At 42.2% G+C, this 144,179-nt stretch overlaps 1 protein-coding gene across 1 annotated transcript; it reads right to left on the reverse strand.

Annotated features, from left to right (window-relative positions):
* Positions 1-27,985: 27,985 nt before the first annotated feature.
* On the reverse strand, positions 27,986-85,773 carry LOC145391473 (uncharacterized). Its single transcript, XM_080266085.1, has 13 exons — positions 85,639-85,773; positions 82,637-82,762; positions 81,981-82,201; positions 81,751-81,873; positions 80,538-80,684; positions 78,669-78,801; positions 76,634-76,934; positions 76,294-76,511; positions 75,470-75,647; positions 75,109-75,208; positions 70,652-70,781; positions 29,155-29,288; positions 27,986-28,037 (listed from the first exon to the last, which is right to left on the reverse strand). Exons 1-13 carry the CDS (start codon positions 85,771-85,773, stop codon positions 27,986-27,988), a joined length of 1,998 nt encoding a protein of 665 aa, XP_080122211.1.
* Between the last annotated feature and the right edge of the window lie 58,406 nt (positions 85,774-144,179).

Below are 144,179 nucleotides of genomic sequence, written 5' to 3' on the forward strand. Positions count from 1 at the left end.
CTCCTAATCTATCAACTGTGGTGTTCCTCAGGGCTCTGTCCTATCACAAACTTTGTTCCTTTTATTCATCAATGACCTTCTAAGCTGTACATCTAACCCTATCTACTCGTACACTGATGACTCCACCCTTCACCTCTCCATTCGGTTCCCGCAACGTCCATTTCAGCAGTTACTTCAACAAACAAGGGATGAGGCTATGGCACACCTAATGTCTCACATGGCTCGTATCCCTGACTGGGGTAAAAATGTATATATATATATTTTTTTAATGCATCAAAGACTCAGTTTTTACACCTATCAACCCGACAAAATCTTCCATAGGTATACCTCACTAATATACAGCTTAATCCTGCATCATCCTTGAACATGCTTGGGGTTTCATTTACTCAGGACTTATCTTGGAAATATCATATTACATCTCTTCAAAAATCGCTTCCAAGAGATTAGGTGTGCTAAGCCGACTCCATTCCTTCTTAACCCCTGCACAATTGTTGACTCTATACAGGGGTTTTATCCACCCCTGTTTAGAGTACAACTCTCATGTGTGGAGAGGCTCCCCACATACAGCTCTTCTCAATAGGGTGGAGTCAAAGGCTTTTCATCTCATTAAATCTCCTCCTCTTACTGACTCCCTTCATCCTCTGTCTCTTTCATCGCACTCTTGCATCTTTATCTCTTTTCTATCGCAACTTCAATGGTCACTGCTCCTCTGAACTGTCTGCATGCATTCCTCCACCTCTACGACGTGCACGTAGCACCCGTCTTGCAGCAAACTCTCATCCCTTTTCTGTCCAGCTCTCTAATGCAAGAGTTAACCATTACTCCCAGTCCTTCACTTATGCAACAGATCAACTCTGGTACTGTCTCCCTGTGTCTGTATTTCCTGCCTACTTTGATCTCCAGTCTTTCAAATGCAGTGTGTCCAGGCATATCGAAATGATTGGATCTTGAATTTGGCTGTCTCTTGTATTTTGTTTTTCTCTTGGAAAGAACAATAATTGTGGGCTCGCTGCCTTTGGTTCCTACTTCCTCGCATTAAAAGAAAAATTAACACTGAAATATGTAACCACGGAGTATATTTTCTCAACAAGTGGTGGAAGGTTGAGTTCAAGTTGCATGTTGACAATTCTGGTTGAGCCAGGGCAGCCCAGGATGAGTCTCATTACTGCGTTTTGGAACTTCTCAAGAGGTTGTAAGGCTGTTCTGGAAAGTTGACAAAGAGCAGGGGAGAGATAATCAACATCTGATCGAATGAACGCTATGTATATGGTTCGTGCTACAGGAACAGACACCCCGGCAGCATAATTAGTGAGCCACTTGAGAGGTTTTAGGTGCCACTGTAGCCAGGTCAGCAGATCCTGAACAATCGGATGCATGCATTGTCTTGCAGGAATGGAGGGAGAAATCCATATAGGCGCTCCCAGATAAAGGTACTATGTGCACGGAGGGATAACACAATCATCGACAGAGAATACCGGCGATGTTCTTGCTGAATGGGAAGTGAAGATTCTACTCTTTTCTGGAGAGATAATGAGTCCGCAATTGGAAGGCGACTGATGAAACAAGTGAAGGAAACGTTGCAGGTCTGCAGGGGAATTTGAATGAATGCAGATGTCATCAGTGTAGCAAGTAATCGTGGTTCCAGGGATGTCAGGAAGGAGGGTGAGTAGATGATGTATGAGGATATTAAACAAAAAAGGACTAAGGACACCACCTTGTGGAGTACCAAGCTCGAAATCCTTAGCAGTGCCGTATGCGCCCTTAAAAGAACACGAGAGGACCTATTAGATAGGTAACACGTATCCATCGCAGCAAGTTTCCCTTAACTCCAAAAACCACTAGCTGGTCGATAATGATGTCTCTGTTGGCGAAATCAAATGCACTCTTTAAATCAATGAAGGCCACTACACTGGTGGGGGATAGGAGGGTGTATAGCTCCATGAGGCAGTGATGTGTCCCTCGCTGTGGTAAAAAGCCGTACAGTCAGGGCGAGAGCTTGTCCTGCAGCCTAAACAAGAGTCTTGTAAGAAGGATGTGTTCCAGTACTTTACTGAAGCAGGAGGTGAGGGAAACAGGTCGGAATTTATCAGTGCCAGGTTTAGGAATAGGCACGATTGTACTGCGGGTCCAGGCTTGTGGCACATATCCCAGACGGATGCAAAGGTTGAACAGCTGGAGAAGGGGATTACCAGGAACTTTCAGGAGGACACAGAGGACAGAAAAAGTGATGCCATCATCACCTGGAGCCGTTACCCTACCCCTGGCGAGGGCCCGTCGCAATTCATCGTCAGTTAAAGCCACACCATCCTCATTGTCTGTCCTCAGTAAAGCAGCAGTGCACGAAAGTTTTTCTGGGTGGAGAGCACTTCCTGTATGTGTGCAGGAAGGGCGCAAGCCCGTGACTGTGCAGACCAGGCATCTACAAGATCCTGTGCGTACTGTGCTGGATTGTGGTGGAGGACACTAGGGGGCTTCTTGACAACCTTGTTGATAAGGCACCACATGGAACCAACAGTCTTGATGGCTGATGCTATTGGTAAGTTTATACCATGAATCGGTATAAACTCTGTGCTGGAGAGCAACTAGATCATCCCTCGACAATTGATACTGATGGAGACTTTTGGGGGAAGGTCGTCTTTTAAAGGCAATACCGTCTTCCACCCCCTTCCTCTCTGCCTGAGCGATGCGATTATCCAGTGTCCAGGTGTGGGCATCATGATGGCGTGTAATGTGTGGCCCGCTGACATATTGGGTGTACAAGTCATGTGTGGAGCTGAGAAGTGATGAATATAACTTTTCGGGACAATGAATGTCAAACTTGGGAAGATGGCTGGTCATACAGTAGATGTATGTAGGGCAGTACTTGGCTGGGATTACAATGCGAGTGTGTCCGTGTACAGTACAGGAGAAGGTGTACCAGGGAGGGAATAATGAAGGCTGAGAGCAATGTGATCAGAGAAGAGTGCAGGGATAGATGAACACCTGACCTGGGAAGCCACGAGCCCGGATGTAAGGACGTGATCTAGTGTGCCTCCTCGAGAGTGTGTGGTCCCACTGGTGTCCCAGCGGGTGAGCTGATTACGACGAATATACTCAAGAAGTTTAGTCCCGTTACGGTTAACCTTTTCATACTTTGGGGCCCGGTGAAGAATCCAACCGCTCACACCCTTTCGACTTAGGATTCGTCCAAGTGAAATCCAACCGCTCAGACTCCTTTGATTCAGGATTCGTCCAAGTGAAATCAACCGCTCACACTCTTTCGACGTAGGTTGAGTCCAACCATACAGTATAATTTGCTGTATTTTATTCAGAACAATTTGTTGTTTGATCTCCCAAATAAACGAAAAAAATCTAAAAAAAAAAAAAAAAAAGAATGACTATATTGTATTATTCACTTATTATTTTTCAATGCTTATTTACTCAGAGAGATATAAACATTACGGCAATGGTTATAGAATATTGTAGAGCATTTATCTGCGATCCATTTCGTAAAAAAATTACACTTCTAGTTATACTAGAAAATTTTTTATGGCATACGGAATAACAATGGTCGTTCATCACGCCTGGCCGCTCTGAGTGAACTGTTTCCTATCATTTCATTCTCGCCCGCCCAGACCTCACGCTCCCCACATTCCTCACTCAGTGATGTGTGCTGCATCGAAGAATGATTACAGTCATTTCATTCCTCTGCCCTAATTTTTAACTGTATTGTTATGAAACTGATACATATTGCAAATGAATAAATGATCTTCCTAATGAATGAAAAAATAAATAAATAAAGGATTTAAAACACCATACTTTATCATTCAGTTCATTTACTCACTGACTTACATACAGTACTCACACACTGTATTTTTCTCACAACAATTTGTTGTTATGAAAAAAATACAGTGTGTGAGTACTATATATATGTCAGTAAGTGAATGAATATATTACTGAACGATAAAGTATGGTGTTTTATATCATTTACTTATTATTGTTTTTCATTCATTAGGAAGATCATTTATTCATTTGTAACACGTATCAGTTTTATAACAATATAGTTAAAAATAAGGGCAGGGGAATGAAATGACTGTAATCAATCTTCGATGCAGCACACATCACTGAGTGAGGAATGTGGGAAGCGTGAGGTCTGGGCGGGAGAGAATGAAATGATAGGAAACAGTTCACTCAGAGCGGCCAGGCGTGATGAACGACTATTGTTATTCCGTATGCCATAAGAAATTTTCTAGTATAACTAGAAGTGTCATATTTTTACGAAATGGATCGCAGATAAATGCTCTACAATATTCAATACTCAGTGCCGAAATGTTTATATGTCTGTGAGTAAATGAGCATTGATAAATAAGTGAATGACAAAATATGGTAATTCCTTTTTTTTTCTTTCATTAGGAAGATCATTCATTAATTTATGACATAAATCAGTTTCAAAACAACATAGTTATAATAAGAGCGGGGGAATGAAATGATTGAAAGCAGTTTCTGATACCGCACGAATCGCTGAGTGAGGAGTGTAGGGAGCGTCAGATCTGGGCTGACGAGAGACGGTCACTCAGTACTTTGAAGTGGTTGAACTCAGGTTGCGTCTAAAGAGTGCGAGAAGGTTAACGGTGGCAGAAAGGTCCCCCAAAGCAGGGTGTCGGGCATTATAATCCCCCATGTATATCATGCCACGGATGATGGGAACTGGGAGAGCAGTTGTATTCAACCTGCCTGGTGCAGAGTACACGTTGCACAACCGAATTGTGCCGCTTCCATTGGTGACCTGAAGAAGGTGGTTGTCTCGTCGTCTACAGAGCTTTGGAGGAAATGGTGCTGGATGGAGGAGTGGACATACGTGACATGTCCATTCCTAACTCGATGGACGTAAGAAACATAACCACTGAGCCCTCTACCCCGAGTAGTGCACGATCAACAAAGGATTCCTGAATGAAAATAATATCTGGTTGACGAATGTATATTTGAGAGCAGTAAGTTTAGACTGGTTGGTAACACCACTGGCATTCCAAGAGATGACATGCAGTTGTGCCATGTTACCGAACTTTGCCTTGACATTTGCGAGGGCCAGATGAGGAAGTGGTGGTGGCATGAGAAGTGCTACGTGGCGTGCCACGAGGGGAAGACTCCCTGGGGGGAGCATTCAGTCGTCCAATGGGAGTGACAGTGGAGTCCAGCTTTTCCGTAAGGGTGGTGACAGTTGTAATGATGACTTGTTGTGATTCAACCAGTTAATTTAATATTGTCTCAAGTGTGGCTTGCTTGCTAACCAAGCCATCAATGCAGGCTTCTAGTGCATCAAATCGTGCTGTAAGTGAGCTAATCCGAATCCTGAGAGTGGCAACAGCATTGCGAAGTTCAGTGACTGCAGCCGAGTCCAAACCGACAATGGAGGCAGAGGGAGCTGCAGCGTGGAGTTGTGGTGGTGGTGATGCTAGTGGAACCCCACCCTTCGCAATGGGGCAGGGTTAGGCTGGTGTTTAGTGCAGCCATGCCAAACGTTAACCCCTTCTTGATGACATCGGGGACATTTCCAGTGCAAGGTATCTGGGGGTGGCAGGTTGGGTTGCATCGAGGCTGTATCAGAAGCAGGTGGAGGGGGTCGGTGAGGACACGTCCGAGATTCGTGTTGGCCAGAGCACCATGTGCACCGTTCTGGTGCAGAGCAATACCGGGAGATGTGACCAATGCCCCAGCCTCGAAAGCACCAAGGTTGCTTGTCCTTCATCTTCCAAAACTCACAAGATGGAAGGCAGAGAAGGAAGGTGAAGGTGACAATTGGTGGTGGCGGGTGAGGAAGACTCCAGGTGACTACCAGCCGGTTGATAGGGTGCCATTCTGGTGGAAACATCGGGCTGAGTAGATACCTGGCAGCTCCTTGGCCAAGTTGGGATCAATGCAGAAAGGATAACATATAAGGAGGTAAGTAGGAAATTTGCGGGGCCTCTCAGGTGAGTCTTGAATTTCCAAACAATGGGATAGGAACTTTCCTTTAGTTACGCTATCTACAATGTCCCTGCGACGTCTGGAGATGTAGACAAAACTGGAAGTGACTGCAGACATCTTGACCTCCGCTTGGGTGCAGTCAAGGTGAAAAGCACGGTTGACCTCAGACAACCATCGAAGTTTGATGTCCACAGTTGGGTTGTCTTTGAATAAACGATTGATGTAGTCAGCCCTGGGCTCGAACGCCGGAGGCATAGAGGCAGGAAGCAATGGCGAAACGGGGGGATTGAACAAGCTGCGGGAGGTGAGGAGTGTTGGATCCAAGGGTGGTTGCCCTCTGCATAAGATAAGAAGTCTCTTGCCGCTTGGAGGATTTGGTAGCAGGGGATGAAGGCTCACCGTAGCTGTCTGAGGTGTTATGCACAGGGCGCTTGGCAGAGGAAGATGCCTGGCCGGTAAGGTGAGGTGCGGCAGGTACAGATAGTGCTGGTTCCGTAGCTACTTCCCCTGCTAGAGACATTGCAACTACTTTGTGGTAGCTGTGGCCAGTCACTCTGAGTCATTTCATCCTCGTCACTCAGCGCCAGGTCAGCTTCAAGGTCCTCAAGGGTGGCAGGGCCCGAGTACTCCATGCTGCACACCTAGGCAGGTAGCAGGGTGAGCGAGACATCAGCTTCACCAGCATGACAGAACAGACCAATGGTAGCAGGGGAAATGGAGTGACTCGTCCATGACGTCACACAGGTCGTACTGCGCATGTGCAGAAACGAGAAAACCCGACCGGGGAGTCCTGTCTGCCGTACTGAATTTTCCCCCCAAACTACAGGCTAAGTCCAAACACCAGAAAAACACAACCAAAGGTGAAGTAAGCACTAGACCTTTATGTTGCTCCCTGCAACGACAGAAATGTGTTGGAAGGCAAGGACCAGTGGAAAAACCAGGAGTATGAGCAACACACAGCAATTTTTTGTTTATGTCCGGCCCTCTGGTGGCGATATCCCTACTGCACAGGTAGACTATAAAGTTTGCCATCAACCCACTCTTAAAATATTTATGGTGGTTGTCATTGTAATACAACGTGTAAGAAAATCCTAAGGTAGTAACCTCAGATACGATGGGTGCCAGTCAGAAAAGCTGCACTTTGATTTCAGTATTCTCTGGTGGATAATGATTTGCTGTTTTGAGACCTTTCTTCGAGCATTATGTCCATTGCTGTGAATTATTCGTTATACACAACATGAAGCTACTGGAGCTAGGCCATATCTGGGGAATATCTTGAGAAGAGAGAGAGAGAGAGAGAGATGAAGAGAGGGGGCGGGGGAGCAAAGAAACTGTGGGAGGGAGGATCAGGTGTACCAACCCTTACTGCATATTCACGGCTTCTGTGCCAGTGATAGTTACGAAGGGTACTGAAGCAAGAGGTGCCGAGGGGTGTACATGACACATAAATACTTGTACTCCCTTACATACACCAGACAACCGGTTTGTTTACATATACCGTATATATATATATATATATATATATATATATATATATATATATATATATATCATAATCATCATCATCCGGACCTCCTTTCCCACCCAAGGGCAGGATGAGGAGTAGCAATGTCCAGACAGCCCAAAATTGCCCAATCCAATGGGCCACGCTTCCATTCACTCATCATTCAAGCCCCCGGAATCCTGGCTCTATCGGATACGTCAAAAACATTCACCACGTTCTGTAGCTTCACATATCGTATCCGACAGAGTCAATCCAGGCGCTGCCATGTTAAAAAGGAGTGCCAAAAATCCCTGATCATGCACATCTCCTCACAAAATTCATCCAGCCAGCTCGATTTCCTGTTAGTTCCCTATCCTCACCAACTTCCAAACCTCTCTTCCTCACACATTCATCCACCATATCTCTCCACCTTCTCCTTGGCCTACCTCGCCTCCTCCCTCCTTCGAATTCGCTCAGATATACCTTCTTCACCACTCTATTGTTATCCATTCTCTCCACATGACCATACCATCTCAGTACACTCTCTTCAATTCTGGTGTCCACTGACTTCTTCACTCCGCATCTTTCACGAATCATATGATTTCGTATCCTATCCACCCTCTGTACTCGTACTCCACATACATTCCTCAGCAATCCCATCTCCACTGCTCTTACTCTTGACTTTTCATTTTCATGCCACACCATAGTCTCACATCCATATGTTAAAGTTGTCACAAACACTCCTTCATGTAAACCTCGTGCAGCTGCAACACTCAAGCCTCTGTTTCTTATCAAGGCCTTCATTGCACCAGCTACTTTTCTTCCTTGTGTCATTCTACTTTCAACTTCTTTTGCACATTTTCTTCTCTTTTCTATCACTGTACGCAGGTATTTGAACTCTCTCACCAATTCCAGTCTCTCTCCATTCACTGTTACATTGCACTGGGAGTCACCTTCTCTCTCAATAATCATCACTTTACTCTTTTCTACATTTACTCTCAAGGAACGACGCTTACAGACATCAGCAAAACTCTGCACTAGCCTACCAATTTCTTGTCCGGTACTTGCAAGCAGTACTGCATCATCAGCATACAACAAATTTGAGATATTCCATCCATCACCATTCATTACCAATGCCATCCCTCTCTCCATTACTCGTGTTTTCACTTCTCTAATCACCCCATCCATGTATACATTGAACAACCATGGGGACATCACACAATCTTGTCACACGCCCACACTGATTGTGAACCATTCACTTAGATGCCCATTAACCCTGACACATGCTTCACTACCATCATAAAAACTCTTGACGGCACCTAACAGCTTACCCTTTACACCGTACATGTGCAAAACTTTCCACAGTCCTTCTCTGTCCACTTTGTCATATGCTTTTTCCAGATCCATGAATGCCATAAACACCTTATGGTCCTTCTCACAAGCCTTCTCTACTATCTGTCTCACTGCAAATATTTGGTCCACACATCCTCTGCCACTCCTAAAGCCACGCTGTTCATCACTCACTAGGACTTCTGATATCTCTCTTACTTTCTCTATAATAATTCTCCCATACACTTTCCCTACACAGTAAGCTTGTGCCACGATAATTCTTGCACTCACTTCGTTCACCTTTATTTTTGTACAGGGGTACAATCACAGCCTTGTTCCACTCTGCAGGCATTGTTTCACTCATCCATGCCTTCTTACATATCTCCAATAATCACTTCATTCCATTCTGTCCACTACATTTAAGCATGTCTGCATACACCTCATCAACCCCAGCTGCTTTCCCATTTTTCAGCCGCTTCACAACACTCTTCACCTGTGCGAGTGTCACGTCTCCTGGCACTGCATTCCTTCTCTGCACACCCCCGTAACCAATCATGTTTACAGCTGCTCTGCTCTCTCTATCCCAATTCATCAGGCTTTCAAAATATTCTTTCCATCTTGTCCTTACTTCATCTCCATGGCTTAATAATCTACCACCTGCATCCTTCACACCATCCCATTTTTTACCGCTTTCACTTCTACATTTCCGCACCTCTTTCCAGACTAACTTTCTATTTTCAGAGTAGTTCGCATTCATTTTTCTTCCTAGATCCTCATTTACCTCCTTTTTCCTCTTCACTAGTCTCTTTATGTGCTTCTTGCTCTCAACATATTCAGTTCTTATTTCAACTGAACCCCTAACCTGTAACCACTTTAGCCACTTCTTCCTCTTTTCCTCCACTGCTCTCTTTACCTCCTCTTCCCACCATGCCGTACCTTTCTTCTTTGTTGTTACTCTTACCACACCACATACCGCTTTAGCATTCCTAACTAAGCATTCCCTATATGCATTCCACAGTCTGTCCAGATCCATTTCATTCCAATTCAGTAATTCTAACTCGTCTTCTACTTTGGTCCTGTATTCATCTGCCATTTATTCGATCCTCAGCTTCCCAACTTTCAGTCTTTCTCCCTGATTGCTTCTTTCTGTCCTGATCCACCTCACTCCTTTCAGCTTGATCTTGGATACCACAATCATATGATCTGACAGACCTCCACATCGTCCTCTCACAGCCCTCGTATCAGCAACCGTTCCCATCATTGACCTTTCTACGAGAACGTAATCAATCAGGCTTCTTTCAACACAATCCCCGTTCCCTCTATACCACGTATATTTATGTGCATCTCTGTGTTTTAAATACGAGTTACAAATGCACAACCTTCTCTCCTGACACATATCCTTTAGTCTCTTCCCATTATCATTTTCTCCTGGTACTCCATAGCAACCCATTGTCATCCTCAGGACCTGTGCCTACTCTTCCATTCATATCCCCCATCACAATCACTTCATAGCTCCTGGGCATTTCTCCCACTACTTCATCCAGCTCATCCCAAAACCTGTCTTTCTCTCTCTCACTCCTGTCCTCACATGGTGCATATGCTACAATCACTATCATTTTCACCTTCTCAAACTTGAACTTGACATACATACATCTCGAGCTAACACATTTGTAGTCTCTCATTCCACTCTGCCACACCTCATTCATCAACAAAGCAACTCCTTCCTTGCATCTTCCTCGTCCATTCATTCCCGATCTTACACACACACACACACACACGGCATCGTCGGAGTTAGACGTCCGTACCGGCGCTCCATACCAGCTCAACACGGCCAGAGGCATTACCTAAATAAGTATCTTTGAATGAGTCAAGCTCTGTACCAGGTTAGACTAAATGATTTTTCAATATTAAAAGGAAAAGAAATAATAAGTTTAAATAAGACTGGTTCAAACAACAAAGAACCACGATGCGTTGAGTCAGCTGGGTTTGTTTATACTACAGCAACACGGGGAAAGCGTGCATACTTTGTAAGTAAATACTCTGTTCATTTAGTATTACAGAATGGATCCATACTTCAGTAAAACAAATTTGGAAAAGAAAAGGGATAAAAGTAAAAAGCAAAATGATGATTTCTACCAAGAACTGGTTGAAGTGGAGACTCACAATAGACTGGTTGAACGTGTACACAAACTAGAAATGGCTTTCAAAAATGAAATTGATGAAATAAAGAAGCAAATGCACTTGCAAAAGGAAGAGATAGAAAAACTGGGAAGGGAGGCCAATAAGAAAGACACAACCATCAGTGAACTAACAGTGGAATTGAATACGCTTAGGAAGAAAGTGAGTGAAATGGGAAGTACAGTAGTTAATCACGAGAGTGTTATGGAAGAGTTAAAAAATGACACAGAGACAATTAGACAAGCAAGCAGTCTTATGGACCAGAGCAGTGATATTGAGGAGAAGATAACACAGGTGAATGAAGCTGTGCAAAGCTACAAAAATGATGTAGAAACCACGTATGCTGAAATGGTGAAAGTAAAGAAAGACTTAGAAACAAGGGTGGAGGAAAAAAACATTAAAAAGGAAGTGAAAAGAATAATCCAAAACAATCCAAAGTTAGTCAGAGATTCAGTAGAAATAAATAAATCAATAGTAATCACTGGTATAGAAGAGGAAGAAATTAAAAACAAGATCACTAGAGACAAAAAGGAGATGGCAAATGTAATGAGCTTACTGAAAGAAGTATCAGAGGAAATCTGTAGTAAAGACATAGAGGAACACAAAAGGTTAGGGAAATACGAGAAAAGCAAGACAAGACCTCTAAAGGTGACTTTCCAGAGTGTAAACACTGTGGAAGAGATACTAAAAAATGCAAAGAATCTTATGGAAAAAGAGGAGTTCAAAAATGTATGGATAAAAAGATGCCTAACACAAGAGGAACTGGAATTACTGAAGGAGAAAAGGGAGGAAGCAAAAACAAAAAATGAGGGAAGATCAGAAGAGGACAAGAAGAAATTTTTTTTACAAAGTAATAGGATTGCAGGTACGAAAGTGGTACACAAACAGGATGGAAGAAAAGGAGGAAGTTAGTAGAACCATGTCATGACAAGTATATAAACAAGATGATAAAGTTGATGTACTCAAATGTGGATGGAATGGTATCTAAATTACTAGAGATGAATGATTGTGTCAGAGAAAATGAACCACAAATAATATGCCTAACTGAGACAAAATTAACACCAAGGATATCCAATGACATACTAAACTTAGAGGAATACAATATATGGAGAAGAGACAGAAAATTAAAGAAAGGAGGAGGAATTATAATATTAACTAAGAAAAATCTAAAAGTCAAGGAAGTAAACCTAGATATACCATCACAAGTAGAACTGATTGCAGTAGAGATCGACACATCTGAAGGTAAAGTAATTGTAGCCAATTTATATATGCCACCCAGATCAAACACATGGGAAAGAGACGAATATGAGGACCTGGCAGAGAGTACAATTCAGAGTATAAGATCCTTGCTACATAAAATGGAAGAGAAATCGGAAAGAATTATACTAACTGGGGACTTCAATACAAATATAAATTGGAATACCCTAGATATAAATAGCCAAGAAAGCTGTTGGGACCAAAAGCTCCTGGATCTCGTACAAGAGTTTTTCTTAACGCAACATGTGAGGGAAACCACTAGAAAAAGAGGACTTGATGTACCTTCAGTGCTAGATCTAATATTTACTAGGCAAGAAAATGACATTGACAGTTTAATATATCAACCTCCACTCGGCAAAAGCGATCATGCAGTACTAAATTGTAACTTCAGGATAGCATATGACATAGTAAACAGCAATGACAGTTACAAAAAGAGACTAAACTATAAAAAGGGAAATTATCAAGACCTAAAGAAGTATTTCTTAGAAGTTGATTGGGAAAATGAGCTTAGAGGACAAGATTTAAATGCTGTATATAAAAATTTTTGTGAATTTTATGAAATAGGAGTCCAGAAGTACATCCCACAGACACAAAGAAGCAGATAAGAAAATACAGAAATGGTTCAATACAGAATGTAAAAAATCAAAAGAAAGAAGAGATTTGTTGTGGAATAGATACAGAAGACACAATAGTGAAAGGGCGTATAATAATTACAAACAGGCAAGAAACGAGTATACAAGAATAAGGAGGGAAGCCCAAAAACAGTTTGAGGAGGATATAATAAATAAAAGTAGTGATCAACCAAAGCTGTTTTACAGCTATATCAGAAGCAAAACCAAAGTAAAAGATATAATACAATTCATCACGGACGAGGGAATCACTTATACACAAGAGAAAGATATTTGTGAAGCACTAAATAAGAATTTCCAATTAGTTTTTACAGAAGAAGAAGATTTTGAGAGGGAATATGTGGAACACCCATGTCCACAGATACTACCAGATATACAAATAGCAGAAAAAGTAATACAGGAGGAGTTAAGTAGATTAGACAGAGGAAAAGCAAGTGGTCCTGATGAAATTTCATGTTGGGTATTACGAGAATGTGCAAAGGAGTTAAGTAAACCATTATTTTTAATTTTCAAGAAATCCTTGAGTCAAGGGAAACTACCTGATATTTGGAAAAAAAGCAAATATAGTCCCCTTATTCAAGAAAGGAAATAGACAAAATCCTCTCAACTACCGACCAGTATCACTGACCAGTGTTGTAAGCAAGGTATTAGAAAAACTTATAAGAAAAGCTTGGGTAAATCATCTAGAAGAACACAGTATGATAACAGAAAGACAGTTTGGTTTCAGAAAAGGAAAATCATGTGTTACTAATCTGTTGAGCTACTATGACAGAGTAACAAACACAATACAGGAAAGGGAAGGATGGGTGGACAGTATCTATTTAGATTTCAAGAAAGCTTTTGACACAGTACCACACCAAAGACTTTTATGGAAGCTGTACCATCAAGGAGGAATTCGAGGCAAACTGTTTTGTTGGATGCAAGACTTTCTCATAAAAAGAGAAAAGAGGACAGTACTAAGAGGAAACTACTCATCATGGAAAGAAGTGACTAGTGGAGTACCACAGGGTTCGGTGCTGGCACCAATCATGTTTCTAGTGTACATAAATGATATAAACAGTAACACTGGAAATGAGAGCTATCTGAATATGTTTGCAGATGATGCAAAAATACAAAGGAGAATTACTAGCACAGACTCTTGTAGGGAGCTACAAGAAGAATTAAATAAACTTCATGAATGGAGTAGTACATGGCAAATGGAATTCAATGTGGACAAGTGTCATGTAATCAAGTTTGGTAAAAGTGGAAAAAGACCTGATTGGGATTATAAGTTAGGAAATAAAACCCTATACACATCAGAAAGAGAGAAAGACCTAGGTGTGATTATCAATAACAGACTATCTCCGGCTGACCACATCAGCGAGAAGGTACGGAACATGTATACATCCATTCATTCATTGCCAGACGCCATGTATCCCAAACGGGGTGGCCAACGGCTTAGAGTTAATTGTTTTACAGGGAGGGGCACTCACACTGTTTGCACATTTGACAAAAACTCTTTGGCTTCATCAAGTGTAGAAATAGTAGACATCATGAATAAATCACAGTCACAAAATATCAAACAATATCCTTATGATAATATCCTGAATATCCTGATAAGAGGTCGCCAAATTTATGTTACGGAACAGAGAAAGATAATGTACACTTTAAGTGAGAATACTAAAAATCACTACGCCGTAAAGTTCCAGGTTCAAAACAAAAGAGTTAGGTAAAATTACAAGTTAAAGTTTAATGCTCAAACTAACAACAAAACATTCAGGACTCATAAGGATAATGTAATGGCAAAAAACAGGTTAAATATATGGTTAACTGCAATAGCCTCTATTAACACGAAATTAGCAAGAGTAAATTTATCTAAGTCAGCCCTGATAAAATGAAAATACACTCGGTAATGCTCAGTTAATTCAAGATAAATTATTACAAATACAAAATATTATCAAAAATGACTGACAAAAAGAACCTTTACATAAATCACAAAAAAACCTCACTAGGCTTAAGAATTAACCCTATGCTACACAGCACAAGAAAAAATGCAACAACAGTTATACTCAAATTACACAGCTGCTAGATGGTTGGAGACTTCCTGAACACTCACAAGATAATAACTGTACAGGGGAGGACAGATAGCATTCACATACATAAATGAAGACATGCTAAGAAGGATAATAACATCATTCATTAGACCAACCCTGGAATATGCATCAATAGTCTGGAGTCCTCATCTCAAAAAGCACATAGACAAGATTGAAAAAGTTCAAAGGGCCGCTACAAGATGGATACCAAGCTTAAGGGACCTAAGCTACGAAGAAAGACTAAATAAACTGAATCTACCACTCCCACTCCTCCACTTCGCACCCTTGCATCTTTTCACACAATGCCATCACAGCATAGCTCACACTCTTGAACACATTCACCACTTCCACCCACTTGCCCTCCTCATTCACACCTCTCACATTCCACATGGCCACGCGAGTCTGCCCATTTGGTTGGGGTCCTGGGCAGGTATTGGGCCCTCTGAGGCTCTCTGAAACAACTGCCATGATTCAGTGATTTTGGATAGGGGAATCTGGGGGACATTTAACCCTGCCAGAATCCAGGGAGACATGGGTACACTGCCAGAAACTACAGTTTATAGCAATCATGTGTAGAGATCATATGGCACCTCTACATTGAGTGAGTGGATGATGAGCACCCTACCTACCACAAATATATATATATATATATATATATATATATATATATATATATATATATATATATATATATATATATATATATATATATATTATATATGTATATTGTTACATAGCCTATGATTTCATCATCCTTTGTGTAATTTTAAAGCACAGTATGCTGCATGTTTGATCACGAGCGTGTTCTGCCTCAGTCCTCCCCTTCTACCGTTATAGTATAGTACGTCGTCCTTTCTGTTGTTCAGAGCGGGATTGTCAGCTCTTTGTCCCCATGGCTTCATTTGCGCGTCCTTCTTACAAGTTGTATCAAGCTCTGCGTACCCCTATATAATGAACTCAGTCTCTGCATCATGGCCACTTAGATCTACTCCTCATTTCGTTCACATCTCTGTCCTCCCCTGTTCAGTTATTATCTTGTGAGTGTTCAGGAAGTCTCCAACCATCTAGCAGCTGTGTAATTTGAGTATAACTGTTGTTGCATTTTTTCTTGTGCTGTGTAGCATAGGGTTAATTCTTAGGCCTAGTGAGGTTTTTTTGTGATTTATGTAAAGGTTCTTTTTGTCAGTCATTTTTGATAATATTTTGTATCTGTAATAATTTATCTTGCATTAACTGAGCATTACCGAGTGTATTTTCATTTTATCAGGGCTGACTTAGATAAATTTACTCTTGCTAATTTCGTGTTAATAGAGGCTATTGCAGTTAACCATATATTTAACCTGTTTTTTGCCATTACATAATCCTTATGAGTCCTGAATGTTTTGTTGTTAGTTTGAGCATTAAACTTTAACTTGTAATTTTACCTAACTCTTTTGTTTTGAACCTGGAACTTTACGGGACAGTAGTGATTTTTAGTATTCTCACTTAAAGTGTACATTATCTTTCTCTGTTCCGTAACATAAATTTGGCGACCTCTTATCAGGATATTCAGGATATTATCATAAGGATATTGTTTGATATTTTGTGACCGTGATTTATTCATGATGTCTACTATTTCTACACTTGATGAAGCCAAAGAGTTTTTGTCAAATGTGCAAACAGTGTGTGATGTAGAAAACAGAACAAAGAATTAACTTAAGCTTGTTGCTCAACAATTGGGAATTGCTGTTCGCTCTCATCATTCTAAAGATCAAATTCTTGGCATGATTAATGAGAGCTTGTTTAATGTAACTCCTCCAAATGAGCAAACGCAGATTGAATTAGCTAATTTACAGCTAGCCCTGCAGGAGGCTCGTGCTAAGGAGGCGGAGTCTCGTGTGAAGGAAGCTGAATTTCAAGCACGTGCTAAGGAGGCTGAGTCTCAGGCTAAGGAGGCTTGTGTTAAGGAGGCTGAATTTCAGGCAAATGCTCGTATTCAAGAGGCACAGGTACAGGCTCAGGCACAACTTGAACTTGCTAGGATTCAGGCAGACCATGAGTATCGCATGAAACAAGGTGGAACTGGATCATCTACCTCTGATGATTTTGATGTGGCTAAAAATGTTAAACTTGTCCCTCCTTTTAATGAATCTGATTTAACAAAGTATTTTCAGTTGTTTGAGAGGGTAGCTACAGGTTTTAATTGGCCCAAGGAGTATTGGCCAGTACTCTTTCAAACTGTTCTCACCTGTAAAGCTCAAGTAACTTATGCATCTTTGTCTCAGGATCAATCTGATAATTATGATGTAGTTAAGAGCTTGATTCTTAAGGCCTATGAGCTTGTTCCTGAAGCCTATAGAGTAAAATTTAGGACAACTTATAAGCAAGATAAGCAATCCCATGTTGAGTATGCAAAAATCAAAGAAGATCTGTTAGAGCAGTGGTTAAATTCTAAGAATGTGGATTCTGATTTTGGTAAATTTAAGCAGATGATTTTGCTGGAGGACTTCAAGAGGTGTATTTATAAAGATGTAAGCCTATATCTTGATGAGAAGAGAATAGATAATTTATTTGATGCTGCAGTTTTAGCTAATGAATATGTTCTCACTCACAAGAGATATTCTAAAGAAAAAGGGAAAGCTGAGAGTAAGTACGTTGCCTCTACTCAGAGTACAGGTAACAGGAAAGAGAATAAAGATGATGTTTCTCAGGAAGTAAATACCAGCTTCACCTCTAGATTTCAGAAAAGTAAATGTACTTATTGTAGTAAGCTTGGTCATACTACGGAGAAATGTTTCAGGAGACAGCGTGATGTGAACAAAAAGGAGTCTTTAAATATTCAGTCAATTGGTCTAGTGTCCACTCTTGAGAGTTCCCAGAATTCTTTAACTGAGTTAACTGAACCTGCTTTGAGGGGTAACTTAAATTCTCATGATCGAGCTCCTCTTTTGAGCAGTAACGTGGGTGACGCTCTCAAGAGTTCATGTGCTAATTTCCTGTCTGATGGTTTTGTCAGTCCTCTGGACAGTAGTGACAGGAAATCAGTTAAAATATATCGTGATACAGGTGCTTGCCAATCCCTTATGCTGACCAGTGTTCTAGGCTCTAATGTTAATTCCTCTGATGAAACTGTAATCTTACAAGGTGTAGGGAATAATTACTTCTCTGTCCCTCTGTGCAGAGTGAATTTAGAGTCTGGTTTTGTTAATGGTTCCGTTATTGTTGGGTTGGTTGAGACACTCCCAATGTCAGGTGTAACTTTCTTACTTGGAAATGATATTGGTGGAAGTCAAGTGTGTCCAGCTCCTCAGTTGTCTAGTGAGCCAGTGGCTGCGTCCCAGGATTGTGATGTCCCTGATGTGTTCCCTGCATGTGCTGTCACTAGGGCTAAGTCTAAAGTTACTGGTGATTTAGAGGATAATGATGATGATGATGTTATCCTAGCTGACACTTTTCTTGCTCATTTGGACCACTCACCAGATGAGGCAGTACCCCGTAGTGTTGATAATTTGTCTCATCAAGAGTTGGTTGAGTTGCAGGTTGCTGACCCTGAGTTGAAAGGTCTAGCTAACTCTGCTTACAGTGAAGAAGAGTCAGCCGGTGCTTCTACTTGTTATTATGTAAAGTCAGGAGTACTTATGAGGAAGTGGAGACCCCCAACAGCATCAGCCGACTGTGAATGGGAGGTTGTACATCAAGTTGTCATCCCTTGTGTTTGTAGGCAGGATATCATTAGAGTGGCTCATGATTCCAGTTTGGCAGGACACCTTGGAGTGAGGAAGACTGTGGCACGCATTTTGAAACGCTTCTACTGGCCAGGTATCTTCAGGGATGTTTCCTGGTATTGTAAGTCTTGTCACACCTGCCAAGTTGTGGAGAAGTGTAATCAGACCGAAAAGGTTGCACCTCTAGTTCCCATTCCTCCTTTTGAGGTGCCGTTCACCCGTGTGTTGGTGGATATTGTGGGCCCTCTTCCTAAGACTTTTTCAGGATTTTCTTATGTGTTGACCCTGATTGATATGGCTACTCGTTATCCTGAAGCCATTCCACTTAGAAATATCTCAGCAAAGAACGTGGTTAAGGAAATGCTAGGGTTCTTCACAAAGTTTGGTCTGCCCAAGGAGGTACAGTCAGACCGGGGCAGTAATTTCATGTCAAATGTTTTCAAGCAGTCTCTGAAAGAGTTGGGCATCACCCAGATCACGTCTTCAGCTTAACATCCCCAGACCCAAGGAGCGTTGGAGAGATATCATCAAACACTCAAATCGATGCTCAAGAAATACTGTTTGCAACATCAGAAAGACTGGGATAAAGGTCTTCCATTCGTTGTGTTTGCCGCAAGAGAATCTCCAAATGAATCACTGGGCTTCTCACCTTTTGAACTACTGTTTGGCCATGAAGTAAGAGGACCCCTTAAGTTACTCAAGGAATGCTGGCTGTCGGAGGAAGATGACGTCAACCTGCTGGAGTATGTGATGAAGTTCAAAGAACGGCTGTCCACTGCTTTACAGCTGGCACGAGAGAATTTAGGAGCTGCTCAGAAGATGAAGACTTGGTATGATAAGAAGTCCAGGTTACGCCACTTTCAGCCAGGAGATCAGGTTTTGATTCTGCTACCAGTACATGGGCAACCTCTTCAAGCCAAGTTTAGTGGTCCTTATTTCGTGGAGAAGAAACTCAGTCATGTCAACTATATCATCGCCACACCAGATCGTAGAAAGAACAAGCAACTTTGTCACATCAACATGCTAAAGTTATATCACAGGCGGGACGAAAATAATCCAGTCTGCACTGTAGCTGTTCCACCCGAGTCTGCAAGTGAAGCTCTCCCATGCAGTATGAGCCTGAGTGATAGTTTGGGGAAGAATCCTGATATCATGAATGATCTCCAGACTAAGCTTTCTCATCTACCTCCCGAGGAAAGGCAGGAGTTTTCGGCATTACTGCAGGAGTACCCGCAAGTGTTCCATGCCACTCCAGGAAGAACCACTGTGTTGATGCATGATGTCGATGTTGGAGACGCAAAGCCAATTAAATTGCCTCCTTACCGTGTGAACCCGGTGAAAGTTCCTCTCATCCAGAAGGAGCTTGGCTACCTGTTGGACCACAAGATGATTGAGCCCTGTCAGAGAGAGTGGAGTTCTCCTGTCACTCTAGTCCCTAAGCCAGGTGGGTCACAGCGGCTTTGCATTGACTACAGACGTGTTAATCAGATAACCAAAACAGACACTTACCCTCTCCCTCGTGTGGAAGATTGCATAGACAAGATCGGAAAGGCTAGGTACATAAGTAAGTTTGATTTGTTAAGGGGATACTGGCAAGTACCTATGACTGAACGTGCTAGGGAGATCTCATGTTTTGTAACACTAGGAAAGGCTTTTGCATGTTCTGTAATGCCGTATGGTATGAAGAATGCACCAGCCACATTTCAGAAGCTCATGAATGTTGTAACAGAGGGTTTGGCAGGGTGTGTTGTTTATATTGATGATGTATTAATCTTCAGTGACAACTGGAAAGATCACCTATGCCATGTCAGTAAATTTCTTGACCGTTTAGTTCAGGCTAATCTTGTAGCTAATTTATCAAAGTGTGAGTTTGGTCAAGCTAAAGTTCAGTACCTCGGGTACGTAATTGGTGATGGACATGTTGCACCACCAGCAGCTAAGGTTCAGGTTATAAGTGATCTTCCCAGACCTAAAATAGGAAAGAGCTACAAAGATTTTTGGGAATGGTAGGTTATTACCGGAGATTTGTTCTTAACTTTTCAATTCTTGTGTCACCACTTACAGACCTACTGAAAAAGGGAGTTAAATTTGTCTGGACCGATAGCTGTGAATCCTCTTTCAGCAAACTTAAAGCTATCCTATTAAGTCAGCCAGTGCTCGCTACTCCAAATTTTGCTAAGCCTTTTAAGATGGCTGTTGATGCAAGTGATACAGGAGCTGGGGCTGTTTTGCTGCAAGAGGATGATCAGGGTATTGAACACCCTGTATCTTATTACAGTAAGAAGTTCACTCCACCTCAAAAGAACTACTCAACTATTGAGAAAGAGCTTTTGGCCTTGATTTTGGGTTTACAGCATTTTTCTTTTTATTTGTGTTCTGGTTTTGACCCCATAGTCATTTATACCGATCATAACCCACTGAAAATCCTTAGTAAGTTTAAAGATAAAAATCAGAGATTGACAAGATGGAGTCTACTTCTTCAGGAGTATTCATTAGACATACAACATGTCAAGGGGAAAGAAAATGTTATTGCAGATTGCTTATCTAGACTTTAGACAGATTATTTTAGAGTAATAAGAAATTTCCTTTGTAAATTTCTTTTTCTTTGTGGGGAGGTGTTACATAGCCTATGATTTCATCATCCTTTGTCCAATTTTAACGCACAGTATGCTGCATGTTTGATCACGAGCGTGTTCTGCCTCAGTCCCCCCCTTCTACCGTTATAGTAGAGTACGTCGTCCTTTCTGTTGTTCAGAGCGGGATTGTCAGCTCTTTGTCCCCATGGCTTCATTTGCGCGTCCTTCTTACAAGTTGTATCAAGCTCTGCGTGCCCCTATATAATGAGCTCAGTCTCTGCATCATGGCCACTTAGATCTACTCCTCATTTCGTTCACATCTCTGTCCTCCCCTGTACAGTTATTATTCTTGTGAGTGTTCAGGAAGTCCCCAACCATCTAGCAGCTGTGTAATTTGAGTATAACTGTTGTTGCATTTTTTCTTGTGCTGTGTAGCATAGGGTTAATTCTTAGGCCTAGTGAGGTTTTTTTGTGAGTTATGTAAAGGTTCTTTTTGTCAGTCATTTTTGATAATATTTTGTATCTGTAATAATTCATCTTGCATTAACTGAGCATTACCCAGTGTATTTTCATTTTATCAGGGCTGACTTAGATAAATTTACTCTTGCTAATTTCGTGTTAATCGAGGCTATTGCAGTTAACCATATATTTAACCTGTTTTTTGCCATTACATTATCCTTATGAGTCCTGAATGTTTTGTTGTTAGTTTGAGCATTAAACTTTAACTTGTAATTTTACCTGACTCTTTTGTTTTGAACCTGGAACTTTACGGGACAGTAGTGATTTTTAGTATTCTCACTTAAAGTGTACATTATCTTTCTCTGTTCCGTAACAATATATATATATATATATATATATATATATATATATATATATATATATAAATATATATATATATATATATATATATATATATATTCTATCTATCTATTGCCAGACGCCTCAATCCCGTTTGGGGTGGCCACAAACAAATCGCCTCCAAGTCGCCCTGTCCCCCGCTGTTTCACTCCCCTGCGCCCAACTCACACCCCCTCTCTCATATACCTCTCCACCCCATCCCTCCATCTCATCCTCGGCCTCCCCCTCCCTCTTTCCCCCTCCACCTCACTCACATACACTCTCTTCGTCAGTCTTTCACCCTCCATCCTCTCCACATGGCCAAACCACCTCAGTGTGTTCCTCATAACGCTTCCTATCACATCCACATCAACACCACAACGCTCCTTTATATCCTCATTCGTCAGCCTGTCTCTCCATGTGACTCCACAGGCTCCTCTTAAATAACTCATTTCCACGGCTCTCACTCTTGACTTGTGTCCTTCCAACAACGTCCAAGCTTCACTTCCGTACGTTAGAGTTGGTATCACAATACTGTCATGTAGTAACTTTTTCACTTCCATGCTCACTTCCCTGTTTCTTATCACTGCTTTCAAAGAACCAGCAACCTTTCTTCCCTGCTGTACCCTTTCAAGCACTTCACCCTCCAAACCTCCATCCTTACTCATCACACTACCCAAGCACTTAAACGTACTCACATTTTCCAATTCCTCACCATCCAACCTCGCTGTACATTCACTGACTTCACTTCTCTCAAAGACCATCACTTTACTCTTCCCTGCATTCACCTTTAGATTCCGTTTCTTACACACTCTCTCAAACTCATCCACCAAGCCTTGCAGCTCCCCTTCGTCTTCACTCAACAACACGGTATCATCTGCAAACAACAGTACAGGGAGTTTCCAAACACTATCCTCTCTCACCAGGGCCACTCCAACATCCACTACCCTACCTTGTACCTCTTTTATTACCCCATCCATGTACAGATTGAACAACCATGGAGACATGACACATCCCTGTTTCAACCCAACTTTCAAAGAGAAAAATTCACTTAGTTCACCATCCACACGCACTACAGCCTTCGCACCATCGTACATACTCTTCACAGCATTCAACAACTTCCCATCTATTCCATATATTCTTAACACTTTCCACAATCCTAGTCTATCCACCCTGTCATATGCTTTCTCCAAATCCATGAAAGCCGCATACAACTTCTTTCCCTTCTCTAGAAACTTTTCCACTAAAAATCTGAGAATGAATATCTGATCTACACAACCTCTTCCCTTCCTAAAGCCTCCCTGTTCTTCTCCAACTAATTTCTCTGTTCTTTCTCTAACTCTGTCAATAAGTATCCTACCATATACTTTCCCTATTATACTAAGAAGACAAATGCCCCTATGATTACCACACACTTCTTTTTCCCCTTTTCCTTTGTACAAGGGAATAATTATATATATATATATATATATATATATATATATATATATATATATATATATATATATATATATATATATATATATATATATATTGATAAGGTTAGTATTAGGTTAGGCTAGGTTTGGTTATATTTGATAAAATTACGGTAGATAAGTTTTAGGAGGAGTAAGGTAAGGTAGGTTTGGTTATACCTGATAAGATCAGAGTATGTAAGTTTAGGTTTGGTTAGTTTAGGATAGGTCTCTAGGAGGTATTATATACATAATGCAGTTCCACCCCATACGGGATTATGGCATCTGGCAATAGATAGATAGATAGATAGTTGTAAACACTCACTGCGTAAGGCCACGGACCTATTCCAAAAAAAACAACACACGTCATCTTTTACCCTCAATGTTAGTGACGTCTTCTGGTATTATTCTTTCTGATTCTGGCTAACACCATACGATTTAGCTAGGACGTTTTTGAACCACAGGCTCTAAAACAGCAAACTCCTCGTAAAGAACACTGTAACACAAAATGATATCATCGGGTTTACATTTTAAGAACTGATTGAAGCGAAGGTGCGACATTCCCGAATCGTTTCTTGATTAACTCGCTCCGACGTTGCCAATGTGACTGGTTGACAACGTGTACCCCAAGTAAAAAAAACATACAAGCGCCCCTGTCTTCTGTCACCCACATAACATATTCGTTGTGTGAGCTTGAATTTGTGAGTGACAATGATATCGTAGAGCCAGGATTCAGAGCGTGACTTCATGACCTTAGTTTCAAACAGTAAATTAAGCTAATGATTAAGTTAAACTGGTCAATTCTGTCCATATTACTGTCTACAAAGAATTACATTATTATGGGCTCAATCATGGTGTAAGGAGTCAAATCCACATGAATATGGATATTCGTATTTTCTATTTTTATAACGTTTCTTCCCTCCAGGTTGTGTCACTTTCAAGTCAGAGATTGACTACTGATATCTTTCTGAGTAACAAATTACGGTCCCTTTAACCGTCCAGAAATTATAAAATGTTATCCAAGTAGTCATCACTGGTGAACAAAGATTTCATTATCACCGAAGACAGAAACTGTGCCATCAGAGCACACCCAAAATGTCATGAAAAACAAAATCAGGAACAACTACCTCTAACCTACTACAGAATCTGAAGGTACGTCTGCTCAGCTACTGGTGTAACGTTTCTTAAGCAAGGGACTGATGTTCGTTCAATTGGGGACTTGAACTTTTTTCCCGCATGTATAGGCTATACTGTATGTTGGTGATATATCATTTCCTCAACCCAGTGGCGTATGTATGTTCATGCAAATGGGGGGGGGGAGGACACATCGCATAACAAGGGGGCGACATCTCATTGAGAGCAGGGTGGCCAAGTCTAACGAGTCTAAAGATAAGGCTATGTAAAAGGACTGTGCCCACGTTTTTTGACAGTAAATGATGAGAAAATATGTGTGTTTGGGGGGGGGGGACACTATCAGCGTGATAACCAAGCCTTTGTCCATGGAAATTAGTTCCATCATAATAACATCTGATACACGGGGGGGAAATTAATTCAGTTTTTGAGGTGATTTACAGGTACGATTTTTAATGCCTGTTTGATAATTACTAGTTTAATGACATCCATGCTAATAGGCGATTTAGGTGTAGATATACAGTCTATTAGGTATAAATTGTTGATAGCTAGAACGTGAAGCATTAGTAGCACATTTGTAGAAATTAGGCCTACTTCGGTTCCATGTCATGAAAAGAAACAAAGAAATTAAGCTTACCTTTATGGAAAAACTTTTCACTGGTACAGTATATGATACATTTTATCCTTTGGATTGTGACATATGAAAAACACATTCTGGAAGTAAACCTGCAGTCAGTAATATTATAGCTATGGTTTTCTTTCACTTTATCTTCAGTATAATCATGCGTCAGTGCTGCTACGAAGGTCCAAGGCTCATCCCTCTACAAGTATGACCCAATCCACAATACCATCTGCCTGGAAGGAGACCGAACACTTCAAACCTTCACACCCACGCTAGATGCTTGTTGCTACAAAACTGTCACCTTTATTGCTGAAACCCTAAAACCGCTGTCACTTGTAGATGCAGGGGAATTTAAGAATTTAATACGTACACTTGAGCTTCGGTATGTTACCTCTATTCGTAGCTATTTGTCAGTTTTGCTCAAAAACAAATGTAACGAATTGCAACATTTGACTGAAGCCTTATGAATAGCGTTCCATCTTCTGTTTATCTGCTGCCCTAGAGGCCAGGTTCAAACTTAACTTGTGTTTTAATAATTCAGGTACATACGGCTAAATACGCAGACTGTGAACGCAAGAAATTAAAAAACGGCAGCAAAGTACTACATCTGACACACACACACACACAAAATCCATTTTTCCCTAGTTCCCTCCCCCCAAGAAAAATAAAACAAGGAAACTGTTTAGCTTTATGGCCACATCTAATCGACAAATTCTGCCCACTTCATCACCTATGGAAACAGAACTGAAAAACTACTTTGAGAGCCTCTCCACCTCGGACAACAGCAACCTACTACAGTTTTGGAAGCTCATAAGGCTGATAATTATACATACCTATAAGAACTCGCCAAGTGCTATCCAAGTGTTCCAGCCTCCTCTGCTCCAGTGAAGGGCACATTTAATATTAGAAATAAGATACGCAGGAGTGAAAGTTGTAGGCTCAGTGATAAGACATTTGAGATGTTAATGTTCATTAGGAATAATAGATTTCTGGGAGGCACAATAGTATCAGTATGCTTAGGGGGTGGAGAAGTAATTGCTTTTTTTTTTTTTTTAATATTATACATACAAAAACAATACTTTTTCTCAAGACACCATTTTTCAGTTAATTTACCAGTAACTTGTAATTTTTATGCACTACGTAAATTTATCCAAAAATGTCTTTTCCAAATATTACCTTTCATCAGTTCTTCTTGGCCACGTTACCATGAAATTTGAAACAGCTGTACAATATCACCATTTTGCTTCACATCAAAGCGACAGTAGTAAAAAGCATCATTAAAATTCTGAAGAATAAAAGTGAGACACAAGATGAGACGGCTAGAAACTTGGCTTAACGTGAGATATTATGCTGTGTTTTTATTGCAACTAGCCTACTAGGAAGACACAAACCAGTATGTCTACTGTTATTCTTAGGACATGTTTGATGTCTCGATACTGAATATTGACACCAGTCATGAAGTTATTTACCACTGCATAACTTTAGTACGGTACTAGGCTGACATATAGCTGGAAGTTATATTTTAGAGATGAGTATTCATAAATGCATTCATGGATACTTTCTTAAAGAATTCGTATTCGCATTCGAATTCACAACTTTTCTTTGCATTCATTTTCGTATCCTTAGAAATCTGAGGCATTCGTGAGCATACTCGAATGCTCACCTCTTGTATTCACTCCATCCCTGTTTTCTACCCGACTCCCTATAGATCTGCCTCCCTGCCTACCGCTATACCTACCTCCTTGGTTACTTCCTTCCATACAGGTACTTCTTTGTCGGTCTTCATACCCCCATCCTGCATACCTACCCACCTGCCTACCCAAAGACTTCTTACCGGCCTACTTACATCTCTAACTCCCTAACAACATTCCTATCCACTTCCCTGCCAAGTTTCCTAATTTTCTCCCTGTTAACCCCCCCCCCCTTCTCTGTCACTGTCTCTGTCTGCCTGTCTGTCTGCCTCTCTCTCTCTCTCTCTCTATCTCTCTCTCTCTCTCCTTACCCACTTACCTTTCCACTACCTATCCCCCTCCCCGCCTGCCTACTTTCCTAACCACCTCGCTATTTACCTACCTGCCAACCTTCCATTCTGCCCAGTTACCTTCCTCCCTACCAACCTCACTGCCTGCCTCCACCACCTCATGAGACAGCGACTCCCAGCGTATTTGATTTTTTTTTGTTTTTTTATTGTCAGTTTCTGGTGAGGTATATGAATATTATGATGATGGCCTAAATTACCTCATTTTGAACGATTTGTCCATTATTGCCAACGTTGTTCCTATACTCTTTGACCATGCGATTGTTCTGAGAGTGTTGACAAATCCGAAGAGGGCACAGCGTCAGGTGGAGAAGATTTCTTTAACACCTCAGTCGTTAGAATTGATCCATAACTGCACCTGCCAGAGCACAAACACACGGACGGCAAACTGTCCTCCAGGCTGAAGCAAGGTAGGGCCCTCGATTTCTTCTTCGTGAACAAAATCAAAGTAGTGGTGAAGATAAAATGTTCCACCCTATATCTCAGGCAGTTTTGATCTGATTTGGATCAAGGACTCATACTCGTAAAAGCTTAACCGCTGATAAAGGTATTCGATGTTTAAATCATAGTTAAAGGCTTAGGTCACCAAGCACTGCAGCTCAACAAATTTTAATCCGACTTAGACCGAAGTTGGTGGAAGTGTCGAGGGTCATACAAGGATGAAGTAATATGATTTTATAAACAATCATTGTAAAGTTAACGTCACACAGCTAAGTCAAAAATATTCGGCCCTTAGACAAAATGTTGGGCACGGATGTTACACTCTGGTGTGGTTACATTACACCTAGAAAAAGGAAAAATTGTGGGTTTAATTGATGAAAAAAGTAAATGCGATTCAAACACCTTTAAAAACAAACTGTCAGAGTTATTAATTAGTGACTGTATACATTTTACATTATCATTCACAAAGGCATTTCACTTACCATTGAGTTTCGTTCTTTTATAAAAATAATGAAGGCATCTTCCACCTTCCGAAGTACAGCGTTTATAGCCCCTGTGGCCTCTGATGCCTCTTCACTTTGATCAGCATTATATGAAGCTATTACACGGTCTGAAAAAAAAACAAAAAAAAAACGAGTAATTTAATTAAAGGATATATTTTTAGTTTAATCTCGCCACCTCCAATGATAAACCTGTTGTACTAAAGACGTTAATGAAAGCTCTGTTAAACCAGGTGAGTCTGAATGTAAAAATCTACCCATCTACCTTACGCCAACTGAAAATGCTTAGTGGTAGGGAAAATACAACCATGAGACATTATCGTGATATAAGTGAATAAAACTAGCGTTACTTATGCCTGATAGAATCAGAGAGTTTCTTAACAGTAAATCATATCAAAACAACATAGGCACACCAGAGCCGCGTTTTCGCCACCTTAAAAGTCAAGATATTATAACTGATCTTGATATCCCTTATTGACTATCGTGCTGATTCCCATTTTCGCGAGCACCAAAAGTCAAGACAATTTTGAATTTTGAGCATGACCAGTCAAGATTAGTGAATGTTCCTCCCGAGGTAATTTGACTGATATTGACTTTCCATTTTGTAAACAACCCCAGCGCTACCGAAGTCGAGCCAAACTCGTGGGAGAAGAAAGAGCTTGTGGCCTACTGAGACGTAAATGTGGTCCCATATAAATATATTTGAAATGAAGAATCCAAATTTGCTTTCAGCTGATACCTGTGGTGGCGCCATCTAGCAGCAGCTTTAGTAAAAAGTTTTTCATTTAAGCCCATCGAGGCATATAAGTGGTCCCATATAAGGTTACTTGACATGGCTACTTACATTTACAGCAATCTGTTTGAAACAAGAGCATCGCCGCAGGTCCCAGAGCAATTTTACTCTTGTTTTTCCCTGATGCTACCACAACATGAGGGCCTTGAGGATTTTGACAATTTTACCTTGTGTCCAACAACAATGGTAAAGCTGCTCTTTCATCTGACTCCAAAATTTCAGGCAAAAGCCCCGTCTGGTCGGTCACATGAATAACATCATTTAATTCCTCTACTTGCAGAAAATCTCCCAGGGCAGCCATCTGACGCACGAACGAATGGTTATAGATGGCTCTGATGTAGAGGCAATACAATCTTGCCAACTCGTTTTCGCGACACTTACTTGAAACTCAGTATCAGTCAAAATGGATGTCAAGATAATCTTGACTTGAAAATGTCGCGAAAACGCGGCTCAGGAGTAGACTGTAGCACCAGCCGATGAGGGAAGTACTCCCGAGGTGGATGGTAAGCTGGTGATAGGGAGAGCTGGAGCTCCCGTTTAACCAGCCCTTAGGACTTGATCCTGACCATCTCCCTTTGCTGAACATTTTCGGTGCATTCATTTCAGTAGAGCATAGGCCAACATACTTTCATAATACCTCTGCCTTCAACTGTCTACACCACACTACACACACATAACATATCACACCTTCTATTCACTCTCCTTAACAATGGCCGCTGCAGTGTTACTATCATATGAGGTGGTGCCTCGGATTACCACCACTGGCAGGGTAGGGCTGGTGGCACAGGGTCCTCCCGGTCGCCATCAAGCAACTGCGCTGGCAGCGACTATTGCAATTTCAAGCGATGCTGGTCAGCGGAGAAGTGAAAGTGCGGCCTTATTCTTCACCAACATCCGCGACCTCAGTACAAGTTTAAACTCAGTTCATTTTTTCCTTCAGTCCATATCCCCTTTGGCCCTTTTCCTCAAAGAACCACAAATCTCACCCTCTACTGATATATCCCCATTTTGTTTTTTACCAGTTACCATCTCCTCACAACTTCCGTAACAAGGGCGGCACCTGTTGTTACGTCAAATCCCAATATGCAGTTGATACAATTATAAACATCACTTCATCCAGTTTTGATTACTCATTGTATAAACTAAATTGTCAAAATATTACCAAATATATCTGTGTAGTCTATTGCTCCCCCAGTGCGTCTTTGGAACCCAGTGTATTTGATTCCATATCCACACAGTTGAGTAACCTTAACCTTGTCCTTAGCACCGAAATTACTATATTGGAAGATTTTAACATACATAATGTTGAATGGTTATTGCACTTTGCCAGGACTGATGACGCTGGTCTAGAATGTGAGCTGTTTGCAGAATCGTTTAATCTCACCCAGCTGGTAAAAAGCAACCAACCAGAATACCTGATAATCCTGACCACAATGCCCATCTCTTGGATTTATTGACAAATAATCCAGATCAATACAGGATAGAGGTACTGTCACCACTTGGATCCTCTGACCTCAATCTCATCAAAGCCTCATTAGTTAACCCCCGCACACCTCCCCGTTCTGAACCAGTCAGGATGACCCGATGGCACTTTGATAGGGCAGACTGCGATGGATTTAGAAATTATCTTGCTGACATTCCATGGCAGTCTTTCTTCTCTAGTGATCCCAATTCTACCCAGTCCCACATTTGCGACTTAATACTAGCTGGTATGGATTTATTCATACCAAGTCAACAGTTCACTAAAAGATCGAACTCTCAGAAATGGTTTGATGGCAACTGTGCCAGAGCAACAGCCAAAAAGTCATTAGCATATAACTCTTACTTAAAATCAAAAACATCTGAATCACTCTCTCAATTTAAAATTGCTAGAAATCTTACAAAAGCTATGATAAATCTGGCTAAATCTAACTTTCTTCAAAAGCAAGCATCAAAACTACTTAACAACCCTAATGACAATATAATATTTTGGTCAGCTCTTAATTCTTTCAATAATAACTGTAACAAGTCATCATCCATTCCCCCACTAAAATCTTCAGATGGCAACATTACAAACGACCCACGTGCGAAAGCAGATATTTTTGCCAGTACATTTGCTAAAAATTCTACCATAGATGATGCCAGCCAGAACGTTCCAGTACTAGAACTTGACTCTCCCGAAATTGTTCCACTTAAAAAACGGACAATTTACCTACAAAGCTCCAGGCCCAGATGGAATTCCGCCAATTGTTTTGAAAAAGTGTTCCCCTGAACTTGCCTCTGTTCTAGCTAACTTATTCAGACTATGCATACGTACTTCTTCATTCCCTAATTCATGGAAAGAAGCCAATATCCACCCAATTCCGAAGAAAGGAAGTTCCTCTGACCCCTCTGATTACAGACCAATAGAAGTCACACCTTCTCTTGGTAAGGTATTTGAAACTTTAATTAATAAGCACATTGTTAAACATCTTGAATCCAACAACTTAAATAGTGATAGACAATATGGTTTTTGCCACGAAAGATCCACCATTAACATACTCAATCTCCTAACTCATACCATCCATCAATCAATTGACCTACATGGAGAAACTCATGCAGTAGCCCTTGATATTTCTTAAGCTTTCGATAGAGTATGGCACCGTTCCCTGCTGTCCAAACTCCCTTGCTATGGACTAACATCTTTTTTTCCTTTGATTTCCTCATATCTCAGTGACAGGAATATAAGAGTAAAAGTAGATGATGTATATTCCAATTTCCACTCAATTAATGCCGGTGTGCCGCAGGGATCAGTTCTGGCGCCAACCCTGTTCCTGGTTCATATTAATGATCTCTTATCTGTCACCCACAATCCCATCCACTCATATGCAGATGACTCAACACTGCATAGTTCATTCACACACAGACACCCATTTACAAAGTCTAATATCTCTACCTCTTAACTCAGTACAGCCATCTCCATAAATCAAGACCTATCTACTATCAGTGAATGGGGACAAAACAACATTGTCTCATTTATTGCTAGTAAAACTAAATATATACAATTTACTAATAGACAGATATTGCCAGATTCGTATATTACCTTCATTGCTACTAATATTCCCATCTCCAAAACTATTGAAATTCTCGGCGTCTCGCTCAACAATGCCCTCAGCTGGACCTCTCATGTTAGATCACTTGCTAAAACCACCTCAAAGAAACTTGGACTAATGTACAGAGTCCGTAACTTCTTCACTGAAGAGCAGTTAGCTGTAATTTATAAATGCCATGTGCACTCTTAGCTTGAATATTACTCATCCTTGCGGAATGGATGTGGAGAGGTTGCATTAAAACAATTAGACAAATTTCAGAACAAGGCTGTTAGAATTATGAACAACCCTACCATTACAAATAAACTACCTCCCCTGCAAATAAGAAGGAATGTTGCCTCCCTTGCATTATTTTACAGATATTTTTATGGCAAATGCTCAGGCGAAGTTGCGTCCATGGTGCCGCTTTTCCATGTCTTCCCTCGTGCTACACGGGCATTGGTAGCGCTCATGACTGGAATGTCACTCAGCCATATTGCAGAACTTCTGCCTATCAGAATTCTTTCATTTCCCGAACTGCATCTCTCTGGAACTCGCTTCCCCAGAGTTGTTTCCCTCCAAACTTCAACCCAAAACTGTTCAAGTCTAACTGTTACAGATATTTTATGAACAGAGGACACCAGTAATCTGGTGTATGGATTATTTTTTTTTTCATTCATTTGTTTTTCCTTCCTCAGTTGTTATTAAAAATAAAAAAGATAGCACATACCAGTGATTCTTGAATTTAATTTTGACCTGTAGCTCGGGTTTGTACCCCCCTGTTTCTTTTATATATACCTGTATCATCATATTATCTATATATTCACCTTCTTTTGCAGTGCAATAACATCAATTATCCGTGAATGAAAGTACTTACTAAATTTTAATATCCACTGGAATGTGAAGAAGCTCTGGTGAGATATGGCAACTTGGGTGTAAGCGGTGCTATTTACCACTATTTCATCTCTCCTCAAATTAATGACAAATGTTATTTAGTACTTCAGAGTTTTGCCGTATAGTGTATTTTTTCAAAGATAACTAGAAAAAACAAATGTTTTTAAATAGCTACGAGGAATGGAAAAAAAAAAAAAAAAAGTCCTGAAACATGAAAATCACAAACGAGCTAGCATTTGAGATGGGACTGGGAGGATAGCGTTTTCTACCTATTATTACATTTTTCCAATGGCAAATGTTTTATGAGTACAGTTTCGGTACCTTTTCCCTCCCTACATCCAAACTTTTTTTTTTCTAGACTATGATCAGTTTATGAGGGCCACCTTCCTGGTACACATTAGATACGCTGCCAAACGACTTCAACACGATACCATTGGCTACCGTGATTAGCCTACTCACAAAGTAAACGTCAAATGTTTAAGTAGGATGAGGCAACACGAACCTGTGGACTTTTACATATTCTGAGAGGAGGTATCAGTGCTACAGAAGGAGTTAGGCTGTAAATCGCGCACTGTAGCTCGACTACTGCTCTAAGAATGACAGGAATCATCCCCGGATGTCAAGAAGCGTTTTGATGCATAACACGCTCGTCTCCGCCTCTTTTCGTTTCCGAGTTATGACTAATTAAAAAAAAAAAAAAAAAAATCGATATTTTTTATATCAGATTTCGAGACTACGAAGCTAAGCCGGTTGTGCGAGTAGCTTTGCACTTAAGCAACTAGTATCTTCTACTCGTGCCCCCAGAGCTGGGGTTCTCGATCGTTTTGGCGCTCGCCCCTATACCTTATATACGAGTCACCATTTTAAACCTGCGCCATCCCTACATAGGAATCACTACTGTGCTTACTGATGATTTGGCACAAATCAATTTTACAACATAACCAGCAAGATGTCTGTTCATCGTTTGTATTCTCTCCCCCCAATTATCAGATTTTCTCTCTCTCTCTCTCTCTCTCTCTCTCTCTCTCTAGTGTGTATATATATATATATATATATATATATATATATATATATATATATATATATATATATATATATATATATATATATATATATATATATCCCATTGAAGCCCCGTGTCCGGAATACTGGACAGAACTGGGATTTTACAAGTCTTTATAAAGTAGGGAACCCCCGGGTAGGGACCTATGAGCTTCGCGACTATGAGCCGATAGACGGAGGGCGGTACGCTTAGTACCCACCCAGTGCCATGCCTCGCCCAGCACCCCTGGGATCCAATGGGATATATATATATATATATATATATATATATATATATATATATATATATATATATATATATATATATATATATATATATATATATATATACTTGCCGGAGATACGTAGAGCCTCAGAGGAGGAAAGGGTGAAGAGCGCAATCGCCAGTGCTCCAGCCGACATCACTGCAAAAATGGAGGAAAAACTCTTTGAGGGATGAATTAACTGTATCCTGTTTAACCACCAGTGTAACTGAAAGGAACACATCAGTTCTTCATGTAATGTTTACCAAATTATTAACTTCATTCAATACAGACAAATAGAAGAGGACTAGATACGGTAGCTTCTCGGCCCTTCATTTAATACCCTTACTAATAGTCTTAGTGTGGTGGGGTTTGTTGTGGCTGAAGTCTACGGGAGTGATACACCTCCATTACGAAAATCCTTAGTGAGAGATAAACGAACAAGGCTACTCCTAAAGATGCTCCCCCGCCTTATTAAAAATGTATACTGAAAACTTACAGCTCAGTGTACTATTTTACAGTTGCCTAAAGCGGTATCACACACACACACACACACACACACACACACACACACACACACACACACACACACACACACATTCTTTGCGTTGTTCAAAGAAGTTTGTTGATGCCAGACGTACAACATGGCAAGAAAGAACTGTGCCTTGACTGGATGTAAAAGAGTCAGTTTGAATCTATTTATGTTATGGACTTCACATGGATCCCTCAGGAAGATAATGACAGTGGCTGTGAGATATTTGGAGAAAATGTTACATGACCTCCACCTCCCTTGGTACTGTACATACCTGTTAGCCACATAAATGCATCAATCATGGCTACCATCACTCAACCTATTCCAACCCTACATTCTAGAGAAACTGTGAAGAGGTTGCAGTAATGAAGCAGCCACTACAAGCCCAGATGACAAGCATTTCTGTCTGGTCAGCGGGGTCAGAGTAGGTTCCCTACTTGCACCAACCAGGGCACATTTAAACACATGTAACATGATATAAATAATGCAATACAAGATGACAGATTAAGACCGGCTACCTAACGTCACTGTCTCGACGTTTACATGATGGAAAGAATTAGCAAAATGTACATGATATTAACATTGAAGATGAGTTTGTAAACAAATTCAGCCAACCACAGTTGGAAGACAGCCGTAGTGGAGAGTCATTAAGGAGAGGAGTTCCAGAAGACCAGCAGTGAATTCATCACGAAACTCTTTACCAGCCTTCGTTCTCCACACCCTGACCCTGGATAACAGCAATCAATAACTGCAGTTTCGTCACGCCTCGATACAGCTTGAGAAAGCACACCCAGACCCAAGATCAAAGCCGAGAAGAAATTGAAGCGATCGATTAAGGATCTTAACTAAGTATCGTTTTCAAGAATAATTAGATCTACTTTTGCCTTTATGAAATTTTAATGTACAATAATGTTAAAATAGCTCAGGGTATGTATTCTTTTTATTACCCCAAACTCTTGAACTTGATTAATCATTTAACCGAATTACATTAGCAAAAATATATTGGAGTCTACTTAATTCATCAAGCTAGAATATTAAATATTTTGAGGTAAACTGTAATGAATACTAAAAATCGATAACTGTTAGATTTGCTTAATTTTTTAGCCAAGTCTGCCTGAAAGACAGTCTTCTGCCTAAATGTACGAATACAAAATTTACATTAACTGTTAAGCCTAGGCTTCTCCCAACATTCTCCATGATTTTGATTTTACAGTGTAGTCAGTCTTGGCTATATCACCCGTTATCTTATCTCCCTTGTTCCAATCTGGCCTATTTTCCTTGCTGTATTTGCATCTTTGGGACCAGTTCATTGGTCATTTGCGTCATCTGTCATCTTCTGTTCTACTTCCATATCTATTTTTTTCTGCACTTTTATCAGATGTAACAGCCTTTACTTAAGTCTGTTTCTTACCACTCTCATCGTGTTTGTGAGAGTTATTACTAATCATTAATTTTCCTTTGGTCTTTACTCCCTCGTTAGTTCCATACATTTTGCTTTCTGTAGTCATAGCTGGTAGCGTTCGTTTGTTATGAACTTGGCATCTCAGACACATTAACTCTGACATTTTCACTACAACCTCATGTTTATCATAGCTTGCCCGCTCACTTATGATAAGCCTTTTGTGATGTGAATTGTCCTGACGAATTTACCTGAAGCATCAGGTACGTACCTCAACTTTCTGCTTCATTCATCGCCCACGCTCACCTGAGGCTTCAGTTACTCGGATTGGGATGGCAGTTCGGACCCTGTGGCACTTGGGGGTTTCCTTTCTTCCTTTCATGCTACTGTCAGCGCTGGAACGTGACGATTGGTTGCAGAAATTCTCGCTTGTGATTGGACGAGGCACCGTCTACCAGGGTCACGTCTAGTCCTACCGGTGGTGGCTTCAGACAAGCCGGCTGATTGATCGGCAGAACGGAACTTTTACGCATGGTCATGGAGAGTTAGGTTGTGTGTTTTCTGAGCTCTCCTCTAGCTTCCTAGGGCTGCCACACCGGCAATTAGCTTTTTCTTCACCCTTTTGGTGCACGTTAGGCTAGCTGGTATCTCATTTTCCATCCCTCACTATTAGCTAGGAACAGCAGGTGTCTGTTCCTGTACACTGAGATTACCTTTGCTTGCTGCCCACGGAGGGTACACCCCAGTGATCGCTCTGGGGCGTGAATTAACAAGGTTGGGCCTCCCTGGAGTGGTTTGAGAGGGCAATTTCAGCCTTAGGTGTTTGGTCCCGGTGTGTTTTGTCCCTTGCTCGTTTTGTTTCTACTTCCCACTTCCCCCGTTAGGGGGAAGTGGTCACTATGGCAGACGCCCCTACCGCCTCTTCCCCCCTCAAGGGGGGAGGTGGTCCTGACAAACCACAGACTGCCACACGGACTGACCATCCCCAGACTGAACGGACCCAAACACACACCCCAATGAACATCCCTCTAAATAATGCCAAATTTGTCACCCTAAATGCTCTCGGATCCACTTCCCTGAGCAGTCTCAATCCTTTTCTTATCAAGAGGGTGATTGATAACTGGGCAGGGGAAGTGGAACAAGTATAAAAACTTCCCAGTGGTGACCTCTTGATAAAACTGTCAAATCCTCACAGGTTCATGACTTGATGAAACTGCGCAAGTTTCACTTATGATGTTGAGCCGAGGATCCCGCATGCCATGAATTCCAGCTAGGGTGTCATCACTTCCAGGGACCTCATGGTCATGGAAGAGGACGAGATCTTACGTGAACTTGCTCAGCAAGATGTGATTGATGCCCGATTTATCACTCGTTTTTTGCGGAATGAGGAAGGATGAAGATTGCAATGACCATCTTGACATTTGGCAGAGTGAATCTCCCAGCCCATGTAAAAGTCGGGTATGAAATTATCAACGTCAGGCCATATATCCCTAATCCTCTCTTCGGTGTTTACGATGTCATTTATATGGACATAATTATGAGACCTGTCGGGCTTCACAGTCAGTGTGAGGCAAATGTGCAACACAGAGTCACGATACTGAACACTGCACATCAGAGACTGTCTGTTGCTTTTATTGCAAGGAAGCTCACTCCACTTCCTCTAGGGATTGTCCCAAGTGGAAGGAGGAGAAAGAAGCCTGCATGGTGAAGGCGACAGAGGGCATCTACTACGAAGCAAGGAAGAAGGCGAAGGAGTTGCATGCAACTCCCACACCGAATAGGTCCTATGCTTCGGCAGTGATGTCCTGTCCCGTGATGTGCACTGCTGAAGCACAGACTGACCCTGAAACAGTTCCTCTTGACACGCACTCCACCTCTCCATCTCAGCCTCCTGTCCAATCCAACTCTCAATCTGCCATCCCCACTACAACTTCTTACTCTCAGGCTGCTGCTGCCTTTCAGTCAGTCAGGCCTAATCAGAAGTCTGACAACTCTTGTAAGAATAATATGACCACTCTTACGAAACAGCCACGTCCTCATGTCCTTCCTGCTCCTGGTCCAGTGAGGGAGAGAAGGGTAAGCTTTTCCTCAGGGGACTCTGAGAGCCTCATTATTGAAGAAAATATGGAGGTTTCCGTCAGCAAGCACCGGGATAGGTCCTCCGGTAGTCGCTTGCCCGTTGATGGGCGGCATAAAAAAACTAAGAGCACTGGCCACCCTTGTAAATCTCAAACTGCGGCATTCACGGTGTTACAGTGGAACTGTAGGACTCTTGAGAATAAATTACACAGTATTGCAATTTTGTTTTCTATACACAGGCTAGGCATTATTTGTTTATAGGAGAGGTGCCTGGTGGATCACCCTGATCCTCCACAGTACAAACACTAACACTCGTGTAGAAGATATGATGGTCACTGAGTTGCCATATTCGCATACAAATCACACGCACAAATGGAAGTGATTTTAATCTGTACTCTGGAAGCTGTCGCATGCATAGTAAAATTTAATAACACATAACTGTCTATTTGCTCTCTGTACTGTCCTCCACATGGCCCCACTGATAGTGATGCTTTGAATTCACTATTTGAACATCTTCTGGGGAACAAGTTAGTGTTGAGTAATTTTAATGCCCATCACTATCAACGACGTAGCTGGAGGATAGATGGTCGTGGGGAGCAAGTAGCCGACCTAATACTACAGTCCAACCTCTGTCTTCTGAACGATGGTAGAGCGACTCGCGTAGATGATCGTACTGGTAACTTTTCGGCCGTTGACTTGTCTCTTGCCTCCTTAGGTATTCATCAAGATTTCTCTTGGGATCCTTATGATGACTTCTTGGGAAGTGATCATTTACCCATCTGACTTTCTTATACATGCGACATTGTTTCAGACCCCCCACCTCCAAGGTTTAATTATAAGAAAGCAGACTGGGGATCCTTCTCAAGGACCGCCAATTTAGATATATCTGGGAGACCATAGATGTTAAGGTAAAAAAATCTAGCCAATTCCATAATACACGCGCTAAGGCTGCTATTCCCAAGACTTCAACAGTTCATGGGAAGGATAGAGCACATTGGTGGATGCCGGATTGCCGAGAAGCATTAAGGAAAAGCAATTGGAGAGAGGATTTTTTATAGTCAGCCTACTGAGGAAAATTTCATAGCATATAAGCAGGCACGGGCTGAGGCAATGAGAATAATAAGAAGGGCCAAACGTGACTCCTGGCGGAATTTAGTGTCCACGATGAGTCGATCTACACCATTAAGTAAAGTCTAGTCCACCATTAGAATATTAAATAATATAGGCCCATATATCCCTGTTACCACCTTGCAAGTGAACAACATCTTATATGACGATCCCGTGGACGTTGTTAACATCCTCACCAGGAGTTTTTCCCATTTAAGTAGCTCAGCAAATTACGATCAGCGTTTCAACATCATAAACGCACGGCTGAGCCACGAATATTAGACTTTGCCACAGAAGACATAGAGTCTCTGTACAGCCAAGAGTTTACACTAGATGAACTGCTCCTTGCCCTTAAATCCTGTAAAGACACGAGCCCTGGACCAGACACTATCATGTACGGTATGATCCTGCATCTTAATCACAACAACCTGATTAAGATGTTAGCATTGTACAACGAGATCTGGGCATCTTGAACGTTCCCAAACTTATGGCACTTTGCACACGTCATACCGATACCCAAAGAGGTTGGTCGTCTTATGAATCCAACTTCATTTCGCCCTATTGTGTTTCTTGTCTATGTAAAGTCATAGAACGATCGGCTAATAATCAATTTCTTTTTGTTTTAGAGTCGAAGAATTTGTTAAATGATCGACAATGTGGCTTCCGTAAATACAAATGTTCACTAGATCATTTAATGAATTTGGAGCATTGTATTGCACAGGCATTTGCCAATAAAGAATTCATGATAGGGGTGTTGTTGAACATCCATAAAGCCTATGACATAACATGGTGACACGGTATACTAATGAAGCTCTATGCTTATGGTTTAAGAGGTAATATGCCTATTTTTGTTTCCATTTTCTTATGGGACAGGACTTTCTCTGTCACAATGCCCCGTAACATAACACTGGATATATTTATCCGGGAAGACTGGGTGCCACAGGGAAGTGTGCTTAGTCTCACCTTATTTAATATTATGATCAATGATATTCTGTCATCAGCTCCCATCTCGAGGAATCTTAAATACTTGCTCTGTGCTCACGATTGTGCAATATGGCACTCTTCCCTTAATGCACAAGTTTCGGCTGGGCGGATTCAAGCAGCTCTTGACTCCGTCCACCAATGGGCCTTGCAGTGGGGATTTAAGTTTTTCATCCCTAAGTGTGCCACTGTAGTTTTTATGACTCGTAACGTACCTACAATAATTTGTGCTTAAATTTGGATAATCAAGCGGTACCTTTTCAAAATTCTGTAAAGTTTTTGGGAATACATTTTGATTGCAGATTGAATTTTAAAGTTCACGTTAAAAATTTGTTTGCTCGTTGTGATAAACTGCTAAATGTCCTCAAGTACTTAGCGGGTACTACATGGGGCGCCGAGAGAAAATCTTTATTAATAGTGTATAAGTCTCGTATTAGATCCAAGCTAGACTATGGCACACAAGTGTATGGCTCAGCATCCGATGCCACACTGAGGAGGTTGGATGTGTTACAGAATAAATGTTTGCGAATGTGTCTTGGAGCCGTCAGGTGTACCCGTGAAGCTCGAATGGAAGTGGAGGTGAATGTGCCTCCCCTCCATACTTGCCACGACCTCCTGGCTTTATCCTGTTGTGTACGAACATTCAGGAAAAGTAATATTGGCAACATGGCCTGTACCCCCCTGCGTCAGTACCACCATCTTATGCGGTGGGTTCGTCAGCCATTTGCCGTTCGCCTCCACTTACTAACTGAGGAGCTTGGTGTGGACCTCAGTGACTGCGATAAGATGGTGTCTAAAAATATAGCGTCTTGGGATCCACCCGATTATACTGTTGATGTATCATGGCTCCCAGCACCTAAGACCAAGGCACTGGAGCCGGAGGTCCACCACTTGTTTCGTAATATCATCGTTCATCACTTGGGGTTCCACCAATTGTACACCAATGGCTCCAAGTCGAGTGAATGCGTGGGTGCGAGTGTGTTGTCGAATGAATGTGCCCTCAGGTATCAGCTGCCAACTCATGCATCTGTGTTTACCTCTGAACTTTTTGCTGTTGACAAAGCCATAGACTATGCTCTAAATTCTAGGCATGACTCATCTGTCATATTTTCAGATTCAAAATCAGCCCTTCAGGCAATTGCATCCTACATTACAGACTCGCACGAGATCCAGGGCTCCATCGATAATAAGTTACATTCATGCAACAAGTCCTTCAAGCTGATCTGGGTGCCTGGTCATTGTCGTATTTACGGCAATGAGCAGGCTGACTTACTTGGAAAGTCGACTGTAGAGCTCGAGGAGACTTGGGAGGGTCCTCGTGACCTACGGTAGAGTCTCTCTCTCGGAAAGAAATCAATAAATCTTCTGTAGCAAGGTCAGTGGACCAGACTAAATATTCCAGCATGTAAGACGTACGTGGGTGACTGGGATACTGCCAACCGTCCCAGTCGTCTTGAGAACAAAGTATTGGCGCAATTTTGGCTTAATGTCAGCGTAATAACTGCACTGTGACATGTATGATGCGGTGTTATCTATTAGTCATATCATCCTGCGCTGTCGGCGATTTATTCGTGAACGTGCTTCACTTATGAATTACTGCAGCGCAGCTGATGTTCCCTTCACCCTTTCCACCATCCTGGGTGATGGGGACATTGTTATGACTGATAAAGTGATGGCCTTCTTGAGAGAGACCGGAGTGATCAGAATGATGTGACTTTTTTTACTGTATGGTTATGGTTTTTATCGACTGTAAATATGTACATACTGTACTATTAATTAGGGTTGACAGTTGACGTATTTTAAATAGTTCCTGCTTACGGCTGATCTGTTACTAATAAAGATGTCCCCTACATTAAACTCGGTTCCTCGCCTGACAGTCACCAGCTGATGAGTGCAAGTGTGCAGTTTAGAAAGATATTGGCATTTGCAGTCGATGGTGGTCTGTTGGGAGAAGTACTTCTCTTTTTGTACATATTAGGTAAATACATTATACCATCTTCTTTAAGCTGTCCCAATTAGGGCCGACAGCTGACGTATATGGAAATGTTCCTGGCTCGTGTGGTTCCCTTTCATATATTGATGTCCCCTATATTAGGTTGTGCTTTGACTGACAGTCACCAGGTGATGAGTGCAGGTATGTAATGTAGAAAGGCATTACATATCTGCAGTCGATGGTGTTCTCTTGGTCGAGGTATTATTACAGTTAGGGTTGGCCTAGTTATTTCTATCTTTAGGCTTGAGTATAGGTTAGCGATTTGTCTGTTAGGTTATTAGATTTACGGTTTTTAGATTAGGTATATAGATAGATAGATAGATAGATAGAAATATAGATAGATAGATATAGATAGATAGATAGTCTGATATATAATGTCTGTCTATCTATATATTGCCAGACGCCTCAATCCCTTTTGGGGTGGCCACAAACAAATCGCCTCCACGTCGTCCTGTCCCCCGCCATTTCACTGCTCTGCTCCCAACTCACCCCCCCCTCTCTCATATACCTCTCCATCCCATCCCTCCATCTCATCCTCGGCCTCCCCCTCCCTCTTCCCCTCTCCACCTCACTCACATACACTCTCTTCGTCTTTCACCCTCCATCCTCTCCACATGGCCAAACCACCTCAGCGTGTTCCTCATAACACTTCCTATCACATCCACATCCACACCACAACGCTCCTTTATATCCTCATTCGTCAGCCTGTCTCTCCATGTGACTCCACAGGCTCCTCTTAAATAACTCATTTCCACTGCTCTCACTCTTGACTTGTGTCCTTCCAACAACGTCCAAACTTCACTTCCATACGTTAGAGTTGGTATCACAATACTGTCAAGTAGTAACTTTTTCACTTCCATGCTCACTTCCCTGTTTCTTATCACTGCTTTCAAAGAACCAGCAACCTTTCTTCCCTTCTGTACCCTTTCAAGCACTTCACCCTCCAAACCTCCATTCTTACTCATCACACTACCCAAGTACTTAAACGTACCCACACTTTCCAATTCCTCACCATCTAACCTCGCTGTACATTCACTAACTTCACCTCTCTCAAAGACCATCACTTTACTCTTCCCTACATTCACCTTTAGATTCCGTTTCTTACACACTCTCCCAAACTCATCCACCAAGCCTTGCAGCTCCCCTTCGTCTTCACTCAACAACACAGTATCATCTGCAAACAACAGTACAGGGAGTTTCCAAACACTATCCTCTCTCACCAGGGCCACTCCAACATCCACTACCCTACCTTGTACCTCTTTTATTACCCCATCCATGAACCAAGCCTCGGAGTCCCCAGGGGAGGGGGACCATAAATGCCCCTGCCATCTGCCCCTCTCCCGGTGACGACTCGAGGTGCCTGGAACCACTGTCTGACTCTCTTCTTCTTCATTTCTGCAACATTCGCGGCCTTTCATCTAACTTTCGCTCTGTTGAGCACCACCTCTCCTCCTCTAAATCTCACCTTCTTTTTCTAACGGAGACTCAGCTGTCTGAGGCAACTGACAACAAACCCTTTTCTGTATCCTCCTACTTTCTCTATACTCATTTCAAAGCCAAAGGTGGCTGTTGTGTATACATACGCAACGACTTATCTTGCTCTCGTGTTCCTGAACTTGATTCTTCTGAATTCTCCACACTCTGGCTTCGGCTTTCCTGTCATTCTCTGACTAAATATATCTGTGCTGTTTACTTATCCCCTAATTCTACTGACTATCAAAAATTCTTCGACTATCTTACTTCTACGATGGAACACATTCTGTCCATTTCTCCTTTCTCTGAAATCTCCATTCTTGGAGATTTCAATGTTCACCACCACCTTTGGCTCTCCTCTCCTTTCACGGATCCACCTGGTGAACAAGCCTACATCTTTCCTATCCTTAATGACCTAGAGCAGCTTGTACAGCACCCTACCCGTATCCCTGACCACCTTGGAGAGAGCTCCAACATACTTGACCTCTTCCTCACAACTAATCCTTCTGCTTACTCTGTTAATCTTTTCTCTCCGTTGGGCTCCTCCGATCACAACCTTATTACCTTAACCTGTCCTATCACTCCGGTACGGCCTGTGGACCCTCCAGGGAAGCATTGTCTGTGGCATTTTGGAGCCGCGGACTGGGAGGCCCTCAGGCAGTACTTCTTTGATTTTCCCTGGAATGATTATTGCTTCCATGGCCGTGAGCCATCTCAGTGTGCCTAGCGCATTACAGAGGTTATTCTCTCGGGCATGGAAGCATACATTCCTTTCTCATATCCTTTGACTAACACAAGAAAGCCTTGGTTTAATCACGCTTGTTCTAATGCTGTCCGCAACAAGGCGAAGGCCTACAAAAGGTACCGGAGCCAAACCACCCCTGAATCACATCGTCTTTACTTTTCTGCCCGGAATCGTGCTAAGTCTGTTCTTCGCTCTACTAAAAATAATTTCATCCATACTAAATGCTCTCAACTCTCCAACTCGAATTCTTCCCGCTCATTCTGGCACCTTGCCAAAAATCTTTCTAACAACTTTACCTCATCATCCTTCCCTCCTCTTTTCTACTCTGATGGTTCTGTAGCTATTTCTTCTACTGATAAAGCAGATCTCTTCACACAGACTTTCTCCTCCAATTCCACCTTAGCCGATACCGGTGCTGTTCCTCCATCACTTCCCCCCTCTGACTTCCTCATGGCTGACATTAAAATTTCTTCAGTTGAGGTATTTTCTGCCATCACTGGCCTCAGTACTAACAAGGCATATGGGCCTGATGGGGTCCCTCCTGTTGTTCTCAAGAACTATGCTTCTGTGCAAACACCCTGCCTAGGCAAACTCTTTCGCCTTTGTCTGTCAACTTGTACCTTTCCTTCTTGCTGGAAGTTTGCTCTCATTCAGCCAGTCCCAAAGAAGGGTGACCACTCCCAACCCTCCAACTATCGTCCAATTGCTTTAACGTCCTGTATTTCAAAAGTTTTCGAGTCAATTCTTAATAGAAAAATTTTAAGGCATCTTTCCTATCACAACCTTTCCGATCGTCAGTATGGCTTCCGTCAGGGACGCTCCACTGGCGATCTTCTCACCTACCTTTCAGACTCCTGGTCATCCTCCTTTCGGGACTTTGGCGAAAGCTTTGCCATTGCACTTGACATCTCAAAGGCTTTTGATCGAGTCTGGCATAAATCTTTAATTTCCAAACTGCCCTCCTACGGTTTCTATCCTTCTATCTGTGCCTTCATCGCTAGTTTCCTTTCTGGTCGTTCTATAGCCGCTGTTGTAGACGGCCATCGTTCTTCTCCTAGATCTATCAACAGTGGTGTTCCTCAGGGCTCTGTCCTATCACCAACTCTCTTCCTTTTATTCATCAATGATCTTCTCAGCTGTACATCTAACCCTATCCACTCATACGCTGATGACTCCACCTTTCACCTTTCCATTCGGTTCCCGCAACGCCCATCTCAACAGTTACTTTAACAAACAAGGGATGAGGCTATGGCACACCTAATGTCTGACTTGGCTCGTATCTCTGACTGGGGTAAAAATGATATGGTTGTCTTTAATTCATCTAAGACTCAGTTCTTACACCTATCAACCCGACAAAATCTTCCACAGGTATACCCACTAATGTTTAATAATATTCAGCTTAATCCTGCATCATCCTTGAACATGCTTGGGGTTTCATTTACTCGGGACTTATCTTGGAAAAATCATATTACATCTCTTGTAAAATCTGCTTCCAAGAGATTGGGTGTGCTAAGCCGACTCCGCTTTTTCTTTACCCCTGCACAATTGTTGACTCTATACAGGGGTTTTATCCGCCCCTATGTGGAGTACAACTCTCATGTTTGGGGAGGCTCCCCACATACAGCTCTTCTCAATAGGGTGGAGTCAAAGGCTTTTCGTCTCATTAACTCTCCTCCTCTTACTGACTCCCTTCAACCTCTGTCTCTTCGCTGCTCTGTTGCATCTTTATCTCTTTTCTATCGCTACTTTAATGGTCACTGCTCCTCTGAACTGTCTGCTTGCATTCCTCCACCTCTACGACGGGCGTGTAGCACCCGTCTGGCAGCAAACTCTCATCCCTTTTCTGTCCAACTCTCTAATGCAAGAGTTAACCGTTACTCCCAGTCTTTCATTTATGCAACAGGTCAGCTCTGAAACTGTCTCCCTCTGTCTGTATTTCCTGCTGCCTATGATCTCCAGTCTTTCAAATGCAGTGTGTCCAGGCATCTCAAAATGATCGGATCTTGAATTTGGCTCTCTATTGTGTTTTGTTTTTCTCTTGGAGGGAACTGTTACTGCGGGCTCATGGCCTTTGGTTCCTTCTTCCTCGGATTAAAAAAAAAAAAAAAGATTGAACAACAATGGAGACATGACACATCCCTGTTTCAACCCAACCTCCAAAGAGAAAAATTCACTTACTTCACCATTCACACGCACTGCAACCTTAGCTCCATCATACATACTCTTCACAGCATTCAACAACTTTCCATCTACTCCATATATTCTTAATACTTTCCACAATCCTTGTCTATCCACCCTGTCATATGCTTTCTCCAGATCCATGAAAGCAGCATACAACTTCTTTCCCTTCTCTAGAAACATTTCCACTAAAGATCTAAGAATGAATATCTGATCTACACAACCTCTTCCCTTCCTAAAGCCTCCCTGTTCTTCTCCAACTAATTCCTCTGCTCCTTCTCTAACTCTGTCAATAAGTATCCTACCATACACTTTTCCTATTATACTAAGAAGACAAATGCCGCGATGATTACCACATACTTCTTTTTCCCCTTTTCCTTTGTACAAGGGAATAATTATACCTGACTTCCAATCCTCCGGGACTCTACCTTCCTCCCAGGCCAATCTACACATCTTCCACATCCATTCTACTACTATCTCTCCCCCATGCTTCAGCATTTCACCACACACTCCATCAATTCCTGGGGCTTTCCCCGATTTAACTTTCTTTATTGCTTCCGCAACTTCTATCCTACTGATTTCTTCCTGTCTTCTCACCTCCCTCCTTCTCCCAGCCATTCCCCAGCCACTTATACTCGCATTACTTCCACCCTGTATGTTCAACAATTCCTTAAAGTGTTCTCTCCATCTGCTCACTTTTTCTCCCTTCTCCACTAGTAATCTACCATTTTTATCTTTCACTCCCCTGCTAACCTCACATCCACCCTGTCTTACTCTCTTCACCTCTTTCCAGAACATTTTCTTACAGTCCCTCCACTTTACACTCAAATTCCTTCCAAATTCCTCATCCACTCTCTTCTTACTCTCTCTTACTAATCTTTTCACTTCTCTCTTTCTTTCTACATATAACTCTCTCTTCCGCCTCTCAACTTCTTCCACGCCCCTATTTCTCATCCATTCATTGTATGATTTCTTCTTTTGTGCCACAGCCTGTCTCACTTCTTCAGTACATCACACTGTTCCTTGCACCCTCCTCCGTCTTCTCTTCCTCCCACATACCACATCACATGCTGCACATATTTCTTCAGTAAATATCCTGCACACACCTTCCACGTCCCCCATCTGCTCCAATTCATATTTGCCCAATCGTTCCTCCACTTCTCATACACTGCCTTTTTCTCATCCTCTTGTAACCTTTCCACTCTCCTTGCAACTACTCCTTCCTCTCGTCTTTCCCTTCTTTTCCTCCATCTTACTTGTATCCTAATTCTGGCCACCACCAAGTAGCGGTCAGAAAGTCCACTCCCCCAACCTCTATAAGCTCTTGCATCCATTACACATCTTCGCATCCTTTCATCCACACACACATAATCAATCATTGCCTTCCTTTCATTCAGTTCACCACCCACCCATCTCATCACTCTCCTTGTATATCTGTGGATCATTTTATGCCTGACGAGGGTATTGGCTATCACCAACCCCCTCCCGGCACAAATGTCCACTAACGCATTGCCATTCTCATCTATCGCAGCAGGCACACCCCACTCACCAACTATTCCATCCACCTTCACATTCCCTACTTTACCATTCATATCACCGATCAAAAACACTCTCTCATTCCTTCCAAACTTTTCCATGCACACTTCCACATTTGTCCAGAACTCTTCTCTCACTCTGCTAGCACGATCTTACATTGGCGCATACACACACACAATCGCCCACATTTGTATAATGTAATCATTTTAAAAAAATACATAGAAAAAAAAAATTAAAAAAAAAATATATATATATATATATATATATATATATATATATATATATATATATATATATATATATATATATATATATATATATATATATATATATATATATATATATATATATATATATATATATATATATATATATATATATATATATAGCCTTAATGATCAGGGGATTCGGCCCCAATGGTCGATAGGCCAAAAAAAAAAGAAAAGGTGATTTTGGACGAGGCAGAGTGAGGAGCTGGGTTTTCTATTATCATCCACCAGAGTGTGTCAGTTTAATTCTAGTGTTGTTGACTCTTCTCTTGGAAACTAAGTTAAGGTTTTAACTTAGTGGATACCTTACCTTTGTGATCTTACTGTTATTCTGTGAAGTGGTGAAGGTGTTAAGGCGGCAGGTATATTCGGGACGATCTGGAGTTATTTCATTTTTTTCCAAGTTCACTTTCCATTGTTTATTTTTATTTTACTTTATTTTCGAATTTACATGCACTGAATCTTTTTCTGAGTTTATTATTTTCTTGAACCTTGAACCTGGGTGTTAGCTGTTATTGTGCAGGGTGTTTGGGAACAGAAGTCAGAGGATATCTCGCACACCTAACACTTTAAATTTTATGCTTGATTTTTAATTAATAATATTGTACCTATGTAACTGTATTCATGAACTTCCTTAAAATATTTGCAGTCACGTACTATTATATTGCCAGTGGACAGTGATCCTGAATATTTCCTTTCCTTTGGGTATTTTATCTTTAGACAGTTTGACATTCCTGAACTCTGCCTGCAATTCTTCTGCCGTTTCCCACAAGGAAATTCTTCTCCCGTTTCCCACAAGAAAATATCACCTGCGTCTCTTTAACTGGTGACATAGTCTTCATCAATGTACAATTTTATCCCCACCCATGTTCTCTAAAAAGCAGTTTGATTCATGCTGTCAGTAATGTTGAAACCTTATCCACCTGTCTTACTCCCATCTCCAACCTGATATAAAAAGCCAGGTTCGGTATCATTAGGTCAACCTCCCGCCCGTACATTTGCCCGTACATTTGCCAGAAATTCTACCGTAGAGGAAGCCATCCAGAACATCCCAGTACTAGAACCTGACTCTTCCGAAATTGTTCCACTTAAAATACAGACAAGATACGTATAATCCATCCTAGACAATTTACCCGCCAACAAAGCTCCAGGCCCAGAAGGATTTCCGCCAATTGTTTTGAAAAAGTGTTCCCCAGAATTTGCCTCTGTTCTTGCTAAATTATTCAGACTATGCATGCGTACTTCTTCATTCCCTAATTCATGGAAAGAAGCCAATATCCACCCAATTCCAAAGCAAGGAAATTCCTCTGACCCCTCTGATTACAGACCAATAGCTGTCACATCTTCTCTTGGTAAGGTATTTGAAACTTTAATTAATAAGCACATTGTTAAACATCTTGAATCCAACAACTTAAATAGTGATAGACAATATGGTTTTTGCCACGAAATATCCACCATTGACATACTCAATCTCCTGACTCATACCATCCACCAATCAATCGACCTACATGAAGAAACTCATGCAGTAACCCGTCGTATTTCTAAAGCTTTCGACAGAGTATGACAGTTCCCTGCTGTCCAAACTCCCTTGCTATGGACTAGCGTCTTTTGTTCCTTTGATTTCCTTATAACTTAGCAACAGAAAAATAAGAGTAAAACTAGATAACTTATATTCCAATTTCCACTCAATTAATGCCGGCATGCCGCAGGGATCAGTTTTGGCGTCAACCCTGTTCCTGATTCATATTAACCATCTCTTATCTGTCACCCACAATCCCATCCATTCATTTGCAGATGACCCAACACTTCATAGATCATTCACACTCAGACACCCTTTTACAAAGTCTGATATCTCTAACTCTCAACTCAGTACAGCCATCTCCATAAATCAAGACTTATCTACGATCAGTGAATGGGGAGAAAACAACATTGTCTCATTTAATGCTAGTAAAACTAAATATATACAATTTACTAATAGACAGATATTGTCAGATTCGTATATTACCTTCATTGCTACTAATATTCCCTTCTCCAAAAATATTGAAATTCTCGGCGTTTCACTTAACAGTGCCCTCTGCTGAACCTCTCATGTCAGATCACTTGCTAAAACCGCCTAAAAGAAAATTGTATTGTTGTACAGAGTCTGTAACTTCTTCACTGACGAGCAGTTAGCTATAATACATAAGAGTCATGTGCGCTCTCAGCTTGAATACTGCTCACCCTTGGGGAATGGATGTGGAGAGGTTGCATTAAAACAACCAGATAAAATGCAGAACAAAGGTTTTAGAATTATTAATAACCCTGCTATTACAAATAAACTACCTCCCCTGCAAATAAGAAGGAATTTGCCTCCCTAGCATTATTTTACAGATATTTTTATGGCAAATGCTCAGACGAAGTTGAGTCCATGGTGCCACCTCTCCATGCCTTCCCTCGTGCTACACGGGCATCTGGTAGCGCTCATGACTGGAATGTCACTCAGCCGTATTGCAGAATTTCTTCCTATCAGAATTCTTTCATTCCCCGAACTGCATCTCTTTGGAACTCGCTTCCCCAGAGTCGTGTCCCTCCAAACTTCAACCTACAACTGTTCAAGTCTAACCGTTACAGATATTCTATGAACAGAGGACACCAGTAATCTGGTGTATGGATTATTTTTATTCATTTGTTTTTCCTTCCTTTGTTCCGTAAATTTAAAAAGTTCACCCCTTTTTGTTTGTTTGTTTATCTAGATAATGTCAAAAAAAAAGGAAAAAAAAAAAAAGATTTCAATGATAATTGGTGGGTATATGGTTCATGGTCCAAGGAAGAACTTAATAAACTGTGGTGGCGATCTAAGTTGTCTGGTAGAGCCGATGGCAGTTGTATAAGCTCTCTGTGTGCCGTCTTTTGCTTTTTCACGGAGATTATGTTTGTGCAATTACGGAAAACTCCTTGTATTTGGAGGGCTAGTGAAGGCTTATACCAATAAAGGCGTCACCACCCCCAGCAACATTAACAACTTTCCATCCAGACCAAGTATAAGTAAAGCCTCCCACACTCCCTCTCGTACTACCTTAACCTTCGTTTTTCTCCCATCTCTAAATTACAGAGATACATAAATATCTTAGTCCTTTTTATAACCTTTCTCCATTATCTGTCTCACTGCAGATATTTGATCAACACACCCTGCTAATCATAGAGCCACGAACACAAACTCTTCCCATCTTAACGCCTTGAACACACACAACCTGCCAGTCCTAAAGCCACGAAAACAGACCCTGCCAATCCTCAAGCCACGAACACACTCTGCTACTCCTAAAGCTATCTTGTTTGTCATTCACCAGTCCTTCTGATAATTTACTTTCCTTTTTCTTGGGAGTTGTTTCGTGTACCTTTCCTTCAACACATAGCAGCCTTACACCACAGTAATTTTTTAACTAAATTCAGTCATCTTCGAGTACAATCAAAGTCTTATTCCATTATAGAGATAAAGTTGCACCCATCAAAGCTTTGTTACATACCGGTAATTTCAATGAACACTTTATTCCAATCTCTCCACGACACTTGGCCATATCTCCACTAACATCTTAGGCATTCCTTTTGCTCAACAATATCACGTCATTCCTTACTTGTGCGAGTGCTGTATTTACCGGCACCACATTCCTTCTCTGCACACCACCAAACCCAATCATATTTACTGCCGCCTCTCTTTGAGCATTCCCATTCATCACCCTTTCAAAAATTTCCCTCCATCTGCTTCTAACTGCCCTTCATTTGTTAATACTCTTCAACTTTCATCCCTAACACTTTCACAGCTTTTTCCTCCCAGTTATCTACACTTTCACATTTTTTTTTTCCAAACTGAGTTCTATTTCCAGTATAGCTTAAATTTACTTATCCTTCAAGATTCTTATTTACCTCTCCCTTTTTTTTCCCTCATGTGTTTATTGTTTCAGTGTACTCCATTGTTACTTCATTTGAACTCCTATCTTGGAGCTGTTCTAGCCACTTGCTTCTTTTTTTCTACTAAATTTTCTGTCTCTTCATCCCATTCAGCATCGTTTCTCAATAGATGGCATCCTCACTACGCCACGAACAGTTTCCAGCATTGGTAACCCAACTCTCCCAAAGTGCCTTTCACAGGGTGTTCAGATCCATTTACTGCCGAGTTACAGAATCTAACGAATACAAATTACGTGACACAACGCTTCGACACTTAGAAGTAAAATTCGTTTGCACCTTTCTTTCTCATACAACGCGAAAGCAAGGTGAGGAATTGCATTTTCCCCCATGCTGAATTATGTTGGGACACAAGCATCTTTTTTGGAATAGTTGATGTTTCCTCGAAGTATTTCAGACTCAGAGGAAGTGCATTTATAACCTTCAACTTCTAGGCATTACGCTGAAAAATGATACCAGCATCATTTATTTTTGTTCCACCCCAGTGTTTCTGACGTGGCAGATCCGTCGACTGAAGGTAAGCTATTGCACCTATGGGGTTGTCTCACTGGTTCTCAACTCCGATGATGTGTTTTCGTGACAGTGCGGCATGTGTCGTGCAGTGTTGCATTGTCTGTCATGTTTGATGGGCCTGTTCTACAAGCGAGCCACGTGTTGTCTGTGATACCAACCAGCCCGATTCAACTCGTAAGTTGGGAACTGATGAAGGCTGGGTGATGTCTGATTTAAAGGTAGTAGGTAAACTCGATAAGCTCTATCTGAGGCTGCCTCTGATGGGCAATGTCAAGAGAAGCGGCTGAAAATATAATGTTCAGATCGAGGTGTTGCATTGCCCTTCGCGTGCAGTAAGTATGTAACGAAGTGTCAGAAGATGGGATGTTGCTGAAGAGGGTTTGGTCATGGTTTTGTGGTGATTGCTTTCAGTGTCTAGTTGTACTGTGTGGCTGTGATATGTATTGACTGGAGTGTTGTGTGTTGGCACAGGCTGCTGCACGGAACTGTGTGCCTCTCATATCAAAAGTAATCTCTTACAAGGAGGACTTTCATTTCAGAATGTAAGTGAGCTGTGGGAGAGGTTTTGGTGCAGCCTATACTGATGTAAAGAGCCTGTTCTCCATGGTGTGCAAAGTCTTGTAGGGAGAATGGGATAGGATTTGATGGGAGCCCAAGTAGGGAGGCAAAGAATTTCAATAACCCGAGACATTGTTTTTAGAGTTGGAGAGTATTCCTTTTTGTTGCCCAAAGTCAGCCTGTAGGTGCCCTGAGTGCACTGAGTCTAGGGGTGTACTACCTTCTTATGTCTTGTACGTGGTCCTTGACAGTAAGTCCAGTGTCAAATGTCACTTGAAGCATCTTGGTGGAGGGATGTGTGATACTATTACAGTCATGACTCGCTATACAGTAGGGTTGCATCAAGTGGAAACCTATCGCATAACTATTTAACATATAGCGAGCTTGATATTACATAAGGTCAGTGGGGTTGGGAAGGGTTTCCCTAACTGTGAAACCTAAAATCTAAAAACACTTAACCTTTCAGGGTTGCCCTTGGTGCCCTCAGTAGCACCACACCTTCCACTAGGGGTAGCATGCTTACCAGACATGATTTCCAAGTCATGAGTTTCAGTATTTCACACAAAAAAAATTATCACCTCATTTAATATCGCACACCGCATTATTTATTGTGTTCATGCACTGTCATTTGGTGATAGCGATAGTGTTTCGGTTGCATTTTGTGCACAAAATGGAATGAAAGGCACATGATCACAGCAATTGTAAACAAGGTGGCTCAGACAGTTGACTGTCGGGTTGCGTGTGTCACCGCATCTGCACAAGATTCTCAGAGGGTGCCACCGTAATTATCGTTGTAACAAAATCGTGACCATTTTATTTTTTCCTGAAAAAGGTAAAACTTTAGAATGACAATTGTAATGAGTTATCCCCTAGTGAAGTCAGTGTAATGAGACTCAACTGTCCAATACTTCCATACATTATTACCACAGGTGATGAATGTGGTGATGACTTTGGAGAGACTGTCAGCCTGTTGCCCTCGACCTATGATCAGTAAAAATGTTCATTAAATAGCTGGGTAGGTTCCACTCAAGAAACACTTACTGAAAATATAGTTTTAAGAGACATTTTTTAAACCAATGTTATTTTACATATGATGACAGTTTGTGAGATTAACTGGCGTATTTGTAGCAATATGTGTTTCCAAGGTTGTACTAAGCACTTCAGTTAACTCTTCATCCAACTTAAATATTTTGGGGAAATATTTGTTAACAGTAATGACGCTTACATAATTATTTCAGTTCACTGAGATAACCTGATAGGTGCTATTTTTTATTTTTTTTCACTTGGGTTTGACATTTAAAAAAAAATGTCCTCCACAATTCCTTAAGCTTGAAAAGAATCAAGTGGAGCACTCACACAGAGCAAAACCCTCTTCCTACAGTTGATCTAACAGCCGAAAATTGTCATTCATTGCTTGTTTTCAAAATGAAAATACGTGCCTGATCATCAACCCTTCCATTACGTTTGGTCCAAATCATATAATAGTGCTGCAGTTGACCTTACCCCTTGCCTTTGACATTTGCCTACTTGTTTTCATAATCAAACTCCATATTCTTGGCTGACCCTTAACACATCTACCACCAAGTGTGGTGCCAACAGAATAACAACTTTTTATTTTATATGGTATAAACTTTGACAATGAAATCTGACTGACTGTAGTCCAAAGTGAATCTGTGCATCCATTCCTTAGGCCTCAACCATTCCATCAAATTTGGTTTATATGACCTTGCCCTATGACCTTCACCTAAAACTTCATCTAAAAAAAAAAAAAAAAAAAAAAAAAGAGAGAAAAAGCATTTTCTCGCTCTCAGCACTTTAGCCAAGTTTGGCCAATATCAGACCCAAAGTTACTTATTTTGCTCTCTCTCTCTCTCTCTCTCTCTCTCTCTCTCTCTCTCTCTCTCTCTCTCTCTCTCTCTCTCACACACACACACACACACACACACACACACACACACACACATCAGATAAAATATATACTTGTGCTGTGCTATCTGGCTGGCGGGTGTAACTCTAAGTCACTTAATAATACACTGCCTTCCACAAGGAAATGTTAAGTCAGTTTTGGGTGTAAGCATTTATTAGTAGAGTAACAGGCCAATAAAGTAATACCTTGAATAACATCATCACGTAAAGCCAACTCCACACTGCCAAATCCGTGCCTTAATTCACAGGCAAATTACAGTCACCTCCTTGTCCTAACTACTATTCGTTTGGTCAAGGAAGGGCAGGACAAGAAGACTGAAAAATCTTCTCATTAATCTTGTCTTCAAAAAGCAAACAAAACAAATCCTTTGTTAAGACAAGGAAGTTATTATGAGGTGATTAATGTTCCGTTAAAATGACCAATGGGAGTGCAGGAACATTCTTTCTCTCTCATGTTCTTCCTACCAGTCAAAATCTGAGTAACAAGAAGTTAGTTGCAAATGAGTTTATGAGGCCAGTCTCAGGTATTTAAATGCAGTATAAATAATTCAGCACAACAAGGATTTACATAACACTAACATGATGACAGATCGACTCCTTAGCCAAATACTTGTTCATGGTATTAAAAAAAAAAAATTGTGATAATTTTGTTCATATTCCGTCTTACTGTGACCCTATTACTTATCTTGTTTCTCGTCATAGTTCCTGCAAGTTAACACGGCCGATATTTTAGACCTTTGGCATGATTCTCGTAGTTCAGACAGATAATAAACGTGCGTCTATACATTCCAAAAATCTCCATGACTGCCACCATATTCCCCTGTTCATCTCAGGCTACAGGTCGAAGTCCGCAGTGATAAGATAGACACTGCAGGCTAAGATAGAATGAGAGTAAATCTGTGTACTAGTTTCAGGATGATTAGTCTATATACAGTAATAAGTATTAAAGCAGGATCCAGTTGGCCGAGCCTGTACATTAAGTAAATACGTGGCATATATCAGCACATTAATATTATGATTGGCCTTCAACATATCCAGGAGTGATGATTTCATCCTGGCCCTGGATACTACGTTGCCCTCTGTCTGCCAGTGTTTCACCCATCGTCTCGTTGTTGTGCAGCTGGGGAAGCAGAGTTGGAACATTTGAACCAAAATACATGGGACGAGTAACGGGCTACTGAAGCCTGTATCTAACCCACATAGTTCCAATGCACACCCGTCTGGTCGCACTGAGGGTAACTAATACCTACAGAGCAGATAACTACTTTGTTGTAAAGTGTTTAGGAGTTGTAAGACTGTACACAAAATGTTAACAGTTTAGGCTGTTATTCCTGTGGCAGCTGTCTAACATTATTCTAATTTAGCAGTTCCTCCTTGAAAGGAAGTGGATTTTCATGTGCCATATATAACGATATTTATTTGATGTGTATTTCAGATTCAATTGCGTTAAAATATGGAAAAGAACTTGTGGTCACTGAGTAAACACTACTTGGCAGATTTCCCCTGATAATACAAACGAAACAAATATCAAGCTGAAGGAAAATTAAGGGTACATAAACCAGGGCTATTCAACTGGCTGGCCAAATCCGGCCCTTGAGCCGTTTTGGTTTGGCCCTTTGACGATTCAGAAGAATGAAAATAAACTAATAAACAAGCGTAAAACAAAGTTTTGCGATTTTCTTTTTATGTATTTAGCTGGAAATGTAAAGGCAAATAATAAATTAATTTTTTGTTTTTTTCTGTGTATAAGTGTTTAGGCAGAGGGAAAAAACAGAGATAAAATAATGTATGGCCTTTTTGTTAATCTGAGTTTCAAAACGGGGCCCTACTCCTAGAGTAGTTCAATAGCCCTGGCCTAAAATGTAAACAACAACGATAGCGTTAGTGTTGATATTCAAGAGGGTATAAGATAATACTGCTAAGAGATTACAAAGTCTACAGGAGGAAAAAAAAAGGGGGGGGGGGATAAAGGAGAGAAATGGAGAAATGGTAGATATGGTTTGGAGTAGATGGAGGGAGTGGAAGGCATGTGTTATATATTGACAGAAGAAATGTGTGTAGCACATGAGGTGACGTGTGGTGGGTGAGAAGACATAAGAGGGTGCAAGGCAGTGGCGTAGCTAACGGGGGGACAGGGGGGTACTGTTTGGAAACTTTACCTGGGCCCCAATGGAGGGGTGCCCCATATGGACCCTTCAGATTTTAAATAAAAGGATTATATCGCAAATTAAATTTGAAAATATATATTTACGCAAAAAATCAAAGGAAACACGATATCTGGGCAGGTATTTGTACATTTATAGACCTTTTTTTTTTATGATTCACTAATTTCCTTACTTTCCAGAGGATTTTTACTATGATTCTTCCATTGTATTTTGTTTTTCTCTTGGAGGGAACTGTTGCTGCGGGCTCATGGCCTTTGGTTCCTTCTTCCTCGCATAAAAAAAAAAAATATGTACGTGACTCAGTGATAAATTTTAAATATTTGTTATAAATCTTGTTATGCCTGGGAAAATTTAGCCTAATGGATGATAGTGAAAGTTTGGGTAAGTTTCTGGAATGCTCTTCTCGGCTACTGTGGTTTCGGCAGACATGAAGACACTGTTTTACTTGCTTGGAACAGCTTCTTCAATAACAGTGAGATAAAGTCTCATATTTTCATTACGTATTGTAGTTAATGTGTTGTTTACAGTGTTTTAGTTATTGTTTAGTTATCTGCGTTATGGATAAAAAGGCAATAATAATAATAATAAAAGAGGGTTTTAGTGAATTCTACATCAAACCTTACCAGATTTTGGAGGGCCCCTCAGGGACCAAAGCCCCCTGGCCCGCAAATGTCTAGATAAGCCCCAGATGCAAGGAACTGCGTGGTGGAATGATGAGATGAAGCGAGTTGTGGCGGAGAAGGAGAAGGCATACAAAGACCGGATGGTAAGCAGAGGAATGGACAGTGTGGACAGATGGAAAAAAAAGGTTATATAGAGAGACGAGAGAGGTAAAAAGGCTTGTCACAAAGAATAAGAAACGAGTGGATGAGGAGTTTAGAAGAAATCTAAATGTAAAGTGGAGGGAATGCAAGAAACTGCGATTGAAGGAGATCAAGAAAGTAAACTGTGATTTGGAATGTGTTTAAAGGATGAAAGATGAAAATGGCAGAATGATGGTCGATAAGAGAGAGACAAAGAGCAGATGGAATGAACATTTCGAAGAACTGCTGAATACAGAGAAGGAAAATAGCGCAGGTATAAGTGGTTGGGGATTGTTGAGAAAAGAAGAGGCAAGAAGGGAGGAAGATATAAGAAGGAAGGTAGCTGACGCCATGAAAACAATGTGATAATGAGGATGGATGAATGGAGTGTCTGATGAAATGCGAATAGGGAAGATGTGCGATTAGCCTGGGAGGAAAGTAGGGTCCCGTACGATTGGAAGTCAGATATAATATTTCCCATATACAAGGGAAAATGGGAAAGATCAGTGTGTGGCAGTCATAAGGGTATTTGTTTTCTTAGTGTAATAGGAAAAATATATGGTAGTATAATTACCGAGATAGGAAAATAACTGTGAAATTAACTGGAGAAGAACAAGGGAGTTTTAGAGAGGGAAAAGGTTGCGTGGGTCAGTTTTTCTTTCTTGTAAGATGCTTAGTGGAAAAATATCAAAGGAGGGGAAGGGAAGGAAACTGTATGCTGAACTCAAGGATGTACGGAAAGCATATGATAGGGTAGTTAGACAAGGGATGTGCATGGTACTGAAAGAATACTGAGTAGATGGGAAGTTGCTGAATGCTGTCATTAGTACATAAGGGTATATATGATGGTGCTAGGGCTGTGGTGCTTGCCAAGAGTGAACTAAGCCAGTTCTTTTCTTTGACTCGGATTTAAACAAGGATGTGTCATCTCAATATGGCTGAACAAGTTATATATAAATATAAATTAATAAACACGCATGTGTAATTGTGTGTATATATATATATATATATATATATATATATATATATATATATATATATATATATATATATATATAATCTCATAAGCTGTTTGAGTGTCCACTGCAGGACCGGCCTATCCCGACCGAAGTGGGGACGATACAGCCATGTATCTCTACCAAGTGGCTTAGGCTGTCTGGTAGAGATTGTATGTAGGGTGAGAAGTGCTTGTAAGTGTAACTGTAGTGTTGGAGTGGCTTTGGATGTGTGTGTAGTCTGTGGACCAAGTGTAATCTGCCCGAGCAAGCCGACTGGGTGCAAGCATACTTTATAGTATGCGACACTGGTTCAACCACAGCACCCCTTATGTCCGCCAAGCAGTACGTGGCGAGAAGAACGCTCCCAGAGTTCATTACCCTGGTGGGGCGCGAACCCTCGTTCTTCAGTGTACGAAAACGCACACTTTACCACTGTACCACAGAGGCTCCATATATATATATATATATATATATATATATATATATATATATATATATATATATATATATAGATAGATAGATAGATAGATAGATAGATAGATAGATAGATACAAATAGAGTTGTGAAAGAAATACAAGGTAGGGCAGTGGATGGTCTGGAAACTGTATTGTTGTTTGCTGATGATATTGTATTAAGTGAACATACATGGGAGATGCAAGGTCTGGTAAATGATTCTGGGAGAGTAAATAAGAAAAATTCTATAAGTGAATGTAGCTAAGCGTAAAGTTATGATCTTTGATAGCAATGAAGTTACAGAATGTTCAGTGAGGCTGGATGATCGTGATTTTGGAATATGTGAATGTACTCAGCTATTTAGGCAGCGTGATTTAGAGGATGAAGTGAAAGAAAGGGTACAACAGACAGAAAAGCTGTTGGTTCACCGAAAGTATTGATAAGGAATGCGGGAGTGTGGTAGTAAAAAAAAAGTCATTACATGACAGTATTGTAATCCCCACTCTTTCGTATGAAAGTGAAGCTGGAACCCTGTCGGCAGGACACGAGTCTAGGGTAAGAGAAATGGATAAGAGTTACTTGACAGGAGCATGTGGAGTTACATAGAGAGACAGACAGACAAATGCGAAAGTGAAGGAACGTTGTGGTGCTGATGTATATATATGATTAAAAGCGTTCAGGGAAATACCCTGAGATGGTTTGTCCATTTGGAGAAGATGAAAGTGAGAGACTGGCTAGAAGCGTGCATGTGAGTGAGGTGGAGGGAGAGAGGGGGAGGGGGAGACAGAGGATGAGATGGAGAGATGGAGTGGAAAGGGGCGTGCGAGTTGGAGGGAGGGGAGCCATATGGTAGAGCACAGAGCGACGTTGAGTTAGTTTGTGGCCACCCCTAACGGGATTAAGGAGTCTAGTTATGGATAGAAAGACTGATGATTTTTTAAGATGCATAATTAAGCCGAAGGATTTATCAGAGCACATGGAGACGGCATCTTCTTGGTAATGATGGACAGTCAGTCAAAGACGACGTGGCCACGTCACTAACTGCTGGCTATGGAGGCCACGCCAACCGAAAAAAAAAAAAAAATTATATCCTTGACACGGAACACACCTAAGCTTCATACTGAACACATCTAGTAAACAGATATGTATTTATGTCCATACATAGAAGTTTACTTAGACTTAGCAATGATGCTGTATTACTTGAGGTAAATCACTTACTTATTGTAAACTCAGCTATTACTTGTTGTGGTATTAGACCCTACACTCAGTGTAATGAGACATCAATGACATGAATATTCTGTTGCTATAAGTCATCCTGTAGTCTTTGACTGTGATTTTTTTTTTTTCGTATGAGTAATGCCAAAGTATAAACAGTCTAACACACATTTTAAATCACATAATCTTGTACATTTGGTATAGCTGAGCTTACAATACAGAGGTAATGTTTATGTAACACTATAATGTGATCACTTAACAAAGATTGTGTCAGTGCATAATGTACTATGACTTACACAATGCCATGTCTTACACGTAGTATACTCCGTGATTTACACTGTACCTGCAACCCGTGAGAGCCGCTATTTCCCTATAGGAACATCCACTCTGCCACAAATACACGATTTTCGCTCGCTCTTCCACCTCCGTCTTCTTGTACTTGCGAATCCGGATCATGTCCCTACTTCAGTGAGAAAGAAAACGACGGATACATAGTGGGAAGCGGATCAAATGGCTTCAATGAAATCACGGAAAAGAAAGTAAGTTCTTTATTTCTCCTACATTTCGGACTACCTACACTACTCTTTACCTCCATTTTCTTTTGCAGGTGGTCTATCTTGCATTCTAATCCTGAAATGTATTTTGCGTTAGGAGGACGGATCTGTATGTTTGTGTCGCGAGCACAGAAATTTTGGAGCCTTATGACATTATTAATGGTTTGAGCAATCAATAGACCAAAAATTTAAATAAAATAATGAAAGTGGTTTATAGAGAGTATAAAATGATGATGGTAAGAGATGGGTATGACCGATTAAGCCTATTCCACAACACACAAAAATAAGTAGCTAAAAGACAGACCAGGAAGCAATATAGACCACCTCGTGCTGCTTTCAAGGAAACAAACGAACAGGACTGAGTTCCAGGTTGTTATTTTGAAAGTAAGAAGACAAAGATTTATGCCAGGCCCTAACTCTGACGTTGTTTGATGCAGCAGTTGCTAGCATAAGATACCGAACCCTTCGTTACACGTTATAAAACCGCTTGATCCAGTCACACAGGATACCCAGTTGGGATTTCTTATACCTAAACCATTTCAGTTTTATTCATCTCTCCTTTACTTTTGAGGCTTTCCAGCACCTCTTCCTTACCTATAACATTTATAATTATAATGATTTTACACCGAAGAGATCTCTTGTTTATATATGATATTATTGTTTTTCAGATAACATCACTAATTGCTGCAATAACAGCACGAGATAAACCGGCCTATTCACAAGTAAATTGGTAAGGTACAGGACATACTGAGTTTTCTATGCTAATTAGCAGAATAAGTAAACAGTGCGTCAAAGGATAGGGAGAAACACAGGAAAAAAAAATGTTTCTATCTTCCCTTACGACTGGGTGCGATTCTCTAAGGCAGTATATCTGAGGATGGATTCTGTAGTGGGGAATGTTGGAGAAATAACAAGAAGGCGCACTCAGAGAGGCCGACACTTCTCCCCTTCAGTTGGCCTCAGGGCACAACTTCTGACTTGGCCCTGCAACTTTACTTTATAACTATTGTTCTTAAAATCGAATAAACTTCATTCTTGCATGACCTTCAACCCTTTTGCCAAGTTTGATCCAAGTCAGATCAAAACTCTTCTAGTTGACCTTGGCCTGTGATCTTTACCATTGACCTAGTCTTCTCAAAGGAATCAACCAAGCTGCTGGCTAATCTCTACCCTTCCACCAAGTCTGATCCAAATCATATCAAAACTGTTTTAGCTATAGTGTTCAAACAGACACACACGGGTTGAATTAGCCTTCTTTTGTGATTTTCATCTTTGCTTGAATGTTTCTAAAATCAAATCTCTTTGTTACTGCCTTACCCTCAGTTCTTCCACCAAGTTTGGTCTGAGTCTCATCAATAGTGTTTAAGTTGATCTGCCACATAACCTATACACAAACCTTGTCTCGTGACCTTGATCTTCGACTGATTGTTCTGATAATGAAATCTCTTCGTTCATGCTGTCCCTTCGACCATTCCTCCAAGTGTAGAATTGATCGGACAAAAACTGTTTAAGTTGACCTTACCACCATGACCATGACCTTTGACCGGTCGTTCTAAAAAACAAAAGAAGAGCCTCGACCCTTCTTCCGTGTGTAAATTAAATCGAATAAAAGCTTGCCGCTGCTTTGAATATACACCACAAGACAGTGAAACTTAATTTAGTAAGTTCTATTGAGCTTTTTTTTCCTCGCATAAATTACAGATTTTCGATAATGTATACTGAACAAGATGGACATTTTTTTATGGCTCTTCGTTGATGGAATATAAGAATTTCATAGGTTTTCATTATTTTTTTCAAATTTTTCAGGACCTCTCAGTTCAATATGCTTCAAAACAAACATTTTCGTTTCCTTTGCAAATACATTCACCATGGATAGAAAGACATTCAAACCAGGATATCACATGATAAAATATATGAAAGACTTGGGTTTTGTGGTAATGGGTGCTGTTTTTATCCTCACTGCAAGACGGAATTATCTTTTCCTATGGTTATAAGTTATACATGAAAGAGTGAGGGAATAACAGATAATAGCATAAACATCCATACTGGTGCTGAGCTACAATAGTTTACCATTTCCTGAACCAATTCAATCTCCAGCTTCTGTCCACTCAGTAATCTCTTTACACTGCCTCATACCGCAGCCCCGGTAAAGTTCATGGCTTCTCTTCTCACTTCTTAACTCTATCTTTTTGCTATTACCCAAACACATGCTGTGGACTATGCCATATCACTGTATGAACCTTAAATTCCCTTCCTCTGTTGCTATACGGCATAGAAGGATCGTGTAACCCAATTATTTTCAGAGTATTGATGTAGGAGAGGAAATATCATATTAATAAACACAAGAGAACACTCATTAATTAAGCGAAGTGTGTGTGTGTGTGTGTGTGTGTGTGTGTGTGTGTGTGTGTGTGTGTGTGTGTGTGTGTGTGTGTGTTTTACTTAGTTCGTATGCCAATGATGTCACAGTAATTCAAAATAGCCTTTCTGTTTCGGAACTGCAGCTCACAGATAATATAAAGCATAAAATCCCTGGACAAAAATAACATGTGGCTAGTCCTGAAAATAAATCAAAGCATGTTCAAACTGTTCATATCCAATGGTTCAGTTAAAGTAAAACCATGAGACTGTTTGTTTGACGCCATGCAGGCCATTCCCCAACACATTCTTTCTAGATATGTACACCCTCCCACCAGAATATCGGCCCCTTAGTGCACGATGGTTGTGAAAATGAGCGAGTTCTGCAGACGCACATGAATCTATAAATCTGGGGCCTCAAAACATATTTCACCCAGTACGTGATTTTTTCTTTATTTTTTCGATTTCGATTTATAGTAATTACCTTAGATAATATTTTCACTTATAATCACAGGATGCCTCATATACCATAATGCTTCGTCCATATTTCAGAATGATACGTGCTGTAGGAGGGCTGAAACTTTTTTGGGGAAGGTGTACATCAGTTAGAGGAAGCACACTGATAATGGCGGATCTCTATGGAAACACAAGATAAGATGCCAACAATACCATATATTTGGGATACCATACCAGAGCTGACAATCCCCATGTAGCTAAACATTACATTCCTTCTACTGTAATAAATGTATACAGCTTACTGGGTTAAAATCTATTACACGTTTTTTTCTCAGAACTGTCTTTAACACAGACTATATGGAAGTAAGTACTGACTGTATCTCACTGGCAGCGTTCTGATCCCCTCAGAATCTGTTGTTAGAGTGGAGGGACTGGCGCTTATTCACCAGTGCATGAATACACCATGTCACTGTTGCTCACTTGGCACCATTATGCAGATTAACTAATGTGGTGAACCAACTTTCACATCAACTTAATGCCGTTCCAAGAGCGAATTTATACGGCACCTATTAAATCAAACATTTTTCCTACCTTCCTTATACCAACAATTCTGTGACATTTTATTAAAAAAAAAAAAATCGCATCAGCCACACCACCGCCGCACTAACACCGTCAGCCACACCACCACCACACTAACACCGTCAGCCACACCACCACCACACTAACACCGTCAGCCACACCACCACCACACTAACACCGTCAGCCACACCACCGCCGCACTAACACCGTCAGCCACACCACCACAACACTAACACCGTCAGCCACACCACCACAACACTAACACCGTCAGCCACACCACCACAACACTAACACCGTCAGCCACACCACCACCACACTAACACCGTCAGCCACACCACCACCACACTAACACCGTCAGCCACACCACCACCACACTAACACCGTCAGCCACACCACCACCACACTAACACCGTCAGCCACACCACCACCACACTAACACCGTCAGCCACACCACCACCACACTAACACCGTCAGCCACACCAGCACGGCGCCACACTCTCAAGATTTACCAGCGGAGCGGCGATGGTCAGGCAGCGGCGGGTGAGGCAGTCGGCGGCGCAGGGTCAGGCAGAGAGTGAGACGGACAGGCCGGGAGGGGGAATTTATTGCACCGATACACACACACACACACACACACACACACACACACGCCGAGAGAGGGGACTTTATTGCTGTGTTACCAGAGTGCACAATTTTTTTACTGCGCTTGCATGAACGTGATTCACAGTGCTAGGTACAAGAGAAACACTGTGCAGTTTTACTCGTGTGATATATGAATAAACTTGTATTCCCAAAACTGCCAATGCAAGTATGTAGTAGTTATTGAAAATACACATAAACAAAATTATTGCTTACTGAAATTAATAATGTTTCTTCGTTGTTTGTAACACATTATCTCGTCCCATTACTGACAGTGTGTCGGAGGAGCTGGACTTTTTTATGTAGAGAAGAAGGAACCAAAGGCTAGAAAATCTGCTTAGTTGCTTCCTCACACACACACACACACACACACACACACACACACACACACACACACACACACACACACACACACACACACGAGATCCAAATTATAGACTGGTTCATTTCGAGATGCCTGCACACACTGACTGAATTTTCTAATTATACAATTTGCTGAAGGAGTCTTTTGTCGAACGGAAAGTTATTATGTACTGTTATGTCATCCTAGTCATCATATACAAACTATATTTATGATTACCAAGGTCAAATTCCTTATCTTAACATGCCATTTACCAAAAGTTCATTAGCACAGCAAAGCAAAACAGGTTTAGCATTTATTCCATTGTAAGAGATGTGCAGTGTGTATTGGAGAGGATCTGTATTTTGTATTCATTAATGTCTAGTTTTTGAAGCATTTACTGTGATTATTATTATAGTCATAAAAACTATTATTTTTTTATGTATTTATGCCATGTACACGGTATATAACCTGTTCCTATAGATATATGTTTATTTTGTTATTTTCCATAGAGAGGAAAGAAATATTAAAAAACGAATACCGATTATTTGCAAGTAAACAGTTTTACGCAATGATGAATGAAGAGAATCGATGGGCCACGGCATTATGTGATTTCCAGTTTCAATGTAGTCTCAACAAATAATTCCACGTGCCTATTCCATGTGTATTTCCCATCCTTTCTTATTTTCTACCAGGCAGAAAGAATGTCGATCCAGCAAAAGGATAACAAGACAAAGAACACATCTGATAGTCGCAAACACCCCCAGCAATATTATAAGGAGAAAAAATTATTTACGGCAAACCGCGGGAATCGTACCCTCCATATTAGCTGGTTCCGGTGCAAAATTTCGCCTGCCTGCTTATAAACTATAGCATTGTCCCCACTGGGTCTGCCTCCCTTCGTGAGGGATGAACATCGGGGGGAATCACTGTGCCTAAAACGTTGTCGGGGTGAATGTCTACAAAAAAATGGAAAATTTCGTGATCCTTAGTTAAAACCATGATCGTACCTAAAGGTTTTGGTCAGAGTCTTCATGCTCACCCGTCCCGAGCTGGGAGTGGAGTTTCGGGGTCTGAGTTTGCCCGAAACGTAGCTTCAGAAAAGATTTATCATTGTGCACAATTTCATTTTTGTCTCCGTTGGGCTTCTTCCCCACCCCCCCGTGGGGGGTGATCACAGGGGGTCACATACTGCCTTTAAAGTGGCCTCGCTAAACACCGAGAAATATGCAAAATTTCGTGTCCTAGGTTAAAAACTATGACAGTGCATAATGGCTTTGCCGTGGCTTCAGGAGCTGCCCCCTCCCCCATGAGGGGGACCTTCAGTGGTTCCACCCTTCCCAAAATGTGGACAACTTGAACATCTACCAATACGCAAAATCTCGTACTTTTCTTTTGAAAAAAACTTCTGTCGTTCGCATAGGCTTTGGCGGAAATCACCCGGGCCCAGCACTCGAGGGTTCCGCCAAGGTTATAACCTGGTGCAACTGAAGCTGTACCATTGTACAAAAATCTATGTTCCAAAGTAAAAAGTTGGCGGTGTCCAACGATAACTGGATGGACACCAGGGGACCCTTCTCCCCGTGAGGGGCGGCTTTAGACAGTCCCACCCTGCCTGAAACTTGGCCCAGTAAAGGTCTACCATTGTGTGCTTTTTTTTTTCTTAACACTCCTCCTATAAAGTCTGGACCCCATTCTTCATGAAAGTACAGTAATTCCGTGAATGAGTGAGTGAGGAAGGGAAGGAGTGACACAGTTAGGGGCAAGCACTATGTTTAGCCGCCCCTTTGGAAGCAGCAAAAAATTTGTTCAAAGCAGAAGACCAGAAGAGAGACGATTCCACCTCCTGCCAGCACTACCAGCATTCCCTGTAAAGCAATGCATACAGAATATATTAGTAACAGTTTCCCCGCAGAACAGAAAGTAAATGTGGGCAAAGAAAAAAGATCCTACAGACAATAAAGCCAGCTACAAGAGGAAAATCAACTATGAAAAACACTACACTTGTTTTTCGTCCACGTTGTTTTATGACTATATCTGAACCGAAAGTGTTTCCTTAAGAATTCACCAAGATGAGTGTCCTTCAGTTATTCATCGTACTGCCAGATCAAGTTTTTCTGCTTAGGAAAATTGTCGTATAAATGAAGAAGGTTCCATGAGTTCAATCAAACTCTTCCAGTTTCTCAAACCTGTCCTTCGTTGCATACATTCGTGTGGATAGTGCAACACAAAAATGAAACAGAAGGCATTGAACTGAAAGAGAACAATATTTTCGAGTTCCATTGATGTCCCAAAGAAAAAAAAAGTTATTGCATCATCATCATCATCATCATCATCCAGACAGCCTTTCTCACCCTGTGGTGGAGTGAGATAGGATCCAGAGACCCAGAGTAAGAAGATAGAATAATATACTAATCAAAGATTCACCAAATGAAATGACCCACGCTTGAATTCACTCATCAATCAAGCCCCCGGGTGTATCTATCTCTATCTATCGATTATATATATATATATATATATATATATATATATATATATATATATATATATATATATATATATATATATATATATATATAATAAAGGGGAAAAAGAAGTGTGTGGTAATCATAGGGGCATTTGTCTTCTTAGTATAATAGGAAAAGTGTATGGTAGGATACTTATAGACAGAGTTAGAGAAAGAACAGAGAAATTAGTTGGAGAAGAACAGGGAGGCTTTAGGAAGGGAAGAGGTTGTGTAGATCAGATATTCATTCTTAGATCTTTAGTGGAAAAGTTTCTAGAGAAGGGAAAGAAGTTGTATGCGGCTTTCATGGATTTGGAGAAAGCATATGACAGGGTGGATAGACAAGGATTGTGGAAAGTGTTAAGAATATATGGAGTAGATGGGAAGTTGTTGAATGCTGTGAAGAGTATGTACGATGGTGCGAAGGCTGCAGTGCGTGTGGATGGTGAACTAAGTGAATTTTTCTCTTTGAAAGTTGGGTTGAAACAGGGATGTGTCATGTCTCCATGGTTGTTCAATCTGTACATGGATGGGGTAATAAAAGAGGTACAAGGTAAGGTAGTGGATGTTGGAGTGGCCCTGGTGAGAGAGGATAGTGTTTGGAAACTCCTTGTACTGTTGTTTGCAGATGATACTGTGTTGTTGAGTGAAGACGAAGGGGAGCTGCAAGGCTTGGTGGATGAGTTTGAGAGAGTGTGTAAGAAACGGAACCTAAAGGTGAATGTAGGGAAGAGTAAAGTGATGGTCTTTGAGAGAGGTGAAGTTAGTGAATGTACAGCGAGGTTGGATGGTGAGGAATTGGAAAATGTGACTACGTTTAAGTATTTGGGTAGTGTGATGAGTAAGGATGGAGGTTTGGAGGGTGAAGTGCTTGAAAGGGTACAGCAGGGAAGAAAGGGTGCTGGTTCCTTGAAAGCAGTGATAAGAAACAGGGAAGTGAGCATGGAAGTGAAAAGTTACTACATGACAGTATTGTGATACCAACTCTAACGTACGGAAGTGAAGCTTGGACATTGTTGGAAGGACACAAGTCAAGAGTGAGAGCAGTGGAAATGAGTTATTTAAGAGGAGCCTGTGGAGTCACGTGGAGAGACAGGCTGACGAATGAGGATATAAAGGAGCGTTGTGGTGTGGATGTGGATGTGATAGGAAACGTTATGAGGAACACACTGAGGTGGTTTGGCCATGTGGAGAGGATGGAGGGTGAAAGACTGACGAAGAGAGTGTATGTGAGTGAGGTGGAGGGGGGAAGAGGGAGGGGGAGGCCGAGGATGAGATGGAGGGATGGGGTGGAGAGGTATATGAGAGAGAGGGGTGTGAGTTGGGAGCAGGGCAGTGAAATGGCGGGGGACAGGGCGACTTGGAGGCGATTTGTTTGTGGCCACCCCAAACGGGATTGAGGCGTCTGGCAATAGATATATATATATATATATATATATATATATATATATATATATATATATATATATATATATATATATATATATATATATATATATATTTGAATTTGGCTCTCTATTGTATTTTGTTTTTCTCTTGGAGGGAACTGTTACTGCGGGCTCATGGCCTTTGGTTCCTTCTTCCTCGCATAAAAAATATATATATATATATATATATATATATATATATATATATATATATATATATATGATAGATAGATTTTAAGGTTTCTTCACTTGCTGTTGTATTACTCATTGTTGTACTGAAAAATATCTCATTACTAACTGCTTCAGCAGCGGCCTTATAAAGCTGATATATTTCCTCATCTTTGCAGTTACTGATGCGTATCCCTGAACTAATCACATAATCTGTTCCTAGAATATTGGAAAAAGGGTAAGAATGACGATGATGATGATGATGATGACATCGGAAAGATAACAAGCTACTGGTTGACACAGTGCCACTAGATGGGTCTCATAAAACAAGTAGTCCTCAGTTCAAGTCAGTGATTTTTTTTTTTTTTTTCATTTTCTGTAGAACTGGTGCTACAGACTGGGGAACTGGCAGACTCAGCTTCAAAGATAGGTGCACCAGTGGAATTTATACATAAAAGTGTGTTAGACTCTTCATTTAGCTATTTCCAATAACTCATAATAATATTAGCTGGATACAATTTGCTTACCCAGATGTTGTTGAGACTGAGTGGGGTTCTGGTGGCCACTTTGGTGGCGGGGTTGAAGCAGGAGGTGTAGTTGGGTGTGGACATTTTGTGCCAGTGATCGTACAGACCTCCTTCAACAACTCGTACAATTCTGGTGGTTAAGAAAACAATACTGGCCAGCCATGTTGTCTCTTTGCATCACAATTACTTGTGCAGACATAAAAAACAAAAGTAATCTGTATCAAAATCTCCATTCAGAGAAGTCTTAATTTACGCTGAATAAGTATTTTGTACAAAAAAATTATCAGCAAAAATAATCGTACTGAAGAGCTGAAATTTTAACGTAACTCTGACTAATTACTGTAACCAAAAAATTCTGCTTTCCCCAATTACTTTGTTCATTGTTTTCTTTAGGTTAATAGTTGATGTTAACATTCCAGGCCTTGTTACATATTGTATCTCCGTTTTTCCACTGCTGATGCATTGATTATTTTCGTGGATTTCTCACTCATTATTCTTTCTTGTCGCCTGTACTATCCATTCTCTAAGAGTACTAAATTTAAACCAGAAATATTAATGCTGCCGTCTCCTGGATCAGTCTTTCTTTGTATTTGACGAAGTCGATTGTGATCAGTCGCTGAAATATAATTTATGTTCACTTATATTTTTTTACTTTAAAGTATGGATATAGTTTACTGGATCTGCTTCTTTGCTTACGACATCATTTTCTTTGCCTGTAGAATATATGTGTTTCTTCATTCCAGAGCCTTACCTTTCAACAAATGTTGTTAAACTGGTGTGTTGAGCATTCCGTATTCCTATCAAAAGATGTACGGTAATTTTGCATATTATAAAAACTACTATTAAGTCTCTCATCACAGACGGTTTCATTTACATCTTCATATAGCTACTGTATGTAATGTTTCTTTTACCTTAAGCCAATTTTGTATCATGATTTTGGGTTCCCTATATATTAATTTCCCTTCTCTTTTTACTGTATATTTCTGATACTTTTCCACATATAAAATAATCAGTAATAGCACGTAAGTGTTTGTTAACCGTAACTCCTAAACTTCTTTCCTACATCGTGTTTGTTTCCACTTCGTCAGTGTCTCACCTGTTTATTTGGTCTCACTTAAGACCAGACCTACCCTGTCTAACAAGCGTCAGGTGGGCATAAAGCACAACCGCGTTTATGTCGCTAACCACGATAAAGAGTACGCTATGTTCTAAGGATTATTTTGCAAAGGACTCCTCTTCTCTGGGGCAGCTCTAACTATCCATCATGGATAACTGCTTCATTCCTGCTGGTAATTATAGCAATAACACTGTAAGGATTAAAGACAGTGGTTTTGAAGGCAGGCTGAACTATTTAAACAGTAAATGCTGAATTTAGGCCTATTGGTTTGGATAACAACCAGTAAAGTGCACTTTGTGAGTGCGTGAGGAGCGAGCGAGCATTTGTACATTCGCCCATCATCTTATTTTCATCTTCACGTAAACTTTCAACATTTCTGGTGAGGCAGTTGAATAATAACGTAAGAATAATTGACCTGAAACAATTACTTTCTCACGTTTTCTCTCTGAATGTGCATATAGTGAGGCGCGATAGCCTTTATCACATGCGCAATGTTCAGTTCTCTTCTCCTGACTTGCCATTTCAATGCAATGCGTTGGTAAACACTTGGCTAATGATCGAATGATAAAACCCAGAAATGAGGCGCTTACCCTTGCTGATTTCATCCCCTTAACCCACTCCATCCCGACCACTTTTCCACCACTGACTTCCCCCAATCCCGATCATTTTTGGAAATTTTTTTTTTGGCTCAAACCTCCGCTTTTGGTGAGAAACATCGAAAATTCATAGAGAATTCGCTCACCTGAGGTTTAAAATACTCGATACAGGTAGGAGTACCTCCTGACCTTACTGGGTTTTCTAACAGGCTGGCACCAAAGAAAACGAGTTCTATGGGAGGATAACTATTTCACACCACTCATAAACAGTATTTATTTATTTACTTGGTACGAATTTATATGTAGTATGAGAGTATACTGGTTTTCAAGCAGTAATATAGGCATTATAAGCATTGTTTCACTCACTAACTCATCACCATACCTGACCTTTTTTGCAACATTACCTGATCATCATTTCTGACTGTTTCTTCCTCTAATGCTATGTAAAGTTTGTCCTCCACATTGTCATTGATTGGGGAATCACTCTGGCCTTGAATATCATACCGTGGCATGACATGGCTTTACTGGCCAAGTCACTGATAACAGGTGAATTGCTGAGACAATGGCGTGCTTGTAGAGGAAGGTGTCACGTGTATACGTACCAAAAATCACTGGCGAAAATTGAAAATTGTGCAAATTAGGGACATTGCAATTGATTCATGTATATGTACGTCAACGGGATTGGCAGTGACAAAACGTGTGGACGTTAAAGAACGTCGATGGGACGCCGCGGGATAAAGTAGAGAAAACGTTCATGTAAAATTATGAGGATAATGTCCGATATTTAATTGCAAGAAAATATAGTGTTGCAGCAGAAAATCGTTTTTAATTCGATTTCCTAGTAGAGCATGTCAACTGAAGCCCACAGTACATTTCCTTAGAAAGCTGGGATTCCAAGGGGTTTCATTGGCCTCATGAGTAAATATATAGCTAAAAACAAAATTTACTGAATGTATCTGCTACCTGCTGAAAGAATCTCTTCTCTGTCTCACATAGTAGAAAAGTTATTAGCCTATGAAAACCATCGCACTTGGGCCGTGTCATGTCAGGCCAAACCGAGACGTGTCGGGCTGCTCATTCCTCAGCTGAACATAAACATCGCTTGCTCATTGCGCTCTCTTGCTCGGAATTATGACCAGATGCTAATAATAATCTACTTGCTGTGTATGTACCTGTAATATATATTTACTGAGCATTTTGACATACCAGCTTTACACATGGCAAGCCAGTTGTTTCATGGAAAAAATCCGATGCATTATATTCTTATTAAGATACTGCTAGTACAGTAGATCTTAAGCTTGTTCGAATGTACTTGGGATTGTTTGCAACTGATCGCCTTCACTGACTTCTAAGCACTGCAAGGGATTACTTACTTTTTGTTATACTTTTTATATATATTAGTTTGGAGAAATTTGCTGTGTGGTACTTTTAATTACCTGATAAATTAACTGGACATAGTAACTGATGGCAATGTAAATACACTTTGTGACATGCCCGGTAAATAAGGTGCACAACACTGATCACGTACTCTCAGCATCACTAGGTCTCTCTCTCTCTCTCTCTCTCTCTCTCTCTCTCTCTCTCTCTCTTGCTGAGTTGTAACAAGAAACTAGTACCAGAATCTAATGTAAAGATGTGCTGTGGAAAGGAAGTAGCGTTGGAGTATTGTTTTTTTTTTTTTCAGCCACTGGGCTGCGTGAAATAAGCTAGGATGCAAAGTTAGGCAAGGTTAAGGTAAAAGGGCCATCGTAAGGAGATCATCTGAGCAGCTTCACCTACTGACATGCACCTGTTGATTAACCCGCCCCATCCCGACGTTTTCTGGGCAGTGGTACGACCCAGTCCCGAAATATTTGGACCTTTTTTTTTTTGGCTCAAACATCCGCTTTTGGTGAGAAATATCGAAAATTCATAGAGAAATCACTCACCTGAGGTTTAAAAATACTTGATCCAGGTACGAGTACCTCCTTACCTGACTGGGTTTTCTAACAGGCTGGCACCAAAGAAAACGAGTTCTATGGGAGGGTAACTATTTCACACCACTCATAAACAGTATTTATTTATTTACTTGGTACGAATTTATATGTAGTACAAGAGTATATTGGTTTTCAAACAGTAATATAGGCATTATAAGCACTGTTTCACTCACTAACTCATCACCATTCATGACCTTTTTTTGCTACATTACTTGATCATCATTTCTGACTCTTTCTTCATCTAATGCTATGTAAACTTTGTCCTCCACATTGTCATCGATTGGGGAATCACTCTGGCCCTGAATGTCTTTATTGGCCAGGTCACTGGTAACAGGTGAATTGCCAAGACAATGGCATGCAGGGGGGGGGAGAGGTTATGCGGTGTAAGGCATTGTCTCTGCTTGGCATGTTGTAGAGGAATAGAGGAAGGTGTCCCGTGTATACATGCCAAACATCACTCGTGAAATCACTCACGAAAATTGAAAATTGTGCAAATTAGGGACCTTGCAATGTTGCCGCGTTAATTTACGTCTCCAGGATATGAATGCACATCATGTGAGGACGTGAATTCACGTCTCCGGGATGGGGTGGGTTAACAAACAAACACAAGGGTAACCATGGCCTGCCCTAAACACTTGAAGATTGGCTTAGGAATCAACAGACCTCCTTTTTGTTGCTTTTCCTTTCCCCCTCCCCTTTTTAGAAGAGTTCACAATAAATGAAAATGGATAAAAAGACTTCAGATTAAGATACAAAATAGTGGCTCACCTACTGCTTATGGCAAGGACGAGAGGGCTGCCCTTGGGACCAACCATTGCGAACATATAGGGCAGGAGCTGATCACGAGCCAAGTAGAAGTCACACTTCCCTGAACATTGATAAAACCTTGATGTAAATTTTCTTTATCTGACGGAATAAATGTGGTCGTGTCCCAAACATCACTCAGGAGCAAACATTGTCATCCATATTCCAGTCGGCTTAGGAGACTTTTTTTCATTAAAAGTATTACTTCACACCAGTTTTTTTAATAATTTATAGGCAAATTAAATATGAGCACAGTACAAGTAAAATGACTTCAGATACCATCTTAACAAAGTGGATAATTTAAATGCAACGAGTGTATGTTAACCTTTTAATGAAAAGTCCTGTGCCATCATCCTCTTGGTGATATCTAGGCTGATGATAACATGGTCGCCGCGCCTCACCAGAGAGTCCATTGCAGTGACAAGCTGTGGTGTTGTTATTGTCTGTAGTCTGCCTAGGTGCTGCAGAGCCCCGACCTCAGCCAATACACCGCTTTCAGCAGCCTAACAGAAACATCGAGTTTTTGTACTTGTGATAAGCTGGCAATAGTTTATTTTGAAAGCATAAAGCTTTAACAGTTTCTAGTCCCTTACTATTAGAAGTCGATCTCTCTTCACCAGTGTTACAATCCACCCCAATCCCAGCTCTCTGGTGCCATCGAATAAAAAAGCACATTTTAACATTTCAGTAGTTTTCCTTAGATCCTGACATAAAGTGGCAGTTCAAATGCCTGACTGTTAAAACTCAAGCTTGGTGGTGCAAGATCACACACTCCAATATCAGCCAACTTTAAAAAATGAATTAAAGTTCAGTTGAATTCAATTTTTACTCCCGAATATCGTGAAAAGTGAGCCATTAAACCACCATTATATCCACAAGACTGAATAATTAGTACAGGCAACCTCTTCAGATATATGATATATATTTTTTCCACTCTTTCAACCCTCACAATATATCATTCACTTTAGGCAAGACATATAATGCAAAGGGGTTTTGGTTATGAACTTTCTATAGAGCCTTCACTGACCCCTACGCTTCAGATGGTATCCACTAAGATAAATTAAATTATAAGAAGGACACAAGGTTATTACGACAACAAAATATTACAGAACTGATAAGCTTTATGAATGAGAACAGCTACACGAGTACCATGAATGCCTGAGCCTGCAATGACCCTCTCTGAAGAAGGAGGGTGACGGGGTTATCGATAATGTCCTGGAGTGACTGTATGGGCATGGGGATGTATCTGACGGCCAAGAGGGACATGAGGTTGCCGGCGTAGCTACGAGTCAGCACTACAGTTGTCAGCATCCACAACCCCAACACCATACGCTCACACCACCACCATTCCCTCACCACTTTTACATCTGGAGCAATGACATTATCTTACAAGATTTTACAAGCAATTTTATACTAAATACTTTAAAAACATAACTAATTCACGAAAAACACTTTGCGTATTTATATTACTAGGATGGAGAAGGCGTACCTTGTTGAAGCAAGACACGAACACAAGAGGCTATGTTGTCTGTCAGACTGCTAAGGCCTGGTGTCATGAGCGGCAGGCATGAAGCTATGGCCATCATGACAGTGAGCACCACCAATAATGATATCAGTACAGTTCCCCAAACAGAGGGTGTCAAAGGCAGCAAGAACCCCCAAGAGTTAACCTCAGGGCTGCCACGGGCAGAAAGAATTAATGCGTACATGAATGTCACAGGATATGTGAAGTCAACCACCTCAGCCCTTGAAGCAGTGATACCAAAGAAGCCAACGCTCATATCAACTTCCTGAAATGAGCAATACGAGATAAGTTGTTACCGTTCACATAATAGGACGTAATTCGTGCATCACTATACACCTCAGATTTACTTAAGGCAATCCCACAGATAGTGTGCCCTAGCCCAATTAAAATACCACGCACAAACATATATGTCCGAAATTATTAACACAGCTCGTTATATCCAAAGATGATCATTAATTTATCATCTGAATAATTCTATGATAGCAATACTGATTCGGAAATGTCACAAACATTAGATTTACTTCACTATCACAAATGCAGGTTTACAATGGGAGGTGACATATTCTGCCAGTACACAACAGTCATCACCATTGATGTAAAACTGTCTAGTACAAAGTGTACACTTATACTTTGGGGTCTTGTGTACAACTGAGTTCTTCTACCATAAACTTGGATATTCACTCGCCTGTCTCTGAACTTGGCCTATCATGCCGGTCCAGGAGCCGTTCTTAAGCCTCAGCCCCCAAGTTCTGTCAGGTGGTTCAACAAAGCTGAATCTGGAAAGATGGAATAAATACTCTTGTTACTCTCTCTCTCTCTCTCATATATATATATATATATATATATATATATATATATATATATATATATATATATATCCATCATCCAATCCTACGTTGCTTCATGAGGAGCGTAGGAGCCCGGGGCTAGGCAGTTGGTCCTTTTGTATATATCTATATATATCTATATATCTATATATATATATATATATATATATATATATATATATATCCAATCCTACGTTGCCTCATGAGGAGCGTAGGAGCCCGGGGCTAGGCAGTTGGTCCTTTTGTATATATATATATATATATATATATATATATATATATATATATATATATATATATATATATATATTCCATTAGCGCCTAGTGTCCTCAACTTGGGACAGAACTGGGCATTTTCAAAATTTAATAAAGTAGGGAACCCCGGGGAAGGGACCTATGAGCATTACGACTATGAGCCGACAGGCGGAGGGCGATACGCCTAGCACCCTTCCAGCAAAATCCCTTGCACAGGGGCTCTAGGAGCCAATGGGATATATCATCATCATCATCATGAACTGTTTGAGTATCCACCGCAGGACCGGCCTATCCCGACCGAAGTAGGGACGATACAGCCATTGTATCTCTCCCAAGTGGCTTAGGCTGTATGGTAGAGATTGTATGTAGGGTGAGAAGTGCTTGTAAGTGTGAGTGTAGTGTTGTAGTGGCTTTGGATGTGTGTGTAGTCTTTCAACCAAGTGTAATCGGCCCGCGCAAGCCGACTGGGTGCAAGCATACATTTCAGTATGCGACACTGGTTCAACCACAGCACCTCTGGTGTCCGCCAATGCAGTACATGGCCGGGAGTACGCTTCCAAAGATTAGTACCCTGGCGGGGCGCGAACCCTCGCTCTCCAGTGTACGAAAACACACTTTACCACAGAGGCTCCAATGGGATATATATATATATATATATATATATATATATATATATATATATATATATATATATATATACCTACTTTTACTAACAGCAATAGACTCTTCGGTAAGATGCAAGTTTCATAATCCTTAGCTAATTAAAGTCATGACTCATAATACACAATATAATAAAATGTTTTACTTTCATTCAGGTCAGAAATATACAACAAAAAATGAAACACCGTAATAACTACATTTCCTTTAGTGTTTTATGTGGATATTACAGCTTACGAAAACTTCATATCCTGAGCTACGGTCTCCAGTACAGTAACCATGGGATTCTGCACAATGACACGCTCTCCTCCCGGTGCGTTGGGGTCGTCCACCATTCTCACATAGTCTGGGGGATTTACGTGTGCCACAAGAAGCCGAGGACTGTCCTGAAACCTGGACAGAATCACACCATTATATTTGCAGAAAAAAATAATACAGAAACGTGACGAAAATAAAACGTGATCCAACCAAGATGAGAAAGTAAACAAATCATCATTATCATCATCATCGCGAACTATTTTTCCCCATAAAAGTATGTGAAAGAAGGGCGACAGGGTAAGAAAAGCTATTAGAAGAAGTAATCAACAGCATGTATTATTAAATGATTCATATTCATTCACCCTTCCAATTCTTACCCGAAGTCATAGGCTATTCTCCACTATTTTGAATTTTTTTTTAAATTTCTTCTCATTATTTTCTTTCTGTTCTCATGTTCATCACTTCATTTATTCTTCTACTGTCATTTTTATTTCCACATTCCAGCAGAAGATCCATGTCTTTTCAGATCACATGTTTGTATCACCGTAGTTATTTTTACTACCGTAGTCGTTTTTACGAGTCCCCACCTAAAATCCTCTGCATGCAAGGCACAAACGAACATGCTCACTATGTTTGCTCTCAGGTGACCGCCAGAAATTCTTTTATTTTGACTCAGTTATCGTGTGCTTCTCCTTCCCAGTTTTATTCTAGATTCATTCTTTCACTCTGAGTGGCCTATTGTGAACCCATTCCTATCACAACCCTTCACCCTCAACTCTCATATTTCAGCCATAGGAATTAATAATCCGCATCATCCTATTTGAAATAAGTAGAATTTTGCAGTAGTGTTTTACCTGTTAAGGGTGATAAGTATGAATGTATTAGCTTTAGGGGTATAAGTTTGTTGAGTGTTGTAGGTAATGTGTATGGTAGAGTGTTAATTAAGAGAGTTAGAGAGGGTACAGAGGGAGTGATTGGTGATAAGCAGTGTGGCTTTCGGAGAGGGAAGGGATGCATGGATCAGGTGTTTGCTGTGAGCCAGTTGTGTGAAAAGTATTTAGCAAAAGGTAAGGATATGTTTTGGGAGTTCATGGATTTAGAGAAAGTGTATGATAGAACTGATAGGGAGGCTTTGTGGACTGTTTTAGATGGTATGGGCTTGATGGTAGGTTACTGAAAGGGGTGAAAAGTTTTTATGTAAATAGTAGAGCATATGTAAGAGTGGGAAATACTGTGAGTGACTGATTTCCCGTGAGAGTGGGGCTGCGGCAGGGATGTGTGATGTCGCCTTGGTTGTTTAATTTTTATATGGATGGTGTTGTAAGGGAGGTCAATACAAGAGTGTTAGGTGGAGGACTGAGTCTGGTGAATGTTGATGATAGAGAGTGGAATCTGAAGCAGGTGCTGTGTGTGTGTGTTGATATTCGCCCACACTTGGTGGGGCATGGGCAAACAAAGAGCCCGTCAGGGAAGTGGCAGAAGATGGCTCTCCGACAAAAGCATAGCTGGGCCGATGACGACCGGCAGAGGAGGAAGCAAAGGTAGGGAAGGGCCATGAGATGGAGGGCAGGCAAGCACAACGGTTGTCGTGGAGGGCAGTGCGGGACGTGCAGAGGTGGACAGAGGCACGGTGCCAGGTGGAGGGCGCTGATGAAATACTACGGTGGAAACCGCCCCGACACTGCCTTTAACCCCCTTGTCCCTGGTCAAAAGGGCAATGCAACACTCGCTCAGCTCAGCAGCAGGTGGAAGCCGAGGAGGGAGGCCCAATCACGTCGTAAGGAGGGCAGGCCCCAGTCCAGGTAGTGGCAGAGGGAGGGTCTTCGGCCGGTCAGTGGGCAGAGGAGCCTCGACCTCCTGGTCAGCAGGACCTAGGCCGTCTACCACCAGGTGGAAGGACAGGCCAACCCTCCTCGGTGCTGCTAAGACCTGATCCCGCCGAGGACTGGGTGGAGGTGTTGCCTCGGCGAGAGGTGGACTGCAGCAGGTACTGTTTGCGGATGATCCTGCACTGGTAGCTGATTCAGAGGAGAGTGAGATAGTCGGTAGAGGAGTTTGGAAGGGTGTGTGAAAGGAGGAAATTGAAAGTAAGTGAGAATAAGAGTTAGGTAATGAAGTGTACGAGGTTGGTAGATGGTAGGAGGATGAATATAGTTTTGAATGGTGAGTTGCTTGAGGAGGTAGAGTGTTTTAATTATTTAAGGTCACATGTTGCTGTGGATGGAAAAATAGATGCAGAACTGAAGTATAGAATGAATGAAGTAGGAAAAGTGTTGGGAGGAATGAAAAAAGTGTTTAGATGTCGTTTGCTTAGAATGGATGTAAAGAGAAGACTGTATGAGGGTGTTGTGGTACCGACTGCATTATATGGGGCTGAAACATGGAATATGGGTGTAGCAGAGAGGGAAAGTTTGAATGTAATGGAGATGAGGTGTCTGAGGAGTATGTGTGGAGTGACGTGTATGGATCGAGTAAGAAATGATGAAGTGCGAAGAACTGGAGTTGTTCAGGAAATGGCTGATTGAGTTGAGCGGAGGGTGTTGCGATGGTTTGGGCACATGGAGAGAATGGATAATGAGCGATTGGTGAAAAATATAACTAGATCTGATGTGAGAGGTGTAAGGCTGAGAGGAAGACCACGAATGGGATGGATGAACAGAGTGAAGAGAGCGTTGGATGCGACAGGGATGTCTGCTGAGCAAGGAAGAGTGGCTGTGCGTGACAGAAATGAATGGAGAGAAACTGTGAATGAATAAATGATGACGCTGCCCTGAGGGGCTATTCTCCCGTATTTTGTCTGATCAGCTGATCAGGTCAAGTGTGGGTAAGGGGATAGGTCCATTATGATGTGGCAGAGGTAAACCAGCTCTGCTGTCGAGTCCTGCTGCGGATGTGACTAACTGCACTGTGCAGTTGACCCTCGTGCAGTGTGGTGCGGTGAGGATCTGTCCCTTCTCCCCTTTGGGGCTAAGATATGAATGAATGTGTTTGAGTGGATGAGTAAATTGGGAGTTTGTCGTCCTTTCTCGGCTACCTCCCTTTCCTCGGGGGAAGCAGCCTAGGTATGTAGATTGATAATTTTACCTGTGAAATTTGCTGGGAAACAAAGCAGAGATCACTGTCAGGCCCCTCTGTGAATTCCAACTTGCAGCCCGATGTAGCTGTGTCTGGTAGTGTGTGTATGGTGATGCAACATACACATTCCATCTGAAAGCAAAACACCTATTAATGCATAAAAGAACCTAATGGTAGTTTCTTTTGGCGGTTATAAAAGCAGATATTTTCTTGTAATAAAATAGATTATCGTTACAGACTTGAGTGGCTGTGTGCAGGCCAGATGGAGTAACACGGAGTTGGAGGTGACGAGGGTGTTGTGGAGATGGTGGAGGTGGTGGAGTGTGAGGCGGGTGAGGACAAGGAGCCTCGTCGACCACACTAGGAGGCGACCCTCGAGGGACCTCTGGGTGAAGGAGGCGAGGAAGGCTGGGTCGTCACTCACCACAACCACCATCACAGACCACGACATCCGCTGCAGCTGTTAATGTCATCAGAGTTTTTCATAATTTTTCTTCTCAAGTAGCAGACCTTCTATCAGTATTGTACTTTTTCTTCCTGTCAGCAAAGTCTTTCATTAGGTGAATACTGTGAAAATGCAAAAATTAATTTGCAACTATAATATGACAGTGACTTACCTACAGTACACAAGTACTAATGTAACAGTGACCTACCCGCCTCAGCTGTAATGTAATTCTGACCTACCCACCTCAGCAGTAATGTAACAGTGACCTACCCACCTCAGCAGTAATACAACACTGAGCTACCCACCTCAGCAGTAATGTAACACTGACCTACCAGCCTCAACAGTACAGTGACCTACCCTCATCAGCAGTAATGTAACAGTGACCTACCTGCCTCAGCAGTAATATAACACTGACCTTCCCGCCTCAGCAGTAATGTAACAAAGACCTACCTGGCGAGCCTGACTGACTATCTGGGAGAGCTGTACGTGCTGTGTCACATTATCCTCCTGGCTGTCCAACATCACACTGAAAACTGCAATACCCAGCGGTGCTCTGAGTTCACCCACATTATGGATCTGTAAATATCAACATGCTATATCAGATTCCTATTATTCAAAATACACTCGCCATTTTCAGTAAGTTTAATACATAGTAAAAGCACTTGGTCCAACTTCGGTATACCAATAATTTTACCTTTTGTATTTATCCACGGGGATGGCAAACAAAAATATCTATAGAGCTACAGTCATGTACATCTGTGCGGTGCTGTTGTACATTTCTATCTGTTTCCTGGGTCTGCATCCTGTGTGGGGTGACCATATTCAAAACATTGGGTGTTTTTGTATTTCAGTTACCCTTTCTCCCATATTTAGCCTGTATACATTATGCAACTCCCTGTTCTTTTCTTTCAAAGCCTGCTTTCACAACTTACAACCCGACTCAGTCCAGCAATAATCTGTTTCCTAAAGCTGCCATCTCTACCGGTGACGTCAATGTAATTTAAAAAGTTATCTTTTTTATCGCATACAGCATCGGAATGCGGCGGAATAATTTACTCGTCGTCTACAATACTGTACGTGCACACTTTCTGGAATTGCTAAAAAAAAAAAAAAAAAAAAAGGACCGTTAGTCCCACAAAACTGACGGATTTGTATAAATTTCACATCTCCGACCTGCTCTTGGGTCCACCATATTTGTTCTCGTCTTTACCAAGAATACCCGCATGACCAGCTGGCAACGGGACGCAGCAGTGGATGCACGTGTTTTTACTTGATTTAATGGAAACTGGATATCAGAACAAAAGGGGGGAAAAGAATAATGTCTGGAGATTCTTTGGGTTCCTCAAATTGTGTAATTCTGCAGACAGGGCGAAAGTTGCTTCCCAACTATATGACGAACTTTATTCCTCCAGTTCCACTACAAAAATGAATAAATATGTGAGTACATTTGGCTGGTATGCACTGGGGAGAGGTCAAAAAGATTTGTGTTTATTTTTAAATTATCATATTTAGACAAGCAGAAATAGAAGGACTGGTAGAAGTAGACTATGAAATAAAGAACAAAAACTTTTTGCATGATTCTGCAGGGTGTAACTGTGACAGGTAGGATCTGAATCTCAAGGTAAATAGAAAAACAGTTCAACGTACCTGCACAACTCAATCACACGTCCACAACATCCACTTTTAACACTAATAGGCTACAAGGTGAATTGCAAGAAGAGTGTGTGTAGTCTTGTACAAGCAAAACAATCACACCAAGCAACTTTGGAGTTACTATCTCCTAGAATATAAAATAGACTAATAACCTTCATATATATTAGGACTTAGAGACTCAAGGTGTCCAACCCTTTTTAAAGTTATGAAATATACTAAGTATTCAATAAAATCTAAATATCGACAAAATTTATGTCGCATTCTAAACTGTCATAATCTGGATATCAGTGACAGCCCTACGATCTTTCACACTTCATAAAGACGTACAAATGAAATTAATGTTCGTTGTTATATGGCAAGCAACAGCTGACCACGTGAGAACAAGAGGAACTGCAGAACGTTTTACAAGTTGTGAGTGCCAAGAGTCGTGCTGGACATGTGATGATGTGATACAAGTCTTATGCATGGAGGTAAAAATAAGGGTGGAGGCGGCAATTAGACACGCTGAGTGAAGGCCGCGCAAGTTAGTGGCCGCCATACTGGTAGAATGTAGGAAGGTCCCGTGACAGTTGCGGGGCCATCGCATGACCCTTTGGTGGGACCTATCTTGCAGCAGGTAAGGTGAATTTTAGGAATGTTTCTTGTGGGGAGGTTAGTTAAGCTTTGCCATATACAGTAAACAGCAAAGCATCTTGTTTCCGTCAGTACAGTATTATTATTATTCGCACTTTTTCTTTTTTTTTCTTCAATCTTGATATTAAACGTGAAGGTACCCTAGGGTAACCCAAATCCTTGTGCAAACAATAAATGATGACCAATTTTGAAGGTGATGGCCTATACTATTTTTTTTTTCTAAATATTGCATACATGAAATTTAAATATCTCAAAAACTAATTGAGATACAGCTATTTGGCTGTAAATCCTGTAATAAAAACATTGGCTGAATAATTCTGGCTTAATATTTTACCATTTAACCTAGTGGAAAGTACCGAATTCTAATCTACGCAGTTTTTTCTTTGCAACATATTTAGAAAAAACACAAAACCTTTAAGGCTGTAACTTTCCAGATTCCTAGCTGTGGCCCTTCTTATGATCTGAATGGAATATGTTATGCAGCGTATTCTGCATCCAACTCCTTGGGTTCAGATATGGGCACGGGCCTTGGGTTCTATTATTCTGGACCGGGCTAGAGTATGCAGACAAGGGATAGGGCTCAAACACAGACTAATCAGTAAAACACGTATATTACCATACAAACAGAGTACAACAGAATTTACACACTAGTGCATGGACAATTCTATATGGGACACAAGTACAATATATGACACAGCACTATATACATATATAACAAACACAGTATGGCACACGACACTACCTCTCTATATATCACAAACAATATAGCACCTAATACGTCAAATAACACAAACAAGGTATCTATTGCACAGGGGAACAACACGATCCACAATCCAGATACAGTATGTTACACAACACTTAGATATACTATAAACAAGATATATCACATGCGTCTTATACACAGATGTATATATGCCAAGGGGAAGGATATTCCACAGGACTAAAACACTGTAAATCACCACTCGTATGACACAGGGGTCGCAGTACAACAGGTAGGGGCCACAGATATTACACTGGGAATATGGGTATTACTTACAGGGTGGAGAGTTAAGCAGGCGTGTGGGGCAGTACACAAGGGATCACAAACAGGGAATACTACACAGGGGTCTAGTATGAATTAGGACACACAGGGGCATGACACTCTGGAGAGGGGAGAAGGGGTTCACACCGGGTCTGTAGCACTGGGAATCGTAGGGGAGTATTTCACAGTGTGGGCTGGGTTGCCACCAGGCACTAAGGGCGCGCCTAAAGCTACGGCACAGGTAGACACAGGTGATGACCTGGTGTGGGATGAGGGCCATCAGGGGTGCGTTCCTGGTACAAGTCTCGTATGGCGTGATCAGGAGTCCGGGTCGAGCTGGAAGGTGGTGTGGTGGGCGGCCCTTTCCTGGTGGGGGCCCTGGGAATGTGATGGCCCTCTTGACTGGGGCCCAACAGGGCTAAGAGATGTGCAGCACGGCGCCTGCCCTTGGCCGTAGTGGGAGTCCTGGGGGCGGGTCCGGGCTGGTCTAGGCCCAGGGTCGGCTGCAGGGCACCCCTCATCATCTGGAGGCTGTGGTCTCACCAGGAGGAAGGGGCCATCAGGGGTTGGCTGCAGCCACTCACCCTGGGAAAGTCCTTCAGCTGCTGGGAGCATCAGGGGCTGGGCTGCAGGGACAGGACGCCTAGGCTCGTGGTGGGTCTGTCCCAGGTACTCTCCGACGGGGGCCCTGCTGGGCAGCAGTCTCCACCCTTCATAGAGGAGGGGAAGCAGGAGGGACGTCTCACTCAGCCTCTGAAGGAGTGGGCTATGCAAGAGAGGTTGCCCTCGTAAAGAGCCTCCGAGATAGTGGAGGAGGGACGACTGATGGTCTGTCCCTCAGCCTGGCAGGCCTGTGTGGTCCGGGGGACACTTCTGCATGGTAGGTCTGGGGGACACTACTCAGGCTCCCTCCTGGGGTAGTGGTCGAGGGAGATCTGGTGGACACTCCCTCAGGCTGACAGATCCAGGGGATTCTGCTGGGGGACCACTCATCCCGGGGACAGTGGGAGGAGCAGGCATGGTGGGCCTTCTGGCTTCTGCGGCAGGTCTGGTAGACTCTGCCACCCTCCTGCTGTCAGGGGAAAAGTGCAGGTGGGGAACGACCGGTGGTCTCTCCCCCTGTGGCAGATCCAGTGGACACTAACACAGGCCTGCTGCCCTCCTGGGGATTGCAGGCGAAGGTTGTCAGAGTGATAGTCCGAGACGCATGCTCCCAAAGGTGGGTGGCAGAAGGAGGAGATCCGGTGGACACTCTTTCTACAGTAGGTCCGGTGGATACTACTGTGCCACTGCTCCCCTGGGGTAGAGTAAGACTATGAGCTCTGGCGACTGCTCTTCCTCTTGTGAAGGCAGATCCAGTGGACACTGCGTCCGGGGACCATGGGACTGTCAAAAGGCAAGTCCCACCCCAATTCTGGCAAGCGCTATCCCTGTCAGAGGGTAATGCAGCAATACTGCATACCTCTCACTGGGTCTGCTTGAGAGGAAGAGGGGTGCATGGTGGCAAGGAACATAAGACCATCTGGCCCGGGCCCTCCATGCTCTCTGCCTACCTCTCCATGGTTCCTCTGTGGGGTGGGTGTTGGGCCACTCCTTCTGTGGCTCCTCCATGGGGTGGCTATTTCAGAATATGGTTACAGTTAACCCACCCCATCCCGACCACTTTTCCACCACTGACTTCCCCCAATCCCGACCATTTTAGGAAAAAAAAATTTTTTGGCTCAAACCTTCGCTTTTGGTGAGAAACATCGAAAATTCATAGAGAAATCGCTCACCTGAGGTTTAAAGTACTCGATACAGGTAGGAGTACTTCCTTACCTTTCTGGGTTTTCTATCAGGCTGGCACCAAAGAAAACAAGTTTTATGGGAGGTTAACTATTTCACACCACTCATAAACGGTATTTATTTATTTACTTGGTACGAATTTATATGTAGTACGAGAGTATATTGGTTTTCAAGCAGTAATATAGGCATTATAAGCATTGTTTCACTCACTAATACCTGACCTTTTTTTGCCACATTACCTGATCAACATTTCTAACTGTTTCTTCCTCTAATGCTATGTAAAGTTTGTCCTCCACGTTGTCATTGATTGGGGAATCACTCTGGCCCTGAATTTCGTACCGTGGCATGACATGACTATACTGGCCAGGTCACTGATAACAGGTGAATTGCTGAGACAATGGCATGCAGGGGGGGGAGGAGGTCATGCTGGGTAAGGTATTGTCCCTGCCTGGCATCTTGTAGAGAAAGGTGTCACGTGTATACGTACCAAAAATCACTTGCGAAAATTAAAAATTGTGCAACTTAGGGACCTTGCAATTTTTTCGCATTTATGTACGTCAACGGGATTGGCAGTGACAAAATGTGTGGACGTTAAAGAACGTCGACGGGATGCCGCGGGTTAAGCATACAGATAGCCAGTTATTGTGACAAGTGTAAAATTTACACACGTGTTCTTCGACACCTTTCTTCAGATATTAATGTTACACAAGAAGTTACCTTATGGTCTGCAGATCTTGTTTATATTAAACACCCCTATCATACTGTATGTACTGAGTTCATTCGACATCACAGTGGTCGCTGAACTAGTTCACGCATGTTGTACCTTTTTGGCCCATGGTGTGGTGGGTCATAATTGCAATTAACTCTGGTGGACTCTTAGGAGCCCGCATCTCTCCATCATCATGGGAGACAAATCTACAACAACAACAAGAAGCTACTGCATCCCGAAGCTTCGTTACTGTGGCTACATAATAAGAATAGGTAGCTAGTTAGAGGTAAGGTTAGTGACAGCATAAGGAGTGGGGAGGAGGTGAGAAGTTTCTGACAATGCCTTGTCACTGTGCTGCTTTGGGCTCTAGTGAAGAGGATAACAAATAATCACGTAAACGAATCACGATTCACAGGTAGGTCATAGTGTGAATAATTACATTACAGTGAGTTAAAGGACACTTATACATGTTAAAGTGTGACTTACAGTGATCTAAGGGGCCCATAATTACAAGTATGTTAAACTGTTTTTACCGTGATCTAAGAGGCCTCTAATTGTGTTATGGCATGACTTACCATGATCTAAGAGGCCTCTGTTTGTGTTGCATTGTTTTTACCATGATCTAAAAGGCCTCTGTTTGTGTTATAATGTGACCATGGAGGTCAAATACATCTCTATGACTGGTGGTCTGATGCTCACTGACTACCCTCTACCATTATGGCAGCCATCAGCCTGAGCTGGCTTCCTTCCCTACTGAGCCATGCGGCCTAATTGCCACCTCTGCCCTTATTATACCTCCATGGTCTGCTTAATGAACATTTGCAAATACATAGGTTATGAGGAAATACTGAGTCACCATATCTTTGAACTAACATGTGAAACACTGCACTGAGAAATTCCCACTGAAGTGATAAAAATAAATAAATAAATAAATAACTGATGGATTATCGGTGAATACTGAAAAAAATGGTAATATTATATGACACGCCAAATATTTTACGTTAATAGACAGACAAAGCACTGTGCATCACATCATCCATTGTACAGTAGCTCTCAAGCTATGCACCTTGTTCTGGAATAAGCTTTGTGAGTGGTATCAATGCTGTGTCCCCTGGTCCAGAATGACGCAGGTTAGAATCAGTGTGGCATGTTCAGTAGTGGCAGGAAGACATTTGGCTTGCTTGTACGTCAACACCAGAGCCTACTGGAAAACTGTGTGAAATGTTTTACCTTTCACTTATCAACAAATGATCTACTTCTTATTACCTGAACCAAATAACATTTGGAGCTGAAGTTTGATGCTGGCAGCAATGTGCTTGGTGCATCGACCTGAACATGTTTCTCAGGTTCCATTCAACTTACAGGTGAGACAAAGCAATATAATGAGATTGGGCTGTTGGCCTTAACCCGTCACGTCCCGAGGTTTTCTGCACCTCCGACATCCCCCTATCCCGAGGTATTTTCGAAAAAAAAAAATTTTGGCCAAAACCTCCGCTTTTGGTGAGAAACATCGAAAATTCATAGAGAAATCGCTCACCTGAGGTATAAAATACTCGATCCAGGTAGGAGTTCCTCCTTACCTTACTGGGTTTTCTAACATGCTGGCACCAAAGAAAACGAGTTCTATGAGAGGGTAACTATTTCACACAACTCATAAACGGTATTTATTTATTTACTTGGTACGAATTTATATGTAGTATGAGAGTATACTGGTTTTCAAGCAGTAATATAGGCATTATAAGCATTGTTTCACTCACTAACTAATCACCATACCTGAACTTTTTTTGCCACATTACCTGATCATCATTTCTGACTGTTTCTTCTTCTAATGCTATGTAAACTTTGTCCTCCACATTGTCATCGATTGGGGAATCACTCTGGCCCTGAATATCTTTACTGGCCAGGTCACTGATAACAGGTGAATTGCCGAGACAATGGCGTGAGGGGGGGAGGGGGGAGGTTATGTGGTGTAAGGCATTGTCCCTGCTTGGCATCTTGTAGAGGAATAGAGGAAGGTGTCCCGTGTATACGTACAAAAAATCACACGCAAAAATTGAAAATTGTGCAAATTAGGGACCTTGCAATTGCACGACGTACCAGTACGTCGCCGGGACTGGCAAATGCAAAATGTTGCAACGTACCCATACGTCGACGGGACGGTGTGGGTTAAATAGTCATTTTCCAAGGGTACCATCTCTTTTCTTCATCATCCTGTTACTTTTATTAACTACTATTTAAAACGTTTTTTTTTTTTTTTTTTGTGCTCAGTGCATCATGCAGTGATGTTTAAAGTACCTTAACCAGGTCTTTAATTAAGATGGCAGTAAATAATAATGATGAAAATTTCACCTGTAATTGCTAAAAATTATGATTTATATTATTGTTTTACGTCTCCGTCCCACACTGCCACAGGCTCCAACAGCAGTAGTTCAGTACAAGAAGAGCGTTGCCCAGTGAGTTCTTCCTATGGTCAGCCTTCAGGTGTACAGTACACAAGATCAGCTGAGGCATTGTATATAAACACTGCCTTCTTAAGTTCACTATATTTTCCAAATAGTTACACTTAATGCTTTCCAACTGCACAGTTCTCACAAACACTGGAGCTATACAAACTTTACTAACTGCAATTACACTTAATACTTGACAACACTTCACTATTTTTCACAAGTACCAATGATATACAAACTTCGGTAACATTTCACTGTTTCCCCAAAACACTTCACTGTTTTCACAAGTACTGACAATATAAACATCACTGACACTGCACTACACACAATCTGAACTGAAACCCGTCTGAATTTGCTCTAATCTCTTCCCCATCCTTATATAAGCTTGCATTGTACTAGAATGATCTACTTCTCCACAGTTCTGGTGTATTCCAGAGAGAGAGCAGCTTCGGTAACTGTCCCATCTTTCGCTGAAGATTGTTTAACCAAACTCGGTCACCATCCTTGAAGCTCACCTCACTTGCCTTGGCATCATACTTGCACTTTATCACTTCTGAAAACTTGAGGGCTCCTCGCACTCAATTATGTACCTCAGCCAGCCTTTCCTCAAGATGCTTTGCATAGCTGGAGGTGTCTGTAGGCAGCTCTTCACCAGGTGGTCTTCCCATTAACAAGTCAAAGGATAAGCATAACTCGTGGCCCCACATCAGTTTTGCAGGGGTGTAAGCGGTAGAATCATGGGATGCAGACCGATATGCCATCAGTAACACAGGTAATTTCTGATCCCATTCTGTCTGTCCCTCTACACAGTACTTGGCCAGATCTTGTCCTAGGGTCCAGTTGAATTTCTCCACTATCCCATATGACTGTGGCCTTAGAGGGGTTGTCCTGGTCTTCTTGATCAACAATAACTTGCAGCAGTCACGGAACACAGCAGACTCGAAGTTTCTACCCTGGTCTGAATGTAGCTCTTGTGGCATCCCAAAATGACAGAAAACCTGGTCAACCAACACCTGAGCAAAAGTTGCAGCCTCTTGCCTGGGGATGGTATAGGCTTCTGGCCACTTTGTGAAGTAGTCCATGGTGACACATATATACCAGTTTCCTCTTTCAGTGAGTGGCAAAGGTCCAACAATGCCCACTGCGACTCTTTCCATCGGTGCACCTACTTGGTACAGCTGAAGAGGGGCACAACCACGTTCCTTGGGTCCCTTCTTGGCACAACACACATCACAGGTCCGATCCCACTCTTCAACATCCTGATGCATGCCAGTCCAGCAAAACCTCTGTTGCATCTGGCTTAGAGTTTTCTTCACTCCCATGTGCCTACAAGTGATCTGGTCGTGGGACTCATTCAAGATCTCGGACATCATCTTCTTCGGAACCGCGAGTTGCAAATACTTGCTAAGGCCATTGGAAGTCTCCCACTGATGCTTCAGTAGTCCATTGTTCAGACAAAGAAGGTCCCACTGACTCCAGCAGCTCTTGGTTGCAGGGCTGAATCTAGAAACCTCCTCCCAAGGTGGTCGCACTGTACTCCGTTGCAGCCACTCTAGCACTGGTTACAAATCTGCATCCTCCATCCACATCTTCTTCAGGTCTTCTGCATCTGATGTTGGCCCTGTCAAAACAGTACATCGGCATTTCTTGTCAAAATTCCCATTCCTGCTACTGGTACATTGCCTGCTGTCTGTTCTTTCGTCTTCTTGCACACTATTCATCAAGGTTCTCCTGCATTTCCTCAGTGGTTGGGCTTTTGGGGGAAAACTGGCTGGTTGTTGCCTTCACAAATTTACCTTCATCCTTCTCATTTGGACACTCATAGATGAAGTGTCCCACCTCGCCACATGTTCAACACCCTTTTGTTGCAATCGTTGGTTTCCTTGCACTGTTCCATTCTTGCTCTTTCTTCACTTTGTAACTATCCACTTTCTTGTGTCCTGGCTTCCTGCAGAACCAGCAACTTCCTCTGATCTTCTCCTGTTCTTTCTTCCACTTGTTGCAATCCACTTTCTGATGTCCTGGCTTTTCACAGTACCAGCACCTTCCTCCAAAATTTTCCACGTCATGTCTTGAGTCCTGCATTATGACCGGCCTGAAAATTGGATTTACTGGACCTGACTGGGATGCAAATTCTAGAGCCCTGGCTAGTGCTTCTTGCATGCTTCTTGGTTGTGCCTGCTTCACTTGCACTTTCAGCTCTGCATTATCAAGAACATCAATGAACTGGTTCCTCACAAGAATAGCCAACAGGGTAGATGCTGCTCCAGGGTACACCTTGTATGCCATACTCTCCAGGTCATGCACAAGCTGCTGTAGGGATTTTCCTCGAGCCCGTACACTGATCCGGAATCTTGCTCTGTAAACCTCAGTCTGGTACATGGTTCCATATCTGCGCTCCAGCACATCTATTAGAGACTGATAACTGTTCCTTTCCATCCACTGTGGCATCCTTAAGGCTAGTAGCAAGTTGCACTGCCCTCTGCCTATCATCCCAACCATTCTGATCTGCAAGTAACTCAGACTGTGCACGGTAAGCTTCCCAAGAATCTATACCATCAAATTCCTGAGGTTTCTTTTTGATTGGACCCTCATTATAGCTATGCACTATACTGGTTTGCGGCCTAAAAACTGCGGTATCATAATGAAGGCCAGGACTTAAAACTTCTGCATTCTGATTATTCAACCCTGTAATGCTACCTTTAGATGCCTGGAATCAGTCAAGATTCACCATACACTGTCCATTCCTTTCATATGCTCCTTGTACACTAACCTGAGGCTCAGTAGTGCAATATTTCTCTACAGCCTCAATTTTCTTACTAATTGTCTTCACATGGTTGACCGCATGCTTCAACTGGTTATCTACATGTTGTCTGCACTCCGCCACTATTCCCTCAATAATCATTAGTCGGTTGTCTACATGCTGTTTACACTTCATCACATAATTGCTTACCTCATACTTCTGCTGCTCTAGCTTGGTATATATTCCTCCTTAAATTGTTGCTGTTCTTCCTTCATTTCCCCCATGGAAGCAGGTAGCTGTCCTTGCGTTCTCACCTGTAATTCCATTCGTTGCTTCTGTAACGTCTCCTGAAACAGTTCATATCGTTCTTTCTGTTCTTCATTCTGTGCCTGCAATTGTTCTTTCACTTCGTTCCTGAGCTGTTTCTCTTCTTCACTTTGGGCTTGTAATTGTTGTTAGAGTTCTTTCTGTCCTTCATTCTGTGCCTGTAGTTGTACACTTTGTGCTCGTAATTGTTCTTTGAGCTCTTCCTGTCGTTCTCTTTGTGCCTGTAGTTGTGCTTGTAGTAGTTTCATAACTGTACCCAGCGATGCCTCTTCCTGCCTAGCTTGGCCTCTTGTCTGGACACCTTCTGCCTCCATGTCACAGGTTAAACTCAGCAGCACTTTATAATCCCACGCCTGACACCAGTGTTACATCCCCCTCCCACACTGCCACAGGCTCCAACAGCAGTAGTTCAGTACAGGAAGGGCGTTGCCCAGTGAGTTGCTCTTCCTGTGGTCAGCCTTCAGGTGTACAATACACAAGATCAGCTGAGGCGTTGTAAAGAAACACTGACTTCTTAAGTTCACTGTATTTTCCTAATAGTTACACTTAATGCTTTCCAACTTCACTTCATCATTCTCTCAAGCACTGGAGCTATATAAACTTTACTAACTGCAGTTACGCTTAATGCTTGACAACACTTCATTATTTTTCACAAGTACTGATGATATACAAGCTTCAGTAACACTGCACTGTTTGCCAACAATACTTCACTGTTTTCACAAGTACCAAAAATATACAAACTTCACTGACACTGCACTACACACAGACTGAACTGAAAACCGACTGAACTTGGTCTAGTCTCTTCTCCATCCTTATATAAGCTTGCATTGTACTAGAATGATCTTCTCCACAGTTCTGGTGTATTCCAGAGAGAGAAAGAGCACGGTACAACAGTTACCAACTCGGAGACCTCCAAAACATGCCAGAGTTTTCTTACATTACATAACATTGTAAATTGTTTAGCATACAAACTTAAATTAAATTACATATTTTAACAAAAATCGCATGAATAAAACATTATATGGAAAAAATGGCACAAAAAATAATGCATAACTTACGAAACAACTACGCTTTCAAACAGCAGGCAAACTGGCAACTCTGACTCGTACTGGAGCTACGGTAAACACTGGGAATCAGTGAGAAACTTCTTGACTACCTAACTGGCAAATTCCACTTCGTAACATTATGTTGACTTCCACGTATCCCTAGAATATGAACACACAAACCATGTGGAGATCATCCCTGACTATCTCTAGGGGTATGGTTCAGGCATATTTAATTATATTTACGGCATGGTACACAAAGGTCCTTGAGAAGGATGGCACCAGTATAACCATGTGACTCTTCTGCCTGGTTGTACAAAGGTCATACAGTTTTGCCTCTCTCCTTTGAAAGGGGGATGGTGAACTGCAGCAGAGGGGCAGCTTGAGCCTGTATTCCAGAGGGTTCACATAAACAATAATCCTGCTGCTACAGTTATTATCTCCTCAAGCTCGGATACAAGTCATAGCTGTCATAAAAAAAGGTGTTTGGGATGTCTTGATGACAGACAGAGCTGCTTTGTGTATTCCTACCAATGTCTGAAAGTGTACGGTTAGGCATATAGGATGTGGGTGAGCAGCACTGCCAGTCTTTCACAGGATAATCAGAGGGATAGAAATGATTGCTTCTGATTCCGCATAGTCTGATGCACTTCTGCCTCTGGCCCAGTCCCTGCCACCTCCACCCATGCCCTGCCTTCCACTCGTGCAAGGAAGGGTTGAGTGTTATTGCAGTTGGAGAGTTTTAGGGATGAAAGTATCGTCGCTACTGAGTGGAGAGGCGACGTCTGAGAGCAGAAGTTACTACACAAAGTCAAGTGACGTGCCCTGGCTACCCTTTATGGACCCTTAGGATCCTTCCCATCGCCCTCATGATGCCAACGCATCACCATACACTCATCACAATCCACATCGTCCCAGACTGACACTTCATGGGTGAGTGGGAAGCGTATCATATAGTGTACTTTACATCTATATATATAAAAGAGCTGTGTTTTGTTTGTTTGTTTGTCCTTCAATCACACCCAAACCAAGGGCCAGAGATCCCCAGACCCATGTATATTCTGAATCAGGGCGACCCAAGGATGGTTTTAGGGGGGTCAAAGTTCAGATCTGGGTCATTTGAGGTCACCAGTAGAGTGTTTGCCTTTTTGGCCTGGGCAACGCCGGGTACCCCTGCTACCCAATTTCTGGCATGGAGACTCACATAACCTCCAGTTTGGACATAGGCTATGTGAGGTTGACCTTCGCGGTCATTAGAGCTCAACAGTCGGATGTCATTTGAGGTCACCAGTAATAGTAAACAAATGCACATAAATATTGTTAGTCTGCGAAAACTGGAATAGAAAGTTCCTGGACCTCTTATAATCCCTCTTCAAAAGCATGAGAGGTACATAGTCTTTCTGGAGCAGAAAGAAAGAATAAATAGAACAAATGGGTTTACAGTGTTCGCCTTTTTGGCCCGGCGACGGGTACCTCTGCTAGTTTGTACATAAAAGTGGGGAAAAGGTGGTATAGCAAAGAGTGCAAAATTTCAGTGTAGTGAATAAGTTTTAACGAAATAAAACTTCAGAAAAATACACACCTAAGCTGAAGAAGATAAAGAAAACCACGATAATGAAAATAAATGCTGTGACCAAAACACAACAGTGGTTTTGTATGATCAGGTGTAAAAAACAGGTGTCGGAGTGAAGAACTAAAGTGATCTTTCAGGGCAAGTACTATTACACTGGTTTTGTATCGTACGGTGTAGAACAAGTCTTGGAGTAAACATATGAACCTTTTTTTTTTTTTTTTTTTTTTTTTTTTAATGAGCCCAGTGAAAATGAAAGCGGCTTTGCAATACAGGTACAAATAAGCGTTGTGATACGAAATAATAAATTATGCCATTCTTGTAGTGAAGTATGAACTTCGCCAAGTAACTGACGTTTGTACATTAGATGCTAGAAGACAGAGAAAACTACAGGTGTAAAATATGAGCTCGAATGAAACTGAAAGTGACGTTTCACAGCACATGAATAGAAAGCATGCGCAAGTGAGAGTGAAAGTATTCTTTTGCTGCCAGTACTGTGCATTGTAATACATTACCCTTGGTATTCTCCTCTCCCACATACCGAAGGACACAGTGTCAAGTTGGAATAGCCAGAAGAATTGGGCAAATAAAAGTGGTGAGCCGCTCCTATAGGGTGTGATATTCATGCACTGGGCAGTGGCAGGGGCAAGTGAAAAGGAGTAAGAAAGTTTAGTAGGGCAAGGAGGAGTGTGCAAGTGGGGCCAAGGCGGCCTCATCTGGCCCAGCCCAGCACATGACCAGCACGCCCTGGCCACAGATTCGACAGTTCATATGGACACTGCTCGCGACAGCCCCAGTATTACTACCAATTATTACCTCCTACCTACACAACGCCTCCACCTAGAGCCCTGAGGATACTCGAAACAGTGAAAAGGATTGGTGAGTATTCTGATCTGTCACAAGAAGTTATAGGTGCTGCAGTTACTGTGCCGTAATGGGTTAAAACCAGACAAGTTTTGTAAATACCTCCGCATAGGGGAAGGATTCGACTCACTATACCTTCTAGCTTTAAGGGTTAGTTACAGGAAATAAGAACCCAAAGCTGAGAGTATAGACAATGCGAGAAATTTGCAGTAATGCAGATGTCTTTTGAATGGACATTGTTATCTGCTTCAACTCACTGACATGATTTTATTTTAAATAATTTTACTCTATTCCTGTTATCACACCTGCACCTGCAGAGGTCACATAGAAAGGCCAGAGACCAAGATCACAAAGCAACAGTTTGTATCTGGTTTAAGCCAAACTTGGTGGAAAAGTTAAAGGTCAGGCAACAATGAAGGGATATTAAGTCATTTAATGGCCAAGGTCACAGTAAATGTTAAAGTTTAGTCCTTTGTGTCTGTGTGTGAACAAAATAACTAAAACAGTTTTGATCCGATGTCAATCAAACTTGGTGGATTTGCTGAGGATCACCTAAGAGGTTGACCTGTTGCTTTGGAGACTTGTGATCGACAGTCAAGGTCATATGGCAAGGTGAACCTAGACAGTGTTAAGGTTAAATCAAAGATAGAGACTGATCTGGAGAATAACTAGTTAAAGGTTATAGCCACAGGGAAGTGTCAAAGTCAAGGTCTCTGGGAACAGTCAACTTAGCTTTGTTATGATCTGAACCAAAGTTGGTGGAAGTGTTAAGTGCTAGGTAAGAAAGAAATCATTTGATTTTGTAAGTGGTCTGTAGAAGGTCGGAGTCACAGGGCGAAGTAAAATATGTGGTCCTGAGACTAGTTGGTGGGTGTGGTTGTTGCACTCCTTGAGTGCTCCTTAGTTTTACTACTACTACTACTGCTACTACTACTACTACTATTCCTGCTGCTGCTGCTGCTGTTACTACTACTACTACTACTACTACTACTGCTACTACTACTACTATTACTACTACTACTTCTGCTTTCTACAGCCAGACGATTTATGCAGTTTGAGAGAACACCATTCTAATGAAAGAGACAATAAAGTCCATACCTAACAATTTTTCATCCAAAAATCTGTATATAGCTGAATATATAATTCCCAAGAATATAATTAAAAAACACGTCATCAGAGTGAAGGGATTTACTGCAATATTAACACGTTAACCAAATTTAATGCAGATCGTTTGCTGTTATATTTTCATGTAACCCTTCCAATAGTTAAACATTGTTCCATTTAGTAATACAGTGAAAAAGGAGCATGTATGTGAAAAGTAACACACGTTAACGTGAAGCACTCTTAAAAATCGCGTTGCTAAACTCGAACATATTGTTCATTTGTTCACTATAAAGACATTTCACTTACCAATGAATTTTGTCCTCTGATGAAAATAATAAAAGAATCTTCCACCTCTTGTAGAATAACATTAATTGCCTGTGTGGCCCCTGATGCCGCCTCACTCTCTACAGGGCTGTGTGAAGCTAATGTATCTGTGAAATGAACATTAAGTATTAATACCCAGATCAGTCCGATGGTGTCATTCTTATAATTCATTTTTGCAGACTGAACGTAGACCTGTAGTGCTGAAGGAATAAATGAATGCCTGATTTAACACTGTGATACTGATATGTTCACTCAAAGCTGGGCTAATAGAAAAATACTCACTAAATAATAATTACATGCAAAATTTGATTAATATAGTACGTAAAGATTATTGCAAAGTTACTAAATAGAGCAGAAGCACCATACTCCTGCTGGTACTGGCTGACGTGATCTCGGAACTCTGACAAGCTTATCACAAGGAGGCATCGTTCTCATACTCCAATCTCGATGGCTCACTAAGGCAGCGTCAGCCTAGTCAGGCCCACCACTGTTTGGACCCGGACCTTGTGGAACACCGCTCGTGCTGAATTGTTCCAAAAGTGCTCCAGAGGTTCCCGTGCCATCATGTTCTGAGGGGGTAGTTAGATGTTGCCCTCAATCACCTGCTGGCCATGGCGTGCGATTCTTTCCACTCATCGCAGATGTCTGGCTGCACTGGACATGCATATCAGCACCATTCTCTAAATAAGGCCTATATTCTTTGTCTGTCAAAGACACATTCAACCTTCCACAGTGCGGAGATACATTGGAGACCTGATGAGTAAACGACCCTTAAGTGCTGGCTGAAGCTATCTGTTGGTCCACGTCCACTCAAAAGATTTTGATGATGCCCTGGAGTGGCAGAGCAACACCTCCAAACTGCATCCTCTCTGTGACTTCGTGAGAGACAATGGAGATCCGAAAAACTACTGTTGCCTAGGTCTTCTCTCGAACAAAGTTCACCTGCCAAAATGATTGTAACTTCTCAGTCAGTGTAGTTGCTAGTTGATTTGTAACATATGCTGAATAACCTGTTGCTACATTTGATGTTGGTAGGAGGGAACTAGGAGCAGTCTGCCTCACAAATGGTTACATGCTTCTCTCACCTTGCTGAGACCAATTGGCTTACAGTAGGGCCAACATTCGCAGTCGCAGCAGGATTTGGATTAATATGTGTCAGTTTTACTGACACATATTAATTGGAAGTCAGGTATAATTATTCCCTTGTATAAAGGAAAATGGGAAAATGAAGCGTGTGGTAATCATAGGGGCATTTGTCTTCTTAGTATAATAGGAAAAGTGTATGGTACGATACTTATTAACAGAGTTAGAGAAAGAACAGAGGAATTAGTTGGAGAAGAACAGGGAGGCTTTAGGAAGGGAAGAGGTTGTGTAGATCAGATATTCATTCTTAGATCTTTTGTGGAAAAGTTTCTAGAGAAGGGAAAGAAGTTGTATGCGGCTTTCATGGATTTGGAGAAAGCATATGACAGGGTGGATAGACAAGGATTGTGGGAAGTATTAGGAATATATGGAGTAGATGGGAAGTTGCTGAATGCTGTGAAGAGTATGTATGATGGTGCTAAGGCTGCAGTGTGGGTGGCTGGTGAACTAAGTGAATTTTTCTCTTTGAAGGTTGGGTTGAAACAGGGATGTGTCATGTCTCCATGGTTGTTCAATCTGTACATGGATTGGGAAATAAAGGAGGTACAAGGTAGGGTAGTGGATGTTGGAGTGGCCCTGGTGAGAGAGGGTAGTGTTTGGAAACTCCCTGTACTGTTGTTTGCGGATGATACTGTGTTGTTGAGTGAAGACGAAGGGGAGCTGCAAGGCTTGGTGGATGAGTTTGGGAGAGTGTGTAAGAAACGGAATCTAAAGGTGAATGTAGGGAAGAGTAAAGTGATCGTCCTTGAGAAAGGTGAAGTCAGTGAATGTACAGCGAGGTTGGATGGTGAGGAATTGGAAAATGTGAGTACGTTTAAGTACTTGGGTAGTGTGATGAGTAAGGATGGAGGTTTGGAGGATGAAGTGCTTGAAAGGGTACAGCAGCGAAGAAAGGCTGCTGGTTCCTTGAACGAAGTGATAAGAAACAGGGAAGTGAGCATGGAAGTGAAAAAGTTACTACATGACAGTATTGTGATACCAACTCTAACGTATGGAATTGAAGCTTGGACGTTGCTGGAAGGACACAAGTCAAGAGTGAGAGCAGTGGAAATGAGTTATTTAAGAGGAGCTTGTGGAGTCACATGGAGAGACATGCTGACAAATGAGGATATAAAGGAGCAATGTGCTGTGGATGTGGATGTGATAGGAAGCGTTATGAGGAACACACTGAGGTGGTTTGGCCATGTGGAGAGGATGGAGGGTAAAAGACTGACGAAGAGAGTGTATGTGAGTGAGGTGGAGGGGGGAAGAGGGAGGGGGGAGGCCGAGGATGAGATGGAGGGATGAGGTAGAGAGGTATATGAGAGAGGGGGGTGTGAGTTGAGAGCAGGGCAGTGAAATGGCGGGGGACAGTGCGACGTGGAAGCGATTTGTTTGTGGTCACCTCGACCGAGATTGAGACGTCTGGCAATAGATAGATAGATAGATAGTTTTACTAGCAGTGTGTTTATAGTTCTCGTAAAGTTGAGTAGGGGCGTATGTGGGACTAATGTACCCTGGCAGATCCATTCTGTAGGATTATGGAGCAGGAGGGCTCTTTCTTCTGTTCCAAAGAGACTCGACCTGCACACTGTAGCCCCTTGTGGTGCTCCTTGAGGGTGTGCTACCCACATGTCCACTCCTCCTTAACGGAGATAAGGAAATGTTAAAGTTCCTCATCATTACTCCTCCTGACCTTGTCTCTCCCTTCCATGGGTCCCAGGCAGGGACGTACTGAAGGTCCCACCACTTGCTTCTCAGTCACTGGTGCTGGTTGTGGTCTTCTATGTGACTGGGCAGGAGATGTCTCGTGTCATCCACAGCTCTGCTATTTGGGAGCAGTAAAAGCTTTCCTCAGCAAAGGCACACGCTACAGGAGGAGTTAAAGCAACTGTCATTGTTGTAGTGCATGACAGGTCTGTCTCTTGTAGAATAACTCCACACACACAAGTATATGACTCCAGGGTAACCAATCTGTCCTGCTCAGATGATTTTGCGACAGGGAAACGGAAGCCACGGGTAAGTGGCACTGGCGCTGGTGGTGGTGACCGGGTCATACAGGATGGGAAGTAACACGGTTGATTTCACAATGTCTGCAGCACCAGTTTCCCTCACAGGTTCTCTCATTGGTATTCACATTTTGTGTCACGAAGTGATGACACTGTATGTATAAAAGAGCCGCATTGTTTGCTTGTTTGTATATTTGTTTGTCCTTCAATCATGCCCAAAGCAAGGGACAGAGAACCCCAGACCCATATATATTATGAATCAGAGTGACCCAAGGATGGTTTTAAGGAAGCCATAATTCAGATCTGGGTCATTTGAGGTCACTGGTAGGGTATCCCTGCGTCCCAATTTTTGGCGTGCAGACACATGGCCTCCAGTTCGGACATTGGCTATGTGAGGTTGACCTCCGAGGTCATATGAGGTCACTGGTTGGAGGTCATTTGAGGTCACTAGTTGGAGGTCATTTGAGGTCACCGATAAAACACTCGAACGACTGGACCCAGCAGCCCAGATTTTTGCCTGGAGACTCATATTGCCTCTAGTTCGCACATAGGCTATGTGAAGTTGATCTCCGAGGTCATTTGAGGTCACCGGTAATAATAAAGAAGTGCCCACAAATACTGTTAGTCTGCGTAAATAGAAAGGTCCTGGACCTCTTATAATCCCTCTTCAAAAGCATAAGAGGTACATGGTCTTTCTGGAGCAGAAGGAAAAAATGATGAGAACAAATAGGATTAGAGTGTTCGCCTTTTTTACCTGGCAGTGTCGGGTACCCCTGCTGCACCACCAGTAAACCAGAGATAAAGAGTGGAACTGCAGGTGTGTGTTGGCCGCTGCTCAGTCATAGCCTCTCTCTCTCTCTCTCTCTCTCTCTCTCTCTCTCTCTCTCTCTCTCCGTCTACATATGTCTATCTACACATGTGTGTCTATCTACCTATTGATCTACCTGTCTGCCTGCCTATCTATATCTGTCTATTCATCTATCAATATACTTACCATAGATTTGGAAAGCCTCACAGCAGGAGAGGGTAAAATAAGTCATACCCAGCAATGATCCAGCCAACATCCCTGCGAAAAAGTATGAATTTATTGTATGTATTTATTTTGCTGTTAAGAAGGATTATTACGTAAAGGTTGAAATTAACTAAAATATTATCTTTATGTTGCCGAAAACAAGAGTTGCTCTGATGAAGATAAACAGTGTCCTACATAACGGTGGTATGGAATGGAGTCACACACACACACACACACACACACACACACACACACACACACACACACACACACACACACACACACTAGGGATATATCGGTTATCCGCATCCACATCTGCATCCGTGGAACATCCGCATCCATTTCGACATCCGCATCCGCATCCGCGCTTATGTAAAAATATACATCCGCATCCGCAACCCCATTTGAAGGAGACATAAAGCGGATGTGGTGGGTCACTGCATTATCGTGACTTTAACTGATATGTATGCCTTCGTTATAAACAAAAACATTAGTGTTTTTCCGTGATGCGACTTGCTGTGTTTACAGTTTACCCTGATAGGCGGTCATAAGGGCGAAAATTTTGTAGGTATTCTATAGTGCTTTGGTCTGCACAAGACCAAAGTGCTGTGACTAACTCCACCAAGTCGATAAGAGTCGTATGGGTAATATGCTTACCTTGGTACTTTGTAATGTCTAACAGGGTTAATAGGAGTCAAAATACATTTATATTGGTGTGTATGACTGTGTGCGTGTGCGTGTGTGCGTGTGTGTTATGGAGACTATGGCTAGGGAAGTGTCACAGTAAGTTAAAGAAAGGTGCTGAAAGTACCACTGTCTGAAAACACTGTATTTTTTATAGTAACTGAATTCATTATGAATATTTTAAAAGTAGGAAAAAATCAGTTCCCAAGGCCGGGATACGGGATAGGCAGCTGTCTCCAAGGGCCGAGCTTTAGTTAAATGATTATGCAACAATATATCCTGAAAACATTAGCATCCGCATCCGCGAGGATGTCATAGTTTCACATCTGCATCTGCATCCGCATCCACAGTTTTTAGAAACAGACATCCGCATCCGCATCCGCATCCGTAAGATACAGAAACATGATATCCGCATTCACATCCGCATTCGCGGATGTTTAAATTCTGACATCCGATACATCCCTAACACACACACACACACACACACACACACACACACACACACACACACACACACACACACACACACACAGTGTATGATATTGAAATGTGTTCGTTAATTGCTCTACGTACAGTATTACACAGCCACGCAGAACTCTAGCCATGTTGGATGAAAGAACTGTGTTTACCAACGTACACATTTTTTTTTCCCCCTTGTCAAATGAACAGATATGTCTTAGTGATCTCAACAAGGGACATGCAGGCAAATAAATTTGGATGTAAGATATAAGGAGAAAAGACTGCTAACTCCCCTTCCCTTCGTCCATACCTGTTAGCCAGATCGTTCGTTCGTTTTAAGATCCCCTCCTCCTATAGTGGAGACCGGGCCATACATTAGCCCGGTCGGTGGGGGTGAGTTTTCCATAGTCAGGGGGAAGGCAGGGCCTGGGGGGTCCTGAGGGGCCGCCCAGCACACACGCCCTGTCTTCTGCTTTTGTGTGTGTGTGTGTGTGTGTGTGTGTGTGTGTGTGTGTGTGTGTGTGTGTGTGTTGGCCAGATAACTGAAATAATCAAGGACTCCATATCCTATTACCAGCCACGCAGATTGCATCCCAACATTCTTCAAACTGTGCTGAGAACTTTCACAAATAAAGCGGCTTTCAGAAACCCTGATAAGAAGCTGTTCTGCCAGGTCTCTTGTGTTAACTTGGATCCCCTTCCTGAACTAACTCTTTCAAATATGTAATGCCACTCAATATGTCATGGAGAACTGTTTGAGTATGAATTAATCTAATCCACAACCTTTTTTATGTCACGGATCTATGGTCCCTCAAAAACACAAAAACACACACACGAACTGTTCAAGAAGTTCGCCATTCATAAAAACAATATTTTTTTGTTTCAGAAGTCAGTGCTAAATGATGGCCTTCCTTTTATTATAAACTTAACCTTGTTGCAAGGAGAGGCGACTCCTAAATTCTATAAAACTGCGTGACATTTTCAAGACGACAAGACAAGATTTCTCTGGGGCATTGACTTATATTGGTAAAATATTCCCCATTAGTATTTAAACCTTTCTTTTGCCAGTGTTCACATTTTTCTATCATTTCTACCATTTCTACCATTCGACTTCCTACTCTGTGTGTGAGTTGTATTCCGTCGATGTACCATCAGGATTTCAGGTTGATCTTAAGGACTCTGTATTACTACTAGATGCTTTATTGGGAACTTAGATGTTACACCCACGGAGTGTAGTTGATATCTAACTCTCATACAATCTTCCAGGGCACAGGTAGAGAGTTTCCTTTGTGTGTGTTGCCCAGTGTCATGTCTACACTGTTTATACATAGAACTGTTTTTCCAGCAGAATTTACAAGAAGTCAGCTGGCCTTTGCATGACTCAGGAAGTACAGCTTTATCCGACCCAGATGCATCGGCAACAAACATCCGTTCGCTTACTTTTAATCTGATTCCGAGATTAATAGATGATAATTTAAATAGTAAAATGCTGATATAAGTGGATGATAGGAAAATTATATGACAATATATTATAATAAGAGTATACTAGTTAACAGGGAGAATATCACACTTAATGTATATGCATAAGAGAATGATACAATGTTGATATATGTTACAGTGATGAATAATAAAATTACAGGAATTACAATTGTACCGCGAGAGAAGAAGGTCTTGTAATAACTAAATAAGGTTCACATAATCAGTTGGGTGTCCACACATCTTCGCATAAACCAACACTGTATAGTAGAGATGGATTGGGCTATGGTGTGCTCATTTTTATCATAGTCCCACTCACATTTCTCCAGCTTCAGCATCAGGTTGCAATTTCTTCTCATCACTTTCACATTTACCAAGTTTCGCCGTTTTCCTTTTTTTCATGCTGCAACTTAATTTCGTGGAGTCATTTTTCCATACGTCTTACTTAGCAATGGACAAAAAATCACTATGAGTAGCCTACAAACAAAAATCCTACTATGGTGAATGTAACAAATCAATATACATATAAATTAAGCACTCAAAAAAGTGATGTAGCAAGTGAGATGTCTGGACTATAGCTTTCATACAAGGAACAGCTGTGATGGGAAGATATTAAAGGAAAACTCAGGACAAGGACGAAGGTTTGAACTGTGGACGAATATAAATGTAAGAGATCACGCGGGACATACGGTCGTGAGAAAGAAGTAAGAATTCAGAGTACAGAAATGCAGCATAAAATGTGTTATTGTGAGGTAGAGGGAAGGGAATTAGCTGGAGGAGATGATGATGACTCCAGAACGAACGCGAAAATTACACGATAGTACAATTCTAAGCTTGATTAGGAAAAACAGAATAAGATTAAAGTTAGGACAAGCTATTATAAAATTAACTGCGGATCTGACACTGGGACAAGGTCTATGGTAACATGACAATTGATAAATTGTCTACTTGCAGCATAAATTCCTGGAAGGTGATATACAATATTTCTATAAAAATATTGATCTTATCATTTCACAAAGGCACTCAAAACTTTGTACAATTTTATACCTATTTCAATACTACCTAGTAACAGAGATGTAACATTATATGTAATAATACTTCCTATCATCCAGAGATTAACCATGAACAGCTAGTGCTAATCAAGGTTGTCTACTCTCTCCACAACATCTTACTTATAAAAGGAATCCGAATTAATGTTCAGACCAGCTAAGTGGTTCTGACAGGTGGAGGAACAGACACCAACAAGAGTGGGGCGAGTTGCTAAGCAAAGCATTTGTCTGTAGTCATTAACAGGCAGAGAAGGAGGTGATGAAGAGGTAGGGAGGGCAGAAGGAAGAGGAGGAGGAGGAGGAGGAAAGGAAGAAGTAGAAGATGCATCATTTTCCTGATTTTCCTCCCACTCTGCGAGTTCCCTTAACATCGTCTGCGTGAACCAATTTACTCTCAGGTGACAATAAGTATTTAATTTCATTTCTTCTTACTGTTACGAGATATTGCGCGGTGTGGGCCTGTAAATTTGACATCTAATTTAGAATTACGTGTATATGAACAAGCGAAAACTAAGTCTGCAGCGTTAATGTTGATAGGTGATGCAGACAGCTAACAATGCAGGTTCGTGTCCAGCAGCGGTGGTGATAACATCTCTACAGTCATGCATTCTCCAGCTATGTCGGCCTTTGACCTATCGAGGAGGGGCCACCACAGGCACAGAGGAGTCGCCACGAGCGCAGACCATCACAGGCGCCGTGAAATGGTACAGCATGAAGGCGGGATATGGATTCATACGCCCCAGGACACTGGCACTGATGTGTTTGTACACCATCTGGGGATCACTGCTCCCACTTCATGGCGCTTCCAACGCTCGTTGGGCGAAGGCGAGACAGTTGAATTCCATCTCCACCAGACACCGAAGGGTCCCGAGGGTAAGGACGTCACCAGACTGGGGGATGCGGCTGTGCAAGGCTCTGTCTATGCACGGCAGCGCCCCACGGCCCGGGGGCGCCGGCCTGTGGATCCCCGATGTACTGGTGGTGTGGAAACGATTGTCGCCATGTGCATCGCAATGGCGAGGGTGTTCTGTGGTGACGACAAGGCCGCAATGCTTATTCTTCTCCCTCAGATATTCAAGAAGAGCGGGCTGCTCCACCTTGTTATCCCACAGAGCTTCGCCCTTGGTGCACAGTCAGCCCCTCATCAGGAGCGTCGTGCCCCTCCGCTACAGCCTCACCAACCCTGCAGAACACTGCAGAAAAGGCTGCATTACCGCCACCCCTGTACAGCCCATGGACACCGAGAATGCCAACCCTGACACCGACCTGCACCACTCACCGCCAGCTACCGAGACTGACATCGCCTATCCTGTCCCGCCAATCATCCAGGACATGGAAAACTCTCCGTCTCTAACATCCACTGCTGATGATGTACCACTCCAGTCCACTCAGGAGGTACGTCCTTCCCCTTCACCCACCCCACCACCACCAAGGAAGAAGAAGAGGAAGATGACAGAGAAGCCACCTGCCACCAAACGCCGTGCCGTTCCTCGTGACACCAGCAACCCCACGCCCAGGAGCCCTCCTCTTGCCAACGTTGAATGCCCGCCTATCTCCAACTCCTTGGACCCCACAGAAATCGGCAATTGCCTCACACTGCAGCTCTCCAAGTCGGACTTGTTTGACTTGATCTCCAGCTGAATCACATACCCAAATTCTTATTTCCACCTGCTGCCTAGCACCATCTACCTCGTGCCATCTGCTTTTTACTGACAGGCCTCACACCATAGGCCAGCTTCCACTCTGACCGTGTCAGGTGGAAAAATCTATACAAACAAATAAACAACAGCTAACAATGTATCATATCCCCTTTAGATAAAGCCAGATTAGCCTTTATATACTGGTGTATTTCTGGTAATCTATCATTTTCACTTTGCTGTAATCATCTAAATTATAGAGGTGACTAGGTTTCGATAATAGCATTGAATAGGGCAGTTTTTATTTCTTTCATCAAATCCATACAAGACGAAGAATGGAGTTTCGCTAATAGAATTATTGATGGAACTATTTACTGAAGCCACAACGTGGGGTATCCACTCATCCCAACAGGTGTTTTGAGAACCTAAGTACTGTGCCGCAACCACTCCTGCACCTTTTGATTTTGCCTTTCGGAAAGGCCATTGGACATTATGTTTATTGTTGTTATAGTGCTTATAAATCTCAACAAGAAGATTATTCTTAAACTCTGAGCCACTATTGGTAACAACAGTGGATGGTGCGGTGAATGGACAAATGATGTGATTAATGACCGGACGTGCAATGCTCTTAGCAGTCTTGTCTTAAAGAGCTACGAGATACATCATCAACAAACATCCACTCTCTTACAAGTGTAAGGTCACCTAAAGGTACCATTATATCAAGTCACTGGGATGTAGGCGCCCCCAACTGCGTAAAAGAATACTGGATGAAATTGGTTGAAACAGTATTGCCTTCATTCAATCCCTTCTTCATTTTAATATACAGAGCCAGTTTCCTTGACAGACACAGCTACATACTACCATTTCTCATATTTTCTGTAATTATTAATATTTATTACTCTTGTATGCTAAATTAATCTCTTCAATATCGACCAAATTTAAATCAGCAGTATACAGACAATATTTATCACTCCATCCGGATGATATTATATTTATTCTTGTTTGCCACTCTCAACATATAGTTTTTCACGCTGCACAGCTCGATGTGGGTCGGCAAGACGCTGTTTGTCATTCTTCTTTGTAGTTTTTATTGGGGCTGATATTCCCTCATTGGTAGGATACGGTACTTATTGACAGAGTTAGGAAATAACATGGGATTCAGTTAGAGAAGAACATGGGGGGTTTCGGAAGGGAAGAAGTTGTGTAGATCAGATATTCATCCTTAGGTTTTTAGTGGAAAAGTTTATAGATAAAGGAAAGAAGTTGTATGCTGCCTTCATGAATTTGGAGAAAGCATATGGCAAAGTAGATTGACAAGGAATATGGAAAATATTAAGAATATATGGAGATAATGGGAAGCATTAAATGCCGTGAGGAATATGTCTGATGGTGCTAAGGCTGCAGTGCGTGTGGATGGTGAACTGAGCGAATTTTTCTTTTTCAATATTGGATTGAAACAGGGATGTGTCATGTCATCATGCTTGTTCAGTCTGTATATGAATGGGATTATGAAAGAGATATAAGGTAGAGTTTGGAAACTTTCTGTCCTATTGTTTGCAGATGATACTGTATTGTTATGTGGAGATGAAGGGAAACTGCAAGGCTTAATGAATGAGTTTGGGAGAGTGTTGCTTAACCACTATCCGCCGGCTGGCGTGTATGCACGACAGGATTCAGGGTGTGAAGGGCCGCCGGTTGACTTGATATACCGCACTCACCTTCCCGCCACTGTTTAAGCACGGGCCCATTTTCTATGATACCTACTGGGTAGGTATAAGCCCCAGGTACCCTGCAGTTGCACTGTTCAGTTTGTACTCGGCAGTGGTAGCGAGAGGAGCCACGTCATCTTCCTTGACATCGTCCGATTCTGTCCCATCACATGAAGGGCCGATTGCCTCATCAATCCCCGCAAAAGTTCAGCCCTTATTGCCAGGTAAAGGGCTTAGTGATAGTGCCATAGGACGTGCCCTTGACGATACTGTCTCCTCTCATATACTCAGCACAAGTACGTCCTCTGAGGAGAAAAAAAAGCTACCACATGGAGAGTGAGCTCTCTCGCCCTCCAACCCCTACTTGCTCTCCGACGCCAAAGAGGGCTCTCCGACTTCTCCAGGAGGAAGGGACAGTCTACGAGAATGATGATTTCGGCAATGAGGAGGTGCAAGATGAACCAGGACATCGGGAAAGTGACGCGGACCTGGCAGTCATCTGGGGAAAAAAACGCCACAGAGCCGTTTCCCCCCACACTCTTGCTGCCTGCTTGCGCTCCCCCACACCTCAGCCTACCACTTCAAGGGCAGAATCTCCACAACCAGGCCCTTTGGGAGTGGTATGAGTACTGAGCAGGTGTGTGGGGAAGTGTAAATAGTGTACAGCAGTGCAGAAGTTTGTGTATTTTCATAAATGAGTGAAATGTCTGATATTGTAAGTGAATCATAGAAAGTGCTAAGATGTAAGTCTTTTATAAGTTCTACAGGTGCATATAAGTGATTTATAGTAAGTGCAGTACAGGAGTTGATACTGTTTATTGGATATTGGTTAGAAAATTATTGGATATGCCTACCTGTTACCTGAAAGAAAACCACTTGTGAGCGGGCCACAATGAACAATACCTGCTTCAGTATACCTAAATTATTTCACTCAATACTCAGGGAGATTGTGTCTCATTAACTCTCCTCCTCTTACTGACTCCCTTCAACCTCTGTCTCTTCGCCGCACTGTTGCATCTTTATCTCTTTTCTATCGTTACTTTAATGGTCACTGCTCCTCTGAACTGTCTGCTTGCATTCCTCCACCTCTACGATGGGCATGTAGCACCCGTCTGGCAGCAAACTCTCATCCCTTTTCTGTCCAACTCTCTAATGCAAGAGTTAACCGTTACTCCCAGTCTTTCATTTACGCAACAGGTCAACTCTGGAACTGTCTCCCTCTGTCTGTATTTCCTGCTGCCTATGATCTCCAGTCTTTCAAACGCAGTGTGTCCAGGCATCTCAAAATGATCGGATCTTGAATTTAGCTCTCTATTGTATTTTGTTTTTCTCTTGGAGAGAACTGTTACTGCGGGCTCATGGCCTTTGGTTCCTTCTTCCTCACATTAAAAAAAAAAAAATAAGCATCAGTGTATCTGTGATGTGAAGTACAAATAATGTTAGTTCTGTGAAACATTTATATGATTTTCACTATAACCCTGATTAGTACAAAGCAGTCTGATTTACAGTACAAATAATTACCTCATACTCTACGATAATTTGTGAAAGAGCAACAGCATTTACTTGTCAAAGTGCAATTACCTGTAATCGTGATGTAAAATGCATTTCTAAATGTCTTAGTAAAGGAGAAATATGATTATTTACGGAAGAAGTGAGCACAGAAAAATGACGAGATATTTCTCTTCCCACACACCTACGGGGCTTAGTGGCATGGTGGTGTGGGCGGTAAATCCTTGGGTGAGCTATATGAACCGAGTGATGACTCATTTTCACGGTGGTGAGTAAGGAGTAGATAAAACGAGTGGAATATTCCGCATTCCAAGGACACTCGGGCAGTGTTACAATCACCATTCCAATCAGTGCTGCCAAAGCTAGCCGGCTGGGCCAATGCCATGGCCAGTGGCCCGCGCTCGGAGCCGCGTGCCAAAACGTGAAAAACCACTCATCTTCAACTCATCCTTATTCATCGACGGGACCACCTAGAGACCTCAAGATACCTTCTTTGGAAAGAGGAAGAGTTGTTGAGTCTAATGAACTTTCATTGAATTCTCTAGCTATTATATTTTGGCAGATATAAGGGTTTGAAGTAAGGGTATTTTTTTCCAAAATCTCGGAAATAGCCCATAGGGAGGAATGTGCTGTGACCAGGAACCCCCCGGTGGCTAAGGGTTAAACATGCTTGGGTAATGAGGATATCCAACCATTAAATGAGAATTGGCTCTAGATACTAATTACCTAACTTTTTTTTTTCTCATTGGTTTATCTTGTCTTGTTGAATTTGATATCAGATGCAGTGCAGAGATTGGATAATTTGAAAGTAGCTAGTTGAAGATTTATCCGAAGTCTGCAACTTGAGAGCGACTTTGTGAAACAAGACTTGAGCCTTGATTCAGCATATAAGCATGGCAGTCAGGCTGAGCCTGACCTCAGTAAACTGTGAACCTGGGCATGGGACTGTCGCAAGTCACAACATCCAAGTCCAGCTTAACCCTCTCAGGGTCACTCATGCGATTCGCGTTTCATGAGGATTGTTCTAAAGATGTTCAGTCACTCGAATCGCGTTTCTAAGCACCAAAAAATTCGCCAAAAATTAAGTTTCTGGCGGATTCGCATCAAATTTTGACGTGTCGCAGAGAGTGTAGTGCTTTCCAGTGGTAAGGCATTGGCATCACTGAGCTGCCTCACATAGTGATAAACCTCAGTCTTTTCCAAGCAGCCGGGCGGAGAGGTTGCATCGCGTGTACTGTCCCTTTAAACTCCTACTAATTCTCCCCCTCCCCGAGCCGAAGCCCCTATGGACTCAGTGTGATAATCCAATATTTGTGAGCATATTTGTATGTGAGATTGTCGATGGAACATAGATATATGTCATGAAAAGGAATTGTGTCTGTTATCCATCGTTAGGCTTAGAGGCAATGTGCGTGTTCACTGTTGTGGGGTTTCGCCTCTCACCCTCCTCAAGGCCCTATGGCTTGATAACAAATACATATATAATGAAGCCAATGTCTAAACTGTTTTTTGTGTGAAATATATTGTGGCTGGCTTGGTGAAATTATGGAACTAGTTAGCGTTATGGACGCCATGAACCATAGTGTGGAATGGGGCAGGCATCACGTACAGTTTTTATAGTCAGGAAGGGAGAATTAGAGGTGTTTAGGGATGAAATTATTGTGATTCTGATAGTGAAAATGCATATGGAATAATGTGAAATATACGTCAAACATGCTGCGGATGTTCGTGAAGGAGTGAGGTGTGTGCCAATAAAATAGAGTTGCATCATACTCTCCCGGCGAAGGATGATGCATCACAGTCACGCTGAACTGTCGTAAGGAATGGAATAATTGTGGAGGTTAGGGTGGAATCATTGTGGTAGTTATGTATTTGTGTATGATATTGTGTCATGTGTAAGTGAAATGTGCCACGTATCCTCATGATGGCATAAATTATGGTGCGTAGCAAGTGTGCAAGTGTGCTGTGAAAGGTAACGACGCCAAGTTGAAAGTTGGAATACAAATGTGGACAATTGTGTGTGTGTGTATGCGCCAATCCAAGATCATGATAGAAGAGTGAGAGAAGAGTTCTGGACAAATGTAGAAGTGTGCATGGAAAAGTTTGGAATGAATGAGAGAGTGTTTTTGATCGGTGATATGAATGGTAAAGTAGGGAATGTGAAGGTGGATGGAATAGCTGATGAGTGGGGTGTGCCTGCTGAGATAGATGAGAATGGGAGTGCGTTAGTGGACATTTGTGCTGGGAGGGGGTTTGTGATAGCCAATACCCTATTCAGGCATAAAATGATCCGCAGGTATACATGGCGAGTGATGAGAAGGGTGGGTGGTGAACTGAATGAAAGGAAGGCAATTATTGATTTTTTGTGTGTGGATGAAAGGATGCGAAGATGTGTAATGGATGCAAGAGCTTATAGAGGTTGGGGGAGTGGACTTTCTGACCATTACTTGGTGGTGGCCTGAATTAGGATTCAAGTAAGATGGAGGAATAGAAGAAGGGAAAGACGAGAGGAAGGAGTAGTTGCAAGGAGAGTGGAAAGGTTACAAGAGGATGAGAAAAAGACAGAGTATAAGAGAGAAGTGGAGGAACGATTGGGCAAATATGAACTGGAGCAGATGGGAGACGTGGAAGGTGTGTGTAGGATATTTACAGAAGAAATATGTGCAGCATGTGAGGTGGTGTGTGGAAGGAAGAGAAGATGGAGGGGGGTGCAAGGAACAGCGTGGTGGACTGAAGAGATGAGACAGGCTGTGGCACAAAAGAAGAAAGCATACAATAAATGGATGAGAAATAGGGGCGTGGAAGAAGTTGAGAGGCGGAAGAAAGAGTTATACGTAGAAAGAAAGAGAGAGGTGAAAAGATTAGTAAGAGAGAGTAAGAAGAGAGTGGATGAGGAATTTGGAAGGAATTTGAGTGTAAAGTGGAGGGACTGTAAGAAAATGTTCTGGAAAGAGGTGAAAAGAGTAAGACAGGGTGGAAGTGAAGCTACCAGGGGAGTGAAAGATAATAATGATAGAGTACTAGTGGAGAAGGGAGAAAAAGTGAGCAGATGGAGAGAACACTTTAAGGAATTGTTGAACATAGAGGATGGAAGTAATGTGAGTATAAGTGGCTGGGGAATGGCTGGGAGAAGGAGGGAGGTAAGAAGACAGGAAGAAATCAGTAGGATAGAAGTTGTGGAAGCAATGAAGAAAGTTAAATCGGGGAAAGCCCCAGGAATTGATGGAGTGTGTGGTGAAATGCTGAAGCATGGGGGAGAGATAGTAGTAGAATGGATGTGGAAGATGTGCAGATTGGCCTGGGAGGAAGGTAGAGTCCCAGAGGATTGGAAGTCAGGTATAATTATTCCCTTGTACAAAGGAAAAGGGGAAAAAGAAAATGTGTGGTAATCATAGGGGCATTTGTCTTCTTAGTATAACAGGAAAAGTGTACGGTAGGATACCTATTGACAGAGTCAGAGAAAGAACAGAGAAATTACTTGAAGAAGAACAGGGAGGCTTTAGGAAGGGAAGAGGTTGTGTAGATCAGATATTCATTCTTAGATCTTTTGTGGAAAAGTTTCTAGAGAAGGGAAAGAAGTTGTATGCGGCTTTCATGGATTTAGAGAAAGCATATGACAGGATGGATAGACAAGGATTGCGGAAAGTGTTAAGAATATATGGAGTAGATGGGAAATTGTTGAATGCTGTGAAGAGTATGTACGATGGTGCGAAGGCTGCAGTGCATGTGGATGGTGAACTAAGTGAATTTTTCTCTTTGAAAGTTGGGTTGAAACAGGGATGTGTCATGTCTCCATGGTTGTTCAATCTGTACATGGATGGGGTAATAAAAGAGGTACAAGGAAGGGTAATGGATGTTGGAGTGGCCCTGGTGAGAGAGGATAGTGTTTGGAAACTCCATGAACTGTTGTTTGCAGATGATACTGTGTTGTTGAGTAAAAGCGAAGGGGACCTGCAAGGCTTGGTGGATGAGTTTGGGAGAGTGTGTAAGAAACGGAATCTAAAGGTGAATGTAGGGAAGAGTAAAGTGATGGTCTTTGAGAGAGGTGAAGTCAGTGAATGTACAGTGAGGTTGGATGGTGAGGAATTGGAAAATGTGAGTACGTTTAAGTACTTGGGTAGTGTGATGAGTAAGGATGGAGGTTTGCAGGGTGAAGTGCTTGAAAGGGTACAGCAGGGAAGAAAGGTTGCTGGTTCCTTGAAAGCAGTGATAAGAAACAGGGAAGTGAGCATGGAAGTGAAAAAGTTACTACATGACAGTATTATGATACCAACTCTAACGTATGGAAGTGAAGTTTGGATGTTGTTGGAAGGACACAAGTCAAGAGTGCGAGCAGTGGAAATGAATTATTTAAGAGGAGCCTGTGGAGTCACATGGAGAGATAGGCTGACAAATGAGGATATAAAGGAGCATTGTGGTGTGGATGTGGATGTGATAGGAAGCGTTATGAGGAACACACTGAGGTGGTTTGGCCATGTGGAGAGGATGGAGGGTGAAAGACTGACGAAGAGAGTGTATGTGAGTGAGGTGGAGGGGGGAAGAGGGAGGGGGAGGCCGAGGATGAGATGGAGGGATGGGGTGGAGAGGTATTTGAAAGAGGGGGGTGTGAGTTGGGAGCAGGTCAGTGAAATGGCAGGGGACAGGGCGACTTGGAGGCGATTTGTTTGTGGCCACCCCAAACGGGATTGGGGCATCTGACAATAGATAGATAGATAAATAGATAGATATGGCACACACCCACTTATGCCAGTGAACAGTTGAGACCATGAAAAGACACTGAAAAGTTATCCTTTATGTGAACTGTTCGTAAATGGTGCAGTGATTTGCTGTACAGAAAGGTATAACATGACGTGTGTAGTGCTACTCTCAATGGAATGTATTGCGTGACAGTGAATAATATCCCTTCTTTTTCAGCAGAGAACCTAAAAAGCTCATACTTGACTTTCTGTGTCAGTGCTTGCCAAGATGGAGAAGAAAGGTCTGTCTTCTGAAAAGTGGCAAAAGGTTCTGTTTGAAGAGGAGACCGAGAGCGAAGTAGAGGACGAGCTGAGCGATGTTCCAAGTGAAGAGGAATGGGACGAGGTCCAGGAGGATTCCCCTCAGGCGGCATTGCCCACGCTTGAAGAATGACAGGAGCAGGCACCACCACCACCAGTGTCAGGAGTATCGGCCCAATCATCGTCTTCATTTGGACAACAGACATCGCCTTGGCTTGGACCTCTCGCTCCTACAGCCATCGTGGTCTCTCCACCTCAAGCATCTAGGTCCCCCTTGGCCGAGCCTATGTCACCGGAAGCAGGGCCTAGTTACACGACACTGGCACCTGCACGGCATACATTGTCTGCGGCACAACTGGTGCAGGAGGCAACTGTGTCGTCATCCCCTGCCCGGTCGACAAGGGCTCTGTCTCCTACAGCGATCATCACCCCTGACGTTTTCCAGCAGCAGGAGACAGTCTCGTCCTCCTCATCATCAAGACCCTCACCACCTTGACGAGGCCAGCGTGGTCCACGGCCCGGCTATGGGGGGCGGCCAAGGGGTGCTCGAAGAGGAACAAGGGTGTCGGTATGCCGACTCACTGCAACCACTGCAGGAGGTGTTGCCGCAACGGATCCAGGATGGAGCAGTGGCCCTTTCACACCAGCTAATGGGCCCTTCACAGGATCCCCAGGAATGAAGGTGGATCTGCCAACAACTCCCCTCTAGTTCTTCCAGCTGTTCTTCACGAGGGAGTTGTTGACGCATGTCACCCACGAGACCAACAGCTATGCGTCATTCCTGGGGACTGCGTTGGATGCATGGTTCATCTGCAATGAAGAGGAGATGGCCAAGTTCCTGGGGCTTTACTTTTTCATGGGGGTGTTTAATCTCCCGAGCATCCAGCACTACTGGATGAGATCCCGCCTCCACAACTACCCCCTCTTTACACAAGTGATGAGTGGAAGGCGTTTCAGGGCGATCCTGAAACACTTCCATGCGTTCAATTCACTTGCGATACCCCAGGACAATGAAGACCGGCTAATCATGGTTTACATGGTGATGGAGTACCTCCTTCAGCAGTTCCAGAACACCTACTTACCCGAGGAGCACCTCAGCCTGGACGAGGGCTCACTGCTGTGGAAGGGGCTCCTAAGCTTCTGCGTCTACAACCCAATGAATCCCTCAAAGAATTTCATCAAGCTGTATATCCTGGCTGAGGCTTCCTCGGGTTACATCTGGAATTTCGAGGTGTATACGGGGCAGAAGAGGGCGCTGGAGACCACCATGTGGAGCCTCGTAGAACCGCTGAAGGATCAAGGATACAGAGTTTACATGGACAACTATTATAACTCTGTATCCCTGTGCGAACGCCTCTTCAGTGCAGGAACCTACGTGTGTGGGACCCTACGCCTGGCAAGAGGAGCACCAAAGCAGCTGCAGGACTTCGCCAGGACCACAAACCTGCCAGTTGGGGGCATGACAGCGATGCACAAGGACAACGTGATGGTGTTGCTGTGGAGGGACAAGCACATTGTCAACATGGTCTCCACCTTCCACAGCACAAGCACCATCCGGAAGCAGGTTCGAAGGAAGACCAGGGCTCCTGACGGGAGGACAACCTATGTCCAGAAGACCGTGGACAAGCCCGTCATGGTGGATGACTATAATTGACACATGGGTGGGGTGGACCACTTCGACCAGATGGTCCAATACTACCCCATCCAGTGACAGACCGTGAAAAGGACCAAGGAGATCACCTTCTACTTCATCCACATGGCCAATTTCAATGCATTCGCCCTGTACAAGAAGTGCTCACACAAGTCAGTCAGTCTGCTTGAATTCGTGGAGGAGATAGTGGACAAGCTCCTCTACTTTGATGAAGTAGAGTGGCCCGCATCAGGGCATGTCATCCACCATGCCCCTGACCTTCCAACCCGACAGCCAGCAGGACATCCAGCACCTGTGGCACCTGCTGCAGCGCCAGCACAGGTGTCATCACCACCGACTCCTGCACCAACACCACCATCTCCAGGAGGAGGGCCAGGACAGGAGTCAGCACCACCATCGCCTGCAGGACCAGCACAGGTGCTGAGAGAACCTTCACTGGTTCCTGGTCCGTCGGGAGAACCTGCTGCCGCTGCCATGCCTGGGCCTGCAGCTGCACCTCCAGGACAACAGAACCGGGGAACACCAGGAGGACATCCAGCCAGGCGTCGTTTCAACGAAGACAGAGTGCGACTGGATAAGACACTGGGTCACCGACGGGAGAGGATCCCCAACCGGAGGAGGCTGCGATGCACCCTGTGTTCCCTGGCGAAGATGAGGAGGGACACAAGTCACATGTGTCCTGTTTGTGATGTGGCACTGTGTGTGGGTGATGGCTTTGAACGGTTCCATGCCGAGCGAAGTATTTCCTAGTGCAGTGTACACACACACACACACACACACACACACACACACACACACACACTAACACAGACACTCACACACACACACACACTACCACACTTACACACACACTAACACAGACACACACACACACTCACACACACACACTAACACACTTACACACACACTAACACAGACACTCACACAGACACACACACACACTACCACACTTACACACACACTAACACAGATACACACACACACACTCACACTCACACTAACACACTTACACACACACTAACACAGACACTCACACACACACTACCACACTTACACACACACTAACACAGATGCACACACACACACACACACACACACTTACACACACACACACACACACACACACACACACACACACACACACACACACACACACACACACACACACACACACACACACACACACACTACCACACTTACACACACACACACACACACACACACACACTACATACCTCCTCGTCTTCCAATCCCACAAGGTCCTACAACTCAAGCAACACCCCTGGAGGAAGTGAGTTCTCCAAATTTTGTTGATATGTATATTGACCTATTATCATTACCCCTATAATTTTCAGGTAAATATCCGTCGTCTCCTACATATTACACATATGACAGAAAGGAAAGCCTCATTAGCAGTAACTTGGAAAAAGTAGTGTTCATCTGTAGTATGTTACAACCATAAAAAAACAACCTTGGAAGACTTTACAGTCTGTGCAAAAAAAAAAAAAAAAAAAAAGTTTGGGAGCATAGTTTTTAGGCAAAGGAGGAGAAAACAGTTATGTTTTTTTTTTTTTTGCTTGCGGTAAAAGTAGGTACCGACCGGAAGAGTAATCTACCTTTGTCGTCCTATTACTCGAAAACTATTGGGCGTATCGACTTCCTGTAAGAACCATGATAAAGAGCAGTAAATTCTACATATGTTCATTTGCAGAATATAAGTCTTTGGGAGCATTTTCTGCTGGAAAAGTTGGGGGAATAGACTTGCTTTTTATCCTTGCTAGCGGTAAACTCGGAAGAGCTCGGAGGAGTTATCTCACTTTGTCAGCCAATTACTCGAAAACTATTGGACATATCGATTTCCTGTACAAACCATGATAAACAGCAGTAAATTCTACGTATGTACAAAACATAACAATGTAATATCTATGATAAGAATTCGCTGTTACGTAGACGGGAATATTGCGTATGCTATGCGCACATCACGAAAGTGACGTACGGACGTGAGTTCCCAGTCTTTGTTGGCGATTTACTCGAAAACTATGAGGCGTATCGAAATAATTTTTAGGTCATTAGAAAGCTGGTGAAATTCTTCATAATATTATGCAATAAAAACATGACATGTGCGAGAAAATTTCAGAGTTTGAGCTCCTTGAAATTTTTTCAAAAATGGCTTTCAATTTTTGGCTATTTTCTCGAAAACTACAAATCATAACTTAACCGGATTTGTCTCTTTAGAAAGCTGATGAAATTCTCTATAAAAACTTCTAGTAACATTTTCCTGTATGATGGAAAACATTCGAATGGTGATGTTGGGAAGTGAATGTGATGTAGCTAAATGTTTATTCACGGCCGCCTAATGTTGTTTTATTTGGGTTTTCCTGTTTTTTTGGTGGTGCTTATCAGCTAGAACAAACATCGACAAATAAGATGACATAGGTTTCATGGCAGTATATTGATGTTTGGGTGGCGAAAATAAGGAGAGAATACGTGTTATTTGCCGCGCTCAGGCAGCCTGGCTGGGCGGCTTCTCAGATAAAGTCGTGCGCCGGAAAACTTACTGAAACTTACCGTGCGCGAGAGGGCCACTTACAAGCACTTGACCTAAGCCACTCAATCGGTATCCCAGCGATTAAGGGGTTTCCACGGTGGCTTCTAGGGAGAGGGTCGGACAGAGAAGGACATAACAATAAAATGTTTCCACCCCATCATCGCTTATGCATTACCTGAGAGTTATTTAACTGACTTGGGAAGCCTCAGGATATCACCAAGTCCAATAAGCTAATTAGAGAAATATTATTAAATTTTCATTATGCACTGACTCCCAGAGTATTCTTTTCTTTTTTTTTTTTTAATAATGTGTTTATTTCAATGTAATCTTCTATTGTAAGTCTTTAGCTCATTTACTGGAAATCATATAAGGAGTTTGCTCATTGATATGAATACTGCCAATACTGGAGAAAAACAAACACGTGTGAGAGAGAGAGAGAGAGAGAGAGAGAGAGAGAGAGAGAGAGAGCGTTAGTTAACCAAAAGAACTAACCAGGATTGCTTCATTTAGAACGTTTATTGGGTTTTTAGTATGAACACAAGAACTTATTTTGGTAGTTGATTTTATTTGCCAGTCTTACATAACAATGTAAATTATATTCATATATCGTATTTTTCCTGAAAACAGCCAAATGACAGAAGATAACTTGTATAGCATGGTACAGATTGCTGACTGTACAATTGGTATGTAAACATACTGCATCATCCATTTTAGGAAGCCATATTGAAATGTGTTTTGTATTTATCATCTCAGTTCAAAGATTCTACTCTAGTTGTTAGTGCTCAGTTACAGTTTGGCATTACTAGTACTACAATGTTATTGTTGACAAAAGAAAAAAGTTACATTTACTCTGAAACCAAGAAGACTATGACAACCAGCTGAATATGTTGGTACATTCCATTAGGGTAGGTGACGGAGTCTGTTGTGAAAAGTTGTTTAATATAGACTGGCACGTCTGTAAATACAAATCACCGTATTGACAATGATTCATTATACAAAATCAGTTATATATTCCAAAAAGAAACCATGAACAGAAAACAGTATACACGACAGCTGAAACTGTGAGACAGAATCATTCATTAGAAGGCTTCACGGCACTGTGAAATGTAGAGACAGAGAAATTTAAAGTTTATAGTGATTACTAAAAACTACGACGGTGCAAATGCTGCACGTAATCAGTAGCATTATTATTACTGCCATCCTGTCCCCAACTGATGAATCAGTTATAATACAAACAGTTAAGGCCAACACTGATTTGCAAAGCTACAGACAGGTGCATAGGCACGTACGTTAACCAAATACATGGCATAGATCAACATACTACGAGTAATATTGGGACCGGCTTTCAACGAATTCAGCAGCAGTGATTTCAGCTTTTCCCTCGAGAATATGTTACCTTCTGCCTGCCATCGCCTCACCCATCGTCGTGTAGTTGTGGGACTGTGAAAAAACGTTTAAAGATATTAACCAAACTGAAGGAAAAAAGAAGAAAAAGGCTTACAAGCATACTGAAACTGAAATCTTAAAGGGCAGACAAGTTCCCCGTGTCTGATTGTCATTTGTTAAACTCGGCTTGAGGTTAATGTTTATATGACGTGACTACATGGCTGCTGAATGCGGTCTATAGTGACATGCAAGCTGTTTATATCTAATGTTAATAACTGTTCCTTACATAATCTTCAGACTCTGGAGTGTGGCAAGTCCTAAGTACTCTCTTAATATCATGGCCATTAGGATCTATGCATTGGAGTGTGCGAGCTGCATTAACAGGAACAAAAAGACTTTGTGAAGTTTTAGTCTTCCCAAAGAACACAGGCCAAATATTCAGTGTAACATCTATCTTCCCAGTTGTACTGCTTAGTGCAGAGGGCCAAGGAGAATACAAACCGCGCCCAATAATTTGAGTAAACCGAGAATCAAACTCAGATTCTTTCACTTCGAGGTGTATATGTCAGCCGTTGAACCACCTGATCCACTACACAGGAAAAAGCAGCACTCCATAGCACATAACTCTTATCAGAATCCTATTTTTTCTTCATTTTGTTTTTCTTTCTTCACTCTAAACAGTCATATACAGATTTTTACCTTAGTTTCATTGTTAGGTGTTTGGTAGCTGTATGAAAAAAATCAAAACTGCAACAAAAATAATATTGACTGTTTGGTTAGTGAAATCATAGGCATCTCCATGACGAATACAGACGTACACATCTGGACGAAAGAAACAGAAACACCCTTACAGCTCCTACACTGAGGCAGTTTGTCATTTCTAGCTGACGAGGTGAAGGCTAGAGAGGGGGGTAGTGGATGTAGGGAGAGGTCTAGGGGGGAGGATGAGGAGGTAGTGGTAGCCAGGTAGCTAGGGGGATGGAAAGGGGGGCAGTGGTGGTACTGGCAGGAGTAGAGGACAGAAGGGAGATGGAAGAGGCGGGTGAATGCTGGTGACTAGGTAACAGAAACTGATAATTTGGGCCTAACGATAAGAGACATTGCGTGGAAAGTTATTTAAAAATTTGTCTGTGACCTATTACGAGGAATTGCAGTATATATCAAGATGTCCAGAATAAGTGTGCACGAAGTGGTCATCACACCACCAGTACGACACCTGACCACACATGACCAAATATTTACCTTGCTTTTGTAAATATGATCCCAGCATGACATCTGACATCCAGTGCTACATCTGAACATATATGACAGTTATTTACCTTGCCTTTGGAAATATGATTCCGGTATGTATGCACCTATAAATATAGGTAAACATGGATATACAGTATATGATAATATAATTCGTGATCCCGCGTCTTTCAGTGGATGTTTAATAGCAAAAGGCAATTTGAGGGTTGTTTTCATAAACCCGGTACCACCTTTGAAAAAACTTTGTAAGAGGTAGTTTTTGATCCTGATTGATATATATGTCTCCTTCCAAGCCAGGCAGGTGCATGAATGAGCAGACCGACTACCCAAAGAGCTAACAGACAGATATTTGCTAGGATCTGTCTGATTTATTGCTCGCCTGAATCGAAAGATTCGTCAAGCATGTTGGTCAGTCCCGTATGTTTGTGAGTCCCATTGTTTGTTTGTCTGCACTCTACAGGTCACAATTTTGCGTCAGTCGTTCTGGAGGAAGATGAAGAAGAAAGTTGATATCCATAAACCCTGGAGGCCTAATTGTTTTTCATCAAAATCGGTCAAAGCCCCTGGGGTGAGTGGGGGGTTGAAAACCCTTAGTGCCGTGGGTCCGGAAATCGTCGGGACCCAGTGGCCAGCCCAGGCACCCTTTTTTTCAATTTCGAAAGTCTATTTTTTTTTTTTACCAAATTGAAGACCAACGTCTAGCAGAGTGGCAATGCAATTTTTAGCTTCCTTAAACCTCTGTGCCTCGCAATGAAGCGCGAAAATTTCACCAAATGACTGCCTACACACCAGTGAAAAATAAGCAGACACTCGGATCCATCCGACAAGTACCCTGCCTCAGGCAGTTTCATCTATCTATCTATCTATCTATATCTATATCTATCTATCTATATCTATATCTATATCTATCTATCTATCTATCTATATATATATATAATATATATATATATATATATACTCTATGTATATACACACAAATAATCATGTAAAATACAGATACTTTCCTTCTTGGTAGTTAATGACAGATTTACCATTCTTTACCCACAACCATCGCTCCTCTCTGTAGTCCACAAAGCTGCACCGTGCACGGAATTCGAGCACATGTCTTGGCCAGGGAATGATATATATATAACCATCCTAATACAAATATGTGACCTACTACGATAAACTTAAAGGGGCTGACCTGCCACTGCAATTATGGGCTAAGTCCCACCTTGGTAAACCATGCCTGACTGACTGCAGCCAATGGGACGGTGAATGAACTGGATAATACCGATATATATGAAGACGTTTCACCATTATATGAGCATTTTACTAAACCGCAGTTTATACAACCAAGGCAGGTAAAGACAGGGATTGCTGTTCACTGTTAATGATCATGCATCACGCTCCTCTCTCCCACCTTTCACCTCATATTATTGTTGTCCTCTACCTCCGTCCTCACCGCAATCCCATACCTTCTTGGACACGTGAATCCGGAGCAGCAACACAAAAAACAGCTCACCATCTCACCCTCCTCCCTCCCGCCCAACCACCTTTCCTCTGCCACTCTTGCCTCCCTACTGCCCGACACGTCAGCTAGAAACGACCCACCTCCCTTGTGTTGGGGCTGCCTTGGTATCTTTCTATCCACAAATTAAGGAATTTTAGTGACTAGTACCTGGATCCCGTAAGCGCCGCTATTTCGCTAAAAGTGCATCCATTCTGCCACAGGTAGATGATCCTTGCTCGCTCCTCCAACTGTGTCCTCTTGTACTTGCCAACACGAGCCATTTTCCTCGCAGTGACTTGATGACACATAAGAAATACGTTAAGTAGCCAGTGCAGGAACCACATCAGCTGTACCACTTTCCATTTAATTGCAGGCTGTTAAACGAGGATTTTTTTTTCTTATGTTTCCTGCCCTAATGACAGTAATTTTTTCCAAGAAATATTCATAGACATCAGGTCAAAACCTGCATATCATGGTTTATTTATTGTTCGAGCGAGCGAGAACACCAAATTTAGTCACAGTTTGGTTCCCCGGCATATGTACCAGAGCGAAAGATTTATCGCATCAGCAAGAAATGGGGGCAGGGGTCGGGGGGAAAACTCTGTAGTACAGTAGCGAACTTTTTTTTGGATATCTCAGCCAATTTTGAAGTTATAAGAGAGATAGACATCAAATTGAAAATCGCATAAAAATCCTCAATTATTTTCATTTCATAGTCAACCCGTAATTCCCAAAAGTTTTCCGTAAATCGAGGAAACGATTTTTATATAAGGCAGATTAGCGTAACAGCCGGCTGCGCAAGAAGTTACAGTTTATGGCTGCGTTAGTAGCGCTATAGTATTTTCCGACGATTGATGACAAAAACCAGGTTTTGCCTTTTCAAAACAAATGATACCTTCTGTTTAGCTTTTTTTTTTTTTTTCGGGGGGGGGGGGAATTTTTGACTTAATCCTAGTCAAACTAATACAATACCCTGATCGACAAAAGAAACTCTGAATTTCTGAATTCTGATCCAAATCGGAGCGCACCAAGAGATTTGGTGATAGTAATGTTTGTGAGTGAGCAAAAAGCAAAGTCATTATTAACCTGCTAAGTCCCAAGCCCTACACCTAAAATTAAAACAAGAGGAGTATTGGTTTTAGGAAGTGCGAGTGAATATTTTTGGTGTAATCTAATAGGTTCTTTTTAGTATTTTCAGGTCATGAAATCAGAGGAAGATGATGAACCACATGAGACAATATTCAGCAGTGCCTGATTTGTTTGCTATCTCGCTTGCTCGAACACGTTCCACACTTTCAGTGTGGACGCCTATTACATGTTTTACTTATTTATATATTCACATTTATATTTATGCATTTATTTATTTTATAAACGTTTTTGATTATTTGGAATTACACAAACGACATTCGATAATTTATGCATATACAAAATCCTCAATGTCTCTCTTCGAGTCCAGGGCATACATTTGTTAATTTATTTATTTTGTTTACTTATTTAGTTATTTATAGTATGGACATACAAGCCAGGGCACATTCTCTCAAGATATGCACATCAGTTAAACCCTGCACATTTAAAATAGGCGACAGAACAAATCTTGTGGTTAGCATGGAGTAAGATCAAAGTAAATAAAGTATGTCGGATCCAGTATCAGAACTGACAAAGTCAGTGTTGCTAAAAACAATATGTAAATGCTTCTGTAAAGCAGAAACACATCATTCTCTTTAAAAAAAAAAAATTCCACACATTTGTTTTCCTCAAAAGATGTCTTTCTTAGAGGCCAATGAAAGTGTCTTATACGGTAAGATGTTGGCAGCGTTTCAAGTGGAATCAAAGGAAGCCTTGCCTCTTTAGCAGTTCATCAATACATTATATCACTGTTAGTCTGTACCAGTGCTTCAATACAGCATATCACTGGTACTCTTTACCCGTGCATCAATACATCATATCACTTACTCTTTACCCTTACATCAATACATCATATCACTTACTCTACCAGTGCATCATATCACTTACTCTACCAGTGCACCAATACTTCATACCACTGTTACTCTTTACCAGTGCACCAATACTTCATACCACTGTTACTCTTTACCAGTGCACCAATACAGCATATCACTGATACTCTTTACCAGTGCACCAATACTTCATACCACTGTTACTCTTTAGCAGTGCACCAATACATCATATTAACTCTTTACCAGTTGATCAATACTTCATAGAACTGTTACTCTTTACCAGTACATCAGTACAGCATATCACTGACACTCTCCACACTATTCAGCCTTACTAAGTACTTGAAAATAACCAAAGCTTTCTAGGAATTTCACATCAACGATTGCCGCATAAAGTGATCGTTCTCAGGAAGTCCATCCAATACAGTGTTAACTCTTATAACACCATCAGCCACACTGTCAACTACACCACCACCACACTAACACCGTCAGCCACACCACCACCACACTAACACCGTCAGCCACACCACCACCACACTAACACCGTCAGCCACACCACCACCACACTAACACCGTCAGCCACACCACCACCACACTAACACCGTCAGCCACACCACCACCACACTAACACCGTCAGCCACACCACCACCACACTAACACCGTCAGCCACACCACCACCACACTAACACCGTCAACCACACCACCACCACACTAACACCGTCAGCCACAACATCACCACACTAACACCGTCAGCCACACCAACACGGCGCCACACTCTCAAGACTTACCAGCGGAGAAGCGATGGTCAGGCAGCGGCGGGTGAAGCAGTCGGCGGCGCAGGGTCAGGCGGACAGTGAGGCGGACAGGCCGGGAGGGGGAATTTATTGCACCGATACCACACACACACACACACACACACACACACAGGCCGGGGGCAGAATGTTTACTGATGCTCGCCTTCCCCTTGCACGTACTCCATCACTCGCCGTAATGTTTTAATACTGACAGAGATCGAACAGGGTAAAGAGCTGCCATTACGTAATTAAGGCAGACGCACGCAGGCATGTTGGAGCCTTTGTAAACGATACGATATGATACGATATGATACGATACAATACGATACGGTAGTACTGAATCAAGAGGCTGTTTTTCGTGAATGTCCTTCATTCTTTCCTTGTCCTTCTGCCTACGGGTGACTTTACACTCCCTCTTCTGTCTTTCTTTCCTTCATTCTTTCCTCTTCCTTCTGCCTGTGGGTGACTCTACACTGAGTGACAAGCCAAATGGTTTCCTGTACACCAGGAAACCATTTACTACGCTGGGTGGTAACCTTATAACCAAATTTTGGCGCCTGATGGTTTAGTGGGTAATTATTGCACTCCAGTCGGATTGAACCGGTGAAGGTTTATATCCAAGGGGTGGTTGGGGTGTATTGCTCATGTAATGCCACTCAGGGATGAGTGAGGCTGGTCACTCTCATCATAAATGTCGGGACCAACTGCCTAGCCCAGGGCTCCTACGCTCCTCATGGGGCAATGTAGGATTGGATGATGGATGGATGGATGGATCTTAACTCAAGATACGATGTTTAGCTTCCTTCACTAAATATTAGTCAGAGTATTTTATCATAATATTTTCGAATGTCTATTGCCAATATCCTAAAATAACATAGGCTCCCTTTCTTACATGCCTGCCTAATGTTGCGCTGTTTAATTCCTCGTGTCTTTTCTTACATGTCTGCCTAATATTCGTTGTTTAAATCCTGTTGATAAATGCAGTACTATTATTTTTTCCATAATATATTGAAATGTTGCAAATCCTGCCACATTTCAACCATCAAACTGTACATAAATTATGTTCTCAACAGCCTGTCCGGCATCCATCACATTTATAACAACGAGCATTCACACGGTGCAACACCCACGCCCTGCTGCGTTCTAAGGACCTTGTTCTTTGCCCTTATACTCTGACCTAGTTCTTTGACTATGTTTTCCTACCTTTCTCATTGACCTTGCTCTTTGCCTTTGCTCTTTGCCGTTGCTCTTTGACCCTGTTCTTTGTCCCTGACTTTCGGCCGATTGTACTGAAAATCGACTGATTCCATCCTTGCCTTACCTTCAACAATGCCACCACACTTAGTCCAACCCAGATCAAAACTGTATGCATTGACCCTGAACTGAGACCTATTTTTATCCTCAGAATCGCCTCCTTTCATGCTTCACTGACCCTCAACTCTTCCACCAAGTTTGGACCATTCAGAATATAACTGAGCTATTGGGCCCTACTTTTGAGCTCACCCTGTGACTTTAACCTCTAAGGGATTGTTTTCAAAATCAAATAACTTTATCCTTGCCTGATCCTTAACCCTTCTACGAAATTTGATACAAATCAGATCAAAATCTTAGAAGCTGATCTTGTTCTCTGACTTTGACATTTGATCAGTGGTTCTTAATATGAAATTACTTCATCCTTGCCTGACCCTGAACCTTTCCACCAAGATTGGCTTAAACTGGATCACAACTGAGTTACCATACAAGCACTGTCAGACAAACACACACACCCCGAATGATACAGCACATCCCCTCGTGTGTGTAAAATATAATTACCAGCACTAAACAGAGAGTCAAGGTTAGTATTACAAGCTACATAAGAGACCCCAGCAATAAAATCCTCACTTGGTGTTGAAAGATGTTCTCTGGACGTTTCCAACATAATTCCTTCCTTTATAAACATTACAAACAACTACAGAGGCAGAAATAGAAAAACGGGCCCAGAAAAACACACACTAAAAGCTCTTCGGTATGGTGACGTGTTTTATTGCCAGTCCCTAGACAACAACATGATTTTTAATTCTAAGAACCAAGATGACGCGCCTTTTAAATACTGAATAAATCTGGACGTAGCAGGAGGTTAATAAATAAATAAATACATACATACATAAATAAATGAATAAATAAAGAGCATTCGGAGAGTGCAACACCCTCGTCACCAATTGGTTTATGCACCAAACGTTTGACTTTGCCATGCGACCTTGATCTCTGACAGGTGGTTATCAAAATCCAATTACTCCCGTCCTGCCTGACCCTTAACTCTTCGTCCACATTTAGTTCAAGTCAGAAGAAAGGTATCTTTTCCCAGGTAAGGTGACCCTTTAGGGGGGAAACACCTTTTTTTTTTCCTTTCTCTTTCTCTCTCCTTAAAACAAGGAATACGAAGTTTATTGCAGTGGTAGACCTCCATCCGGACTAGGTTTCTAGGTATGGCGGGCCACTCAAAGGCAGCAGCCATGGTGGTGGCAACACCGGTATGCACGGCCGTCGTGTGCTGCCTAGGATATAGAAATTTTGCAGTGGTAGACCTCCGGACGGATCAGATTTTCACTAGGCTTGGGTGTGGAGTCATGGGGATGGATCCCCCCCCCCCTTAGTATACTGCAGAGGTGAGTGCGGCTATCAAAGGTGTCACTTGTCTTGTCACCAATAACTATGGTATTATTGTGCATTTGCTGTGTGCCTTTAGGTTTGACAGAGGTTGTTACTGTGGCTTGGGACTACACTGTTTTGCTTCGCTTGTTAGTTTATGTATCTCAGTATCGCATCTTGACATTCCTCTCCCGACACCCACTGGATTCCCTCACTACTCAGTGTCCACTTGCCACTGGTATCCCACCCTCTCCGACTTGCTGGTACAGAGGCAGAGGCAGTGCCTTGGAGGCCATACAATAGCAGCGATTACTGACCCTTGACACTCATTTCACATTGCCTCCTGAGGCTGGAGTACTGATGTTTTACGAATGGACACCTGTAATCTGGTGTATGGATTTTTTTTCCTTCCTCTATTCATCTTGCGAAATAAATAAATAAATAAAAGGCTAGTGCATGTCTTTACGTTCGCTACTGTCCTCCAAGTGATATGGTACAGCCGTGTTGATAAAGTCAGTTTGATATGTCTCTTCTACACCATATGTGTTCCCTGACTTACTAGACTAAACTCATCAGGGGCGGGATACTCAGAGATTTTTACCAACGAGGCCCTGTCCTAACTGTGAATTATTTTTACAGGATAAACTGCAGACATGGAAAGTTTCCAGCGTTTTCTTCCTCTGTCCTTCAACCCAAAACAGACAACAGCTGTGGCAGTTTCTTGGACCTTCTACTCACACGCCATACGTTCCCTATACTCCGTTTTTTTTATTGAGGCGAAGGTGCACTTGACAGCTTGATGAGGACTGGCTGAATGCAACATGTCCAAAAAATATTTACTAACCCAAATTTCCCTCTCAGATATTTGTTGTCAGTTAATAATGCTAGATTATGAAGTAATGTTACATTCAGCCAATAATCACCAGTCTGTCAAGTGCACCTTCGCCTCGATAAAAAAAACTGAGTATAGTGAACTACAGTGCAATCTGTCTTGTAGGGCTCTGCGGAATGCAAGCACGCTCCCTTGATGTCCTACAAAACTCAGCACCATGTGTGATGCTGGGAGCTCCTCCTAGGACGCGAATTTAGAACCTTAGGACGAAGAGTGGCTTCACCTCCCTTGAGCACAGAATCTGGAGTCGAGCAACAGCAGTTTCTGCTCAGCTTTGCAGGCTCAGGCCACATCTGCTTGTTTCTATGCTCCTACAGTGCTCCCTCGAAAGTCCCCCTAACCCTCATCCAAAGAAGGACTGGGCACACACCACTGCCAATATCATTCATCACCTTGACATTGCCGATGCCTTTTAGGGAGGCCCTGACCTCCCTGACCCTGATTGCATGTCCTTACCCCCATGGCTCATGGTTGCTGCCTGCGATCCAGAGTGTTGCCCCCTCTGACACCTGCGCTAGAGCATCTCTGCCTGCCCTCCTACGACAGGATGGCATAAGGAGAATTGCATCACTGGACCCCGGGGACAGCCAAATACTTCACCGACGGGTCAGTCATTGCTGAGGGGTCAGCAGGAGCCGCATTTGTCAGTGAAGGCTGTGTATAGTCCTGGCGGCTCCCCTCCGGAGCCTCTGCATATGAGATGAAGCTTGTCGCTATCCTAGGCTCCCTCAAGCACGCCAACCAACACCATCACCAAAGGATTTTTATACACATCGACTCGCTCTCGTCTCTGCATGGCATACATGCATGACACTTCACTGACAATGTGAATCTGCTGACCTGAATCACAGCTGTGGCTGACTCCATCTCACAGAAGAGAGGAGAGAATTACTTCCACTGGCTGCCTGGCCACGTGGGAATCTCTAGCAGCGAGTGAGCCGACGCCGACGCTCGCTCAGCAACCACCCTACCTGACATCACTTTCCCTTTCAAGAGGAGCCTCTCTCACATCAAATACAGAGCCAAAGCCAATATCTCCAGGCTCAGTGTATCAGAGCACGAAGAGCGAGTTACAGAGAGCTCAAACTCTGCAACATGGTATGCATGAGCTACCACCTACAAGCCCCTCTCTGCCCCACCTTGCACACATGACTTGCTCATCGTGCACCTGCATCACCTACGGATGGGCTGCCCCTGCTTCTCTCAAATAGCAGGGAGGAATCCTGAACATGCCCCCGCTGTCACCAACGTGAAGAGTGGCCTCTCAACCTCTAGCAGCTTAACTGCCTTGCCACAACAGCCCTTCGCTCTGCCCTACGGGGCAGATTCGTACGAAGAATGTCTGATACAGCTCCCGAGATTGTAGCCCTATCCCCCACCTCAGCCCTCCTCGATGCTGTATCCTCCTACCCTCCCCCTCGATAGCTGTACCCCCCGCCCCCTAAATTAACTTGCATTCGACCCTGACGGGCTTCATTCTGTCCTTGGCCATACTAATAAACTATAGATGGACTAATCTTAACCAACCCGCCTGTGGCATATTTCCTCTTGTAACCAGGAATTGTTTTTGCCGACAGAACGCAAGACAGGGAAAGATTCTAGTGTCGCTGACCATCCCGCAAAAACCGATCTGAGATAGGCTACGACAGGGAACCCATCGTAAAAACCTTTGAGAATCCCACCTCTGGATAAAATGGATTACAGAAAAAACATAGGGTTGAAGTTTTTTTTCCTCTCTCTCTCTCTCTCTCTCTCTCTCTCTCTCTGTTTCGAACGATTTGCATTACACAGAACCCCAAATGGTGATAAGTAGTGAGGATAGATAAGGCTAACGAATCTTGGAAAATGGACTGCTTATGCCCCAAATCTGATACAAAAATAATAAAAAGATAATAATAATCTAGCTATCTATCTATCTATAGCCCGACGCCCTAATCCCGCAAAGGGTGGCCGCAGACAAAACGCCTCCAAGTCACTCTGTCACCCACCATTTGACTCCCCTCCCCCCAACTCACCCCCCCTCCCTCATATACCTCTCAACTCCATCCCTCCACCTCATCCTCGGTCTACCCCTCCCTCTCCCTCCCTCCACCTCACCTACATACACCCTCTTAGTCAGTCTTTCATTCTCCATTCTCTCCACAAGTCCAAACCACCTCAGTGTATTTCTCCTAATATTTTCAACCACATCCACATCTACCCCACAACGTTCCTTCACTTCTTCATTCGTCAACCTGTCCCTCCACGTCACTCCACATGCTCCTCTCAAGTAACTCATTTCCACTGCTCTCACTCTTGACTTGTTCCCCTCTTGCAAGGTCCACGCCTCGCTTCCATACGTCAGGGTAGGGATCACAATACCATCATGCAGTGACTTCTTAACTTCCATACTCACCTCCCTATTTCTCGTCACTGCTTTCAGTGTACCAACAACCTTTCTTCCCTGCTGTACCCTTTCACGTACTTCATCCCCCAAAGTTCCATCCTTACTCATCACACTACCCATGTACTTGAATGCACTCACATTCTCCATATCCTCACCATCCAACCTCACTGCTCACTCTGTGACTTCATTCCTCTCAAACACCATAACTTTACTTTTGTTTACATTAACTTTCAGCTTCCTCCTCCTACACACGTCCCAAATTCATTCACCAAACCTTGCAACTCCCATTCATCTTCACTCAACAATACTGTATTATCAGCAAACAGCAACACTGGAAGCTTCCAAATCTCACCCTCATTCATTAGGGCTACCCCCACATCCACTGCCCTACCTTGCACCTCCTTTACAACGCCATCCATATATTTATTAAACAGCAATGGAGACATCACACACCCCTGTTTCAGTCCCACATTGAGATCAAAGAACTCGCTCAGCTCACCATCCACTCGCACCGTAGCCCTAGCTCCCTCGTACATACTCTTCACAGCACTCAGCAATTTCCCCTCCACTCCATATATTCTTAATACCTTCCACATACCTTGCCTATCTATTCTGTCATAAGCTTTCTCCAAGTCCATGAAGGCAGCATACACTTTCCTTCCCTTCTCTAGATACTTCTCCACTAAACATCTTAGAACAAATATCTGATCTACACACCCTTTTCCCTTCCTAAATCCCCCTTGTTCTTCTCCAACTAGCTCCTCTGTCATATGCCTAACCCTATCAACGAGTATTCTACCATATATTTTACCAGTCACACTAAGAAGGCAAATACCCCTATGGTTACCACATACTTCTCTCTCCCCTTTTCCTTTGTACAGAGGAACAATTATACCTGATTTCCAGTCCTCTGGAACCCTTCCCTCTTCCCAAGCCAATCTACACAACTTCCATATCCACTCCACAACAATCTCACCCCCATACCTAAGCATTTCACCACACACTCCATCAATTCCTGGGGCCTTTCCCAGCTTAATCTTCTTCATCGCTTCCACTACTTCCGACCTACTGATCTCTTCCTCCCTCCTCTCATCTCTTCTTCTCCCAGCCATTCCCCAACCACTTATACTCACACTGCTCTCACTCTCTACATTCAACAAATCCTCAAAGTGCTCCTTCCATCTCAATTTCTAAAAAAATAATAATAATAATAATAATAATAAAAATAATAATAATGATAATAATAATCGTACCAGTAGTATTAATTGTAGTAATAATAATGATAATAATCTATCTGTCTATCTATTGTCAGATGCCTTAACTCCGTAAGGGGTGCCACAAACTAATCGCCTCCATGTCGTCCTGTCTCCTGCCCTTTCGCTGCCCTCCCCCCAAGTTACAGTACAGTCCCCTCTCTCATATACCTCTCTACTCCATTCCTCCATCTCATCCCTGGCCTCCCCCTCCCTTTCCCCCCCTCCACCTCACTAACATACACTCTCCTAGTTAGTCTCTGACTCTCCATCCTCTTCATATGACCCAACCACATCAGTATAATTCTCCTAATGCTACCTATCACATCCACATCCACACCACAACACTCCTTCACTTCCTTATATGTCAGTCTGTCCCTCCATGTAACTACATACTTCTCTCAGATAACTCATTTCCACTGCTTTCAATCGACCTGTGTCCTTCCAACAAGGTCCAAGCTTTGCTTTCATACGTTAGAGTTGGTATCACAATACTGTTATGTGGCGACTATTTTACTTCCATGCCCACTTCCCTGTTTCATTTCACTGTATTCAAAGAACCAGTAACCTTTATTCCCTTTTGTACCATTTCAAACAGTTCATTCCCCAAACTTCCACCGTTACTCATCACACTACACAGGTACTTAAATGCACTCACATTTTCCATTTCCTCATTATCCAACCTCACTATGCATTTAGTGGTTTCATTTCTCTCCAAGACCACAACTTTACTCCTCCCTACATTCTCCTGCAGATTTTTTTTTCTTACCCTCTCCAAACTCATCCATCAAGCCTTGCAGCTCCCTTTCGCCTTCACTTAACAACACAGTATCATCTGCAAACAATTGCATAGGAAGTTTCCAAACGCTGCTCTCACTCATTAGGGCCACTCCAACATCCACTGTCCTATCTTATATCTCTTTTATAACCCCATCCATGTACAGATTGAACATCTTTGGGGACATGACACATCCCTGTTTCAATCCAACTTTCAGATGGAAAAATTCACTCAGTTCACTGTCCAACGCAATACAGCGTTAGCCCCCTCATACATACTCTTCACGGCATTCAACAACTTCTCGTTTACTCTATATATTCTTAATATTTTCCACATTCCTTAGGAATGTGGAAAGTATTCACCTGCCATATGCTTTCTCCAAATCCATGAAGGTCGCATACAACTTCTCTCCCTTCTCTAGAAACTTTTCCACTAAAAATGGAAAATAATAATAGTAATGATAATAACAGTAATGATTAATAATAATAATTAATAATAAGAAGAAGAAGAAGAAGAAGAAGAATCACAATAATAATAATAACAAAAACAACAACAGTACCAATAATAATAATAATGATTATTATTATTATTATTATAATCAGGTTACTCATTTCTCACAAGCTCCCATTCTTCCCCAGGAGTTCCCGAGTGCTCGGAAAAAAGGTACTTACTGTACATTAGTACTGTTGAAGAAATGAGAAAAGAAAGAAGAAAAGGAAAAAAAAAACGAAAAAAAAAAAAAAAAAAAAAAAGAGGCTAGAACCAGTCGCAGTTAAGCCCTCCATTCAGATAATAACTATACTCACGTTTGGAGACAGTTTTCGAAGAGAGGATTAACAATACATCACCCTTCACTGAAACACAGCTTCTGTATACAACAGCTAGTATACTGGACGACATGACTGAAAAAAAAAAAAAAAGTCGGTGCATGTTCCACGTGAAACATTCTGACACCACTAACGAAGAATATTGGAAAATTCCCTTAGCTTTCATCAAAAATTGGTAAGCTTGCCTTCATATATCGCCTGTTAATGACATTTTTATCACTCATAATATATATTATTACTAGAGGCACATACATGAAAACAGATGAATCTTTCTGGGACATCATAGGCTGTATTCATCACATAAAAAATCATAGGAGTTCGTCTGTACACAACTTTATTAACGTCTGTACATAGTCAAGTGTAAATTAGTGATATGGAAATGATCAGTACTGGCAATGTACAGTTGTTGATCAGTGGTAGAGGTGATGACACATGGTCTCAAGGAGGAAAACAAAGATGCCACCCAGCCAGCCAGCCACCAGCACTACAAACATCCCCTGAAGAAGAAGAGGAAGAAGAAGAATTAGACTAATGCCTATCTACTACACGAGGATCATGAAGGCAGGCCATCAGTTTGTTACTAAATATCCAGCTTCTCTCTAGAATAGGAACTATTTAATGATGCATCCTTACCCTCAATTGTACTGCTGGCAGAACAGGCACAGAGGAGCAACAAACTGTGCGCAACAGTCTAACCGGCACGATAATCAAACGTGGGTTCCTCTAGTTGCGATATAGATATGCTAACGACTGCATTATGGGTTGCCTTTAATGAACAAAGTCATAACTAGAATGGCATTCAGTAGAGCGCATACTTCCGCCAAAGCCCAATATAAAAACGCCTTATCTCGCAGTGTTAAAGAAAGTGAAAAAAAAAAAAAAATCCTGGATCAGCACCTTTATCCGAATCCGCACCAAAATGTAATGGAGTCTATTCTGGGCCAAGGCCCATTGTTCTACCAAGTTTCATGAAAATCCGTCTCGTAGTTTTTGTGTAACCTTGCTCACAAACCAACCAACCAACCAACAAACAAACGGACAGGGATGAAAACATAACCTCCTTGGCGGAGGTAATAATGTAAGCACAGCAGTCCCTGGGAGTCAGAAGGGTAGTCGTATTAGTAGCTGCAACCCCAGGATCAACTGAACATGACCACAGTGGACTGAGGACCAAATCTGCCTTTCCTCTGCAGTGCACCATCCTCCTGTAGGGGTACAGGCTGGGGACTGAAGGACGTTTGTTTAAGCGGGCAGCTCCACCACCAGGTCATACTGAAGCCATCAGGAGAAGGCGTCCCTCTCCAGCACCAGCCAGAAGGATAAATAAACCAAACCTTTGTACTGATATAATTGATTAAACCCTTCATTAAGATAACGTCTAGATTTATTCCATGATATTTCTAACCGATAGTACATGATTTTTTAAAAAACGTTAGGGGTCAAAATAACCATCATTAACTCTGTCATTACCTTAGGTGCTTCTTAGTATAAAAAAAAAAAAAAAATGCGTGGACGCAGCAACAAGCTAAAAACGTTGTTGAATGGAAGACGTTATTTATTTGCTTTTATTTATTCACTTATGTGTTTATTTAGTATGTATCTCCGTAACAAGTCAAGCGAGTACTTGTTAAACTTGACCTGAAAGACAGAAAACTTTTGGAAGTACTGTATGTGGCTTTGTAGTACATGAAACACCTTCACCTTAGTGATATACTTTTTTTTTTTTTTTTAACGATAAGAGAACACAGGAAGAAAAAACAAAGGAGTTAAAAACTAATCAATACACCAGATTACAGTTGTCCATAAAAAAAAAAAAAAAAAAGATAAATCTGTAACAGTTGGACTTGAACAGACGTAGGTTGAAGACTGGGGGAAAACCACTCTAGGGAAGCGAGTTCAAAGGGTTGCGATTTGGGTAGTAAACGAATTCTGATAGGCAGAAGTTCTGTAATATGGCAGTGTGGCAGCCCAGTCATGAGGGCTAGTAGATGCCCGTGTAGCGTGGGGGAAAGCGTGAAGAGGTGGCACGGTGGATGCAACTTCATCTGAGCATTTGCCGTAAAATTATCTGTAAAATAATGCAAGGGAGACAACATTCATTCTTACTTGTAAGGGAGGTAGTTCATTTGTAACAGTGTTGTTATTAATAATTCTAATAGCTTTGTTCTGAATTTTGTCCACATCCATTCCACAAGGGTGAGCAATATTCCTGCTGAGAGAGCACACGACTCTTGCAAATTGTAGCTAACTGCTCGTCAGTGAAGAAGTTATGGACTCTGTACAATAATCCAAGTTTCTTTGAAGCTGTTTTAGCAAGTGATGTGACATGAAAGGTCGAAGGCATTGTTAAGTAAGGCATCGAGAATTTCAATACTTTTAGAGGTAGGAATATTAGTAGCATCGAAAGTAATATAGGAATTAGTCAATATATTTCTATCAGTAAATTGTACATTGTTACGTCCCCGTCCCACACTGCCACAGGCTCCAATAGCAGTAGGTCAGTATGGAAAGGACGTTGCCCAGTGAGTTGTTCTTCCTAGAGGCAGCCTTTCGGTGTACAGTACACAAGATCACCCCAGGCATCGTAAGTTCACTGTCTTTATTTTCCAGATAATTACACTTAATGCTTGCCATCGTCGCTTCACCGTTTTCACAAATACAGAAGATATACAAACTTCAATAAATGCACCGCACAGACACTGAACTACACTCAAACTGAACTGAAAACCGACTGAAACTGCTCTTGTCTCTTTCCCATCCTTATATAAGCTTCCTATATTCTAGAGTGTTCTACTACTTCTCCACAGTTCTTGTGCATTCTCGAGGGAGCAATGGTTACTACCATTACCATCCAAAATATCCAGAGTTTACTTACACTGCATACCACTAAATTCTTTAGCACAGAAACTGAGATAAAAGTACGTAACAACCAATCACATAAATAAAACATTATAGGGAAAAGTGCACAAAAATTAATGTATAACTAACAAACATACCTCCAATCACAAATAATAGGCTATCTGGCAACTCTGACATGTGGCGGAACTGTGAGAAACATTGGGAATTCTCCAGAACAATCTAACTGGCAAATCCTGCTTCTCAACACTGTCTCCTCCCTAATCCTTTTGTCGTCCCAACAAAACTACACAATGTATAGAAACATAATCCTTAATCCAAACTAAACATTTAGTTATACACAAAGTAATCCTTCAACTTATCACGTCTTCTATAAAGTTTCTGATGATGTCCCTGCTCCTCCACGCAGTCCACTCCTCTTGGCAGGTCTTGGTCCTCCTCCTGATGCACTTCTCTTCGGGAAACTGTCACCATCCTCTTGTACTTCAGTTCGCTAGGCCTCCTTAACATCCTCAGCTGCGGGAGAGCGTGATTTCCTTGGAGACGTCCCAGCTGTACTGTCCTGGTCCATGGTACTACAACAGACGATTCACGTGTATCACCTTTGGGCGAGATTTCCTGCCTCCCTGAATCCGGTACATTATGTCTGATAGGCGGTCCAGCACAGTGTAAGGCCAGTCCCATGGGCATTGCAGCTTTGGTGATTGTCCCTTCTTCTGCTGAGGATTGTATAACCAAACTTGGTCACCATCCTTGAAGCTCACCTCATTTGCCTTGGCATCATACCTGCACTTCATCACTTTGCTTTAAAACTTTAGAGCTTCTCACACCTAATGATATACCTTAGCCAGCCTTTCCTTAAGATGCTTCACATAGCTGGAGGTGTCTTTAGGCAGCTCTTCACCAGGTGGTCTTTCAATTAACAAGTCAATGGGTAAGTATAACTCGTGGCCCAACATAAGTTTTACACGTGTGGAGCCAGTAGACACTTGGGGTGCAGACCATTGTGTCATCAATAACTCAGGTAATTTCAGGTCCCATTCCATTTCTCCCTCTATCCAGTGCTTGGCCAGGTCATGTCCCACGGTCCAGTTGAATTTCTCCATCATCCCATCTGACTGTGGCCTTAGTGGGGTCGTCTTGGTCTTCTTGATCCCCAGTAACTTGCAGCACTCGCGGAACACAGCAGACTCAAAGTATGTTTATCAGCCAATACATAGGCTTCTGGTAATGTTTTCAGTTGTGAGGTTGGCTGGCTGTCTTTGTCTGTGGGTGATATCTCATGAACCGCTTGAGCTATTATCATGAAACTTTCAGGGTATAAAGATATGGCCAAAATCTTGGACAATATCGAAAATGGGCACTCGGGGTCAAGGTTAAGGTCACCAAAATGGCTGTGAAAGACTAACTAGTTGACCTTCGGTGACTTTGACCTTGACCCTAAGTGCCAATTTTTGAACTCGCCCAAGATTTTGGCCATATCTTGATACCTTGAATGTTTCTTGTCGATAGCTGAAGCCGTTCATGAAATAACTTGTTTATCCACCCACAAACAAAGCCAGCCAGCCAACTTCACAACTGAAAACAATACCACTCTGCTCCTTACCACCCGCATTGTGAAGCAAACGGAGTGGTAATGTTTTTAGTTGTAAGGTGGCTGGCTGGCTTTGTTTGTGTGTGTTTACATTCCGAAGTTGTGTCAACTCAGAAATGTAGGTGCTAAATTATGTGCCGAGGAAAAACTTTCAGGCTACGTGGGTGGTGAGATTCCATTGTAAGATGGCTTCTAGTCTGAGTATAATTTTGTGAAATATTTTGTTACAAGTGGAATAATTCCGGTACCCACCCATAAGTTGGTGATGCCGAGGGGAGACTTGACGGTGATCCTTGATCGTAGGTTGAGGCAGCTGGTGTAGTTGGGGTTGAAAATGGCCTCCCAGTGGTCATACAGGCCACCCTCTATCAGCTGCAAAATTCTGGCGAGATGAATATGAAATAAAATAATATTCCATTAAATGATCATGAGAGAGTCGTGTTTTAAGTTGCTTTATAGTTCCCACAACACCTCTTCCTCAGCGATGTGTTCTGCACACTGCACCCCAATTATCCCATGCCAGAGAGAGTAAACCTTTATGACACACTGGGCAGTTTGCTAGTGCAGTTAAGAAGCTTACTAACACCTCTTCCTTACCAGTTTACTTCTGGTCTTGCTCCACCATAATATTCTTGTGTGTTATTCATGCAATCTACGTCGACAATATAAATATATAAGAAGCAAGAAAAAGGAGGATGTTAATGGGTACTTTGGAGAGTATATTATCAAGGAAGAGGTGCTAGGGTGTCTCTTTACCTGACGAGAATACGGGTCTAAAGCAGCATGTGTCATACCTGTGAGTGACAGCTGGGACGAGGGGGCTGCCCTTGGGACCTGCCATGGCGGAAGTGGAAGGTAGGATTCCCTCACGACCCACGTAAAAATCACACCTGCCTGGGATGAGGATTTGGGAACATGGTGATGCTTTGGCAAGTCAAGAGATGGTTTTAAGACTCTTGACGGGGCAATGATGAAGATACACTTATACACAGTTAACGATTTACCTCATATTTGACCACACTGCTAAACATTCTAACAGTTTAATTTATTTTCCATCACACTGCTAAACATTCTAACAGTTTACTTTATTTTCCATCACACTGCTAAACATCCTAAAGATTTACCTTATTTTTCATCACACTGCCAAACATACTATGTCAATGTTGTGTACAGAGCTTCAATAATAATAATATACTATTTTTTAAACTGGTCACGGCAAATAAAATATCACTACTTTTTGCTCTTTAAATTTCACCATGTAGTCATCTTCTGTATATACTCTTTCTACCTCCACGCTATTCAATAAACTTTATAGGAACTTCTTGAAATGATGGGGTGAGCTACAGCCTTCCACTATAAGAGAATTTTTCTAAGCTGAATGAAATAGTGTGACATTAGCTGGAACGAGAGACATGAAGAACTTTTGCTGAAGGAATTAGAAACGGTCTTTTAATCCTTTCACTATGATGATGACGTTTATTTTATATTTAATTCTTGCTGCCGCCATAATATATCCATGAAAAAAGGAAATGAAGAGAACTGTCACTCAGGAAAGTTTGTGTGTGTGTGTGTGTGTGTGTGTGTGTGTGTGTGTGTGTGTGTGTGTGTGTGTGTGTGTGTGTGTGTGTGTGTGTGTGTGTGTGTGTGTGTGTGTGTGTGTGTGTGTGTGTGTGTGTGTTACGGTATCATTCTTTATGCTGTGGGGCTTGCATACTCCTTAAATCTTGTGAGCCGTACCAGTGGGGGGAGATCCCCCCAGACTCAGCAGGGGTACAGGGTTACCCATGCTGGAGAGGCCATTATTGAAGGGTCAGTGCAAGTGTTCCCGAGTCCACTGCCTTGTGGAATACCCTTGGATAGTTTAAGGCTACGGGACTAAACCCCTAATGAAAATTTGTGAATGCAATCCCAAGGAATGCAGGGCTCAGCAGACAGAGTTCCTGCCAGATTCCTGCAACCTTGATCAATAGAAGGTCATCGTGAATCTTCATGCCACCATGACAGGCTGAGAAGGGCCAGGTCATGTGGTGGTAAGGACTGTGCACCCTCACCATCACACCAAATCAATTCGTTGTGCAAGCTCACTGCTATGCTCACCTTACATTTCATTCTTTCACCAAAATCAAGACTTGTGGTGACAAGACTGGGTGATTGTGACCTGTCATGGATGTGGCTGGAAGTCACTAGGCCGAGTCCTGCACTTATGCGGCACTGGCCAAGTGGTCACTAGCATGACGGCATAGGAGCAGGTCATGCCTTCAGCAGCATCCAGTACTTTTAAGCCGACAGTAAAGGGCCTCTAACTGCTTACCTTTGACAGGGAGAAGTTTATACTCCTAAACGGTAACTTAAACATACGCTGCTGCACACCACCTAGGCAGATAACCGCGTCTGTCAAGGCAACCCATACTGAAAAACAAAAACAATCCCTACCTGGAATACACAAACGTTGGATGATACTGACCAAGATGCACGACCACGTGATATGGCTGCCTTTATTGCCAATGAATTTATCAGTCAATAAATCAAGAAGGGACAAATGCCACAGGGTGCAGAGCCTCACTCACCCTCCAACTCCACCCATGTGGGTTCTTTGTGCAACCCTCCAGGCAGCAGCTCTTTCCCCTCTAAGTATCTTCTGACAGGAGTGAATGACCTGCTCCAGGCATGAGTTTTGTGGCCTTCCTCTTGGCCTTCTCCACCCTGGGTTAACTCGTTCAGAGATCACTCTGTGAGCAGGATCACCCTCAGGAATGTAGGCCACATACCCACATGGCTGGAGTTGGTGTTGACGTATTATGTGGGTATTAGGCTTTGATTAAGTCTCATGAAGTGATTGCGCAATACGCCCCCAGTTGTACTGACGATATCCCATGATCCTGCAAAGATACTTAGTACCAAAGGAGTCAATTCATCACTTCAAGTCACTGTTTAGTGTCCATGTCTCTCAGCCATGAAGTATGACAGGGAGCACCAGCACCTTGAAGATGCAAACATTCGTCCTTCTACACAAATAATGACCGCGCCAAATGCCCGAACTGAGTGAATCCATAACCCCATCTGCAACACCAGTGCGACAAGAGATCTCACTGTCATATCTACTGTTGTTATGGACCACAAGATAAATGAATCTTTCCAAGACTTCTGTATCCTCACCACATGCAAGGACAGACTGACCTGCTTCATCTAACAAGCCACCAAATGCCTGGACCTTGGTCTTGGCCTAAGAGACCTTTAATCCGAATAGCATTGCATTCTCGTAAAATTCCTAGAGGGCACTCAGTAGTGTCTCCTGCGACTCCATTGGCATAACTGCACCATCAGCAAAGCCAAATTCAGTAACCCTGGAATTGCCAGCTGATAACCCGCAGCTTTGACACACAGCCTGGTCCAGTACCCAATCCATTCCTGTGTTGAAAAGTGTGGGGGCAAGAACATATCCCTGTCTTACACCAGAACTTAATGGAAAGAAGTCAGATGTCCTTCCCCCGCCTCCCCGCGCATTTGACAGCGCTCTCAGTGTCTGAGTACAAGCAAGCAATCAGTCAAATTATCCCTGCAGGGATCCCGTGGAGTTAGAGGAGTTCCCATAGTACTGCACCTCCCAATTTACTGAGTCAAACACCTTGAGATCCACATAGGCTGCTAGCAGACATTGTCAAAACTCAAGATGGCGTCCACAGAAACTCAAAGAGCAAGGTTACAGTAAACAGCAAAATTCTTGGATGTGAATCTGAATTGTTCAGGCCTCTGAAACTTTAGCAAATGGTCCGGATATGCATCAAGATAATGTGAGCAAGAACTTTGCCTGGCACACTTAGC

The sequence above is a fragment of the Coenobita brevimanus genome, chromosome 18 (assembly GCF_032717465.1).
Source record: "Coenobita brevimanus isolate Jiangsu-jjx chromosome 18, ASM3271746v2, whole genome shotgun sequence".
In the NCBI taxonomy this organism is placed as follows: domain Eukaryota; kingdom Metazoa; phylum Arthropoda; class Malacostraca; order Decapoda; family Coenobitidae; genus Coenobita; species Coenobita brevimanus.

Coding starts and splice junctions, on each gene's coding strand:
- LOC145391473 (XM_080266085.1), bottom strand. CDS start 85,773: ATGGCCCTCATCCCACACCAGGTCATCACCTGTGTCTACCTGTGCCGT. Junction 82,763..85,638: donor CCCAGTGCTACAGACCCGGT/GTGAACCCCTTC, acceptor TGATATTTACAG/ATCCATAATGTGGGTGAACT. Junction 75,648..76,293: donor TGCAGGCTCAGGCATTCATG/GTACTCGTGTAG, acceptor TGTTTCTGTTAG/GCTGCTGAAAGCGGTGTATT.